Source organism: Nannobrachium achirus, assembly GCF_963921795.1.
Source record: "Nannobrachium achirus genome assembly, chromosome: 12".
Taxonomy (NCBI): Eukaryota; Metazoa; Chordata; class Actinopteri; order Myctophiformes; family Myctophidae; genus Nannobrachium; species Nannobrachium achirus.
The window spans coordinates 27,750,509-27,888,361 of record NC_137832.1 but is presented as its reverse complement, the minus strand read 5'-3'; the positions used below and the strand labels follow the sequence as shown (position 1 = coordinate 27,888,361).

Sequence of the window (137,853 nt, the reverse complement as noted above, 5' to 3'; positions counted from 1 at the left end):
CGGTGGATAGAAAAAAGGGGTTAACACACATTTGGCACAGTGAAAGTATAAGAACCTTAAAAAGTGCATCCTTTCCAAGTCTGGTTATGGAATTTCCATGGTCTGCATATGATACCTGTTTTCCTTTTTTCCTGACTTCTATATAATAGATAGTTTTGCACAACACATACAGTGTTTAGGAAAGAAAACTATGCTACTGTGATACTTGATATCCTTTGTTGTACAGTAGAATTAGCACTGTTAGTGGTCATCACCACATCAGTTGACACATTGACACCCCCAAGCGTTCAGAGGTCGGAAATAGTGTATGATAAAGCTGAACAGATATCACTTTCTTGTCATTTCTTTGATCCTGTAGTTTGGAAGCGCAGAAAATGGTATGCAAATGATTTGTTAATCCCTTTACATTATTTGTTCCATTTCTCCCTTTCGTTTCCACACTGAATTTCCAGCACAGCTACCGGTGGCTGACAGGCAGATAACTTCAGAATACTCATCATACTGTAGGGGGGAAAAAGTCAGTAATTTACTTTGCTTTAAGAATATTTTGCTTATATAATTTTAAATTGAACTGATCAGAAAATAAAGAGTATTTTAATCTTAACACGCTAATCACTTATAAATAAATTATTCGAAATTATTATTGTTTGATATGTATACAGTATTTCTCCCTCTTTATGTTTATTTTGTATTTTTTGCCAGCATAAGAAGGATAAGACCAGATCCATGAGCTTGTGACCAACATGTCTCCATAGTTTAGTTGTCCTTGGGGTTGGTGTTAAAAAATAATAAGAAAGAGGTGGGATGGTCTTAGATCCAAGAAGCTTAAAATGCAAAATCTCCAATAAGCCCAATTTGCCTTAGCCAATCGCATTGCATGTTGGAAGGTTTGTGTTGATCGTCTCAACTGACTCACATACCGCCCCTCCCCAAATAAAAACACTAGAGATTTACGTGGCTTTATGAAAAAAATATCTAGACATTTATCCAGCTTAATCTTCTTAACATATTAAAGTGATTTGCTTTACCCTGAAGTGGATGCAGCTGTAACAAGCTCACCGCCCCTTGTGGCACTAAGACCTGAGTGGCATTGTGGACATTTCAACTCACAGTGTGAGAGAGGTGGGCAAAAGTCAGCCTTTTCCTTTCTGCCGTGTAGCTATAGTTTAAATGGTCCTGCCTGTGCATCCAGCTTTCTTTCTTTTTTGGGGGGTTTCTGTTATTAGTCCAACTGTTGCACTCAGTCAGAGCGCTTAGGCACATGGTTGTGCCAGAACTGCCCACACTGGTGTGGAGGTTTGGTGCTCTCAGCTTTTGAGCTGAACTGAAAGAGCTTTCACATACTGTAGAGTAGGTGTTGGCACGATCCGTTGATTCTTTCTGTGAATGTAGGGCTGCAACTAATGATAATTTTTGTCATCAATTCATCTGTCAACTTGTTTTAGTTTTTTATTTATTTTCATTATTCATATCAATGTGACTTTATTCAGCCAATCATATGATATGGTAAAATAAAAGATTATAAGCCCAAAGGATGATAAATGCTCAAGTTATCTGAACCCAAACAGACACAATTTTGTAATGACTGGTAGATTTATCCTCAGAAGAAAGAGGTACAGTATGACAGCTTTTACTAGGAACACTATTTTATGGGTAAATGATGCATCTATCTTTATCCAAAGGTGCTTTACAATGTGCATTACATTTAACCACTCACACACAGACAGTGTACGAACCTGCTCATCAGGGGCAGTAAAGGGTTCAGTGTCTTGCTAAAGGGCACTTTTAGACAGTAACACGGGAGCCGCGATCAAACCGGAACCTTCCGAATCCGAAGCGACCGCTCTACCTCCTGAGCCACTGTCGCCCGTGTCAAACAACTCACAATGTATCCACATCCAACAACTGGTACTCAAGAGTCTACGGCACTTACCCCTAAAAGACAGGATTTACTGTAAACCCGCAAACACACATAATGTAAAATAAATGGATAATGATCAGCACAAAACACCATTTCACATTTGTTTTCCATAACTCATTTCCCATAATTCAATCCCAATACAATTAATAATACATTAAACTAAGGATATTGAACATCGGAGCATCCCTGAGGCATGCTGGGAATTCTCCCTCAGCCCTAAAACCCCACAAAACACAACGTTTCCTTTTATAATATAGAACAAACACACATTTTGGTGGAATTGTGAATGGCACATATTAGAAATATTTACATGATACATCACTGAGCTGCTAATTTGATACTTTCGTCGTTCAATTAATTGTTTCACCCCTAATGGATAAAGTGAAAATGGAGGCATAGCAACAGATACGGCATAATCTATCTGGCCAGCAACTTTGTAATTGTGTGCGTGAACAGATTTGGGCATTTGTCTGATAGATGATGATCTTAACCTTTTCTCGAGATGGAAAACAACTTGATGCAGAAATGGGAAGTGACAGTTGTGTTTTTTGAATCGTCACTTCACAGACTGCCCATTTGAAAGGTCTTAGTCAAACTCAAGCATTCTGATGTCCTCATTTGACACAATGCACTATGTATCTGCTGCAGGGCAGAGACTTTGCCTGATCTCATCAGATGAACTGTATGTTTAAATTATTGCAGCTGAAGCATGAACCTCTTTATTGCCATCATGGTATTTAACTTAGTGTCCATCACAGTTATATCAATGTCCTCATGTAAAAAAATTACAGCAAACATGGCCATCCTACAGACGTTATTTCCTTGAAGTTGAACTTTGGTGACCTCATCAGTTGTACTAGTCCTCATTTTCAGATGCATGTCAGGAGTGATGATCATAAGAAATGATTTTACTTGGTTGACCCATTATGTCTGATTTTTGAAAACATTTATTTCTTCATAGGACATCATGTATTAACTAGGTTTGGTCAAATTTATTTATGAAGCGCCTTTCAAACAAATGTGCTGTACAAGAACTGTAACAATACAAAGATAAAAACATCACAGTAAAATAGAGTAACAATAAGTAAAAGTTAAAAAACAAAAAAACAGTTAAAAAACTAGAAGCAGTGCTCTTCCGAGCACAGGTCTCCACCAGGCCACACAAATCGGCCTGTTATAGCGCCACCATGAGGCTGATTTAAAAAATGTGGGGCAGAGGTTCTGAATTAGCATCCAGGGAGTGTGTGTGCTCAGTTTGGCAGCGATCGGGCCAACGGCGCCGGAGATTAGCTGGTAACAACCAGGCCACACAAATCGGCCTGTTATAGCGCCACCATGAGGCTGATTTGAAAAATGTGGGGCAGAGGTTCTAGATTGGCATCCAGGGAGTGTGTGTGCTCAGTTTGGCAGCGATCGGGCCAACGGCGACTGAGATTAGCTGTTCACAAACTGCGAGGACGCACGGACGCACGGACGCACGGACGGACGGACGGACGGACGGACGGAGGGGAAAACATACTCTCCCTCAGCCTTCGGCTGGTGGAGACAATAATAAATGTGTTTTTACCAGCTTTTTAAAGGCATCTCCATTTCTTAGAAACTTGGAGACAGTGGGAGGCCTTTACGGAGAGTGGGGGCTACCTCTGCGAAAGCTCGGTCACCTTTAGTTTTCAGCCTAGTGAGAAAGCCTTTGTCTGAAGAAGTAATCTCACTCTGTACCTCAGATCTTGAGGTGTTTGTAACAACCTGATTTTGGCAATGTTTATTTGTTGAAACAAACATGTTTGGACCACTTTTTCTTTTACGTGTGATTCAAAGCTCATATTTTAGTCAAATAGGACGTCTCGATTTTTTTAAACATCAGTGACATTTGCTGCTAATGGACCGACCCATACACTGCTTGTTTACTAACTAATGTAGCAATCCTACTGACAAGCAGAAGCTACTGTATATCCCACACTTCTATACAATTTATATTAATTTCAGTGTATGTTTTTTGTCTTAATATTCAAGTTTAGTGTAAAATACTGCACCATAAGGTATTGTAGTACAGTTGGCCTCCAGTAGAACTCTGATAGCTTGTGGTTGAATGCTAATGCCTTGGAAAGATTACTAATCATTGCTATCAGTTATTAATGAAAATAAAACTTCCCTGTGCAGAGAGAAGTCTAAATGTTTCCCATGAATTCTCACATTAATTGTAATACATTTTGCATGTGCTTTCTGTATGCTGTTTGGTGGTGTGAACGTATTAAGTGAATACATTGCATTTGGATGAGATAAGGCAATATAATGCTAGATAGTAGAAGCCATGATGTTATAAAACATCTCTAAATCTCTTATAGTATAAAACATATCCAAATGTTAGGCCACCTTATAAAATATGTTTTGATGTCTTGCTTCTCTTTATTCAAAGAGCCAAGCCTTTGACCTCACATACTTCAGCTGGATGTTTGAAATATGTTCAAATAGTTCAGGTTATGGCTGTTCGTACACAATGTTGTCCATCATAGCACAGTACCAACACAGCCAGACACTTCAAACAAACTATGAGCGGTTGCTTCTTTTCATATCGCATAGAATGGGAGAAATTGATTGGAACTGGGAAGCTTAGGACTGGATTTTCCTCAACCATGAATCTTCTTCTTCTTTTTTTTCTTCTTTTTTAAAACAACTGCAGCTTAAATTTAGATATATATTTCTTGTGGCTTTTTTTTCCTTTGTCCAAATCCTATCGAGTGGTGCTTCAGGTTCTCTTCCTAGAGTAAAAAGTTGATATTGTTGTAGACGGGGAGAAAGGACTTTTTTTTCATGTGTGCAGGAATGTAGATTTCTTCCCCCCGTGAAATCCTAATTGTGCCTTGGAGGGCTGGTAGGGTATCTCTGCTCAGCTCAGCTCAACAGGATTTGTGTCTGTGTATGTTAGAGTATGTCTTTTAGCCTGAATGCGGATATAACCCTTTTCATTGCACAAGCTGCTGATTTCTCATATTTGCCGACAGGCTGATCCTGCGCATCTGTAGCTCTCTGTTGAATCCATTGAAAGTTTTTGTTTTAGAACCTGCTATGTCTAAAAAAAAAAGAATGTTTTTCACTGTTTATATGTAAGAGTTTAGGACAGAGTGCAAGTGGAGGTCTGTGTATCAGCCACACATTCAACAAATACGTTTATGGAAACGGGTCACGTTGATTGGGTACAGGGTCAGACTATACGAGGAGATAGCCAGAGCGTATATCTCAGGTCAAGACACTACTTCTCCACTACATGCCTCGAGAATTATTGCTGTGCAATTGTGCATTTATCTATGCAAATCCAGGATAAGATCCTATCTGCCTGAAGCTACATATCCCCCTGGATTTGAACCACAAGGTTATGGTTGACAGTCCAAAAGGGATGGGAAAAACATACTGTATACAGCTGGAGATTATTGTTCTAGTCATTAATTTGTCACATGAAAGGGTGGATTAGGATTAACAATCCTTTTGGAAGCTGTTACACCTGTCCTTCTGTCTTAAAAACCTCACTTCACTTTCCCCCCTTATTTCAGTATCAATTTAATTCTGCAAAAAAAATAAAAAATAAAAGCTGATTTATTCAAATGAATCATCGACGCTGGAAATGATTCAATATGTGGTGCATTCAGATGGGTGATACATTATTCCCTTGAGGACAAGGGGAAGATGGAGCTGCGGAGCCTTTTTATTTGTGCTGTCTTTATCAGTGTGTCAGGCAGTGAGGCTGAGCTTGTTCTCTGTGAATGGACGAGCCCTTGAACCATAAACCTGCACGTCCTCAGATAACAGTTTGTGCTTTGTGATATCGGTGCCTTTCTGCACGGTGTCCTTACCGATGGCGCTAAATATATAAAAATCGACTAAAATGAAGCATCTGTCATAGAAATGATTTCTCAAAACTAAGGATTTTTCCTGTTATTGAATTGTACCGTAGGTAGTTTCACCAAGCTTTGCTACGGATACACCTCTGTGTCCATGGGTATTCTTTTGTAATTGTGTGCTCGCTGAAAGGCGAGAGCAGTTTGTTATACCAAATCTTTATATGTCAAGTTTATTCTCCAAAAGAAAAATGACTGACAGTACAAAGGCAGGGCCCTTAGCCAATGAGGAGCAGCGTTCTTGGTGACATCACCACCAACAAGTGCGACCTGATATAAATAACAACAACACGTGGGCTTGAGACCAGTATGTTATATCAGTATGTTATACCATAACTTTATAGACCAGGGTTATTCTCCTCAAAGAAATGACCGGCAGTACAAAGGCAGGGCCCTTAGCCAATGAGGAGCAGCCAAACGGTATATCTTTGTGCGCATACATGGGTGTTCCACACTGAGTGTCAGGGTGCACTGACGTATTAGCCAGGCATCCGCTGGTGCAAAACAAAATTGCCCTTGGCAGATTTGGGTCTGGCCCCGCTCAATTGTGAATCAATTTCCTCACCCCGAAGACCTGGGTGACCAATCAGGGCCCATTATTGGTCTGGTCTAACCAATTGTGTCCAGAGACCTTTTTTTTAACCCATATACCAGACCCTTAGCCACACAGTGATATAGTCTGGCTACGCAAGTCTAGTGACGTATGCGGTTTCCATATCATCTAAGGTGAGAAGAGCACTCCCTGAATTACTCTGGGCATGTGTGATGAGTGATGACACAGCCCTGATTTTGTCAGACTGGTGGGCTGGTGATATTTGGACACCGACTGTGGTTGTTTGTTTGAAATACGTCAAGCTTCTCAGCCCTAGGCAGTCCTCGCTTCCCCTGCATGTCTCCCAACACCCAGCGTCGCCCACTGAAACAAGAGTCTTCCATACTGGAAAATCCGGCCCTGTCAACTGGCAGTCTGGACAAGGTTCAGCCCACATGCAAAACACCCCACCATCACCATCGCTACAAACCCCTAATAGGCGGTAGAGCCTGCCACCCCATGTAGTTGCCTTTTGGTCGCCATCCATGGATGGTGTCAATAGCATCTTCCTACACAGCCATGAGTGGAGCGAGGTAACCAGAAAATGTGGGAATAATTTACACTTTCTCACTGTACAACCATCGCAAACCACAATTAATCATGATGGAAAAAAATGTGGAAGCCATCTTGGCTGGTGAGACATACGCACAGTGCCTGTGAACTGTGCTGACACCTTTTGGGTCTCTGATGGCCAAAGAGGGAGGGGTGTCATAGTTTGTACGACCAAGAGTTTTTACGTCTTCCCCTCATGGCAGGACATAGCTCCTCATCTTTAGGGATTCATGCATTCTTGTCAAATATAATTGTTAACTGCAGTGGTGTAAAGTAACTAAGTACACAATTAAGTTTACTTAAATACTGTACTTAATTACAATTTTGAGGTATTTGTACTTCACTTGAGTATTTCCAATTTCCAATTATTTTATTTCTACTCACCTTACATCTCCAATCCAAATATTGTACTTTTACTCCACTACAATTATTTGAAAACTTTAGTTACTAGATACTTTACCGATGTAAATTATAATATTATAAAACATACATGAAGTGAACCACTTTAGCCCTATTTTATTCCTAGGCTATTTGAAAATAGCAGATCTACAAATGCGACGCGTTGTGAGCTTGTAGATCAGCTATTTTCAAACATTGTGTACTTCTACTTTTGGTACTTTAAGTACATTTGGATGCCAACACTTTCATACTTTTACTCAAGTACATTTTGAAATCCGGACTTTTACTTGTATTTCTACATTGCTGTATCGGCACTTTTAAGTATAAAGTGTGAGTACTTTTTCCACCACCGGTTAACTGTAATATTTGTGATTATTGTACTGTGTTTTTATTGCTTACTGTTGTAAACTTGGCTACGTGGTAAACGAGGGGCCAGACCCTCAGCTGTACCTCAGAGAACTAATTAAAGCTTATGATGATCCTGAGAAGTGTGTCTGCTGCGCGAGGGCTCTCCAGGAAAGTGTTAACCGTTGATGTTGTGACTGTAAGCCTTTTATAAGGCATAAACAGAAAGTAGTGTCGATCACTACGGACTGTTTGAATTAACCCATTTAGGCCTAGGATTATTGAATGCTTTAACTATTGAAAAATAGCAGATATACAATCTCACAGCGCGGCACCGAGTGCCGCGCTGCGAGCTTGTAGATCTGCTATTTTTGAAAAATCGTGAAAATTTGAATTTTGACCAGATTCTATTAGTGTCTTTTGAATCCTTCTAAGGTTTTTTGAAAAAAACCTATGTTTCTATGTCAGCAATCTGGCCAGCCATCGTCAAAGAAAAGGTCCTTTTCACTTAACTGGAGCTCAGTTAGTCTGTTCTTGAGAGACTACTATGTCAGTGGTTTTCAAACCTTTTCATATTGTGAAGGACCCCCAAAATGATATTTATTTGGCTACGGACCCCCATCTCAAAATATCTAGTTCCAGGGACCCCCCAGAAGCAAAATTTGAGTTACAAACGTTCACTTTGAAAATACATATATTCAAAGATTTGCACACATTTTCACGACTTTTTCAAAAATAGCAGATCTACAATGTGAGCTTGTATATCTGCTATTTTTTAATAGTTAAAGCATCCAATAATTTTAGACCTAAATGGGTTTTAATCAAGTTGTGGTACGCAGTGTTGAAATAGATTTGGCAATGACAGGTTTTGTATGGGAGACAATCTGACCTCCTCAACCTCCTGTTATCGCTGATAAGTGGTTTCCATGGGAACCGTGTAACCACCTGGAGTCAAAATGAAAATCCAATTTCCAAAATAATGTTTATATATGGAACATTTCTGTCTAGGGGTTAAGTATTCGATTGCTCTCCCAAAACACGTCTTTTGGAGCCTACTCTTGTTTAATTCAATAGCACATGCACTGCTTATTATCTTTAAAAAAACTGTTGGCCTGTTGGTTGAAATGGTGTGAACAATATCATTTGTAATACAAATGCATTATGTTCACAATGTTTATTATGTATTTTTTTTAATCTTTAGCCTTTCTTTCACAGGCTGCAGTTGGTGGTAAAATGGCAGCCCTCTAACTTTCCATGTGTGACACTTTAGACAAAGTAATTATGGATATTAGTCTCGTTCTGTCATTTTTACCTGCTTGACTGTGTTGCGCTGGCTCTGCCACTGAACCACGTGTCAAAGCCATATCCCTTTTGCCTCATTTAACATGGGCTGGCTTCATGTCTGGGATGCTGAAATGCCAGTGCCTGACTCCCTGCGACTCCAGAGTACCTCGCTAATAGTAGTTTCTCTGTATGAGCATGTGCATTTGCAGAAATGCTTTCATTGCAGTGAGTAGGTGTATGTGTGTAAAGCCACCACTAGAAAGTGTTGAAAGCCTCAGTTAGCAAGATGGCATCCAGGGTGACTAATAAGCTTACCATGAGCACGGCTGTTTTTGCAAGCACGGTGCGGTGAAAGGAGTCTTCCATGTTGAGAGAAATGCAGAAATGGTTCCCCAGGCTGCTACTAATTCCATCACCCCCCTCAAGCTTCAATCAGACTGTGAACCATCTCACTCTAGTCTGGCTCCATAGTAGTTCCAAACTGCACTGGGAATATGAAAAGGTTCACATTCTCAGTTGAGGACAGATTGCGTTTGAACATTCTCTGAATTTATCAGAGAGCAGCTAGTTCATTTTTTAAAATGCTGTAGTAAAACACTCTTTGTGGAGTTAAAGCATTAGTTGGTATAATGTAGAATATGTAGTTTATAATCGATTGCGTATCCTCCTGTGGCATATAATGCTGCAAGCCGTACAGTAGTGCAGTGCTTCCATATACAGTATCATGTATTAACATCTGAGCACCATGTGCCTGTGATTGTGCAGTAGCAAACCCCTTTATCTGGAGCCAAAGGTATCCCAGATGGCCTGTACACTTTCATCCACACCTGTCCGAAATCCGAATGTCTATATACTACTTTTCTACAATGAAGAAAATTCAAGAAGAGAAGAGTGTACTGCCCACTTTCCTCTACCCCCCCCCCTTTGATAAATGCAAAATGTGCAGTAAAATTGTAGTGTGATTAATATGTAACTATGTAAACTAATGTTTCATATGATCACTGTCGGTGTGTCGGACAGAAACATCGTATCTCCAAGTTATTTCATAATGCAAAGCCCTGCTTCATCATACAAGACTGTCTCACAAGACTAACGAAAAATAGCAGACCTACAAGCACACAACGCCTCGCGGTGCAAGACGTGGTAGTGCTTGTTGATCGGTTATTTTGTTTGATACATACAAAACGAACGGCTTTGGACACCTGCAACAACAACGATTTGAACATTTCGCTGCAATAAGTACAGTAAAATTGTAGCGTGATTATTATGTAACCATGTAAACTAATGTTTCATACACCAGTGTGATTCATCTTGAACTGCTGCCTCCTCGTAGCGCTCCTGTGTTTGGCTGCTGAGCGAGGCTCCAGCGGCTGTGTTGTGTTCAGGCGCAGCACATGCTGTTTAGTCCGCATGTGTGGCGTCCCTTTGGCCTTGTGGTTCTTCCAAGTGTGGATTTATAAGCCACTCCACACTTCACTCCTGTGTGGGTGGCAGGCTGAGTTAAAAATAGGCAGGTTTGAAGGTAGTGGGCAGAAATACTCCTGTGCCTTTTATATTTGATGCAATCATCATACTGTATCGTTATGTTGAATTGATTATTCGCATGTTTTCTAGTTATCTTGAAGGCAGTGTAAGAGAGAAAAAAGAGAGCTAGAGTTACTATGGTATGTGCAACGCTTAACATTAAATGGCCAGTTGTATACATGATTTCATAGAAATGTATTTTCCTTTCACTCAGGGCCTTTAATTGTATGTATTAATTGTTACTGAATCTAAGAATTCCATCACATAAATTATATTACACGAGAGGGTGTGTGTTTATTGGCATGACAGTGATGCAGTCAAGAAGAGGCGCTGGGTCAAGTTCTGTAAACTAAGGGTCTTCAACAGGGGGTCCGGGACCCCTAGGGGGTCCTCAGAGTTACTACAGGGGGTCCTCCAAATCTTTGTGTGATAGAAAAAGCAAAGGGGTTTGGTGTAGAGGGGGAAAAGAGCAGACTATGTACAGAGTGAAAGGTCAAGCGGTTCAAGTGGTTAAATATCCGAAAACACAAATTGACATGAATCCAAAATACACTGATGATTGTGCTGTCAAATGATGAAACTATATTATTTATATCTATGGGTTGTGGGGGTCCCTGCTTCATCTCTGACTTTGACTAAGGGGTCCTTGGCCTGAAAACGTTGAAGACCCCTACTGTAAACATCACTGAAATGACGGTAAAGCACACCCTCTCCTGTAATATTGTGATTATACAATAGTTACCAACATAGACCTGTAATCAAAATGGATTGCTCTAAAACTTCAAGGTTCATTAACTTTGCAAAGACAAAAAACACACCAAAAAGGCGTTAATGGGTCATATCGGTATACAAGTGACACTGCACTAATTGTATATCTGTTCATGAGGTAATTGATTATCCCACAAAATTCGCAGACGTACAGTATCATAGTGCCAAATCCATGCAAGAACTAACTTTGTTAGGTGATTGTCCAATCAGAAAAGAGACATATAGTTGTTGGCCTGTCCATTTTGTATGGATATACATACCGGTACATGGACATTCACACAAAGCCACGTATTGGAGTGGCTAGCTTAAAGATTAACATATACATAGAAATGCACAGAGGATGGAAAGGTTGGAACTTGCAAAAGGTCACAGACAGAGTTTAGGGCAGTATTACATACAGTATATACTCCATCTCCATAAATGCACTCGTGTGTTGGTACAGTAGCTGCAGGCAATGCAAAGACGTGGATGGTTTGCTTAGTGGTTGCTGAGGCAAAATATGTAGTCTGAGTTGAGTTGTCTCCTGTACTTTTGTTTGTTGCAAAACCTCCACATACTGTATACAAGTTTTTGCTCACCTTGAAGCCAAAAAGACATTGTAAGGTCTCTCCAATGCTTTGTTGCCTCGGTTGACTTTTCTCTTCTTCCTGTTCCTTTGGTTATTTGATTTTTTGAGTGGTGCTAGATGCTCCAATATGTGACTTTGTGTGTACGTACGGCCATGTGGGAACATAACAGTCATTGATACATGATACATTGCCGATTTTGGCTTACAAAGAATGGAGAAAATTGCAGAATGGAGAGGTCTGCAATTTTCCCTTTTCTGATTGGACAATATAAAGGTTTGAGGATTGGTCAAGATTCACGTGACATCAGGGCGCCCGCCGGCCTAGCGGTCCAGGCGCATACCACATAGGCTCTGATACCTGACAGCGTGTCGCGGGTTCGAGTTCCGATCCCGACGACCTTTGCTACTTGTCACTCCTCTCTCTCCCCATTTTCCTGCCACTAGGCCTACTACTGTCCTATCAATAAAGGCATAAAAGCCCAAAAGTTCACGTGACATCACAATATATAATAGGTATTCTTCGGAAACAGTATTTTCTAGTCTGAAGTGTGACGTGAGGACCGCTCACTTCTCACAGGTGCGATTTGTATATACTGTAGTTCACAGCTTGTGAAACATCAGGCTGATTCCCAAATCATCTTATTTGAGTAAAATGTTTAAATAAATCTCCAAAGTTTTTGACATTAACCTCATCAGAGGGATTCTTTTTTCACATCGCCCAATTCTTTCATGGCAGATTACACTGCTGACTTTTGTGACTGGCTCACTGAAGGAGGGTTGTAAACGCAGGTTGTGATGGGGAAGAACGAGGTTATGGATCTCCTGTGCACGAGAGAGGCCGGGAAGGTGTCGGGTCGGGGGGGTTCTGTTATTAATGACGAGGAAGACCTCTTCACCTCCAGGGCCGATGACCTCTAGGTGAATGCCACCCAAAAGCAGCACACGGCTGTGGCGTTCCAACGGCACTACTGTCCCCCATCCTATCTCTATCTCATCTGTGGGTCTGCGGCCCCCACTGCTTTCTTGGACAGGATTCAATTACTGCTGCCTGGTTGACCCTTGACCTGCCTCCACCAGGATGAGCCTCATCCTCCAACCCTTGTGGAACGAGCACCATCATGGGCCACTGTTAAAACCCTCCTCGTCTTTACTTTCCCAGCTGCACTCTCACTGATGTTCCCTCACTGTGACGTATATTGCATTATCTCCACTGTAGGGCCCAAAAGAAGAACTAGAAAAACTAGAGCATATATCATTTTTTTATATACATATTCTCTAATGGCGCTTAGAATGCGCCATTAGAGAAATATTTACATCTCCCGTGCTGTTTAAGAGGGGGATATTTTTCTGTATTTTACGAATCGATCTCCTAACCTTGCTCTAAGCCACAGTCGATGGTTGTTAAGCCATGGCCGTCTCTTAATCACAACACAGATACCTGTTAATTACCAAACGAGTTCAAGTGTTTTTGCTACTTAAAGAGGGATTTGATATTGATGCGCTGTGTTGCCCCGGGTCGGGCAGTGAGCGCAGTTGACCGTTTAATGAAACGTTGTGGGTTTCAGCAAGCCGGAGCTGCAGGAGATGAAGAACAGGAGAGGATAAAGCAATGGGTATATTAATAGGCAACTGTATGGACGACACAGTTTGGTATCGGGTCAGGGATAAAATGTGAACTTGTAAACTCGCAGAGGGGCTTCTCCTCCCCCCTCTCTCTCAGTCTCTCTCTCTCTCTTTCTCTCTCTCTCGCTATCTCATTCTCACCCTCCGCGGTGTCATCACTGAGCTGAACAGGGCTCAATAGCCGAGGCAGCTCTACGAGAGCAGCGATTAGACGTCTCTCTGATTCTCAGCCCCAGCAGAGTTCACTCAAAGGTAAGCCAGTAGTTTACATCCTGGGAGACACTGGTCTTCCTCTGCCTTTGTTCTTCCCCGTCCTCTGTATTGCAAATACTGCCGCTGTGTCAGGCTGTCGGCAAGGGAGCACAAATCTCGTCTCACTGTCCTCCACTGAAGCTTACGGGCAACAGATTGACAATATGAAAGTAAATTTCATAAAAGCACAAAAGCGAGATTTCAGTATTTCTCATACGCAGTACTCCTGAGATAAGAACTCATGTACCTGCCAGCGAGAAGGCAGTATTGTAGCGAGAACCTCCAACCCAACCGTCCCCTTTCAAGTAACTTACCAGCAACGATGGCAGAACCTCCCAGCTGGCTGCAGGGCTAATTCTAGCCGCCTGGCGTCTGAGGCATGGTCCCAGCGGGCCGTTTTGCTGTGATCACAGCAGGTAGTGGGAGGTTAATCCCAGGAGAATGCAGGCTCAATCTCCCCCGCCTCCGGCCTGCACTCGAGGCCTCCGCATCCCATGCTGTGTAATGGACGACCGCAACAGTGAGGCCTGTGGCTGACACCTGCCACGGTTTTTAGGAGGAGGTAGGGACCCAGTACATTATACTGTATTAACACCGGAGAACAGAACCAGAGTTGACCACTCTGTCTCAACACAATGATTCTGGTCTGCTCTGGGCCAGTGGATCAGAGAGTGCGAGAGTGTAAATCCTGGAGTTCTTTTCCAACAATGTGATGTCTGGCTTAAATGACTGGTTATCAATGGTAACCTTTCCTAGACAATCTACTGTAAATGTCAAAACACCATCCAGGCTCAAATGTTTTGTTTATATTTACAATAGCATTAAGGGGTCACTGCTTAAAGTATAAAGACCAAGCTAGCTTGTACCTTTTCCTATGCAAACTTCTAATAAAGTCTTCAATCAATCAGACTTCCAACATATTTTAGGCGAAATATGTACCAACGAGCCTTAGGTTTACCACAACGTACATTTTGAAAATGTGTTTTGATATACATTTAGTCTGTACAGTCAGTGATAAATTATTTCAGATGGCAGAATATGCATCTGTTTTTCCCTGGAGTCTCTCTTGCATATCTGTGTGTAATTAATGTGGATTTTGACAGATGGAGAGAAAAAAAAAATTCCCTGTAAGAGAGAGAAGGGTACATGCCACAATGTGTGAAGTGCAAGCATGGAGGGAGCCTCTTGTATTTTTTGCCGTCCGTGCCAGCTGGACTAGCCAGATTCTTACAGGTACTCTAAATATATGCATAAAACATTGAAATTCGATGCCCACTATAAGTAGTCTATATTTTGCTTGTTTCTACAGTTGAAAATAAAGCCAAATGTTTTAACCACTTACCATAAGCCCCATTATATGCTTTGGTATTTTTTCAAAAATACCAAAAATAGCCAACAAGCTCAGAACTTGTTGCATTGCCATGTGCTTTGAGTTGTAGGTTTGAATATTTTGGGAAGTTTTAATCTATAATGACATGCTTAACAAGTCGTTAATGTCAATGTTATGCTATTTGAGATATAAATCCTTATCCTTAATACAGTGAATCCTCATCCGTGGTAAGTTTTGTGAATTATCCAATAAACTGTTATAGATTTAGACATTAAATATGACTTGGAGTTATATCTAATTTAGAATCCTTAAATTATGTGTGTGTGTGTGTGTGTGTGTGTGTGTGTGTGTGTGTGTGTGTGTGTGTGTGTGTGTGTGTGCGTGCGTGCGTGCGTGCGTGCGTGCGTGCGTGCGTGCGTGCGTGCGTGCGTGCGTGCGTGCGTGCGTGCGTGCGTGCGTGCGTGCGTGCGTGCGTGCGTGCGTGCGTGCGTGCGTGCGTAAGTTGTGCTATTTCTGAATGTATTGGGGCCCTGACTTAAATATTAGTGTAACTACATTATCACACTGACTTTGCCCAGTAGCAATCCTGTACAAATGAGGATTACAACTCTGGAGAAGGCAACAGGTCATGGTTGGTAAGCTGCCCAGGGGGGTCACTGATATAGAGTCACTTTTGACAGGCTGTGGAGGAGGCTCTATTGTTGTTGGTGTGTCTAGATATTACTTGGAGGCACTATCACTGAGACTACAGTATTATCCTATTATTAGGCTTAGTTGTTTACGCTTGTTACTGCTTGTCAGGTAGGCCAAGAATCCTTCTCGGGAAAAATACATGTCTACCGCTTTATCGCTTTCAAGTACATCGGCTTAGGATATATATATATATATATATATATATATTTTGGGGGTATTTTAAGAATCTCTTGATAGGACGCAGCAACAGAATTTTGAGCAAGGTTTACGTCTGTGTGAACATTTGATACTAATGTGTTTCTGAGCTGCAAATAGTGTTGTTTGGCAGACATTGTATAGGCACATGAGAAATGCTGCATGTGTTTTCCACAAACGCATGTTAAGGCCAAATATGACCATGTGCTTGTTTAAGTTGAAATTACATATACAGCCTGCAGTCTTTGTGGATTGAAATAGCCTCAATTCATATCTCTGTTTGTAGAGGAAGTGAACAAAAAGGGGGGAAAAAAAGGAAAAACAAGCTCATCATATGGTCTGGCAGATTTTGGGCAGACAACCAGGAATGACAAATGTGCTCTCGCAATAATTCAATCTGCTCTCATAATTCTCTAACTTTTAGGAGCAGACAGAACGGAATATTTCCTGCAATTAAGCCGCCAAGTTACCGTCCAATAACTGTGATCAAGTGTTTAGTTAAGATGCTTCTTCTCTCGCTTTCTCCATCAACAGATTGAAGGGTATAATGATGCTGTTGAAATGGCAGGATGATGGCATTCACAAGAACTTAACATGATATCTGATCCAAAACATTGTCATTATATTCTTGTCACACTTATAACGTTATATTTGAGGAATTATATATCAGAGGGAGTGCTGTAGCATGGTTATTAGTGCGAGTGGGCCGCAGTTGTATGCTTACTCCAACAACCATGGCATATCATAGCCTTGTTTGTGTCAATGCCTTTATATACCACAATACTGTGTCATTTTAATGCGTGCCTTGTTTCATAGAGATTACAGGTTTTGTTTTTAATAACAAAATAACATTAACATTGACTTTGGGCTTTAGAATGTGTGTCAAGATTCCAGCAATCCTATGAATGGCAAACCCACCCGCTGGTAGTGTACAAACTGGATTTATGTAAGTCTAAATAAGTGGGTACAATGAGAAAGGTTACGTATTAGAAAATGAGTCAAAACGGTCTCTGTCTCGGAATGGAAATATAATACTTCAATGGTGCACATGTAGTGAAGGTCTGAGAGTAGTTAGAGTAGATAACTGGTCTGGCTGCAGTGCCTCAACACAGTGTGATGCATTAACACTAATAGCATAGAGCTCCCAGTGTAGTTCTACATTTAGGACATGACCTTGACTAGGTACTTGTTTAATTACAGTAACATAGTCATTGTCATACTCTGGGCCAGTCAAAATACCTGGTCTGAAAAAATCGAACATTGTAATGTATTATCAATGGTATGTTTTTACTGTTTTCAGAAAAAGAAATATGTTTTGATGATGGTGGATCCAGACGCTCCCAGTCGTGCCAGTCCTACTCGTGCTCACTGGAGACACTGGTTGGTGGTGGACATAGAGGTAAGACACTTTATTAGTGCTATCACTTCCCTCTCACTGCTGAGACATGGATGTCACGTCTTACTGGATTAGAAATCCTATGATAGCTTTGGTAGTTTAAGTGCTGTCATGATTTTTCTGAAAAGTGTGCATTTTCATAACCTCTCGGCTGCATGTCTGCTGTTTACATCTGCACATGGGGACTATTGCAAAGGCTGGAAAATTATGAATGGTTTTTAAGCCTAACTTGGTGGGAAAAAAAGATGCCAATTTAAAAAATGCAGATTTTTCGTATCATGTGTATATCGTGTAATAAATGCCCGTGACAAAAGTGTGGGAGTAAATCGTTCTAAATGGCTGTGAAAGTTTGCGAGGCCCTGTCAGCAACAATTTCCCTCTGCCGACAAGAGCCTGGGACGACGTGTCAATGCAAGAGTGTGAGACTGCGATTGAGGAGAGCGGCAGGCAAGGCGCAGACTCGTTTCTCCCATAGAGTTGCCGGTCCCTCAGCTCCCCCTCCAGTGGAGAGATCTTGGCAGAGCGCTCTCCCTTCATCTGTTCCCCCAGGCAGACCAGCTCCCCCAATGATCCACACTTCTCCATATTTTACACCCCCGAAATGGGCACCGCTCCGATTCCCCTTATTTCCTCTTCATATTTTTGCTCCTTTTCATCCGTTCGTTTTTGTGTGTTTTCACTTTCTTGCATTCTAACGCCAAATGCGCGTTAAGTTGTTGATTGCCTCAAATATTTGGAGGTTTTGCAGACATCCTCTAATCCCCCAGGAACCCAGAGATCAACCCAGTAGATTAGGACTAGTGGTCGGAAAAAAACAAGCACACAAAAGACGCTGCTGCAACGTATTCCCGCTTCCCTTTTCATTCTATCTACAGTATAAGGCATAATCTTAACACTTACAAAATGCTGTATTGATTCAGAGATTCAAATGGGCTGTATCTATGTTTATTTTGGTAGAACCCACAGTGGGTAAAAAAGTGTTTCAGCTGTAAGAGTGCTTAAGAGAATCGCATTCCTGCTTGTTTTTCCTAAATTTGTGAACAGTTGCACTCAATGCACTGTATCGCTCACATACTCTGCTACCCGAGTGATATTTGGAGAAATTTAATTTACGTAGCAAAATTTTCATTTTGTAAAATTTTATTAGAAATCACACTTGCTTCTTCTTCACCCCCGTCCCTCCCCTTTTGTGTAGACCAGTGATCTTCAACGTTTTCAGGCCAAGGACCCCTTAGCTCTGAGAGAGATGAAGCAGGGACCCCCACTACTTATCGAATAAAATTGTGCTGCAGATGTACCTGGATTATTTCTTAAAACAGTTTAGACTTGACAACACTATCATCTGGGTAGGTTGGATTAATGTGTATCTTCATATATTTAACCACTTAACTGTCAATATCTACTAGTCTGCTCTTCTGTTCCCCTAATCCTCTGTGCCAAAAAAATTGCTGATCTACAAGCTCACAACGCCTCGCGCTGCGAGGCGTTGTGAGCTTGTAGATCTGCTATTTTTTGGCTAATGTTCCACTAAGATGCTAGGGTTCAAGTGATCAAACACGATCACAGAAAGATTTGGCGGACCCCCAGTAGTAACTCTGAGGACCCACTAGGGGCCCCGGACCCCCTGTTGAAGACCTCTGGTGTAGACTCATATGATCTGGCTGGCCACTTGACCAGCTGTTAATAAACAAATGTCTTTCAAGTGCTGAGACAGGCCACATCCTCTGCAGCAATTCAATTTCCTGTCACTTGTGTGGGCGTTGACCTGCATTGCCAGTGTAGCGATTGGCCAATGTGACAGGATGCTTTTCTGATGGTTGCCGGTGGTTGGTCAGGGGGTTAATGAGCCTTTTGAGTGATGCCAACCCTTAGTGGGAGGTGTTTAATTGCCCAAGAATGGCTGGGTGGCATCACATAACCTCCTTTTGTCTTTTTTCAGGTGTCCATGTGAATGTAGCTCAATACCTTTGGGACTTTTAACAGCAACATGATACTGTACACAGTCTAAATGACTGTTTAGACATTTCTTTTGGCTTTAGTTTTCTTTGTCTTTGAGCAAACATGATATCAGTAAGAAAACTAATAAATAGTTTACATTTTGCTTTATCCCAAAACTAAAACTCTAAGCTGATTAAATAATGAAGTACATTTTCTATAATGTGTTTGAAATTACAGATCGTTTGGTCAATCTGAAGAAGTATTTCTTGATAGAAAGCAAAAGGTCAATATATTAATGTCAACTGGATCAGCATTTAGATTCTCAATAGACAAACCATAGGAGCTTAACATCCATACACATTCATATATAATCATTAATCCAAGGGCACTAAGGGTTGCTTTGGATTGCAGATGTTGACATAATTAGTGTGCATTTTTTATCCTTAGCCACAGTTTTGAAGGTAAAAGGCAGTTCCAGCATAGAGCAAAGGCTGCGTTCTACAACAGATTTACACTGAACCCTCAACAGAGATCTCATAAGGGCTTGATATAGTTTGTTGTGTGCGGTGTCGTACACCAATAATAGCGGCTCTACAAGCTCACAATGCGTTACGCTGGGACGCAATGTGAGCTTGTAGATTTGTTCTTTTTATTACGACACCAGTGTGCAACTGAGTATAAATCCGGCTTTAGAGAGGGCATGGTAACAGAACAAGGACACAGCTATTGTTTGACACAAGCTCACCTTGCTTTGAGCTGCATCATCTTTACTCTTAACAGGACCAATATAGTCTGTTCATTGTATGATATTTTATCCATGCCTAAAATCTACTTCAGTGCTTCAGAATTCCTGGGATTAAAAATACAGAAACAATGGATTGTACATCTGTATACTCTGTTGTCAGGTCACTGTATTTTCCCTAAAATGTCGATTTTAGAGAAGATGATAGTTGATGGTTGACACAGTATTAGGTTATATGGCTCATTTTGTTGTTGTAAGGTATAAATAAACCTTGTACCATTTCATTTTTTTTGTTTTTCCATAAATGAATGCCCTACTTTGTCGTGTCACTCGTGTGACAGTGTCATTCATGCAAAACTAGCGGAAATAGATGATCTACAAGCTTAGAACACATCGTGGTATGAGATTGCCAATTGCCATACAGTTATATTCATTTTCTTAGTTTTAGGAAGCCAGATCTGTCAAGAATGTTTCTTTAGTTTTCTATATCAGTGGCATCACAGAGCATCATTGCTCTGTACAACAAACACCAGTAGATGTTTATTATGTATTATGTTATTATATAATTTCCCTTATTCAACACAGTCCAATTTCTATTAATACTATTAATGTCTGATCTGTGCATCTTTAGGGCATTTGCCCATTAAACCCCCCCCCCCCCCCCCCCCTTCCCACACAATGACAGAAACCGTCATTTAGACTGTCTGCAACTCTCTGTGTGTTTTGCATCAATTATAGACAATTACCAAAATAACCATCAACAGATTGCTGTATCGCTCTCAAAGTTGGAGTCCAGATTGTGAGTGTCTCCCTCCCTCCCTCTGCCCTCCTTGTGTCTGAATCAATGCAGATGTTCTGGTGTGGTCTCTCTGCGATAATTACTGTAACAAGCAAATCATTAGTATCTGAATAGAGTAAGTGTATATAAATAAAGTGCAGAGTCTTACTTTTCCTTATTACCGGTAATACTTATTCTAGAGTTCATTCTCATTTATTCCTGGATAGCTGTTCTTGGTACTGTAAATAAACAGGGTTCCCACGGTCATGAAATCCCTGGAAATATTTTGAAATTAGAAAAATATTTATCCAGTACTGGAAAAGTTTTGGAATTTATCAAGGGTCCTGGTCGGGTCCTGGAAAAAATAGCTATGCATTGTCTTTGATTATTGATCTTATCAATACCTCTGAAATGACAAATTAAACATGGGCCAAATAGTCAAATATTAGAGGCAGTGTTGCGAGGCGCTGTGAGCATGTAGATCTGCTATTTTCACAATAGAACCGTGTTCTAAATTCCTCAACTCTTAGTGCTTGTCAGGGTGGGGGGGACCCCAGTTAAAACATAATTATTTCGGGGGACACGGCCTGCAGGTTGAGAACCACTGGCATACACTACCTGTCTTTGGGCATTCTGTTATTGAGCTGAATTATTGTTATATAGTCCTGGAAATTGGGTTAAATATTCTGGAAAAGTTTTGGAAAAGTTTTGGAAATTAATTGGTAAAAATGTGTGGGAACCCTGAATAAAAGGAAGTAACAAGTAACTCCTGAGATGCTACAGTATACATCCAGTATATTCACTGATAAATTCATGGATAGACTGCATGTATGTTAAGAGGGGGCCAGCAGCTCAGTATTGAATTAAATTATTATTTATATACATTGTTTTGGTTCTAACCCTAACCCTCTGGGGATGAGTAAGGCTTATCTTATTTGACTATATCTTATCTTCAATACCGTTTTAAGAAGAGACGGATGTGCATTTTACATGCCGTATTTTTTTACACGTTTAATACCATCCTATTTGATGGTCTGATACATGTGTGTCCCTGTTGAAGGTTAAAGGTTTCACACACTCCTTATGAATATTGTCAGTCTTTAATGCAAAAAGAGCTTTTCCCCCTACATTGTACTTGTGTGTAGGAAAAGTGAAAACCATGAGTTATCACATTTCTTCACGAGAGGAAGAAATTCAGTTCATCAATGTGATTAAATCGTAAATATACAATCTTATTGTATGTTTTTCAAATACATGTATGTCTTTACCACCAATAGAGTGTTCCGTTTTTTCCCTGCATTAGCACACTGAATTACAGCCACAGTATTAATACTACAGGTACATAAAAAGCGTGAGGTGGATATATTTAATTTTATTTAATGAAATATTGACACCAAACAAATATAATAAAGCTGCTCGATTGGTGTGCCTAACTTTTTCATTAATTAAGGATCTTTTTTAACAATCTTATTATTTGGAATGCTTCATAACATATAAAAGGTTAATGCATTATATTCTGATAGATTCTGATACTTACATTGCTCAGTAACAGGGGTCTCCCTATCTCTCCAGCTCCTTAATAAACAGAACATACATTTTCAGGTGCGTTGCAATTGTTCAGCCAATCAGGAGAGAGTACCCATTTATCAGCTTAAATGTCATAGTGTTACTGTTCCAATTTTGGCAGCTCATTTCTTGGTGTCATCACTTCAAAATGAATGTGTTTATCCTGGGATCCTGCAATTCTCTCTCCAGATTTTATAAATTTGGTATCCTGACCTAGGGGTGGGCGGTATGGAAAAATACAATATCACGATATTTCCCCAAGCTGTATTACGATACACGATTTTATCACGATTCTTTTTCACGTTGGTTTTTATGGTTATTTTTCAAGTTCCTGACAAAAACTAGACTCTATGGGTTCCTTTTGGGAGGTCTAAATTGAACTTTACAAGTATGTAACTCTGACAGTATACAAATGAAACCAAATGGACCCTTACGGGTCCATTTGGTTTCATTTGTATACTGTCAGAGTTAAGTGGAGACCTTGACATTTTAAAGTTTGAGAACTACTGATTTAGACCAAAATGCAGGTTTAAATTGAACTCGGACATGAATCTCTGTATTAACGATTAAACAGGATTTTTTTACAAGGCTCCCTCAATTGTATCACGATATATACGATACCTCTGAAAAGGCATATTGTGGAGACATTGTATCGTCTCAACGATAATTATCACCATATCGCCCACCCCTATCCTGACCTGAAAATGTGTTTTCTGTTTACCAAAGAGAGACAAAAGAGACTCCTGTTACTGAACAAACACTCTTTAGCCACAAGTATCATAATAGCTATATATTTAAGACTTATTTTAACAAAGATATATAACTTACCCTGTAGCCTCCCAACATTTTATTAAAATGTTTAGAGCATGTTGTGTTTTCTGAGAACTGGTGTGAAGTCATTTGTTTCCTATAGCATGTGTACAGTATACACATGAAAATAATAATAATAATAGTAATGAATCCAAATAATAATCCAGTAAATGATCCATTTGTAACTGAGATCATCATCAAATGTAAAACCCCTTTGGGTCCATTTGGTTACATTTGTACACTCTGAGTTAAAATAACTCTTAAGGATTTGACTGTACACTCCTAAGTTTTACAGATTTGCTTTAAGAAGGCCCACCGATTAGAAGCCATTGTTTACTTCCTCTCTCTGGGTATTGGATGGCCAGGTGGACAGCTCAGAGCACAGATAGATGTGCTCATGATTATGGTGCATGAGGGACATGCATGCTTTAGGATCCACGTATTTTGCAAACAGCTCCCGTGAGGGGCAGAGCCCATGTCCCTCTGTAGGTCAGGCACGTTCAAATAGTACGTTATTGTGGCTGCGTCAGACCAGCTGCTGTCCATTTGCAAACGCTGTGGCCCATAGAGATCTCCTGCTCCCACACCTGAATGTTATTATTTGTATATTCATCGATTTAATTTGATTCCGCTTTAGAAAAAAGAAAAGGAAAGAATCATTTACAGTAGTCTAGTATGACAGTGCACATGCAGTAGAGGCAGTTTGTCTCTGTTACTATTAAATGCAATCTGAGAAAGTCTCTCTCGCTATAGTCTCAAAAGTAATGAGTGCTGCACCTTAAAATGTGTTTTAGCAAAATAACCCCTTCCCCCCTTCCGTAATGCTAATAAACATACAGTACATAATGGCATTGTTCTTTATCCTGTAATTATCCCTACTGTTGCAGGTTATATTTAAGATTTTTCTTTCTTGACAGACAGCTGCCCCCATATGGAAGCCAAAAACAATTTCCCGGAGGCCAGGCGAGCCATAGCTAGCTCCGGTGTGAGAACAAAGAACCATTGGTATTATTCATAATTAAACTCTTATTGTGTACTCTGCTGAATATTTTCCATTCTTCTGCCTCTCTGCTGCTCACTACTCGTTCCCCCTCTCGATACTTTGCACCTCGTGCTGGGAACATCTGTCTGGCGTCAGCGCCGTGCCTGGCTGTGCAGATTGGAGCAGGTAGAGGAGCACATTGTAGCCCAGCTAATGATGAGAGTGTCTGCCCTCTCTCTTGGAGGAGACGCAAGCTGCTGCTTCACACTCGCTCACTCCACTCATACGCCCAGGGAAACAGATTTCCAAACATATGCAGTATGTTTTTAATCCAGTTTAATTCAGTTCCCAGCAAACACAAATAACCTTACGGGACATCCATATCTTATGACAAGGGGGTGGGCGCAAAGGAATTGAACAATTTTCCTTTTTAATGTGATTTTTTTTTTCTTCCTTTCCCTCCAAAGTTGCTAAACATGCTCATAACCCGGGTTAACAGTTTTCTTGTTTGTGGTTTCACAAACTTTTACACATTAAGTAGTACCTCCTGGCTGCAAGTGATAGGAAGCAAATTCATCCGACAGTTGGTGCACCTGTTGTCATCGTTTTCTTTTTTTACTTTAAGTGACAGCGTAAACATATTTTTGATTAGCATACAAGAACACATAAATGAGTATGATGGTGTAAGCATTCAATTGTAACATACTATACATATTGTGCCTATTTCAGTAGATACAGTCCAGAGTAATGCACACACATACAAAACAAATGTGATGGGTGCAGGATAAAGAATAATAAAGTTCAAGGAAAGAAAGAATGAACTGCATGCTGCTCTAAAAGCTCCCACAGTGCAATTCTTTTGGAGGTACAATGTTTTTAAACGCCAGGTCTTCATCAAGTACATCATGTACCTGATGCTGTTGGACAATTGGATAATTCTTATTTCAGTATGAAGGTAATTACAATTACAGCCACAATGCCATTTTGCTTAGTTATACCGTATTTAAAGCAATGCGTTGTTAGATGTTTGGGTTATTTCTATATATGTTTGTTCTTTAGAACACATCCCTTGGTGTTGGTCAACAATAGCCCCTTACATGCGAGCCCAGCTGGAGGTACTTAACATTGAGGGGATAAGCATCCTGCTGTCCACTGCAGCCAGACAAATGTCAGAGGTGCTAATACATGGAGTTCAATGTTAGGAAGTCATTCAGCCCTCGCAAAACATCACTAACTCCTTCCAACCACCCACCCATCCTTGTCCACTTTGGCGCGCTAGCTTTGTGTGAAATTCCGTTAACATTTTTATGAAGATTATTACATGTGCAAACATGTGGGATGTGTATTTGTGTGTGTTTCTGTGTCAGTGTCTGTGTGTGTGTGTATGTGTGTGTGTGTGTGTGTATGTGTGTGTGTGTGTGTGTGTGTGTGTGTGTGTGTGCGCGCACGTGTGCACGTGCACACGTGTGTGTGTTTGTGCACCGCGCTTGCCCGTCTGTTTCTGTGCAATAGTACTGTGTGTGTGTGTGTGTGTGTGTGTGTGTGTGTGCGTGTGTGCGTGTGTGCGTGCGTGCGTGCGTGCGTGCGTGCGTGCGTGCGTGCGTGCGTGCGCGTCTGTGTGCGCACACGTGCGCGTCTATGTGCGCACACATGCGCGGACGCGTGTGTGCGTGTGTGCCCGTCTGTGTCTGTGTCTGTGCAATAGTACAGTATGTGAAAGATTGAGAGTGGCCATCGGCGGCTGCTCTGCAAGTACAATCTGTCCAGCGAAATATAAATGTTGTACTGGAGTAATAATCCCAACCCTAGACCCTGTGTCAACGCTGGCTGCATCTCCAGTACATTGCGGCCCGTGAACTGCTTTGGCCTTTTGCAGAAACGCCCGTAATCGTGCTGTGGCCCCTATCAGCAGCTCGCTCGCAGTTTATTAACAAACAGGTTCTTCTTCAGTGTGGGCTGATGCTTTCACTGTTCTCTGCCACCTAAAGGGAGAATTACATAAGAATCCTCCGCTCAGTTGTCAGCTCCCATCCACACAGTCCACACACACACACACACACACACACACACACACACACACACACACACACACACACACACACAAACACAATCCTCTGTTGTCGATAACCTCCAAAGCCTTTTGCTATCGCTATAACAGCTGACCTGCAATGCCTGCTGTGGTTTTTGTAGCAAAAATACTGAGGAGGTTTCTCTGCATATAACGAACACTTCTTATTTAGATCATTGGTAAAGTCACGAGTGTTCGGCTGGAATAATTGTGCGTAGAAAGTTTCACACAGTGCCTATGCTTATTTTAAGATACATTTCAGTGCATTGAATTTTTCTGTCGGCCTGTATGAAACTGACGTTCGACTTGCACATTTGACAGAATTGATCTTGTACTTTGTGTCAGCCTTGTAATGTGTGAGTGTGTTATCTTAATTTTCACCCTGCACATTGTCCTGGATGTATCACAGTTACTCTCCAAGAAAACAAGGACAGCCCTGAAAGCCTCCTCTAATCCAGTCTGTCATACAGTATAGAGACCATTAAAAAAGAACCGATTGGACCCTCTCCATGCAAACGCACTTTAAAAACCGGTAGCTACACACATTAAGGCGCTTCTTTTAATATGTGCCCCCTTTCTTCACACCCACGACCATTGTGCATAAAATCCTGTTTTTTCTTGAAAAGATTTCTAGTCGCAGCCGCAGACAATGTTCCCCCACACAAGCTGTCGTCTTTGTCATCCCCCCACCACCCCCCCACCCCGCTTCCCGCTCACCACCTCTCTCCCAGTCAGTAAAGCAGGATATTTGGCAGTCGTCCGTAGCCTATATGCGAACTCTGTACTGTTGTCAGAGCAGAGGACAGGTGGGGGTGTCACTGGAGTGTGCCTACTGTACCTGTTCACTTGTAAACTCGTCGATCTTGACTCGAGCCCGACCGATATATTGGCTTGGCTGATATATTGGCCACTATTTGACTCTTTTGATGACATCGGCATCGTAATTATGCAGCCCTTGTGTCCTAATTTTTTACAACTTTCAACCTGGTGTCCTAAAAAAAAAGAATCGCAATGCATAGCAGTGTGTCTTGTTGTGAGCTTGTAGATTGGCTGTTTTTGAAAGAAAAACAACAAATTGTATACGAATGAATAAAATAAAATGCCATTAAAATAAAATAAAAAGTCTATATATCATTTAACATCTGTAATCTATGGTCTAGGTCTTTCCAAAATCAGGATCGGCAGCGGACCCAAACGATCTGGTATCGGTCAGGCCCTAATCTTTATGGAAATTGAGAGAAAGGGAAAAGTGGGGGGCAGGGAACACAGGGAGAATGAGGGAGGGTGGCTAAGTGAATGAATGGCAGAAATAGAGGGGGGGCTGCTGGGATCGTGGCGGTGGAAAACCTTTCCACCGAGGGTTAGCGCTGGGTCTCTGTTTAGGGCATGTTGAAGGGGCGGGAAGCCTGCTGATAAAAACAACTCACTAACAATTACACCAGCCTAAAATAGCCCTCGCTTAAATATATAGTCTGCTCGCCAGTTAATTGCACACAAAAACAAAAGACTTCTCAATAGGCCTCCTGTAGCCAATGTATTTCCAGGTATTTGGGCAGGATAATTAAGCATGATTTATATATGAACACAAAATTGGTATATATTACCTTGTGAAACCCAATATATTGATTATCCCTGTTTTAGTTGTGAAGTTGCCAACTTGAATTTAAGTAAAAAATAGCGCAGATAACAATTTTATTTTGAACAGGCAATTAGAACCATTAACATCTCAATATATGTTTGTGATACTAACAACATCATTTTAGTCTGTTACAAGTTATGATTCCCTGTTGTATGGTTAATAGCCTGCCCATCATTATTAGAGTAAGTGCTATCACTTTGGAAAGATATAGGCTTGTTAAAATAATAAAACAGACTTCAACCAACCGTTGGAAAATACAATTGTCAGTGTTTGATGATGATGATGATGATGTTGACGACGATCATTTTCTATTTTTGAGAGCAGTGGCAACAACACAGTGGTAACAAAATCGTTTTCAGGAAGTGATGCTTTTGGCAGCTACAAACTGACTCAATATCTGTGAAAGGGGACTGTCTCAGATTTTCTACTTGTGTAAAAGTATCAATACCAAACTATCTTGTATTCAGAATTTACTTTAGTAAAAGGACAAAAGTATAGGCATCAAAATGTACCAGTACTTAAAGTACCAAAGAATGTAACTACTCAATCATTATGTTGAATGTTCCATTTGAAGTTTTCAAAATGTATAACAATCTTTTGAAAAAAGCAGATCTAAAAAGTAAAAGAAATACCTCAGAATTGTACTTAAGTACTTGAGTAAATGTAATGTTTACTTTCCACCACTGGTGAAAGAGGACAGGGTGGATCATCTGAGCTCGAGGTATGACACTTGCTGCATATTATTCAAAGACCTTTCTTTGGATTTTGTTCAACTCGATGTTTATTGTTATAGTTTAGGCCTAAACAACGGTAAAAATCTACTCAGACCTCTGATCTGTACTATTGACCACTCTCATAGCCACAAGCTTTGTTGCGCTGTGGTATTTTTATGCTACAGTTGGTGAGAAACCTGTTTACATTCCAGGGTCTGCTGTATGGTTCACTTCTCTGCTACAGCAGAGTCAGACTCCAAAGCACACTGTATAGATTTCCTTCAGCTGATGAAATTAAAAAGACAGCAATGTGTGTGTGCTGTGCCTTCCAGCAACGCGATTTGCCTGCGAGTTCACGATACGGGTTGAGAGGGGAGTTCCTTTGGGGGGGATTAAATAGCTCCCTCTCTTCCTTCCCTCCTCCCCTGCCCTCCGTACTTGCAGAACACAAACAGCTTGCAGGGCTGTGCAGTACTTGTACAACGTGTTTGCCACTGTGGCGCTCTCAGGTAACAATAAGCCAAGGTCAAAGGTTAAGAGGGATTGTAGAGCTCTAGAATCTTGTGTGTTCCTCTGGCAAAGAAGAGTGTACATGCAGGCATAAGAAAGAAACGATGTGCATAGTGTTGCTGCTGCATGGGAGAGGGAGAAAGAGAAAGAGAGAGAGAGAGGGCTTGGTTGTCTTGGCTCAGAGTCGAGGGAGGGGATATCAGAAAAGGAAAAAAGACCATATCTCTGCCCCCGTCAGCCTCTTTGAATGGTAAGGCGATAATCCATTTAATCTCTTAACCCGTTTAAAACGGGTACACATAGCGTATTATTATTTTATGCTTTAACTATTGGAAAACAGCAGATATACAAGCTCACAGCTTGTATATCTGAGAGCTTGTAGATCTGCTATTTTTGAAAAAATAGTGGAAATTTGAATTTTGACACGATTCTATAAGTGTCTTTTGAATCCTTCTAAGGTTTTTTGAAAAAACTATGTTTCTATGTCAGCAATCTGGTTCTAGCCATCGTCAAAGAAAAGGTCCTTTTCACTTAACTGGAGCTCAGTTAGTCTGCTCTTGAGAGACTACTATGTCAGTGGTTCTCAAACCTTTTCATTTGAAGGACCCCCAAAATTATATTTATTTGGCCACGGACCCCCATCTCAAAATATCTAGTTCCAGGGACCACCCAGAAGCAAAATCTGAGTTACAAACGTTCGCTTTGAAAATACATATATTCAAAGATTTGCACACATTTTTACCACTTTTTCAAAAATAGCAGATCTGCAAGCTCGCAGCGCGGCGCCGCGCTGTGAGCTTGTAGATCTGCTATTTTTTAATAGTTAAAGCATCCAATCATTTTAGGCCTAAATGGGTTTTAATCATGCACCGCTGTATCCATATACCTGGACCTGTGCCTAAACCCTTGTCCTGATCAGACATATCATGGCCATCTTTTCTGATGTTAGCTCCTCATGTATATTGTAACCTACAGCAGGGGCGTCAATTGGGTATGGCAGGGGTATGCAGCTGCCATACCGGCTGGGGGGAAGATAAAAGTTAGTTCTAAATATAAATCCATGAATGTCTCTTTGTCTATCTGTGCTGGTTATTATGTTGTTAAATGTACAGTAAAATAACTACAAATGCAACATTTAACAAAATATGGTCACTTTAACACAGTATTATAATTATATTCTCCACACTTGTATTCTCCCCATCTTGACAAAATGGTATATTCCCAGTTTCCGCAGGTCAGCTGCACAGGTGCAATTCATTATTGTTAATTGTGGCACGTTTACTAACTTGCCAAGTTTAGCTGCACTTGAACAACCGCTCCAGGCTGCCATATCCAGCACAAGAAACCGTAGAAACGGGGGGAGAAGTAAAATGTACTTCTTAAAATAAATGTATCATGCCTGTTGCTAAGGTATGGCAACATGACTGGTGTCTTGCACGCGCGCCTTCGCGCGCGTGCAAGACACCAGTCATGTTGCCATACCTTAGCTTTTTCTGAGCTGACGCCACTGACCTACAGAGTAATTCAGTTCATCCGCAGGTCCGCTGTACCCGCTGTTCTCCAGCGGTACGTATATTGCACCCTCGATGCCCTGGTAAAATGAAACCGGGACTCAGCAGCATGCGAAATGGAATGTGGAAATATGTAGATTTCAAAAACGCAGCTTTTAAAAATCCCTCATTCACACAAATGTATTCAGAGGAGAGCTATAGTGGTTTCATAACGCGCAGTAGCCCTACTGTACATTTTTGCACAATATGTTTTTCCACAAAAGTAGGAATTAATAATGAAGATGCTTTTTGGCCTGAAAATTGCTATTCAAACAATTATGTACTTAGTTTCTTCCAACAAATGCATTCCACGTTATTGTTTTGCCTCGTCGCAAAGCACCCAAAAGACTAAAACCTTTCATTCCAGCAAAGGCCGCTATTGGTCACCGTCAATAAAAGCATAAAAGCATTTATTTCCCACGTTTGTCAAATTAACAGCGTACTCCATCTCCCATAGGAATCGTAAGGTTCATTAACCTTTCTGTGAAGTGGGACAGGTTTCCAGCAGTTACCATAACCTCTGTCCTGCACCTACCTCAATTATAATAGAAGAATTAAACATCCAGTGATTCAAAACAGTAATGCTGCCTCTTAAATCCCTTTGTACCAGCTCTCAGCTGTTAATGACTACAGACACTGAATGAACCATACAGTTATCAACAGATACAACCATGTGCCAGAAGCAAATCAAACAGCTCCTCTTACCTGTTATTATGTCCATACATTAACTATTTTTGCTTGATGGTTGTTGCTGTTTTCTATTTTATTTGCTGAATTATTCTCCAGCTTCCCAATAATCAAGTCATGTATTGCCAGTGTTTTTCTGAGAATGCACTGGCACGAGTTAGTACTAGATAACACATCAGCTGGTTTTGTTGTGAAAAATGAAAACGGTTATACACGTTTAAGTATGAAACTGGGTCACGCATGAGACTTTATTTACATGCTAGTTATACTGTTGCTGTTAGTTTGTTATCAACTAACCTCGCCTACCAGGCTTTCTGGGGGAAAGCCTGGTGTTCGTTCACAACAGGCCGTTTGGTTTCCACCTAAAGCGCGGAAACCACTAGAAGAAGCGGCGTCGCTTTGATTTGGTTCCCCCCGTTTGTTTCTCCAATCCCTATTAAAATGCTCGAGTAGCCTAGTGTAGTCTTGCCCGTCGCTAACAGTTGGACTAAAAGATGCATATACCAAACACATTTTTCAAAAGCAAAACTACTCCGCATCAAGGAGTTTATTAGGTAGGCCCTAAAAGTATGTCCTTGAGCGCAGGGGAATATTTTGGGTTAAAACTGAATCCGGTTTGATCTTTCCGGCAAATTGTAGTCCTTTGAGTACTACAACATGACATATTGTGGTTTCCGCTCCAGACCGGTTACAACCCCCAAAAAGTGAAGTTATCCCAGACTGGGCACCTCAGGGGTCCTTGAGGGGATGGCAGGCGGTCCCCATCTAAATGCTTGATAGTTAAGAACCAATTGTACCCTTATGGGTCTGTAACCTCAGACGGGTGGCTGGTATCTCCCTTAGAGATAGGGTGAGAAGTTCAGTCACCCGAGAGAGACTTGGAGTAGAACCGCTGCTCCTACACTTGGAAAGGAGTCAGCTTACTTGGTTCGGGCATCTAATGCCTCCCGAGCGCCTTCCTAGGAAGGTCCTCGATGCGCGTCCCACTGGGAGGAGACCCCGTGGCAGACCAAAGACCAGATGGAGGGATTATATCTCCAAACTGGCTTGGGAACGCCTCGGTATACTCCCTGAGGGAGTGGAGGAAGTTGCTCGGGATAAGGAAATCTGGAGGTCTCAGTTGGAACTGTTACCCTCGCGACCCGATTCCGGATAAGCGGTTGAAGATGGATGGATGGATGGGTCTGTAACTCAAGAAACAAATGTGTTTGTTCAATTAACACTGGATCGGGGTCTAAAATACAAAATCTTATCAAATGGGGGTATGTGGCCTAAAATGCATTACAAACCGGGGATCCTTGAAATTAAAAAGGTTGAGAAACAATGTATTTTTGGTGTGTTCTCTTCCCCACATAACAGTCAATGCATTGACTAGAATTGACTGTTATGTGCAGTTTTTTGTTTGGCACTGTTTGTTAAGTTGTGCTTTGAGTATAGCTTTTTGGAGCTGTGTGAAGCACAGGCTCCCTATACGTGGCCGTGTGGGTGTGTCTGTGTGTCTGTGTGTGTGTATGTAGCCTGAACTTCCTAAACTTCGGCACGCCACTAGTCCCACAGTTTTGCCACCACACACTCGCGCCATATGTCAAATCGACCGGCTTACTCGGGAATCATGGGCTATTACTTTTCTAAGAGAAAGGTTCTATAGTTTAATTGATATTAATTTATTAGTGAATTAATTTTCCCCATTGACTTATAATGGGAATCGCAAAAACTCACATTCAATTATTTGTCTCTCGCAAACCATAGGGGCTAGAGTTTCAAGACTTGGAGAGGAGGTTCATAATGATTTCAAGGATTAAATAAAAAATAATTGTGTCATTTGGCCGCATGGTGGCGCCATAACACCCCACTTTACGTTTTGGCCTGTAACTCTTGAACCGTAGGTCGGAAAATTAAAAATATTTTTTCCCTGGATTCCTTGGGTCATGACGCATCTCCCCATATAGGCCACGCCCATTTGCGCCATGATAGATTTTCCGCCATCTTGAATTTTCTCACTTTTTGCTCCTTTTCCTACATATTTTCTTCAAATGTCACAAAAATCGGTACACATGATCCACACACACACACACACACACACACACACACACACACACAGCTCCACTTCACACGGGTGTGATTTTTTGTTTGTGTGTGTGTGACGTGTCACTTATGACTGAGCGTTGAATGTTTCGTGGTCACTTTATGTATATATTAGGGCTGGGATGCGATTACAAATTTTAATCTAATTAATTACAGGCTCTGTGATTAATTAATCGCAATTAATCGCATTTTAATCGCACAACGATATTGAATGGAGTGAATCAACGAGTGAGTTTTTTAAAACTAAATTTCGCATTCCACTGGGCCAAGCAAAGCGCTCTAATCGGCTTCTGTGGTGCAAAAACTAAGTGTGATTAAAATGAGTAATTTTTTTTAATCGCGTTCATTTTCTGTAATTAATTAATCGCAATTAATCAGTTAAAGTCCCAGCCTTAGTATATATTCTTCTTTTTTGCAATAGCTTTTCGACACTTTATGTTTATATTCTTCTTTTTTGTGCTTACTCTTTGGACTGTACGCTACAGTACTCTTTTTTCTCTTTTCTTACTTCTTTGTAACTTGTAACCTTAAACTGCTGTGCTGCCTCTGGGCAACTGAATTTCCCCCGTGGGATAATAAAGGTATCTATCTATCTATCTATCTATCTATCTATCTTCTAGATAATATCACTTTTTGGGGCTTATTTTCGTACACCTGGTTGCTTATTTCTCTCGCAAAGTCTGGCAACACGGACTTTCATACCGCGACTATAGACGGGTTTCTGGTCCACGTTACACTGATAAAACTAGATGCGTGCGCAGGGTCCGTACCAAAATTAGCCAATGAAACCAGCGCTTCCCAAAACAACAGGTTTGGGGATTGGACGGAATTGATTACATGATACAGTCAGCTGTGCATTTAGTCTCAATGTTTGTAAACAAGAAACCTGTCTATGGTTTAGTGAAAACGATGTATTTTATGGCTATGCCAGCATTTTTGCTCATGTGAAAACACCCAAAAAACGAAACTCCCGGCAAGTTGAAAATGATTATGCTAATTATTTTGCAGGAAAAAATCCGGAACTGTAGTGAAAACATGCCTTATGTTAGCATTTCTTTTCCTGTTGAAACTAGTGACCATGTTGTACTGTCCCTAATTTGTGCCCCAGCAGCCAACAGTCACCTCCAAAGTCATTCAAGGATAGGATGACCTTGAACTAATTAAGTGTTCAATTACACGCCTGTTGATCTTTTCTAATGTTCCAATTACTAGATTACCAGATTAATTGTGTGGGCACAGAGTTCGTTCCCTTGTCCACCTACTCGCCCTCCCTTCATCATTATCATCATCCTCTCACACGTTTTCCCTTTGTCTGCTCCGCCGTGCCCTGCAGTGCCGATAGGTTTCAGGTTCCTTCCTCATTCGACTGTCACCGTTTATACTTCAAAGGTGATTTTAATTCTTTACCATTGACTCTTTAATAAGCCTAATCTTCCTCCTCCTCTTCTCCACCCCCTCACATCTCCAACATCTTTCCTCTGTGTTCATCAAAAACCCTACAAGTGTTAGGCAGTTTTTTTTATAGACGTACAGCTTCATTATAATCCACTCGTCCCTACGACTATGTGTACATGTGAAGTCTTAGGCCTGGATACGGCTGTAACCATGGAGTGGTGATGCCCTGTGTGTGTGTGTGTGTGTGTGTGTGTGTGTGTGTGTGTGTGTGTGTGTGTGTGTGTGTGTGTGTGTGTGTGTGTGTGTGTGTGTGTGTGTGTGTGTGTGTGTGTGTGTGTGTGTGTGAGTGTGTGTCCGCACATATTTGTGTGTGTGTGTGTGTGTGTGTGTGTGTGTGTGTGTGTGTGTGTGTGTGTGTGTGTGTGTGTGTGTGTGTGTGTGTGTGTGTGTGTGTGTGTGCGTGCGTGCGTGCGTGCGTGCGTGCGTGCGTGCGTGCGTGCGTGCGTGCGTGCGTGCGTGCGTGCGTGTATGTGTGTGTGTATGTGTGTATGAACGCGTGCGCACCCAGTGGACGCGCACGCACACACGTGTGTGTCTCCTGGTACTTTAGGCAAGCTCAGGTTGGGATTTTCCACTGCCACCCCCGTCAGTGGGAAGCCCTATATGGGGACATGTCGTCTCCTTGTTTGCTTGTTGTGCTGATGAAGCAGGGGGGGAGTGGGCAGCCTTGGTCAGGTTCCAGGATTCCCTCCAAATGAGTCAGCCAGCCCCCACTCTACAGACTGTTACCTTGGGAACTCAGACTGGGGCTTCCCTCAACAGCACTAAAGTACAGACTCATCAACACACACACACACACACACACACACACACACACACACACACACACACACACACACACACACACACACACACACACACACACACACACACACACACACACAGGCACTAATACATTCACGCTGCTGGAGCTCTAAGGGCCCTGGCTGCAAGGCCCTGGTTAGAGTGAATCAGCTTATCAATATCCTCTCACTTTAGCTCATATACTGCCCCGCTGCTCTATGGGAGCCAGTGGACTGTACGGCTAAGTCCACCGCCTTAACCCATATTTGTGCGGCTAATGTATGCAGATTAGACAGAATTGATGAGTGCGATAATGAGTTTGGGTGGGTAGTTTCTTAAGTCAGTGGTTTGAGTAATGGTATGATGGCCCTACTAATGAGCATGACCAAAGGACTGTAGTGTAGTTGGCTAGTGTCAGTGATGGCTGGAGTTCACTTAATAACTGGACTGTTTGTGTTTCTCTGACTCAGTTCATTACCACGGCCAAATGAGTTTCTTTATCTCAGCCATTAGCTGGGGCGTCACAAGGGGGGGGAAAGTGTGACGGAGTTACTAGGGCCCAAGGTGGAGGGGCCTTAATTATTTTATACTTTAGCTATTGAAAAATAGCAGATATACAAGCTCACAGAGCTGCAGCGTTGCGAGCTAGTAGATCTGCTATTTTTGAAAAGTCGTGAAAATGTGTGGAAATCTTTGAATATATGTACTTTTTAAACAAATATTTGTAACTAATATTTTTCTTCTGGGGGGTCCCTGGAACTAAATAGTTTTAGATGGAGGTCCGTGGCCAAATACATATCATTTTGGGGTTCCTTCATATGAAAATATTTGAGCACCACTGACATAGAAACATAGGTTTTTTTTTTAAAAACCTTAGAAGGATTTCAAATATTCAGACTCACTCGGTGCCGCGCTGTGAACTTGTATATCTGCTATTTTTCAATAGTTAATTCACACAATGTGAGTGAATCCTTGTACCCAGGGCCCAGAATGTGGTGTGACACCCCTGGCCATTAGGCCAGTAGGGAACTTGTTAAGTTAATTTGTTGATGCACTGGAGCAGATCTAGACGGACTCCCCCACTGCCCCTCACCCTGTCCTGCTGGAAACCATTCCACCAACCAAGTTCACATGATCACGTTTTGCCAAGAAGCAGTAAAATACCTCAGTGTCTATTTAACTCTGTACCCATGTACACTCACCTGTAAGGGTCCATTTGGATACATGTGTACACTCACATTAGGATTTTACTGTGTAGACTGCTTTATCAGCCAATGGCTGTTCAGTGAACTCAACCAGGCATTATGTATTCGAGTCACTAAAATGTTTTCCCCCCTCTGATTGTCCATTTAACATAGAGTGGTGTGTGTGTGTGTGTACCTATAGGGTGTAAGATAATAAAACTATACCGGTAATACAGATAATATTATAAAATAATACTATTCATTAAATGGTTTATAAAATGATATAACGTATAACAGTGTAAACGACCCAAATACCATAATGATCAAGCATTTCACTTTACTTAGAATAGAATAGATATAGAATAGAATAAAATAAATAAATAGTAGTAAGACGCCTCAGGGCGACAAGCGTGCCATGTCTTGGCCATCTGGCCAGTGATGTATATCGGACCAGTTACCCATATATGGGGACCAGGGTACCCATATATGGAGATCCAGGTACTGAATATGGAGATATGCTGTGAGAGCCCAAACATGCTTACTCAGTTATTCGTTATGTGAAAGTCCTATGATGTCTATGACATCTGACATCATACCCTTTTATGGCAATACATGGTCGGAGATCCCTGTCTGTAGAACCAGCCACACAGATATGGGCTGTCTTGGCCGTTCTGTCTTGGCCATATATGGATTCTGTTAGTGTGGTATGTTGCCGATGTGGCCTCCATATACTGTATGGGCATTCCCATATGAAGTCCTGTTAGATATGGGCTTAATATTGATGACATCAGGGAACTCCATATATGGGCATAAAAGGGATTTTGTTAGTGTGACATCACAGTGAAGCCAGCGCATGATGTCAGAGTGGCAAACCTATTCTGTTAGAGTGGTTCCCCTGACATCACAGTGACTCAGTGAGTGATGTTAGAGCATGATGTCAGAGCGGCAAACCCATAGACCGTAAAAAAAAGTGTAGGCTACATTTTGATACTTTGGAAAGCCTAAAGGTCATTCAAATCAGATACTTTGAACACTAACGAAGCATGTTTATAGTACATTCTAAGTATGCTTATTGTGTTGTACAGTATAAGCACAGGATTTGTAGAAAATGATACCATAAACTACGCAATTAAAATGGATTATTCTCTACTCCTATACAGCAGTTAATGATTTATGTTGATGTGAATATATATTGTACATTTTACATTTTTACTGGGCACTGAGTTCACTTGGGGGGGGGGGGTGGAGAAAAAGTAAACTGTGATGACATTCCTTATGAGACACAGTCTATTAATCCACAATAACCCTGCAAATGAATGGGCTGATTACTGAGGCGAGGATGAGGAGGAAGTCATTGGCTTGAGTGGAAGAGGAGCGAGCGGAGGAGGGGGGTGGTGGTGGTGGAGGGGGCTGGCTGTGGTTGTACACGTCCAGCCTCAGAATAGAGCTGTGAACACCATCTGTCATGCTCTCTCTCCCCGTCTGTTAGCCTGACTGCAAGTGAAAGGGAGAACGATGCTCTCAGAAATGCATTAGAAGGACGTGGGTGCTGATTGTCGTAGGTGTGGGTTTACAGGGTGCGTGAACGAAACGGTGGGGAGGGGGGAGGAGGGAGGGGGTTGCATTCAAGGAGGGGGCCGATGAGTAACTGTACTGCTGACAAAGGGAAGCACTCACCCACACAGGCAAGGAGCAGGTCGGTTGGGCAAGTCGGTATTCCTGATACCACCCCCTCCATCCAGGGCCTCTCCATCGGACAGCCACCCTGCCTCCTACCTGAGGATTCCTAGCAGAGCAGCTACAGCAGGGTTCCCCAATAGGTGGCCCGCGGGCCATTTGTGGCCCGCGGGAGGCTTTTATGCCTTTATTGATAGGATAGTAGACTGGGGGGGGGGGGGGGGGGAGAGAGATGGGGAGTGACACGTGGCAAAGGTCGTCCGGATCGGGAATCGAACTGGCACCGCCGCCAGGCATCCATGCCTATGTGGCAATGCCTAAGTGGTATGCGCCAGGACCTGTAGGCCAGCGGGCGCCCTAGCCATGCTCCTCTTGACACTCTTTTGACAGTGGAAGGTAAGCACCATGAACCTCAGTCAGCCAACCATAGGGAAAGAGAAACGAGCAGTGAGGACCCAGAATATACTACAGTATATCAGGCTGCACAGTGGTGCAGTGGTTAGTACTGTTGCCTCACAGCAAGAAGGTCCTGCTTTTGAACCCCGGCTGAGGTGGCCTTTCTGTGTGGCTCTCCCTGTGTTTGCATTTGGTTTCCTCCCACAACAAAGGTTAAAGGAGCTATAGTCAACTTTTTCTTGAAAAACGGATTCTAAATTAAAACTAATGTTCGAAAGTTTATGAAAAAAATATGCTTATAAAAAAATTTGTCAGGCTGACACTTTGTTTACATCCTATCAATCCATATAAAAGAATAGACTAGGATGTAAACAAAGTGTCAGCCTGACAATTGCCAAAATGATTATTTTATCATTATTTTACACTTTTTGTGGACATTTTTGAACAGAAACACATATATGATATATATACTGTATATGTATGAATCTTTTTATAAAATATTTTTGAAACATTATTTTTATTTTAGCATCCGTTTTTCAAGAAAACGTTGACTATAGCTCCTTTCTGTCAAATGACCTCCTTCTTGCTGTACAAGTGCCCCGACCAAGAGTCGCTATTGCAGTGACAGAGATCACCCTCCCCAACCTGATTCCTATATACGTATATGCAAACATAGCTACAGTAATTGTATTTGTTGGAGCGCCTGGCCAAGCCAGAGGCCCTGTAGAGCACTCGAACCCTAGTGTCCAAGGTGGTGGGCGAGTACTCCTATTTTGCAAAGCCTACTATTTGATGTAAAACCTGTAATTGAGAATTATTGATTATAACTTTGTATTTCTAAGGCATAAAGAGAGACTACAATCATTGATAGGGATGGCCTGTGTGTCAGTAGTGTATTTCCCCTCTATTGAACAACCATATGATGTCTAGAATGTCTTGCCTCGATGCTTTTGACTTTTCTAACCTTGCGCTCAGAGTAGCTTCTTATCTGATGATGTCATTGATCAAAGATTAGCTTCCATCAATGCCCTATGTGGCTCTTGAATCCCCCTTACAAAGCTGTCATGGATTTGCAATATGGAAACCTGCCCTGTGTTTCAAACAGCCATTACATGTACAACACATTGCACCTGACACTAATTATTAATAATACAGTTATTATACGTTATATGATATCAGCTGCAGTAATAGTGGAAATCACAATAATCAACATTTCAAAATTGTATGCAGCCTTAGTTGAATTTATTTGTGCATGAATTTGTTTGTGTAATGAAGTGCTTCCAGCCAGTCAGGTCAAATCAGACTTGCATCATTTAAATGTGAGTGTTCATATTGTGTAATTTCAGCTTTCGATATTTTCCATCTAATTCATTCAGCGTTTTGAGGAAGAATTTATATGGCTGCATATGTATAACCTTTATATGTTGAAGAGAAGAATTGATCCTCACACTGTCTCACAGCTCCCCATATAATTTTATTAAACAGCGGTATAAAAACACAACGTTTCGGCCTATCCGGCCTTCGTCAGGTGTTGTGTTTTCATACCGCTGTTTAATAAAATTATATGAGGAGCTGTGAGACAGTGTGCAGATCCATTATTCTCTCCAGTCTTCAAATTTGATCCAGCACCCGTCTCAGTTTTGTGGATGTGCGTGTATCTCCCGTCCCGACTGCTATAACTATCTAAAAAAAAAAAAAAAAAAAAAAAGATTACTAAATTTCCCCCTTGGGATAATAAAGGTATCTATCTATCTATCTATCTAACCTTTATATGTTAACATCACTTATAATACTTGTGCCACTGTCATGAGTGTTATTGTACTTCTCCCCATGATATCATGTATGTAAAGCATAATCATCAACACCTAGAATATTGTCTGGTCTCTTAATTGACTCATTGATTACTGGTTGATCAGAATTCCACGACATTTTCTATTTTAATCTGGTCTACAAATAATGAGATATTAGCTGTGACCTATTATTAAGAACATCTGAAACACGTTAACCCATTTAGGCCTAGAATTATTGAATGCTTTAACCAGTGAAAAATAGCAGATATACAAGCTCACTGCGAGCTTGTAGATCTGCTATTTTTGAAAAAGTTGTGAAAATGTGTGCAAATCTTTGAATATATGTATTTTCAAAGCGAACGTTTGTAACTCAAATTTTGCTTCTGGGGGGTCCCTGGAACTAAATATTTTGAGATGGGTGTCCGTGGCCAAATAAATATTATTTTGGGGAATCCTTCACATGAAAAGGTTTGAGAACCACTGACATAGTAGTCTCTCAAGAACAGACTAACTGAGCTCCAGTTGAAGTGAAAAGGACCTTTTCTTTGACGATGGCTAGCCAGATTGCTGACATAGAAACATAGGTTTTTCAAAAAACCTAATTCAAAAGACACTCATAGAATCGGGTCCAAATTCAAATTTTCACGACTTTTCAAAAATAGCAGATCTACAAGCTTGTGAGCTTGTATATCTGCTATTTTTCAATAGTTAAAGCATAAAATAATGATACACAATAATGTGTACCCGTTCCGGAGTTGGACCCGGTTTCCTGCTTTGCTGATATTTCTACCATAGAGTCTACAGTAATAGAGCCGCCTGCTTGCTCAGGTGATAAATTGAATCTTGACCATCAGGTCAAAATTCATGTCAGATCCAGTGTCTAGGTCAGACATGACCTTTGACACCATCTAAATGTCTCAATAGAAGAGCAAGAAGAGAAAATACAACCACCCCAATTGTATAATTTTATATTAACATACTCTACCATACAGACTGGACAAAAATATTATATGCATGTCAAATGTATTCATTAAAAAAAAAGTTAAATAGCGAGGCTTTAATGTTTCTGTAAAATCTGAGAAGTGAGGTGAAATGAAAGACAAAAAGTGAGACTTCAAACAGCAGGAAAAAAAAAACTGCTTTTTGATCAAACTTAAAATTGCTTAATTTTCACTCCCCCTCTTATTTGAAATACAGTTAACACAACCAAACCCTTTCATCCACCTGAAGGCCAAATTGTCTCACATTCCATGCAATGTTCCCATTAGCAGTTGGCCCACAGGGAGTCCCGCCTACCATGTGACAATCAAAATGTCCCAGTGAGAATGTCGTCCAGATGAGTGTGATCAAGTCCCCACAGAACCTCAGTGTCTCTGACCAGTTTCAACTGCTATTTCCTCCTTTGGAATGAAAAACAGGTAATCAAACATATCGATTTAACCACTTGAACCCCAGCATCCCTATTCTGGGGGGAACATTTCACCAAAAATAGTGTCGTACCTGAGCTTGTATGTGAGCTTGTATAGAAACACTGTGTCTCAGACCTACAGTACAATATCGTCACTGTCGAGTGTAAACCTTCTATGTCCAAAACTGTTCCTTTTTTTTCTTTTTCTTTTACAAAAAGTGTAAAATTGAAAAAATGGCTGATTTAGATTGTTGTGAGCTTGTAGACTGGCTATTTTCACTGCTAGTGGACACTCTTGTATGATGAAGTATAGAGCAAAAAAAAAATCAAACCTCGGTTCGAAGTGAAGCGGTGAACTTTTATTCTATGTGTTCTAGAGTTATGAACTCTGTGATCTATACATTCTTTATATTCTGAATGAATTAATGATTTTATCTGGAGGGCCGAATTGTCATGTGAAGCTTGACCAATCCTCAAAGTATCCAATCATCAGACCGGGACGGACACTACACACGTACGTCCGTCCGTCCGTCCGTCCGTACGTACGTACGTACGGACGGACGGACGGACGGACGGACGGACGGACGGACGGACGGGACAGATAAAACCTGTTCATTCTGAACTGAAATGGCCTGACATGGGACACACATTTTGCTTTTTGAAAAAGCCTATTCATTCTGGACTGATATTCTGGACGTACGGGACAGAAAAAACCTGTTCATTCTGGACTGGAGTGACCATATATGGACATGAGGTAACATACATTGTGTTTTAGAAAAAACCTGTTCATTCTGGACTGAGATGACCATATATGGACATTAAACACACATTTTGTTTTTGAAAAAACCTGTTCATTCTGGACTGAAATGACCATATATGGGCGTGGGACACACAAAGCCACTCATTGGAAGCGGTTTTCACCGCTTCAACCTGTTCATTCTGGACTGAAATGACCATATATGGGCGTGGGACACACAAAGCCACTCATTGGAAGCGGTTTTCACCGCTTCAAAAACATAGAAAGTAGAAAAATGGAGATGCAAGGTTTCCACCGACAGCAACCATATGTTACAGTACAGTATGTGCTTGAAATTCCACAATTGCATCGTTTGCAGGTCTTTTCACCCTGTACTGAAATAATGTTCAAAGGCCAGCGAGTTTCATTAGGACCGAGCGAGAGCAGAGCTTTAAGATGCGGTGAGAAATGTGAGTGCATGTGGAAGCTGAAATGTTGACTACCTGTTGCTATGGCGATGGGTTTGGATCCTGAAGGCTTTAGGACTCTGGTTATTCTAAATAAAGACTTTCTCGCTGATCCATGGATGCATGCAGCACAAGTACACAAGTATTTGAAACTAATCTTCACATTGTTATCAGTCTTTGAGCTCTGTTATGGTCTGATAACAGGAAGAGTTACTGTAAATTATATATTTTACTACCAGTAAGACTCCCTAATCGGGAGATAAGCGACCGTCAGGTCGCATGTACCAGGGGCAGAGGTTGTGGTTTGCCAGCCAAGGATTGTGTGTGCAAAGTTTGGCATGGATAACTTACTTACTTATGCCTCTCGCTCCTTTTCATGGAACATAGGCCGTTGATCACTGTCCGCCAGAGTTCTGGCTCGGACGTCTGCATCTTTGCCGCCCTGACTATCTATGACACTGCCTAAGTATGTGAAGGCTTCTACTTCCTCAAGTGCTGTTCTTTCCAGCGTCACTGGGTCCCTGTTTGTTATATTGGAGATAAGAGTTACGCCAAAAGTGTGACATGAAGTGACGGACAGACGGAGGGACTGACTGACAAACAGCCGGTAGAGGTTTTCGTAGTAACTGCGACCTGACGGTCGCAATTGCTACACTACACTCTTCATGCAAAGATATCATGTGCATCTGTATAAATATTAAATTATTAATTATTATCAAAGTTATACAGCACCAGTTGCGAAAGAAGACCCCCATTGACAAAAGTGCGCTCGTGCACACAGTGAAATTATCAGTGTTCATTTATCCATTTGCAAAACACTGGAGATTTTACCAATGTCGTCTCTGTATTTCACAGGCTGTTGATCTGCAATTAAAGCCCCTCCCCCTCCCCCCTCTAGTTGATAGAAACCTCCCCCTATTGTCCTACTCTATTTCAGTGGATCGCAACCTTTTTAATTTCAAGTACCCCCAGTTTTGATATGCATTAGGCCATTTGATATTATTTCTATCTCTGGGACCACAATCTACTCTTTAAAATTACCAATGAACTCAGAGTGTACAAATGTGGTTCCTAACTAACAATCATTTAGCTGGGGACCCCATGGAAGCTCCTCATGGATCCCACATTGAGAACTAGAAAAGTGTACTCCTCAGAGCACAGGTGTCTGCCAGGCCGGGTTGCCTACCCAGGGCCCGCAAACATTGGTCATTATAGCCACTTGGAATGGGATCTGAATTCAAAATGATCTAAATCAGGGGTTCTCAAACCTTTTTATTCTACGATCCTATATTATGAGGAGTCAAGTAACGGCTACTTGACTCCTCAGTCCTCTCCTCATACACACTCCACACTTGGTCGTGATGAACTCACTTTCTTTTTCTTGTTTTTACCGTTTCTTGATAACAAGTTTGAGAACCACTGATCTAAATGATACATCCTAATCACATGAAATTTGTAGAGTAGTAGCAAAAGGTGTGTTTTGAAGAAAATGCACTATGGCAGAAAATGCAATCTAGCACAAACAGGGCCTATAAATTAAAGAATATTCCACATCTTGATGACCTGACGATCGATTCTTTTTTTCTTTTTTCTTTTTTTTGCTTTGCACCCGAGTTTAGGTCGATAACTTCACAATCAAAGTGGGTGACAATGTAATAACAAGAAAAGACGAAATTACCTAGAGGCTAATCTTCCCAGTGAAGAAATTACTACTAAACTAAGGTAATCAAATAAATCTACCAACGAACATGTTTTTTACAGAGGATCTCCCCGCTGGTTGGAAATACATCGAAGGCTCTAGCAAGAGCAGTCATTCATCCCTACTTTGACCATATATGTTGTCCACGTATGATACCGCAACGCCTCAAAGGCCCTAAAAACAAGGCTCCAAACAGCCAAAAACAAACTAATTAGGCTACTGCTTAACCTTCCATCTCGGGCTCACCGTACCGTTAATCACTTTCTAAGCGTGGGGTGGCTCACGGTAGCTGACAGAGTACAGCATCTTCCAATGGGCATGGTGTACAAGATACACTACACCACTAAGATACCCATGTACATGACAAAATACTTCCGAAACTTCAAGAATGTTCACAATAACAACACCACCAGAGGCAGCTCCACAGATCACTTCCAACCCAGATTTGGCAAAAAAAGGGGTCAAATGCGTTCTCCTGCTATGCCACTAAAATGTGGAACGCCCTACCGATGTCCTTAAAGGAGTGTAAATCCCTACCTTCCTTTAAGACGGCACTGAAAAGCCACTTATAGCCAATCATGGTGGAATATATGATAAGTAGTTAGTTATTTGCGTGATGTTTGGCCAAAATTTGTAGGAGTAGCAAAAAGTTGACTCCTGGTGGTGCACATAACAGGCTGATGTGAAATAGTTGGTGCAGAGGTTCTGCTCTGGCCTCCAGGGAGTGTGTTTCACGTCGATCGGTCCAACGGTAACAGAGATTAGCTGCTCACAGACGGACGCACGCACGCACGCACACACACACACACACACACACACACACACACACACGGAGGACGGAGAGGGGGAAAACATAGTCTCGGCTACACTTTCGGCCTGGTGTAGACAACCAGTAGGCCTGTAGAGTTTACCCTTTGCATCTCTTAAGTGCTTTCTAGGGTTAGTGATGAGAAAGTGAAGCTGCATCATTTCTGTCAGGAAATGTAACATATTTCAGTTGTCCTCTATGATATTTCTTGCACTCTGTCATCATGAAATTGTAAAGTCAGAAACAATGGAAAGGGATGATATGGTGTCCTGTCCTATGTTGTCTGTTGTCCTGGGGAGCTGTCTTTTAGTGCTATACCTTTGGCACCCTGTAGGGGGAGCCTGCGTGTGGAGAAAAGAGGACATAGACTAGTAATTAGACCAAATGCAGTGGATGGGATGGGGACTTCCATTCTTATGTCAAGTGAGTTTTGGGCATTTTCACAGAAAACATATTTAGTCCTTTCCCTCCCACTCAAGGATGCAGTGTTAGTACAGTAAGCAATGGAGCCTATTAAGCAAACATTCTAGTGTGCTATTTGCAGTGAACTGCCTGACCATATGGTTCATGGGGATATTGAGAGTTTAACTTGACAAATATATCGTAGAGCATGTGCACGGATATTATGCTACTTTCATACCAGGCCTACATGATCCCTGTTTCTAGGCAACAGGAAGTTAATATACAATTAATAATAATATGGGAATTTGCTACCTGGGAATCCAATCACTGACTTAATTTGCCTGGGAATTGTCTTTGTCTCCAGATATTAAATATTGCAGATCCTTTACATAGCAAGCACTGACACATTTAAGCCACAATCTTTTGATAGGAGTCTGGCACACAGTGGGGTCTTAAGTCAAGCTTTGTGTAAGCCAGGCTATACAAGCATCTGGTGACAAATGATGGCCCTCTCCCAGTCATTGGCCTGGCCTCTCTATTTTACTATCACTCTGCATACTAGAATCCCTTAGCATGACAAATTATGATGAAGTCCACCCCAGTGGAATTGAATGCAGGGTTAGACCGGGAAAGAACTGCGGAGGGGGATAAAACGATTGAACATAGGAGTAGGACTGAGGGACCATTGGACCTAAATTTGTGCTCAGAGAATTTAGGGCTGTGGGAATTTTCAGCCGAGGGTATGGTGGGAAGGTGTAACTTGGAGTTTAGCAAACAGAGGAATCCTCAAAAGAGGTTTGGTCTAGCAATAAGGATCCAATTGTCTTTTCATGAATAGCAAAAAAATAAATCACTGTATTTGCTTTCATTTAAAAACAAGACTGAAAACAAGACTATGAAAGCCCCCACTTTACTAGTAGCCCTACTGCTCCCTACACCCAATCAGACCAAAGCACTTTGAACAAATGACAATTTCCATCTTTAAGCCTGATTTATACTTTGTACAACGTCCCACGCCAAAGGTAGTCGATCTACAAGAACACAATGTGATGTGATGCAATGCAACACGTGATATGTTCTGCTTGTAGAGCTGATATTTCAGCACGAGACTGTGTTGTACAACACAGTATACATTTGGCAGTAAAGCCCCATCCTCTCACTAGTGTGTGTATGTGTGTGCAATGTGTGTGCACCGTGCACAAATGCGTGCGTTTTAGACATCCTTTGAGCCCCACACTAGCAGTGCTAATAACTTTATAAGCGAAGGTCAAGTAAAGGTGGATCTGGACTGACTCAGTTGGAATCCTATTCTTTTTTTCTTTTCTTTTTTTCTCTATAATTTTTATCCCTATGTAATCCTGGTCTCTGCTCTCCCTCTGCCGCGCCTGGGGAGAAAATGGACTGACCTCATGCTTCCTTCAGTGCATGAGGAGTCCAAGTTGCTTCTTTTCACCTAACAGAGGGGATTTCCCCGGTTTGGGCATAGCGCGTGGAAGGAACACGTTATTCCAACCAGTTCCTTTCCCCTCCATCAGGCGCCCCGGCTGGCCAGGGGAAGGCATTATAGGGACCATTTTTTTTACTTAATTCCTTTTTAATCCTCAGTGGTGTCATTCTTCTGGGTTGTGTATTCGGTCCATTTCTCCAATTTTTCAAGAAACAACTCTTCCTGTATCCTGAGTCTATGCGTAAATCTCTCCATTACGTACATGTCCTCCACAATGCACAGCCACTGCTCACCAGTTGCGGAGTCACTTCTATACCACAGTCTCGTTATTGCTTTTTTGCTGGCTGCTAGTAGCACCTTGACCAGATACATGTCGTCTCCATGTGTGTTTTCCTGTGTCAATTTTCCTAGATATAATACCACACTCATCTCATCGCCACTTCAGCTCTAACTGACCCTGTTTCTGAACCAACAGGGTGAAGGACTACAGAGAGGAGAATTGAAAGGCACCACACTGTCTGGTAAGTACTGTAATACAGTGGTTCTCAACCTGTGGGTCGGGACCCCCAGGGGGGGTCCCCAAATTATTTTGAGGGGTCCCCAGATGATTAACTAAATGTGCAAAATTGTTTTCTCACTCAACGAAACCAACATAAAGTTTAAGTGTATAGAGGCATCTGCACATTTCTCAAGTTACAATTTGAGGACTTTTTAATACCTCTTAAATGACAAATTAAACATTGGCCAAATTGTCAAATATTAGAGGCAGAAATTGTGAAAATAGCCGATCTACATGCTCACAACGCCTCGCATTGCGAGGCGTTGTGAGGATGTAGATCAGCTATTTTCACAATAGAACCATGTTATACAAAATGTAATGCCTCAACTCTTAGTGCTCGTCAGGGTGGGGGGTCCCCAGTTAGAATATGATTATTTTGGGGGTCGCGGCCTGAAAAGGTTGAGTACCACTGCTGTAATATACATGGTATTGTGTTCTCATCAAATATGATATCTGCAATTCATGAATGTATATAAAAGGTATACAGTATACACACACACACACACACACACACACACACACACACACACACACACACACACACACACACACACACACACACACACACACACACACACACACACACACACATACACACACACACACACACACACACACACACACATATAGATACATCTAACTAGCTGTGGTTAAAACGCTTAAACAGATTTTCCTTTGTTTCTTCAATCAGAATATACCCGCCCAACCCCTCCTCAAAGGACCGGTTTTCATCGTTACCAGTTCCTGTTGTTTGAGCAGCCAGAGCGAAAACTGTTCCTCACCAGAGATGAGAAGTCATCACTGGGTAAGAAGTATATTCACTCACACCTTCACACACTGTTGTTGGCCACCATGTAATAATCGGTGTCTGTGTCTGTGATACGTACACAGTAACAATCAACACAACAGACAACAGTTTGTTGTTGTATTAATCAGTTGACCATGCCATGCAATGCCATACGTAACCTTGCTGGATACTTGATCCATAAGACAAAATTCCAGGCACTTAACATAGCGTAGGCCTAGGGCACGGTTATGCTAGAAAGTATACATTAGCCTTATGGTCAGCTTGAAGTAGTATGATTTGATCTTTTTGTTCATGTGTCCATAAATAATTATGAGGGCTTTTTTTCCCCCCCAGTTTTTTCGATTCATGTTTTGAGTTTCTGAAGCCCATTCTCATAGCGGTTGCACTCTATAAATCTATTTAATCCTAATTTATACTCCGTCGTACAATGGTGGCAGACAAGAAGTGATTTCACATTGAAGCTTTAATGATGTTAGTGAGTCAATCTATTGCAACACTGATACGCAGGGTCAGACTCAAGTATCGTCAGGCTCCCACGCACGTTGTTATCCCCTCTACCCAAACATAAAATCTACTTCTACCATGTTATCACACATGACTACAGTATATTTAATTTTCACCACATTTGGACACTTTTCATTCTGAATATTACCACATACATTACTGGAATTGCTATACTCAAGATCTCAAGGTCTCACAAAATACGACCATGTTTTCTGTTTTGTTTTGTTATTTGTTTCGTTATCAGGTTTTCCCATTTTCGTGTGTCTGGAAATGCTCATGAGATTGGTCAGGGGTCTTCAACAGGGGGTCCGGGACCCCTAGGGGGTCCTCATAATTACTACAGGGGGTCCTTCAAATCTTTGTTTGATAGAAAACTTTTTTCTCCTTTTTTATATTAACCACTTGAACCCTAACGTCCATATTCTGCGAACTTTAGACAAAAATTGCAGATCTACAAGCTCACACCGCCTCACGGCTTTTTTCGGCAAAGAGGTTTGGTATAGAGGGTGAAAAAGAGCACACTAAGTACAGAGTGAAAGGTCAAGTTTATTCAGTTCAAGTGGTTAAATATCTGAAAACACAAATTGACATGCATCCAAAATACACTGATGATTGTGCTGTCAAACGATGAAACTATATGGAATCTGGGGGTCCCTGCTTCATCTCTCTCTCTCAGCTAAGGGGTCCTTGGCCTGAAAACGTTGAAGACCCCTGAGATAGGTGACTACACTTGCAGATACCTTGCAGGGGGTGGGGGTGTTGGTCTGTCGGCTCCACTCAGTGATCAGGGAGGTCTGACAAGCTGCCGGTCTCTGGCTGTTTGTAGTTTTCCGATGGCATTGTCAGTAAACAATCCAGACATATTAGATTGAGGGCTGTTTGATGTTGAGTGGTTTAGGAAAAAAAGAAAAGAAAAAAGAGAAATGTCAAAATAGATTTTTAGCCATTTATTCATCCAAACTCAAATTCGGGGGAGGTTGAGATGAGCAGCTACCTCACTATCAAGGTACACACTGTGTCAGAGGTAGTCAAGATACAGAAATGACAGCATAAATAATACTCTGCTGTTTAGAATATATATTTTTTATGCATATCAAATTGAGGTAGGCTAGTGTATTTGTTGTACTGATTGTGTGCTATCAGCTTAGCAGCAGTTGAGTTGACCACACTTCACAGATGTGTTAATCTGTCTGTATCCACCCAGTTTTAATCCACTATACTGTGTACTGTATGAGTTCAATTCCCTCTGGACCACTTCCTCTCCCCTGCCAACTGCTTGCAAAGGGGAAATTAAATAAAACAAATCTCAGATAATCGACTGTTTCATATGATGGACAAAACTGGAGAAAATATTTGCAACTACGACAACAAAATGTATTCAACATGGCCAATAGTGTGTCCGTGGATGTGTGGGTGCATGCGCGCACGTGTGTACTGGATGTGTGTGAGAATACTGTACAGAATTGGTTAATTAAATATGAGCGTTCATTTATCTCAGAAGGTTTACTGTGTAATCCTTAAAGTGATGACTGTACACACCTGTTATAAGACCTCCACATGGCCATTTGGAAGATATCCCTGCATAGATAAGTGGAATGACAAGGGATTCCTTCCCTTGTCTCCCCAACTCCCCTGTTAAGTAGGTTCATGTATTAACGTCTGTCCCCCCTCCATGTGGTACGACACAGACAGGCATTTTTCATGGCCCATGACATTAATTGATGTGATTTGTGAAGGGAAAGCATTTAGCCGTGGGTGGGAGACTCCTAATGATCGTTTTCCACTTCCAGTGGCGCAGTCGTTGACTCAATTTCACAGCAGATTTGTTTGTCTTTTTCTTTTCATCTTTGACCATCACTTCAGTAATAAAGGGCCATTGAGATGTTCTGCGGGAAGCGGTGATGGCTCCTGTGTTAAGGTTATGAAATGTGGGTCGTGGAACTGTTGAAGACAGCTGGTTGCTACACAGGGATCGGCAGGGGGCTGTGCTCCTGGCACCGGGCATAGGGGTGTGATCATCATTGGGAATCCCCCTTCTCTCTGGCTCAGGAAGGCTGTCCCTGCCTGAGTGTGCCCCCATGCCAGGGTTGAGGGCATGCGCGTGGGCATGCCGTGCCCTCGTGGCACTTTTCAGCCAGTTGGCGAGACAAGCACTGTGTCCTGCTGCTGTTAGACTGCACTGGAGACAACGTCAGCACAGGAAACACTGGGTGTGATAGGATCCAAAGGTCCGTCCCCGGATTCCTGTTTTTGACCCCAACATTGTGCATCAGGTCTAATGTATTTAACCTTTTTTTTTTTTTTTTTTAGATTTGTTTTTTGGGCTTTTATTCCTTTATTGATAGGAGAGTAGACTGACAGGAAATGGGGGAGAGATGGGGAGTGACACACGGCAAATGTCGTCCTGATCGGGAATCGAACCGGCGATGCCGTCAGGCATCCATGCCTATGTGGTATGCACCTGGACCAGTAGGCCAGCGGGCGCCTCTAATGTATTTAATCTTTATATAGTCAGGTCATATTTATCGAAAAGATTCATGGCAATATATTTATCAGACGGTAATTAACTTTTAATTGTTTTCTTTTTTTTTTTGACAATTATTTTCAGCCCTCTTTTGAAAAGAAATGTGTCTGGAGGTGGGAGAAAAGAGTCTTTTCTCCCACCTCCAGACACATTTTGTGTTGCCGATGCTGTTGTATCCTTCTGGCTCACCTGCCAGTGAGGAACCCCACTGGGAGGACATGGCGTCTCCGTCCTACTGCTCCTGTTCAGCGATCCCGCACTGACAGGCTTCCGTCCCAACCTGTAACAAAGATCACCCTCTCCGCCCGTCCTCCCTCCCCTGAACATGGGCAATTGTTTTTGTATAGAGCTCGGTTTTTGCCCAGCATCTACACTAAATTAGACGCTTATCCAATCCGGATGCACTACCACAGCAGATTCAAACCCCTAGACTCTGTAGTGGTGGCCAGGTACTTCACCGCTGCGTGACCCGAGTGCCCACATTGATTCTTTAATGGTGTTTTTTTGCTTAATTTAAGAAGGACAGTGAAGAGACAGGAAAGGGAAGGCAGAGGAGGGATGGCGGGCCATGTCCTGCATGAGCCAGGAATCACACTGACGCGATTGCCGTTGGTTACCGTGTTAACACACACACACACGCAACACAACACACACATACGCACGCACGCACGCACAAACACACATTCCATCCTTTTTCACCAGTAAATTAGGTAGGATGGACGTGACCGTCACATTGTGTGAATGAATGGATTCCTCCCACCCCCTCTCTTTCTCTCTGTCTGTCTGTCTCTCTCTCTCTCTCTCCCTCTCCCTCTCTCTCTCAGTAGTTGGACTACTGTAGCTGCTGGGTGATGCTGCATGCTCCTCATCCAGGCTCGCTACAACTCCTATTGCCAGCTCAGCACACTCCACAATAATTGAAGCCATTTGCAATGTTGCACTGTGGTAATGGGCAGATCCATGTCTCCCACCCACCCACTGCCTCTGCCATTAATCAGAGCTGCATGAAGTCAGGAGAGGCAGGAGCTTGGATGCTGCAACAGGCCTGAGCTTCAGCCAGGAACTACAGTAGCTGCCTTGAAGGGGATCTTTGACATGATTTCTCTGTACTTTTCTCCTTTTCTTCTAACTGCTGAAAGAAAGTCACCATTAGTCCTTCTTTGGTTCCCACCTTGAACTGACTTGTTAACTTCTGTTAGCGGTCTTAACAGCATACTGTACTTTACCATGTGGAATTTAGGCAATTTATGTTTTTTATCTCCAGATTCTCTACCTTTTCCTTCGTGTTGTGGTTTTCAATTCTCCGTAACAGCATGTGATTTCATTGATGATGCCTGTTTGGTATTTACTCGCCGGTTATAGCGAATAACCACATTCTTAAGCTGCAGATACGTTGTGGTTCAAAGACGGAAGGAAAGACAACCACGGTAAAAGTCTACATTTAAAGATATTAATTAAACAATTTACGTGGCATGGCGAGAGCTTTTACCGTGGCATCAATGTAGGCTGGATGTGTAGGTGGTGGGCTGTGAGCTTAGGCAGGCTGCAGTGAGTGATATCATCAATATTACATGAACAGGCTATGTGAAAGCTCTCACTCTGAAGTACTGTTCTGACTTCATTGTGATGCAGAGGACAGCCAGGTCTGGGGGATTCACAGGAGTGGTTAAATTGGGGCGCCTCCCACACTGCCCAGAGTGCCAGTTCCGTGCCGTGCCACCTCACGCTGGAACCTCACTTTTCCTGCAGCCATGCAGGGGCGTCACAAGTGGGACTGGGGGTTACTAGGGCCCAAGGCGGAGGGACCTTAATTATTTTATATACTTTAGCTATTGAAAAATAGCCGATATACAAGCTCACAGCGCGGCACCGGATCTGCTATTTTTGAAAAGTTGTGAAAATGTGTGGAAATCTGTTTTTTAAGCAAACATTTGTAACTCAAATGTTGCTTCTGGGAGGGTCCCTGGAACAAAATATTTTGAGATGGGGATCCGTGGCCAAATACATATAATTTTGGGGGTCCTTCACATGAAAAAGTTTGAACACCACTGACATAGGTTTTTCCAAAAAACCCTTGAAATATTATTTTTTTCACGAAATGTTCACGATTTAAAAACAAACAAAAAATAGCAGATCTACAAGCTCGCAGCACGGCACTCAGTGCCGCGCTGTGAGCTTGTATATCTGCTATTTTTCAATAGTTAAAGTACCCAGGGCACAGAATTTGGTGCGACACCCCTGCCTACAGCATCTAGGCGGAGGAGCACAAGAGAGGGAGGAAGGCCTGTAGCGTCGTCCCCAGGTCCTACGGTATCTGTCCTTTCCATGAGCAGGCAGATTGGAGTGGTGGAAACATGTCTCTCCGTGCTAAAAACAGACATCAACCTATTTTAAGGTTATTTGTAAGCTTAGGCGTTTTGCAGAATACCAGCCCTGCCTGGGTGACAACACCAGCTATTGTCAATTTGCTTGGTTTTGGCCTGCAGCCAGTGATAATGTTACCCAACTTTAGACAAGTCTGTTCATGTGATTACTTTATGGGCCCTGGCTGCTTCATTTTGATTCCCTGTATAATAGTAATTTCACCAAATGTATATAGGGCAAAGATGTTGGATTCATGTAAATTTGTGTTTTAAAATATTTAACCACTTGAACTGTCAATGCTTAATAAACTTGACCTTTCACTCTGTACTTAGTCTGCTCTTTTCCCCCCACACCGAAGCTCTTAGCCCATCTACAAGCTCACAGCGTCTCGCACTGCGAGGCGTTGTGAGCTTGTAGATCTGCTATTTGTGGCTAAAGTTTTCAGAATATGGACGCTGTTGTTCGTCCATAGGTTCAAGTGGTTAATATAAAAATCAAACCTCGGTTCGAAGTGAAGCGGAGGACAGATAAAACCTCTATTCTGAATGTATTTTTCATCTGTTTTGATAATCTGCAATAGATACTGCATGTACAAGACAGATAAACCCTGAAGGCCAAATTATCATGTGAAGCTTGACCAATCCTCAAAGTATCCATTCATCTAACCGGGAGGGACACCACACATTTTGCTTTTTGAAAAAGCCTATTCATTCTGGACTGATATTTTACTCGTACGGGACAGGAAAAACCTGTTCATTCTGGCCTGGAGTGACCATATATGGACATAAGGTAACATACTTTGTGTTTTTGAAAAACCCTGTTCATTCTGGACTGAGATCACCATATATGGTAATTAAACTGACATTCTGTGGGACAGGAAAAACCTGTTCATTCTGGCCTGGAGTGACCATATATGGACATAAGGTAACATACTTTGTGTTTTTGAAAAACCCTGTTCATTCTGGACTGACATCACCATATATGGTAATTAAACTGACATTCTGTTTTTGAAAAAGCCTGTTCATTCTGGACTGAAATGACCATATATGGGCGTGATACACACAAAGCCATTCATTGGAAGCGGTTTTCACCGCTTCAAAAAAGGAGAAAAAAGTTTCTATCACTCAAAGATTTGGAGGACCCCCTGTAGTAACTCTGGGGCACTGCACTCCTAATACGTGAGGGGCCGTGTTTTGTTTAGTTTTTTTCTTCAAAAAAAGAAAATCATTTATTTTTAATATTTTTTGGAGGAAATAAAAATACAAAATATTGTATACAATACAATAAAAAAAACACAGCCCCCTCACATATTCGGAGGGCAGTATGAGTCACCAGAACCAATGGAAGGGTGTTTTCGATGAATTTATCAGTTCAAAGGGTTTCTATAGGAAGGGGCGTGTCTGATAAAATGAATATCAAATATCTAACTAATGATTTGAGCAAACTTAAAAACTGTCTGAGGTGTTCACAAAAGACCAAGTAGACAATAAAATGGCCCAAATTTGTTTTGAAAGTGAAATATCCCTAACAATTTCCTTATATATTAAAGTTTGCTGTCTCCTGGCCTAGCCTGATTCCTGGCCAAGCTCTCACTTCTTGCTCTGGTCACCCAGCAGAGGGTGGGGATGTGCAGAGGTGGGACATTATATCCGCGGAGCACAGGCCAGGCCAGAGGGGCCATTGGGGCCATGGCCTATCACGAAGGCAGGTCACATAACTCCATTGCCCCTTGCTTGATTTTCACAGCCGTGTCTGCAGGCTATCCTCATTCACAGTGGGAACAATTGGAAAGATTCAGGTACTCCTCGACTTCCACCTATTATTCATCAAGGTCCACAGCTGAGCTCAGAACACGGCTTGACCTTGCGGCCACCGGTTTCTTTTAGGTTAAAGATGGGAGGTTGAATCAGCATGGGAATGTTCAGGTAGATGTTGGGTTTATATCACCCTCTGGCCTCTGCTTTTCAGAAATGTCAAGTTTGAATGTCAAGGACTTAGGACCCTGTTTAATTACACTCTAATGCAGTAATTGACGTGTCAAGAAATAGCAGTTTTTCCAGACTGTCTCCTGCAGAGATTAAGCAGGGATGTGATCAGGAATGTAAATGTAGAGACAAGCCCCCTCCCCCCCAAATGAAAGAAAAAAAGGAATCGTATGTCTCCAGAAACCCTCTCTCTCCCCTGAAAAATCACATCCCTGCACAAGGTATTTAATCTCAAACATATATGATCATTTTTGAAAAATGTTGTTAAGGAACGGGAGGTGAGAATGCTGGGTGTGTATGGTACCAGGAGAGTATCGTTCTCCTCCCGGATCTCCTTCGCGCTGTTGGAGGATGTAGGAATCGTGGCTCCCTGATGGCAAAAACAGCCACGGAGAAGACCTGTAAAGCAGCTGCACTGAGAGGTCAACAGGAGTGATGTTTCTATCCAGTCACAGCAGCTAGACCCCTCACTGTGGAACTGTTCCCTCTGCCGATTTGGATCTTTTCAATAGTTGGCTCTCATTTCAAAAGATTAATTTCCTACACTATCCTACAGCAGCTGTTAATGCAGTTATTCTGCACAAGGAAATACCAGATTTATTTTCTTTTTTTGTTATATGAATTCTACGACCTTCCCGTACAATAGAGAGTAGGATATTGTCTTATGCAAGGCCAAATACTGTATTCTCTCTCTCTCTCTCTATCTCTATCTCTCTTTCTCTCTCTCTCCGTCTCGGTCTCTCACTCTCTCTCCCCTCTCACACACACACATACACACACACGCGCGCGCACACACACACACACACACACACACACACACACACACGCACACGCACACGCACACGCACACACACACATACACACTCACTCACTCACTCACTCACTCACTCACTCACTCCCTCCCCAGGATCGCTTGAAGTTCACAGTTTTAAAGCGCACACACGGTTTTGTGTTGGAATGCTGATTATGAATTGAGTCTTAAAGCGAGTGGGGAGCTGCAGGGAACGGACGGGGTGCTTGTCAAAATCCATGAAGTGATATTGTCATACCAGCCGGATCGCCGTCTGGTGTTTGTTTAAAAGGGGAGGGGGAAAAAAACAGTCCAGGCGACTGAATCATATCTTCTTGCCAATAAGTCGTTGCGTTCCCACCTCCATCGCTCCATCGTTACAGCAACATGTTTTATTTTCAGCAGTGCTGTTCTCAGTGACTCACATCACATCCCCGAGCCGCGTGCTGCTCCGTTTCGGCCTCCTACCCCCCTTAAACACAGACCAAGTGGTCATTAGAAATGCACTTGAGATGCATTCAGTAATTGCACTCACAACATGCTAATTATATCCAGACAAATGTGATAGCATGTTTAGGAAGACAGGTTAGATTGTTACTAACAAGACATGTTTATTTTTAATGACCAGAAAATGAATGGAATTTGTTTTCTCCTTCAGTCTTAATTCTTTTCTGTAATTACTGTATGCAAAAGCGGTACAGTAGAGAGTTGAAAACACAACTTGGTTTAACCTCATTGGTAAGACTTTATAAAAGGTTGGGTCTATTATGTGTTAATGCACTTATAAGGCATTAACCCTTGTTATAAATGTTTATAATTAGGCATAATAACTTATAACAAGGTTTATGAAGTATAAGAGCTGGTCACAATGCATAATAAACACAGAGGAACAGCAGATAACACTTTACTTAAAGGTCAGGACATTTATAATGCATTATAATGCACTTATAATGCTTCATACACACTATAGCTTTGATGTACGAATACGATAGGATGCCAAAATGGCCTGGCATCAGTCTATATAAATGTATACAAATTACATTTTAGCCTTTGCATAAACCTACATACAGTACATAATTATTATTATTATTATAAAAGATATAAAAAATAAATGTCATCAATTTAAAAGGACATATCTCTGTGTCATTATTCTAGGTAATTGGGACCCACAAGCCTTCATTGAAAGGTTTGACCTGGGAGCGCCAGTGGCTGCCGTGCAGTTCCTCAGCCAGAACCACAAAGACTGACGAGGATTCTCAGCGTGGTTTGCGTCATCACCTCGTAATTCACAGAGTTTTGCTAACGTATGGAAGTAGTATCTATGGTAGATATCACATATGGGTGTGTAATTGGAATGTTATTATTTAATATGATAAATACGTCTATGCACTCTGAAATAAATTGTTGCTATAATGCTTCTTAATTTGTCAACTTACTTTTACTTTTAGTCTTTGAATGGAAAAGATACCATATTTCCTTATGCTGTTGCATCATCTAACTAGGTTTTATCCTTGTCACCTGACCTTGGTCTCTAGGTTTGGGGAAATTGATTTTGACCTCACTGGGGCTTTCTTATTAGTTTCCGACCACTGTCACGAAGAGAGGGAAGAGAGCTTGATATCACAACTGAGCGTGGAAAGAGTTGAGTCTAAATTCAGGGGAGGAAACACGTCAGGGCCAAAAAAAGGAAGTGGGAGGTGAAACCGAGACCGCAACACAGCCGGAAGCCGCAGTGGAACTTGAACCAAAATACACTTCATAGTGTCAGGACAAGGGGGAGGGGCTGTAGGGCCTTGTGTTGTCATTGGTAAAAAGGAACATGCTGTTTGTCAAATTGTTTATCATCTTTCCACTGATCATTTTGGGTGGACAGGAAATATTCTGAGTAAAGTGTGTTGTCTGAAAGAGATAAGTCTAAAATAAAAGTCGCTCCACCAGGAAAAAGTAAAATGTCCTTGAATTTAACTTTAGCATGTTGAACCCATTTTGAACTTTAGGCGGTTGCGAAAGGGTCCCACCTGGCAGGTCTGTAGAGGATGGTGTGGATAAACTTTTCAACCCTTTGGACTAGGAGGTACACTTTTCAGACATCCGCAGGTCTTTGTAGAGGGTGGGTCAGTGTACCCCCCCATGAGGAATATTGGTTTCTAACCAGCACCTGTCCTCTGGGAAAGGTTTGTATCAATACCCCAGATGTCTGAAAAAGGCTGGATTTACATGAGGGACTTTGATGTTGCGATGATCAATCTTTTGTTGGTGGTTTCATTGACCCCAATTTGGTGTCTCATCAGCGGGCCAGGCTAGAGTAGGTAATGGAGGTTTTTGTTCCTTTGGTGGTTAAGCCAGCCTTGGTAAACCTCTATGTGCCCTCTCCATGAACTCTGGAAGATCATTGATCAAATTGTCCTGTATTCACTTTGTTTGCCTCCTCAACTTAGCAGTCAAAACAGCCCGTCCACAAACAAAACAACTGAAGCAGTACACATGTAGCTTGCACAGTTTGTTAAAGGACCATACCGGCGAGTCTATTTCAGTATGAAAACCAACTCGCAGAGACCTGGAACTTGCTTGAGATAGGTAACACACCAAATTCTCTAACCAAAAATTGCCCCTGGAGAAAGGTATTGATTTATAAACCAGATTCAAACGTTCACCACTTAACCTTGCAATGATGCTCGGCCAACATTTACTCAATTCAGGTAAGTTTGGTAATATTTTAATGACTATATAGAAGATGTAAACAAAAGATACATCTAAAAATAAAGCCATTAATGGGAAAAGTGTTTCCTTTTAATGCACAGTGAACAGACAATGACAGGTATTGATGGCATTACGGTCCTTTAAAACAATCCATTCCCTTTTTAAACAAGTGTGGTATATCTGTCAGTTGGAGTTTCTCTCTTGGCATTGGTTTGCTCACATTGTTTATAAAATGAGATTATTAACAATTGGCAAGTAGAGTATAATTCCGCAACATGGCACTCAGTGCACAGTACGCCAAGTGGGAGACTATTCTTCCAAAACCACCTACTTGAATCTATCACTTCACTAATAGGATGCCAAGTTATTTATCTGCAAACACATAAAGTGCATTATTTTCCTCCTATATCTCACAATAATGCTGCCAAAACAGCTGGGTGTTGCCACTCCGCTTCCTTAGTATGTTTATTCTACACCAATTATCAGGAGAGTTGATGTATTACGATTATGAAAAAGTGACAGCTGTAGTTCAAGTGTGCACAGTATATTGCATTCCTTTAAAGAAAGAAATAAACGTATTGGATCCCTTGGTGATATGAGAAAGGCATTTAATATTTCCTTAATTTATTCAAACTAACATTAATTAAAAGGAATTTGTATAATCAATTCAATTGCCTAACCGTACCAAGTGATCTAATATGCATAATGACTCAAGTCTCCATGTATCTTTTCTTTCTGTCAAGAAGTGCAAGAGGATTTCTTTTGAGACGCCCCCCCCCACCCCGCCCTCCCACTCCCCCCTCCAGTTCACCGCTTGTTCTGAAGCGTGGCAAAATGGGTTTGAATCTGACATCTGTTAAATGCATGTCAACACTATGGTCCTCTGGACACACCGCACATGTATTTACTGTGCATTTGACCCCAACAGACTGTCATTGTCCTACAGGTTTGACTGCAGAGATCCAGCACAGTTCACTCCACCTGGAGATTTAAACGTACACTCTTGTCTGAAGAGGAATTAAAACTGATTTCTTTCTCCTGATAGTGATACGTTATGACCACTGACATTTTATGAGGTATGTGCCATGATGATCACTAATTCAATTATTATTGTTATTATCCTATTATTCAGTGTGGAGAAATAAAAGATTTACCTGCTACTCTAGCATACACTAATTCAGTTGGCATCCAGCACATTGTATATAACAGTAAAGTGTTGCCAACTTGTTATTCCTTAAAAGATTGTGATCTGACAAAAAAATAATTCAATATGTTTCACACACACACACACACACACACACACACACACACACACACACACACACACACACACACACACAATGTATACTCATCAGACATTATTGAGTGCAAAAAACATATCGTCGTTGTCGGGCAGAAACCTCGTATCTCCAAGTTTCAAACAAATTTTTTTTTTCACAAAGTAAAGCCCTGCTTCATCACACAAGGCCGTCGCACAAAAGTAGTGAAAACAGCAGATCTACAAGCACACAACGATCGGCTGTTTTCACTAGTTTAAATCATTTTAAAAATGATAAATGCAAAACGAACGGTACTGGACATACAAGGTTTTCACCCGACAACGACGATATAAAGGTATAAGCGCAGTAATATGACAGGTTCAGAGGTCATTTTTCACGGCCTGAATGTTAATTGACCTCTCAATTTATGTACCTGCCACCTTTCCAGAAATGAGTCGTAAGTGTTATCAAAGCCGAAGTTGATTGTGATCAAGAATCCCAGCTACTGACCAGCCTAAATGATTTCATATTATTAATCTGAGACTGTATGTATGAACTTACCCTACACCTTTGGTTTAAAAGAATACATAAAATGTTCTCAAATACATAAATATTAGATGGATACCGACATGATTATATTATATCCCTGTGTGTGTTGTGTTTTTTCCGCTGTGTTCATTAAAATGAGTCAGATATCCATCTAGGACAAGCCATTTGTTTCCACGGAATCCCCATATGCAAAGGAGCCAGAATGCTGTAGCTGTAGTCAAAGTGATGTAACGACATCACCCTATGTACAGTCATTGGAAGCCTCCTTCCCAAGTGACACCACATCTCACAGTCGAGGAAACAGGCCCTGCAACAGGTAGCATGGTTCCAGCTGGGCTGGGCCACTTTCCATTCACAGAGCCATAAAGGGTTCCCATGAGGAAAGTGAGCGCAGTGATTGTACATAAATAAGGCCCTTGTGATGCTATCTCCAAACGTGACAATCAAGGCAACCATTTTATAGGAGCTGCAATGGAATTTGTACATTTGTGCTACTATAAATATGCACATGCTAATATTACCCTTTATGTTTAACAGCAGAGTTAGAACTACGTTTGTTTTTGAGCGGTGCGAACCACTCCTATGTTTCACTTCGTGTTAACCATGATGTCAGCACAGACCAATCAAAAGCTGTTCTGATCATGATGTCATGTCTTATTCAAACAGAACAGGCCAATCGATTCATGGACACAGGCTTGCGATTGGTTCGCCTGTTTCACAATCACAGCGATTGGTCAGTGTTATAACCACTATCATGACGTCAGCACGGACAATCAAAAATTCAACTCATACGAGCTGAATATTACCTTTGATCTGAGATAGTAACCACACTTGCACAGATTGTGGTTATTGTCACAGGTCTCAGGTAACACATAGCTCACATGCATAAGCTTAAAACGTGTTTAACAAAAACATTGCACCGTTCACAGCCTTTGATTGGTCTGTGCTATGTTGACATCTTGGACAGTATGGCCTTTGACTGTTCAAACTCATATGAGCTGACCATTGATCTGAGGTGACATTTGTCCTCTTCTGCTACAGGTATGTGAGTCACACATCATTTTACCACGGCACAACCATGTTTTGTCGCATTGTGACACGTTGTGAGCTTGTAGAGCTTGTTAGAAAACAGTGTGGGGTCACTAAAGTCACTGCGGCAGTGGCTCAGAAGGTAAAGCGGCCACTTGGAAACTGGAAGGTTCCCAGTTCGATTCCGGGCTCCCCCAGAGTGTCCTTGAGCAAGACACTGAACCCCTAATTGCTCCTGATGATCAGATTGGTGCCTTGCAAGGTTTCCTCTGCCATCGGCATGTGAATGAGTGTGAATGTAATTCACAATCATTGTAAAGTGCCTTAGATAAAGATGCACCAGTTTCTGTACCATTTACTGCCTGTTTACTTGAATTAGACCCGGGGACATATTCTGATATTAATGAAATAATATCAGGAAAATCGGGAGACTCTGAAAGGTCATCTGAAGGCAATACAGTGACATCATTACACATGTGCACACACACTTACTGTACCAGTAAGACCGTCAGGTCGCATACACAAACTTTAGAAGACAATATAGGCAATTAGGAGGGAATATGGGAAATGGGACAGATCCATGTTGATGACATGACTGTAGAGATACTGTGTACCGCTTTGCATGATTTAAGGGCAAAATCTGTAGGAGCAGTGTCCAAAAATGTGTTTTGCAAAAATCAGCCTGATGGTGGCGCTAGATGGGACAGGTGCATGTTGATGACATGATTGTTCTGTGTACCGCTTTGCGTGATTTTAGGGCAAAATCTGTATGAGCAGTGTCCAAAAATGTGTTTTGCAAGAATCTGCCTCATGGTGGCGCTAAAAGAGGGCCATGTGAGACATGAGGGGTGGAGGTTGTGGTTTGGCAGCCAAGGAGTGTGAGTGCAAAGTTTGGCCTAGATAGGGGCAACGGTGGCGGAGATATGAGTAGGGGAAAAGTGTGACGTGACTGAGAGACAGACAGACAGCCGGTGGAGGTTTTGATAGTAACTGCGACCTGACAGTCGCAATAAACTTATTTTCCTATGGCAATGAGACTTCATGAGATCCCACCACATTGTGTGTTTGCGTCTGCCCCTAAACACAAAAACCTCTCCCAACAATCTCTCAGTTTTGGTTCATAGAGAGGTATTATTAATTTCTCAAGTCTCAAATATTGACATTTCATTCAATCTTGTTAGTTCTGTAACTGCAAGAAATCAGTTTTGCAGGATTGGCCAAAATTGAACTAGGAATGCAAAACTGTTTTATCACCACTGATGTCGATAATGTGATGTTGAAAATATGATGATGCCAAATGCCAACCCATATGCTTGCATGTAAGGACTTACTTTGTATGTATCCTACCAAAACAGATATGGGTATTGGTATAGAGTAGACTATTAAATAGACTATTTATCTGTAGCCAGGTGTTTTCTTACATGCTGGTAAATTAGTGAGAAGAGAAGAGACCCATGACGCGTTGTCCTTCTTTGTGATTCCTTTAAATGGCTGTGGGTTCCGATCACTTTTCCACTACAAGTTTAACCGGAACTTTGCTAACCAAATACAGACATTTAGGGGCGTCGCCGGATTACTACCAAATATGGAGTTTCCACTTCAGCGGCTACTTGGCGCTTGAAGTCAAAGCAAGCCGGTGGATTTAGGAAGCGCTTGCAATATTTACAAGCGATTAACTCCGTCAATTATGCTCTTTGTCAGCCAGTGTTGCTGCATGACAGTTTTAAACCAATGTTCTGCAATACAGGAGTTAAAACTCCGTGCACAAGTAGACCTATGTGGTTAAGATGTTTTATTATTTTAACAACGTGGATTAGAATAATAGGATGGAAGTAAAGACAAAGGTAGAAACGTGAATTAACTTGCTCAACCTAAGACTTTGAAAGAACATTATAGATCTATGTAGCTTATTTTAAAGGCCATTATTGCTTACTTTACGGTTTATTATTGCTGTGGTGGTAACGCCCCCAGCCTCCTCATCTCCCCGTCTGTCCCTCTCAGACTCAGCTTGAACTTGACAGTAGCCTAGTACTAGTAGTAGCCTAGCCATTTGTCGTAGCGTAGCCTGATAACAAACGTTCACCTACACAAGCACTTGATTAGATAGGCCTAAACTGTAACATGTGGTAGCATTCTAGAAGTTATACTACAATCATTTTATTATTAAATATGACTGAATTTGTTTTTTCGGTTCCACTCTAATAGAGCATGCGAGTTAGCTAGACCATTGGTTCTCAAAGTGGGGTCCGGGGACCCCCAGTGGTTCTTGAGTGAGTTCCAGTTAAATGATAGGAAACAAATGGACCCTTATGGGTAGGCTATGTAATTCAGAGAGTGTTGCCTACACATGGAACCAAATGTGGACCCTAACAGATCCATTTATAGTTCCATTTGTAGCCTACACTCTCCGAGTTAAATTAACTTTTATTTTACAATGTAAATTGGGGTCTCACCGTCTCAGTTTTTAAACGGGGGTCCGCAGCCTAAATCATGTCAAACTGGGGGTCCTTAAATGCTTGAGAATCACTGCTGTGAACATCTTTTCAAATGGAGGGGTCCGCGGGCTAATAAGTGTCAATTTGGGGGTCCTTGACTTGACATGAACAAGTTTGAAAAGCCATACCTAATTGTAACTTCATCATGTTTTAACTTGGAAGTTGCGCCGGTCACGGTGCACGGCTCACGGCTTACGGACTGACTGCTCCTCGCTTCTTGTTTCCAGTCGGGCTGACGTGCAGCGCTGTGGTGGACTGCCTCGCTTTGTGTAGCCTATCCATAAATGGTCATCTACGTCACGCGAATGTTCCACCCCCCTATTTAACACAGGCAAGCTGGAGTCCCCTATCAAGCTCCAATAGAGCAAGTAGCGCTGCTCTCGTGCAACCAACACCACCGTACAGTTGATTCACAGACTTCATTATTCTCCACAAGCAGACCAACAACAGTTGTCACTCACACTGGTTTTGTCTAATAACAGCACAGATCTGTTTTTAACCAGAAGGATACCAGTGCTGCCTCATCCGCGGGAACTTGGATACAACACAGGATTCCTGCGCTTCTCTCATATATGACTGATCATCACCATCATCACCATCATCATCACCATCACCATCACCGCCTGTGTTTTCAGCTTTGAGAACACTGTTGCAACTGTTGTTTGGATACCTGTACGCTGTCATCTATGTCTGACTGAATAACTGCTATGACAGGGAAACTGGCGGACAAGCTCCCTCTTACCATGAGCAGCTTAATAAACACCATCCCCGACAGTCTCTACCCCGAAGAGGAGATCCCGACGTCTATGAATATATTCACCAGCACGGATTCTATTAACCATTATTCACAGATGAATACAGGTAAGGCATTTTCTTCCTTTCTTTTTTCTTATTTAAAAATATATATTTTGTGTGGATTTAAGTCATTCAGACTACTTTCTGTGTAGAGCGTGCGTGCGCGGACAAGGCAACAGTTGTCTCCAGCTCGGTGCGCTCGCTCCTCTGCCCCGGCACCTGTTAGCGCTCGGCTGAGACGCACAAGCCTATAGAGTAGCCTAGGCTACCTAATGGGCTACTTTTAGGACAACTCTATTATACATTATTAAGTTAAGTTAATTATTATAAAGTTAAGTTAAGTTACCAAACTATGATGAAGTAGCCTATCTACATTTTAAGTGACAAGGATTTAACCTGTAATGTCAAACGACTGCTCAGTATAACAATAACTTTCAATGCCCATAGATTGAACAAGAGTTCATTAAAAGACCAAAAGCTTTCTTGTGGTCTTAATCCTTTTGGTTGACCTTGTATATCAGTGAACTGTAGGCTATAGCCTACAGCTGTACCCTTTCCTATGCAAACTTCTAATAAAGTATTCAAACAATCAATCAACCAACCAATCAAACTAATAGGTCTATCAGTGGTTTACACGAGACGAAACCCAGATAACTCGAAATTACACCTTTAATAAAGTATTGCTTTGCGCAAGTAGCCTGTAAATATGCCCATTGGATCATAATTGGAATATGTGAAAATAATGGTTTAACTGCGTAGATTGAGATGAGCCTATTATAGGCTATTGATGACCCATGGCTTATTGTTGGTGCAAGACTGTCTCAATAGGCTTCATCAGACAGAGGTTTTCATTCATAATTTTATTAACGTCTATAAAAAATGTCCAGTCTGCTTCTGTAGGCGTGTGTCGCCGCAGTTCTTTCTGTTATAGGCCCGTGTACCTTTTTACACTCACTGACTGACTAGCCAATGTTGCGGAACCCGAGCACATTTTAAATGTCTTTATACTGTGTCTATATTAGTCCATGTGCTTATTGTACATTTTATTGTAAATTAACGTAGGTATATTAGAACTGTAGCCTATTATTAATGTCAGTGTCACAGGTTGACGTTAAATCAATTACTTGTTGCATCTCACCTTTTGCTCCTGAGGTGATGGGTGTTTGAGGATAACAATAATTTTAGGCCGATTAGACTTAATTGAAAATACCATTGCGGTGTGGGATAGGTCTACCTTCTCTAAGGCTGAAAATGGGCTACACTTTTTTTAATGAGAAAATGTGCTGAATCTGCTGATATTCTGAATCAGGATTTAAACAAAATCAATGTAGGCTATTTGCCGTATAGCTATTTGACACAGTGACAGTATAATATATTTTCTATACAATATTTTTTAATTTTGCTTTTAGAATAAGGTCTAAACACATTTCACATAGGTCCAAACTAAACATATGGAACAAGGTTGGTTAAAACACGCTGCAGTTATATGCATATTGTGTTTTAACTGCAGCATTGTCATTGTTTTAATTACCACAATATTAAGTTTCACATTTTAAATGACAAAATAGATTAGACTATAAAAATGTAAAAGTACCAAGTCGTGGTGTTACATATGATGCAGGTGTTGCTTGTTGACATGTAATAACAATAAAAGATCATCACATTATTATTATGCTAATCAATTAATCAAATTTTCAAAGTATGATGGCATATATGTATAGATGCAATGTTTAGTATAATGGGATATTAATGTTTTAGCTAACACAAAATTATGCCAATATAGTCTTTGGTACTTTGTGCTATACCTTATCTTGTGCATTGTGGAAAACAAAAAATAATTCCAATAGGCTATTGAATTCTGAATATTGTGTAATTTCTTGCAATTTATAATGACTGTTTTATGGGTGTTCTGCTTCTGTTGATGTTTTCTCGAAACAACATCAGCGTATATAAACATAAAGTATATCACATAAAGGCAATGGCTCATCCAAGTCATTTCTGTATTTGATGTGGAATAAATTAATTTGAACACTTTCAGATTAGCTGTAAAATGTAACATAAAAAAGATCAGAAACGTTCATGTAATGCTTTCATTATGATAAAAGCATTTTGGCAAATGCTGCAAAATGGTCTCATCGCTGCATTGACACAGAATACTGACAGGAAGGTCTTGACAGTTGAATTTGCACTTATTTTCGTATCTTTTTATTTCCTTATTCATTTCTTATCTTTCTTTGGTGCGAATACTTTTTGAACCCCGTGATCGTGGTCTGAGTGCTGTCTGCCTCATAATCTGTCCTACTGTGAAAGGAATCAAATCTAGCCATTGAGTTTGGCTGTCCTCCAGTGGGACACAATGACTGGATCAAAGGGGGTGTTTAGGTCTTGATTTATGAGAGCTTGTGGGATCTGAGAGAGAGAGAGACACACACCACTGTCTCAGATGCAGCAGTCTGTCAGTTAACTTCCAGGTCTGACAGCGCTACCATTTTCTTTATGAAGTGTATTGGACTACTTTTATTTGTGATCTCTTTTTGGCGGATTATTATACAGGGATATGCAGCGAAGCTGAATTTCGGACTAACCAGGGATTGACACTGAAATCAAGCAAGTTCATATTTAGTATAGTTTAATGTAGATAGATTACGTTTTAGAGTGTGTGTTTTTTTCTTCTTTTCACAATCACTTTTTCAGGTGTTCATTTTGTGTCATGTTTCATGCAAAATAACGATTTACATTATGTGTTTTACCCCCCTTTAAATCAGATAACATCATGGATCTGGGCATGGGAAGTGAGAAAGGAACATCAGAGATTCAGTATGGATCCAGCTTCCAGTCTAACCGCAGTGGACAGACTGTCACCTATCTGGGGAAGTTTGCCTTTGACACTCCGCCATCGGGTGGCATCGGTGGCTCTGGATGGTGCTCCGATAACAATATAATTAGTTTAGTCAGCGCGGGAATCCTGGGCGTTTCACCATCACCTGGCACGGTAACAACCCAGACATCCTCTGCAGCCAGCATGGGTGGACAGACGTCAGACATGGAGCAGGTGTATGGTCCTCCACTGCCTGCCTACTCCACCTGTGGTGACCTATACCAGGACCAGGTCTCATTCCATCACAGCCCTGCTACCAGCACTGCCCTCGCCTACCCCAGCAATGACTATCACTCAACATCTAAACCCTCCATGGATGGGAGCCTTTTCTCCATGATACCTGATTACAATCTTTTCCATCACCAGGGCGACGTTGGTATCATGGAGCACAAGCCCTTCCAGACCATGGACCCCATACGGGTCAACCCTCCACCTATCACACCACTGGAGACTATCAGAGCATTCAAAGACAAGCAACAGATTCACCCTGGTTTCATGGGTGGGCAACAACATGCCCCGCAGCACCACCCACCTCCACAGACTCTGACACTCAAACCCATCCGGCCGAGGAAGTACCCGAACCGGCCCAGCAAAACTCCTGTGCATGAGCGGCCACACGCCTGTCCAGCAGAGAACTGTGACAGACGCTTCTCACGTTCAGACGAGCTAACGCGTCACCTCCGCATCCACACGGGTCACAAACCCTTCCAGTGCCGAATATGCATGCGGTCCTTCAGCCGGAGCGACCACCTGACCACACACATCCGCACGCACACAGGTGAGAAGCCCTTCTCTTGTGAGTTCTGTGGACGCAAGTTTGCCCGGAGTGACGAGCGCAAGAGACATGCTAAGGTTCACCTAAAACAGAAAGACAAGAAGCCTGCTGACAAAGGCAGTGGGGCAGCTGGCAGCCACAACTCACCCCCCAGTTCCTGTGGCAGTGTGGGGGGCAATAGTGGCAGCATCATGACCGTCACTACCTGTGCATAGACTGGACCGCCACTATGCCCCCTAAAGAGACTGAGGAGGAAAGGATCCTGTCCACTATGAGATAAATAGGTGACTTTTTACTCTCTTTACACCCCTTTTTCTTTTGATTTGTCCTTTCTCTATTTTGAGATGGATGTCCTTAAATGGGAGGGGAAAGAATGCTTGTCTCCTTCAAGTAATGCAGGCCTGAGATACTATACACAGTGCCAGCAAACAGAGAGGCACCCTGGCATGTTCTGTCCAAAAAGCCACAGCAGATCATTATGTTTTAGAGGTGAATACACTTTAATGTAAAATTTGATGAGAATGTCTAAATCGGAAGGATGCCAGAATCCATCACAGGGGTTGAAATAGACAAGATAGAGGAGAGATGTCTGAGATGTATGCATTAATATTATTGGGTTGTTTAAAAGTGCAATTGGTTATATTTGTGTACTGTCGGATACCTTATTAGTGGCACTTGACTGTCTTCTTTTTTGTTGTTTTTGTTGAAATGTGGTATTTTTTATATTTGAATGTTGTTTTCTTAAAAGAATGTGCCAAATGTATTGTGATAACAGCCAACCTTGTTCTCATTATTGTGCCTGACATTTGCCAAACATAACAGCGATAACAACTTAGTGCACACATTGACTTCAAGGAAATATCACTCTACCAAAATGCTTGAAAATTGCTTATGAGATTTAAAGTTATCTGCACACAATTGTGCCATATATCCACTTCATGGCTGAATCAGATTTCCTTGGGGGATATACAACACAAACAAATGTCCTGTTATGTTAACCATAGCTATAAAACAAACCCATTTGCAGTACTTTGCCAAGACTTATTTATTTACAGTCACTCACATAGAATATACAGTATATTCTGGTCACATTTCAGTGAATTTATTTAAGTGAATGATCTGTATGCGAACACAACCTGTGGTCTGTAGCTGTGAGACATCATTGCTTTTCGGACTTTGTTACATTTTCATATGGTGGCTTCAAGTAGTGTTACATGATATCATTTCAAATATTTTATTATTTTGAACGGCTCACAAATGCTTCACTTTTCGTTAGGTTGCAGTTATACCACAGGACATTTAGAACACACATCCACCAACCCGTAAATGAAATACAGAAAGCTTAGACAGAAAGACTATAACACTCCGGTGTCTGCCTCTGGCTGGTAAATCAAAAACATGCAAAAGCAGAGATAAGGATAAAAACCAACACGATTAAGGCATTTTGTCTGTGATTGACAGTATTAAGCATGTACTTAGACACAATGCAAAAAATATATACTTAAACTACTTCATTTTTTATTACTAAAATATGAGCAGCACATTGTGTGACAAGACACAAGATTAAATATCTCAATCCATGTTTACAGCTTTTTACAATATGGAGAGAGTCGTATAAGGGGATGTTATTTTGTACAGTATACAAATATATATGCAGGTAGCTAGGGTAGAACCTTCGTACCCAGACTGTCAAATGCACCATAATGCAGTGTTCAATTGTGCATTGTTTGTGCATGCCTAGATGCACACTATGTAAATAAATACAAATGTCTGCATACACAAACTTTCAATTGACTGAATGCTTGTGCAGAATGTCTTAAGGCTTTTGTAGTTACTGTAATACAGAATATTTTGTGGTCACAAGCCATTGCAAAAGTCTGGAGCATTGAGACAGTGCTGAAGGAGTTGTCTTATCTTCCATTTCAGAAATAATGTGTTCCTTCTGTACACTTTAAATTGGTAAGTGGATCAAGGAAGCTCTAACGTGTTGAATAAACAAAACAGTTTTTAGGCTAAATCTGAATAATCAATAACCTACACTTCCATTATAAACACATCTCTATCAGCCCCATTACACTTCTATAATGTGCATTTACCTGCACTCTAAAACGTGTATTATGAGTAACGACCGAATGCAGACTGATGAATAGGTGATTGAATGATTATTTGTGCTTTACAGTGAAAGACATTAAACGACAATGGAGATTTTGATTATGTGAGTGCTATACGACATTCTGGTCTTGATATGAGTAAATACCTCAGGTCACATACATCCTCTGAGCCTCTGGTGTACTTTATCTGAAAGTGTAATTGTTTTGTAAATGCACAACTGTGGCCTGAATGGATGACAAATTATAAACTGATCTAGTAGTAAGTTGGTAGTAAAGTAATCAATTTTCTGAAATATTTCTTTGTTGTGCTTTTATACTTTCTTTTCTTAAGAGGTTTTTTCCAAACTGATGTGTTGTTTCAAGAAAGAAAGAAAGAAAGAAAGATGCTGATATAGCTTGTTAGCTCGTTGGATAGTTTGTGTGTATCCAAGGTGTTAACCTCATCAAGGCTAGAATGACATGACACCCAAAGGTAAATCTGTCACTGTTCTTAACTTATCCTATGCTCTATGTTATTTTCTGTTTGCTATTTTTCTACACTGCATTATTACACAAACAGTGTACACCCAACAATTTGCAAAAGTAACATTTGACAGTTGACACTAATCATACTTTAATTTGCATAGAGCCACTCATCTAGTTTAATTCTCGGTTTAGTTTAATTCATATATTTCTCAGTATGCATTTCTCAGTATGCACTCATCATATTAAGGAGTGTGTGCTGGAGAACAGACAGAGACATTGTTAAGGCATTGTTTTTGTTTCATGTGCTGGAGAAAATATTGTAATGGTCAGTCTGCAATTAAACTTAGAGGAAATATTGACTGACAAATGCAAAGGCCAAATGAGAGGTTTAGTAAAAGCGTGGCCACTGAGAAGACTAGCCGACGTTCACAAATGAGCATCCAAGGCCATGCTCCCCTTTTCCAGGGCAAACCAGTTTTCAGTGCTGTGCTTCCTGGCAAGTATCCACTTATTTTCCAATTAATTTGGCCTCAAACTCTTTTCTCAGCTCATCTACATGGGTAAATGAACAGACCTCCTTGCACTTTGTGAGAGTTGAAGAGTTCACACTTACAGTATTGTCTAACCGTAAATAAATAGTTTGTACAATAAAAATACATTTGATTTAACCCATTCTCTCACAACAATAATAGCTTAACTTATAATAACCAAACTTGTATAGGTTTAAGTTTAAGGATTAGTTTGGAATTGTGTTGGAAATTCTGTCTTAGCTTTTAAAGCATACACTACTTCAGTCACTGGCATTTTGTTGTTTGTATAGCAAATTAGTGTATCTACCTTCAAATCTATAAGGGAATACAATTAAGTCTAAGATTCAGGTTTAAATACATTTTTACGCTGCCAAGTATAATTTGATGTTAAATAGTGATCAGCACAAGCTCTGGTTCAACCCCAATTCAGTGTTACTAAAAGAGATGATGTGTCTGTCTACCCTGTTCATTTGACACATGCTAGTGACAATGGATGCTTTTAATTATAGTATTGAATGTGGTCTCCATTGAAAGATAACTGTGTTTATCTTGCTATGTGTTAAGGAATGATACAGAGCAAGGCGTAGACTACACCAAAATATTTCCCAGAAGCCATGTAATTACAACTTTGCAAACTCAATGTATCATCGGTCACATCATCTGACTGTGTTTGTCTCCTTTGTTTTGAGACAGTTTTTCAATGGAATGTGAACGATAGATTTTACAAATGTACATGACCCTGCTACCCTCCCCCCTCCGCGCGCGCACGCACACACGCACGCACGCACGCACGCACGCACACCTTCTCTGAGACAGACAGACAGACAGACAGACATTATACACATACAGGTTCACACAACCACTGAATCCTGTGCATCAATGCATTTTAGTGGATGAATGGAAATAGAGGCTGCTGAATAGTCTTAAGAATAATAATGGATGGTACGATAATGGTCAAGTATGGATGTAACTGATATGTCAATAACTTGTTCAGTGTAACAACAAATTCTTAAAACTAACCTAATTTATTTTTTTCCAAATAGGACCTCCGGTTTTTATGTTCTTGGTTATAATAACAAAAACAGGCCCTTAAATAGGAGCTTGCTTCCTCCTAGCTCTCTGCTCCGTGTTGGATCTGTTCCAACATTAGCAGCCATCTTTGTGCCAAATTGGGTTGCAGGGTTGGATGATCAAATACAATATGAGATAAAAACTCCACAGAACCCCAGTCAGCTTAAAGCTGAAGGCAGCGTTGTGGCAAATGTTTATGTTTAGCCTTTTACTTGTTTGTTTTAGTCTAGCTGAGGATGGCCTTGGGCAATAAGGCAATTTGAGATACTCATACAAAAAATATTTTTTGGGCAAAGATTTTAATAGTGTGTAGATATGATGGGCTACTCATCTCTTTGTGTGGACTAAAGGTGGCATCAGGGATTATGTGGTCAATGTGTCATGGTGGCACTGCTGTTCAGATGGAGTCAATGCTCAGTTTTTTGTGTTTTCCTTTTCATTACAGTATATCCTCATGATTTGCATGTGCACGAAAGTGTTTCAAACTGCCACCCTGAGATTCCAAAGGCGGTGGGTCAGTTACTTTATATGCATGAAAACAGGAGTCACATCGAGAGAAATGGGATAAACTTTCAACAGCTATTTGGAAACACACACTGGGAATATGTTCTGTTGGCTTTTAAGAAAACGGGGTCTTGTTTAAAATGTTGTGGATGTTTTTAGCCTATTTCATGTTTTACTATACCTTATAATAAGGTCCTTTTATGAGCTGAATATTGTAATGGACTTACTTTACTATATCCTTGTGAAGGGGAGATATGCTCCTTGTTTACTTGGCACTTCAGTTTGTTGTAATGCAACTGTTTAGTTATTTCTATGTAAGTACTTGAATAAAGAAAAGGATACAATTATCTTCTGTTTTTTCTTTTTCTTGAATCAAGTCAAGACTTGGGCATGCACAACACCTCGTCCACACACACACGCACAGTCACACACACACACACACACACACACACACACACACACACACACACACACACACACACACACACACACACACACACACACACACACACACTGCACACACAAGATCTACAAGCAGACGATTAGCTTGCCTATATAATATGTAGTCTATGTTTTATACTGGCAATTATCGTATGATGAAATATAATTTAAATGTAACAAAATCCTATAATTAGGATTTTTCACTACAAGTAGGCCTAGTTTCATTCCATGGCTGAAGTGGTTTATGCCATTGGTACTCAAAGTGGGGTTCGGGGACCCCCAGGGGTCCTTGTGGGAGTTACAGGGGGTCCCCAGCTAAATGACAGTTAAAGGAGTAGTTCACCCCCAAAATGACTTTTTGTCTCCACCAGCCGAAGGCTGAGGGAGAGTATGTTTTCCCCTCCCTCCGTCCGTCCGTCCGTCCGTCCGTCCATGCGTCCGTGCGTCCGTGCGTGCGTCCGTGCGTCCTCGCAGTTTGTGAGCAGCTAATCTCAGTCACCGTTGGCCCGATCGCTGCCAAACTGAGCACACACACTCCCTGGATGCCAATCTAGAACCTCTGCCCCACATTTTTCAAATCAGCCTCATGGTGGCGCTATAACAGGCCGATTTGTGTGGCCTGGTTGTTACCAGCTAATCTCCGGCGCCGTTGGCCCGATCGCTGCCAAACTGAGCACACACACTCCCTGGATGCTAATTCAGAACCTCTGCCCCACATTTTTTAAATCAGCCTCATGGTGGCGCTATAACAGGCCGATTTGTGTGGCCTGGTGGAGACCTGTGCTCGGAAGAGCACTGCTTCTAGTTTTCTATTGATTAGTCACGCAATAGAGACTAGAGTTCACAAATATTTTTAGTTTTTTTTCGCATTCCTAAGACAAAAATGTGATTACAATAAATGTACCCCCATTCGTTCCGGATGGGGACCCGTTTCAAAAGGGTCCCCATCCGGAATCAATGGAGGTAAATTTACTCGAATCAAATTTTTGTCTTAGGAATGTGACAAAAACCAAAAAATATTATTGAACTCTACTCTCCATGGCATGAGTAATCAATAGAAAAAAGTCATTTTGGGGGTGAACTACTCCTTTAAGGCCTACTTTAGGTACTTTAGGAACCAAACGGACCTTGGCTATGTAACTGTAACTCAGAGCGTGTACAAATGGAACCAAATTACATGGGGTCTCAGATAGAAATGACATTACATGGGGGTCAGTAAAGTAATTGCATGTCAAACTCGGGGTCCTTGAAATTAAAATGGTTGAGAATCACTGCTAGAGCCGTAAAAATCTTCTCTTATGGGGGTCCCTGGCATGTCTTTTCTTATGGGGGTCCCTGGCATATATTTTCAAATGGAGGTCCGCGAGCTAATAACTGTCAATTTGGGGGTCCTTGACATGAAAAAGTTTGAGAACCACTGGTTCATGCTCATGAATATCCTGTTATTTCCACTTCCTTTAAGGAAACACTCGTGGCTTCCTGTTCCTGTGTGTGGAGTGTTGATACTAGTGATGTAAAGAAAGGGGATGAAGTCGTGTGAAGACATTAAATAAACTACTCCGCGAAACTGGAATTATTACAGACAATCACACAAAATGAGCTGGTAAGTGTGCGTTTGTTGTTATGTTCTCTGTGGTGAAAGTGGCGTATGTATTTGAGCTCAAAGCATAGACTCGAATCTCGCTCGCCGTTCTTGCCAGACTTCAATGGATTAAAGGCTAACGGCTATATTTTGTAGCACGGGCGTCGCTACTCGACACAAATGACGCTATTTACCCAACACGAAAGCATCGACGTGTGCCGCGTCGACACTTTATTCTGTGGAAAATGTCTTAATTTTCACCAAGCGACACCCGTCGTGCGACGCGATGAAGCCCTACATGGGCTGGACTATTTCCTGGTGCGGGACGAACGGGTCCCACTCAAGAACTTTAGAACCCAACACTTGTTTAGAGACTAACTTTAGCAAGTACCGAATGTTGGTGGAATAGAGCATAAGTTATAAAACTGAAGAGTTGTGCAAAATGCTCGAAATTGTTTATTTGATTGTTAATCTGGATAATGTTAAAATAAAACGTTGACGACATGAATGAACGGTGGGCTCAGACTATTGCTTGAGTTCAAACTAGTTTATGAAACATTCTCATTAAATGCAGTTGGTCTAGCAGTTGGACTTGTTTAACCACAATAATGGCTTAATTAGATTCACCCCCCATGACAACATTATTATCTTGTTTATTGTTATTCATTAGTTTGGAATGGATGTTAAACGTGGCTAGCGTTTAAGCTGCTGTAAAGACCCTGTAAAGCAGTAATAACACTTCTTCTCAGTTTGCCACACCACAGAATGTCAAAAACCAACCACCCAAATTATAGTTTGGATGCTAAAGCTAAACTCGGCTAACCTTTAAGTTCACTCATGTGTTTGAATGTATTTTTCTGGCAGTGTGAAAAGGCTGTTTACATTTGTATATGAGTTGCAAAGAAGTAAAGGTCTGTGATGTGCTGTGAACAGTGGGCACTAGAGAAGACTGGGCCCTATTTGGGGAGAAGACGACTTGGCACTACTGAATATTTGTAAGGAATACTGGCCTGGGCACTACTTCTTTGATTGTTACCTATACGTCCCATCTCTTGACATATTATTCCAAAAGCACAAATGAAACTCACTATTGACTCATCCAGGCCAGGGGATGCATGTTATTTATTTTCACCTGGTAATGCTCTATTGCCTGTGTTTGCTAGAGTTAAAATAATAGAAATAAAAACTTGTTTAACTGATTTAACACACAATTTGCTATGTTTGTACATTTACACCCTAAACTCCACTTAAAACGTATATGTCACATCAGTCCCGTCCCGGTCAAATCTGGCGACCTCAGAAAGGTCAACACCATGTATTTCTGGCCACCAAAACCTACTCCGCTCCAGGAACACTCCGGCCACGGAAACCTACTCTGCCCAGTGTCAAAACGGTTGGCACCAGGTATTTCTGGCCACCAGAGCCTACTCGCCTCGGCCCTGAGAATACAACGCATTTTAACTCCCAAGACGGCAAAAGTTAAACGTCTCGGGGGTACAGAGATTAGGGGGTCTCTATCAGGACATAACTTGAACGGAACTGCGTCAGCTGAAGCAGCCTTTGCAAAGTTTGGCACGGGCGCACAGCAACTCGCTCACCCAACTGCTTGCCCAGTGGTGCCCCTCATGGCTCAAGTTTGCTTCAGTGCCCAACTACTCCTATGTAGTACCGTAACTTAATTTTAGGGGCTGTAGTCTGTTCTCACCGAGACGGACCCACTGTTTCGCCATGCTGGTGCTGACTGTTCTCACCTAGCAGGCCGAGTGGTCCACCTTGCTAGTGCCGACTGTTCTCACCAAGCAGGCAGAGTGTTCCGGAACATTTGGCCCACTGAGAAGTTGAACTGAGCGAGAAGTCTTCAGTATTTGACAAATATTAGCAACATTCTGGACAAAACACATTATAGCCTGATTATACTTCATCGTATGACAGCGATGCCATCATATGACATAACATAAAAACCTTGTAAAGCAGTAATAATAGTACACTGATTCTCAGTTTGCCACAACACAGAATGTCATTAACCAAGCAACCAAAGTAGAGTGCTACAGAATTAAAATTGAAAATTGGCTTTCAAAAACTCTGAACTCTGGGGGCGTGTCTGCTGAAGCATTCTATATTGATTTCCCAGATTGCACTTGGGCACAGAGTGTGTTTATTGTGTTTAAATTGTTATTTGAATATGGAAAAGGGTTGGGGGTTATATTGTAGGACATTATGTGTAGTGTTGTGTCATGGTGTTCATTTGATTTTATGTGGTGTTTTGGTCTAACACTGTGACTTGGATGGCTATTTGTTCTGATCACCTGCTGTCCCTGTTCTGCTTGATCAGGGCCTGAAATGTATTTCCCAAAAGGGAGGATTTCCCCCTTAAGGGCCATTTATAGTTACGGATGGATGATTTTGTGTACGTTTGGGGTTGAGGAGGAACTTACGGTAATTGCGTCGACATGCATAGTTCCGTCCGTTCTCTGTGTTATACTGTATCCAATAGATGGCACCCAAATGCATCTTCCCAATGAGCAAACATGTTGATAGGCATCGGCGATTACATGCATTAAGTAAATAGCCTACAGCCGTGCTGTGCGTTCTTTCAATGGCATCGTACTCTATTTTCACTCCATAGTTGATGTCCCTGCACGCCGTCGGAAAATGCTGTTATTAAGCCTATTATTAATATTATTATTTGGATAAAGTAGAACAACTTTTAAAACCAATCATAATCATTTAAAATGGTATCATGATCTGACACTGGCACTTTGCTGCTTCTGCGTTCTGCCTCCGCTGCTGCTGTGTGCACTGCAGTTGTACAAGTGGCAACAGGTCTGCGTCCTGAACGGCTTGTTCACTGTTCAACGTTACTTTGTGATTTATTTATTTTTTACTTCCTCCTACTACGAAATGGATACCAGAAACAAAGACGAAACATTTCTCCCTCTACTGCCCCCACGGTTGACAAAAGTTCTCCACGGGTACTTCATGTGTACGTACGTTTTTATCGGTTTTAATCCGTTAGGTTGAGTGTTGTCCGTAACGTTACAGACAGAGACAATTACGTCCGGAGCGACGGAGAGACCGGATCAAAGTACTGTCCGTCTCCGTTCGTTATGTATCCCCGCGTTGTTTATGTACTACTATGCATGGTACTTTATATGCTTCACATAGGTGGGATAGACCTTTGGGAGATACTGTCCAAACTACAATATGGCGTCATTCAGAGAGGTTCGGGGGGGGGGGGTTTGCCCAAAATCTGTACGTGTAGTAGTAAAAATGAAAATGTAATCTGTCTGGAATGTCCGGGACCAATTTGGAGAGTGATGATCCAATTGTGATTGTAAGGCCTATGGTTCAAGAGTTATAGTACAAAATGTGGGCTGGTGTAGCGCCACCATGAGGCCAATTTGAAAAAGATTAAGGTTGAGGTTCTTCCTTGGCCTGCTGTGAGTCATAAAATAAGGAAACCAAAATACTGATACCCAAATAAGGAAATACAAATACCTCTCAGTCCACTTTGATGGTGAACTATAGACCTCTGTACTGGCCTAATATTTTGGCTCGAGCCTGGCCCGACCCCTAGACAGTAGACACTCAGGCCAGAGGCAGAGTAAGATTTTGTGCATTCTTGGTCGGAACTGAGCTACATGCTGATGCCGTACAATTATATTTTGCTGGGATGCTACTAAAGCCTAATTTATGACAGAATTTTCCCTTTCCCTGTGACGCACTGTGATATTCTTCTTCTTCACAAGAGTTAACACATTTACTAATTATTAGTCACAGTAAAATATGACGAGAAATGCTGTCTAGCTTAAGTGTATGTGCACTGTTTTGTGCATGCCATTTTTAATGTTGTGTAGCTTATTAGTTCATGTCAGCTCATACACCAAAGACACGTTTTCTGTGGCTACGTGTGTCCCTGCACACAGACATATTGGTGTGTGTTGTATGTGTATGTGTCTGTGTTGTGTGACAGAGAGGCGGGAGAGAGACAGTACAGTTCATTGTCTACCATGATTAAGAATTGGGTCGCATTTAGGTGTGTGTTTGTGCTCATGTATCTGCCTTTTTATACGTTTTCAACACTGTTGTATATATTATAGCTACAGAGAGCGAGAGAGGGAGAGATAATCCGTTGTGGTTGTCTAGACATAGATTCCAAAACCACAGTCAGTCCACAATGCTCTTTTCTATTTTACTTGGAACTTTTAATAAGATTAACATTAATAAGAATGTTTATAATATATTACATGGCTTGATTGAATGGGTGATTCTGATTGGCCAATCACTGAATTCATCAGACTGTTGACTCATTCTCTGCCAGGTAAAAAAAAAATAATTGCACCTGTGCTCACTTCGCATGGTATCAAACACGGCACACGTGCGGTGCATACAGTACTGTATCTGCTTGTATGGGCCGTTCTGTCCGTTACATCAGCTGTGGCGATGTTGGTAGGCTACTACATAGGGACCTACACACAAAGTCAAACGTGGGAGCGGTTAGCACTGCTCAAAAAAAGAATGGTATTTAAAAATATATATATATTGCAGTATTATTAAGCTAAATTAATGGGATCATCAATTTAGCCATAATAGTGCAGCTCTATAATAATGTCATCATGAATTGCATCCTGTCCCATTTTCAGTATCATGGTCAGGGAGAGCCAGTGGACATGCAGGACAGCGTCACTTGGCTCAGCCAGACAATCAATGGCTGGCAAGCGACATGTCCACCAGCACGCACGGCCAAACACAAGGTCAAGAGTGGGGTGCAAGACCAGTGAAAAGAGCCCATTATTGGCTCTGCTGACAGATGCATTCCACTAGAGCCTGTACACTTGCTTGTATGACGCGAAAGGATTGACTCCAGGGTCATTGTCGGAACAATTCCACTCCTAGTGTCTTCAACTAGCCCTCTGTGCTTCGTTGAATATGCTTGTTTGGGTGATGCGTTAACCCCTCTGATGGCATACACTTTCAACATTTTAGGGCAAAGCCATTACTTCTTCCACGTTGATGCATAATCTGGCCCGTGAAGAAGACTGTTCCTTTGTCTTTGCCTACGTGCAGACTGGACAAGAGTGACGTGTAGCCCATTCGGTCAGAGCAATGATCAGATAAATGATTTCAACTATGCCTAGTGGTTCTTATGACGGTGCTTACTGTGTCACAAAGAGGTTTTACAACTGTTTAGCTTTCAATGTAGGCCATATCCGATATTTCCTGGGAATAAAAGGGAAGAAGTTGCTAACATCCGTCTGACGGTCTCTGACCAATATGCCCATATATGGAGATCTCTGTATCTGCCAGTCCTTTTATCTTTTATGCCTATTAGATGTCGCTGATGTCATTAGTATGTGCCCATATGGGCATGCTCTCTTTTGTGCCCTTATATGGAGCGGCCTGATTTGATTTGAACTTGGGTATATACTACTGTATGTTTCAGTACATTTGCGGAACCAGTACGTTTGAAACGGGTTGTGTAGCTCTCAATGGTGTGCAGTTTCTCCAGTTAAGGAATCTGCCATATGCTATGAACGCAGCCTATCTTGCTCTTATGCACCGTTTGATTATCTTTTTGGTACAACCAGTGACGCCACACTTCCTGTTGGATTTCTGAGTTCCACTATATATGTCATCAGCAGGCCTAGATTTGTGCTTTTAAGCCTATGGTATATTAGTCTATTAGTAACTATCTTGTGGTAAGGTCCAACTGTCCTCATAAGACATGTGATGATATCCTTTGACAGAGGTAGAGTAACCAATGGTTCTACTTCTAAATGTGACAGACCCTGCTGAAATATATCGCTGTGTGAGAGAAACATCAGAAATTATTTTATGGCAATTCTCCATCTGGTTGGTTGCCATAATTATTTGTCTCTGACTATCACACTTTCGCTATATTTGCCTGTAACACATTGTCCTTATCACTACTTAGTGGTGGTTCTTAACTCAAATGACTACATTTGGAACTGAACATGTGAGATTTTCTTACATTTCATCTTAGGCTTATGTTATAGCAACTTCACACCAGAAATGTATAGTGAAGCCCTAGAATGGCTGTGACTGAAACATTTCATATATTACATATACCCAGCCAATGCCATGGTTCTCCCATGCCCTCCCGGTTAGGGAGTCATTGCGGCAGCATTGTCATTATTTTGTAGCTAGAGCTGCTCACTGAGAAAGTAGACAAAAAACAGACATTGTGACTTTAATCATTGTAATTCTGTTGGATAGGTTTATATGAACATCTTCTGGAACATGAATGTACCACCATGATATAAGATGGTTTCAAGAAAGCATGTTCTTCAATGGCTGTTCAAGGAAGTAAAGTCTTGTTTCCCTGTGTGTTCTATGAAGAATATATAAATATTCAGTATAAATGGGTTTTTAAATACATCTTTTTAATATACTAGAAGCTGGGCCGCCCTTCGGGCGGCCCAGCGTCTAGTCGGCGACCTGGCCAACTCGGGAACGATGTAAATAGAGAATGAATGCCCCGCCCTTTAATGCAAACCCCATTATACCAGTTGTCATAGGACCTGTTTTGACCATCTGTTTGCCTGTGTCCATTTATGCCCATATATGGAGATATCTGTATCTGTCTGTCTGTCTGTCGGCGTCCATTTTATGTCCATATATGGAGATCACTGCAGATATAGTTCTGGGTCCATTTTATGCCCATATGCCCATATATGGAGATATCTGTCTATTTGCGTCCATTTTATGCCTGCCCCACCCTTTAATGCAAACCCCAATATACCTGTTGTCATAGGACCCATTTTGACCATCTGTTAGCCTTTGTCCCCACCCTTTAATGCTACGGGCGGCCCAGCGTCTAGTCGGCGACCTGGCCAACTCGGGAACGATGTAAATAGAGAATGAATGCCCCGCCCTTTAATGCAAACCCCATTATACCTGTTGTCATAGGACCTGTTTTGACCATCTGTTTGCCTGTGTCCATTTATGCCCATATATGGAGATATCTGTATCTGTCTGTCTGTCGGCGTCCATTTTATGTCCATATATGGAGATCACTGCAGATATAGTTCTGGGTCCATTTTATGCCCATATGCCCATATATGGAGATATCTGTCTATTTACGTCCATTTTATGCCTGCCCCACCCTTTAATGCAAACCCCAATATACCTGTTGTCATAGGACCCGTTTTGACCATCTGTTAGCCTTTGTCCCCACCCTTTAATGCAAACCCCAATATACCTGTTGTCATAGGACCCGTTTTGACCATCTGTTTGCCTTCTGTTAGCCTTTGTCCCCACCCTTTAATGCAAACCCCAATATACCTGTTGTCATGTTGTCATAGGACCCGTTTTGACCATCTGTTTGCCTTCTGTTAGCCTTTGTCCCCACCCTTTAATGCAAACCCCAATATATGGAGATCTCTGCACACACAGTACCGGTTGCGGAAAACTCTGATGTCAGACATCAGCTCCGCATTCGGGGATTCATTTTATGCCCATATCTGGAGAACGCGCGTGCCGGTGGGAAGAACGGTTCTCGAGATTCACATACATACATACACATTCACAGAGATTTTTTGTTGACTCCTGGCGTACGTGATGTCAGAGCCTTTTATGAAGTGATGTCAAAATGAGTCAGCGATTGTGCCGATTTCCTCAGGAACAGCCTGATGTTAACAATCAGCTCCGCGTAAGGAGATTCCGAACGTTTCGCGCCGCTTCGGGAAAACCGCATGCCGAGTCGGGCCGAGGCCCGGCACTGCACTCCGCGCGGCGGCGGGGAACGCGCGTGCCGAATCTGAAGCCGGTGGGACGAACGGTTCTCGAGATACGCGGATTACAAACAAACAAACAGACAGACAGACAGACAGACAGAGATTTGTCGCATTTATAGATAGATATATATTTTTTAATTAAGACCACCTGGACTTGACTGTAGAATTTAATTATTGAGGCCAAGTTAATCACAATAGATTAAATACAGTATATTGTTTCTTTTTGAAAGTTACTAACGGACAAACCGCATCTTTTATCATGACTGATGAGATCATTGTAAAGTTAGGCTTGTCATCTGGCAAATGTTGAAAGAAGATGAGTCATCCAAGATGGTGCTGAGGAATTTCAGTGGGTGAGTTTTCCATGTTGGTGTTGGCTCACCAAAACTATGGCATGAGTGATGACTAACTTTAAATTCTTATCTGCGTTTGGGCATTTTCTGCTTTACTCTTAAAGTGACACTAGTGGCGTTTCCATAAAGCCACTTTTTGCGCATTAACAGCTTAGTCGCAAAATATTTTTATGGAAACACTTCAAAATGCGAATAAACTTTCATTATCCGCAAAAAAGATTATCCGCTTGGAGGAGGAGGATTTTGAGGCTTAATCGAATAAACTAAATGCGCAAAAATGAATGGAAACGGGTCAGACAATACATTCGAATAAAGTATGACGTTCTAGGTCCATTTCCCCTGCCGCTTTGTCCATGGTATAGCGTTAGCCCACAAAACAAACCTGTTGTTTGTTACACACGGAGTGACACGGACCATGTGTAAATTCCTCCCGTTTTTACCTCAAGCCATCGGTGGCGAGCGAACCCTTCCTCATCACACGGTGTTGCGTGCCTGAAGTGCCCAATCTACAAGCTCACAGGCACAGCAGCTCGCATCCACGTCTCCGCGCCGCGTTGTGAGCTTCCAGATCGGCCACCTGACCTTCCAGAGGACGCTGAAACTTCCACTGTGCAGTGACGCGACCGCGGTTTTCCCGGTGAACCGGTAGCTTTATGTATTGAGAGGAACTCTTGCCAATTTCGTAAGAGACTCGTCGCCAATCGCAACAACTCTTGCGACGTCGCTAATTCGAATGACACCCGCAAATGGAAACATGCTAAATTCGCTTTGTCTTAATGCGTATTTATGATAATTCGCTTCCCTAATTCGATTAAGTTTATGGAAACGCCACTATTGGCTGCGTTTCCCAAAGCGCAGGTCGTACGAGGGCCTTCGCTCGGCTGCGGTCCTTACGATTAAGGCGTTTCTCAAACACGCTTGTAAGCGCCCCTCGCAAAACAGCCTTCGCACGCCAGTAGGCTGGCCAGAGCCTTGTATTAGAGAGTTCTGCCAACTCTGGCCCCATGTGAACGGAGAGGATGCAACTCTCTCCTTGAATGGCTCTGGGCTTCGATTGATAGGACGTCAGCAGCTGCGCTCCGAAATGAATTTCAGCGGCTTGTGTGATTGTATCGGGCCGGCCCATCAATAAAACATAACATACAACACTGAAAATTAACACACTTTTAGCGCTGTTGGTAGGCTAACTGACCACACAAACCCCTTGTTTTAATTTGAAACTACATGCAAAGCTGCAAAGTGCTGTTGCTTGTTGGTAGGCCTATAACTGACTGCACAAATTGACTTGACTGCCCGTCTTAAATATATATATTTTTTATTTTATAGGCTAGGCCTACAGTATTGTAGGCCTAGCAATCGCCAATCTCCGCCTAATCCAATGAAAGACCGCATCTTTAAAGGCTTATATCTCTTTTTTGTGTTTTAGGAAAGCGTCGCGAGGTTTATTTACGGCGAAATCGCCCAAAAATGATCTTTTAGATGACAAAATGGGAATAGCCATTCTGTTAGCATCTTCATCCGGGACATTTCCATGCCGTGCATGAACGTGAGGACGTCAGGTCCTGGAAGCTGAAGTCCTGGAAGCTAAAGCGCTCGCCTATGAGAGATGCGCTGGCATTCTTTGGCCCCTAGAGGGCGCTGGCGCTCAAAGAGTTAACTAAAGTATACACACATAATACATACACAACATATATACCATTTTCTGACAGTGGGCAAACTGCTAATGGCTACAAGTCCAAATTTGACTGGTATGGTCCTCTTAAGCGTGATTTCTGGATCTGAAAGTCACTGAAAATAATGTTCTAGAGTTATATACAGTACAGTCATGTCATGTACAACTCTCCACAATTTCCAACAAATCAATGATAGCTTTTTTACGTGAATGTAAAATAAGCGTTGTCTAAAGTGTCTAGGATACTTTCTCTCCCACGAGTGGAAGCAGGCTTTTACCTGTAATTCCCATTAATCCTTAAACCTTACATGGCCATGTTAGGTTTTATGATTGAGCTGTCATCAAAAGGATCTTCCCCACATATCACTTGTTCCACAATGAAGCTCTTCCTCACACCCTCTGTTTTCCATCTCATTAGTCTACACACCTTTCTTTTGACGCAGCTGCTGCCTCACCCAGCCTGTCAGCAGCAACTGTCCATCATGTACCTTAGTTTTCAGGCTATTAGTGTCACATCAATGACAACTTGCAGCCATGTGTGGTGTTAAAGCAAGCATTCTCTTTTTCATGGATTCCCAAAGATGGGCATGGTTTGAAAATGGGATAAAACACCCAAAAAGAAGAAAAAGATGCTACAGTACTTCAACCTGGGGTGAGGGATCTGTAACTAGGGTGTCAGTTTGTTTTGTATATTTTAAGAGTAAAACTTTGTATTCCATTCTGAAAATTAGGTAGAACTACAGTACACCAGCCTGTTCTGCCTGCAGTTGCCCTATGTAATCTCACACCTTTGAGTTGTAAAAAATGTTTTCTTGATTGAATTTAAGTTTTGGAATCAATTTTGTTTTATAGGCAAGCTGTGGCTCTGGCTTCGTTGTTTCACGTCTGCTTTAAACCTTAGACTGAAGGGGTGCCCGGTTGCCTAAAAATACCACAATTGTGATTTATGGCTTTTTGCACAATATAGCATGTGTGTCTGTGTTTGATTGGTGGCAGGGGGTTCCGCAGAAAAGCCACACAGAGCACAGGGGACAACCACTTCTAATTAGTGATATCCGGCTGCAATGGGAGCCAGATGTGTCGAGTGATGACAGGAAGTTAATGCACAGGGTTCTGGCCACACACTCCAGAGAAGCAGGGGTTAACAGCTTCAAATTGACAGTCTGTGGCATCCTTACGCCTTGCTTACTGACTTAGGACAATACCCCACCCGTTAGGCTACTGATGCCACTCACAACCATTAAAAGTCTTTAGGGCAGGCCAGTGTCAAATTGTTATCTGTCATTTGTCAAATCTTCTTTCTCCTCTCTTTTCAGGATTCCATTCAAGATTGGACAACCAAAGAAGCAGATAGTCTCTAAAACCGTAAGTCAACAGTCCTCTGTTCAGTGTTTACGCCTTTAACCTAATCTACATGGGTTAAACAATACCCTAGCTTTACCTGACAAACAATGTGCTTAGGAGTCTGACTCTGTAGTAGATCTTGTAGTTAGAGCTACATTAATATAGTAGCCTAAATCATCTCATCAGTGTGCCTCAGCTGAGAAACTTGTGGGGTGCCAATTTGTCCAAGCCATGCGAGGGGGCAGAGGTGGTTGCCTTGAAGTGCCAAGGAGTGGGTGTTAGCCTTACTGGACAAAACCACTTCCAGTGTAATGGGGTCTGTGGCCCAACAGACACTGTCAGACTGGCCTCCCAGCTTCCTGTGCTGTCCAGGGCTTTAACCATGGAGTGGGATAGAAGCAGCCCAATAGATGACCTGCTGGTGACAAACTGGCAGCTGCCTCCCTCGTTGATTTGGCCAATGTGTGTTTAAATCCAGAGGCCCACAGAACCACAAGACAGGCTACCTCTGTAACCTCTGTAACCAATGTTTGTTGGGTCTCAGACTGGGTTGGGGGGGCGCTGTCATTATCATGTTAACATATGTTGTGATTAACCACTAATTTAAGGGAAAGACAAAATGAACCCACATGTTAAATAATGTAACCAGTGAGAAGTTTGCATGATTTCTTTTTTCATTATTGGTAAAAATGTTCCCTATTTCTTTTCAGGTTGAAAGAGACTTTGAGCGTGAATATGACAAACTCCAAAAGTAAGTTAAATAATACAAATAATAACTTAAAATAAGGTCAGTGTTGCCTTTCTGGGGCGGCTGTGGCTCAGGAGGTGGAGCAGATTGACCAATGATCCGTGGGTTGGTGGTTCGAATCCCAGCTCCTCTTGTCCACATGTCGAAGTGTCCTTGGGCAAGACACTGAACCCCAAATTGCCTCCAGTGAGTCGGTCGGTGTCAGCTTGCCACCTTTGGTGTGTGAATGTGAGAATGTGTCAATGCTTTGAGCACTTGAAAAAGCGTTATAAAAATGCAATTCATTATTAATTATTATGGGCCTCCTGGCTCGGAGAGGCTTACTCACTTATAGTTTGACAGTTCAGTCTACTGTAAACTGGAGGATTCATGTTTCTCTTAAGGAGGAGAGAAATTGATGCTTGAATCCGAGTAGGTGTACCCCGCTCCTTTGAATCGTTATAAACAAGAGAAGCAGCTCTTGTTAGTCACTACATTTCTTTAAAATCTCAGTGGCAATGCCATCGATAGATAGATAGATAGATACCTTTATTATTCCAAGGGGGAAATCAGGTAGCCTCGCAACAGCCAGGGGAGAGTCTGGGAGTCCTCCATAGACAACGCATTACGCGATGACGTAGTTACTCACTTTGACTGACAGGTCCAGTCAGTAGCCACCAGCGCATCAAAACATCGTCGGCAGAACAGCAAATACGTCTTTTCCAGGCATAAATTCCAAAGGTGCAAACTGTTGTTCGTTTTTAAGTTATGAGATGCCGTTGATTTCAGATAAAACTTCGCTTAATGCAGCTTTTATTTGCGATTTGTGAACTCGCGTCGGACATGGGGTCCGCCATGTTTGTTTACAAAATGAGAGAGCTGTAGGAGCCGCTCGACCAATCAGGAGCGTTGTGAGGCGGGTCACTCCAAATGCAGCCATTTGATTGGAAATTAGAACGTAAGTTCTCATAAAGAGACTCGATGGGACACCAGACCGAGAAAGGAAGCACATTGGTGATGACGTAGCTCGGGATGGCCTGCGAGGCTAGAAATCAGGGGCCATCAGGGGCTTAATGTAGGGACGTGTACACAACATTTCTAAACATTTATTCTAATAAATGTATTCTAATAAATGAAAATGAATTAATGAATTAATTTATTGAAATGATTCTTTTGTAAAATATTAAGAGTATTCATGGGTTGCATTTGTAGTCCTACACCAGCCATTTTGAGGACCAACACAGGTGTGTGGTCCTCAAACATTGGTTCTATGCCAATCAGACACATTGAACACCTGTGTTGGTCCTCAATATGGCCGGTTTAGGACTACAAATGCAACCCATGAATATGAAAGCTATTTAAAATGTTGAATCTTACACACCTGCTCCCAAATAATTCATTGCATCATTCCAGTGCAGCGCAAAAGTTGGTCATATCAATTATGCTGTGACTCTAGCACAAGTCAGAGCCAGTCTGAAAGAAGCTGACCAGTGGCCTGTTTCACGAAAGCAGAATTAAATAAACCAGGATTTAAGCTAAATCCAGGTTTGACAAAGCCTGCTCCGTACAGCCTAGTTAATTTGCCAAGCCCGGCTGAGAAGAAGTGACATTGTCGAGCCAGGATGCACATTCACGTATTCCTTTAAAAGCCGATGAGGTCGATGGTAGATTCCTTGATCGTGACCAATCTTGGAACCAAAGGGCCAGAGAGGCGGTCTACGGCCAGATCAGGAAATGGAGAAATGTGCGTTTTCCTGCTAAATTTAACATGAGAGCCAATGCAGATCCAGTTTTTCATATCCGTTTTTTTAGCTGTTTCCGGTTAAAACAAGAAACGCTACTTTTTGAGTAGATAAACGGCAGCGTAATGTTGGATTGAATTAAATGCAATAAAAAATAAATGTCATATCTCGTCTTTTTAAAATGTCTCTTATCTCGTAGTAAATGAGTTAATAGTGTTTTATTAAGACATGATGGCAATATGGCTTTGTGAGACCTCACTGATTTCATTGCCTCGACTAATTTGATTAGTTTCATTTGTGAATCTGATTGGTAAAGAGTTTACTAGAATGCTTTAAATTGGCTCCTATTTACCGTTTGTGTGTGTGTGTTGAGAGAGAGATCTCTTAACGCAGTGGTTCTCAACCTGTGGGTCAGGACCCCCAGGGGGGGTCCCCAAATTATTTTGGGGGGTCCCCTTAATGTGCAACATTGTTTTCTCACTCAACAGTAAACAAACCAACATAAAGTTTACGTGTATAAAGGGTATCTACACATTTCTAAAGTGACAATTTAAGGACTTTAATACCTCTAAACATTGTCAAATATTAGAGGCAGAAATTGTGAAAATAGACGATCTACATGCTCACAATGCCTCGCGGCATGTAGATCTGCTATTTTCACAATAGTTATACAAAATGTAATGCCTCAACTCTTAGTGCTCGTCAGGGTGGGGGGGTTCCCAGTTAAAATAAGATTATTTGGGGGGTCGCGGCCTGAAAAAGAACCACTGGACTAACGGGCCGATCAGCAGTATATTTCCTTTGCACTCTGCCAGCAGGACAAGGACCTCAATTCTCAGATTTGTTTCAGTATGTTAAACACCACCCAACTCTGCATGCAACAGGTGTGTATGAGAGAGAGGGACGCTTCAGCTGATGTGAGAACAAACAACTAGCCTTATCATTGTACTCTACTCATAATAATTACTATGTGTCAGAACATGCATTCTGCTTGCTTGGTGAAGAGCAAGTCAAGCTTGACTTGTAGATTCGTGCATTCCTTTCCTTATACAATTCAGTGCTAGGGTTTCTAAAATATTGGTGGTATAGTCTGAGAATTACATTTGGACAGCCTTTTATATTTTAGTTGGCAGATTAAGAGATAATTTGACCTTAGGTCAAATACAATTACAAGCTTTTATAGACTCTTATATCTGAGAGTTAGAAGTGGAATGTTTTTTTGATGGAGACAAGTGTCAGCAGTAGCGCTTCTCGCCAAAGTCCAGGGGAGGGGAGAAAACATTTAAGAAAAGAAGTATCGAATCTCAACAATATCTGTTTTTTTTTTGTTTGTTTTTTTCAAACCGACAGTGTCTGTCTGTCTGTCTGTCTGTCTGTCTGTCTGTACCGTCGCTAGTAGGAAGTGACTATGCCAGCAGCCAGGCTGAGTTTGGGCAGAATTTTAGAACTCTAGTCCTTATTAGTCCATTTATATTTCAGATGTATTTATTATTTATAAACACTGAAAAGACTAGAAGCTGTGCTTTTCCGAGCACAGGTCTCCACCAGGTGAGGAATGTTTGTTTTGAGACATTTTAGTGCTAGGATAGTGATTCTGATACACATTTGAGATTGTCAAAGAATTACATTAGCATTAATCCACGTGTAAATTTGCCATAGTCACTTGCGATCATCTTCCTACACTGATGGAGAATGGCAGTGTTGCTCACACACATCACACATTATGTATTATCAAAAGACTTGACGTGTGTTTTTAAATGACCATGCCTCATAGTTCTGATCGAAGATACAATTTCAGATGTCTCAATCTGTATATGTGAAAGGCCAAAGTGTATCCTGAATCAGAAGCCAGGTAATTTAGTAAACTAGCCTTTCATGCCTTCAGATCCAGTCCTATATTGTGCTGATCAGAGCAATGGACATCGAGTTTTGGCCATTTGAAATGCTAGGTGGTGGTGCACCTGTGGCAGTGTAGCACTGTCACTTGTGGCTCCTGGTGTGGCTATTCTGATTGCAGACATCTGACCTGTGTTGGTGCGGATTGGAGAAAATGATCGCACATTTTTTAGGCAAAACGAACGTTATTTCACTCTGAAGGAGTCTAAACCTTAAAACAAACATACTCAAGCAACTCTGAAACAAAAACATTATAGTTGTCTCTTAAGTGACTAATGTGCCATCACTGTTTATACTCACAACAACACTTGGATAAGGTGCATCTGGGCCTTCCCCTTCTGTGTGGCTGAGGTTAAGGAGATTTCCTGAGGGCCTGGCAGGCTATGTGGGAGCACTGTTTTGCACACAGGTTTTGGTGAGTAGGAGGGCTCTTTATCAGAGAGGTGTGGCACCAATAGACCTTATAGATGAGTCAGGGACAGGCATGTACAGACATCTTAGTTCTCCACCCTGGAGATCCATATCAGACGTGTACTAGTGTAGTGCAGTGGTGCATCCAGTAGTTCTAATATTGTCATAATATTATGTTGTCTATCCTTGCATTGTGTCATGACTCATGGTAGTAGAAGTAGACACAGCTGGCCTAAATTGGCCAGTTCATTGCAGTTGATGAATTCTGAATTCCCCAGGCACATCATTACATGTTTTTTTCTTTTTTCTGTCAGAATCTGGAAACGTATATCCAGAGTGATCAGAGTGTTCTAAGAATGATGGCAGCAGAATGATATCATGTTTGTATAGCTTAATCTTCTAAATTAGCGTGAAAAGTATTTATTTGGCTCCCTTATGGGCAAGTAGTGAATCTACTGCTATTAGGTGTCCGAAGCGTTATATAATAATACCTATGATCTACATATAATCTTGAATCCAGTACATACAGTTGTACTGAATAAATACACAGTTACACTCGTGCTACAGCAAGTGATGTTGCAGACTCATTATTAGGGATGGAGCTCATGGAGGCACGGTGGCGCAGTGGTTAGTGCTTCGCCTCACAGCTAGAAGGTCCTGGGTTCGATTCCCGCCGGGGGATGCTGTGGGCGCTGGCGGCGTGTTCCTCCTCCGCGTCATCAGCGCCCACACCCTAGGTGGGGTTGGCGATAGGGCCTTTCTGTGTGGAGTTTGCATGTTCTCCCCGTGTCTCCTAGGGTTGATACCCTCACAAAAACATGCACGTAATCCTGGTCTCAATAATGCCTCCCCCTGGCCAGCCGGGGCGCCTGATGGAGGGGAAAGGAACTGGTTGGAATAACGTGTTCCTTCCACGCGCTAGGTCCAAACCAGGGAAATCTCCACTGTCAGGTGAAAAGAAGCAACTTGGACTCCTCATGCATAGAAGTAAGCATGAGGTCAGTCCGTTGTGGCGCGGCAGAGGGAGAGCAGAGCCCAGGATTACATAGGCAACTAGAAAAATATTGTTCCTTCGAAACAATTGTGGGCTCGCTTCAAGCCAGAAAACCATGGCTATAAAAGTACAAAATGTCAAGATCGCAGGCAGTGCTCTCTTTGACGTTACTGACGTCAAAGATTGGTCCATTTTGTTCCAAAAATGTGTTGTGCAAAAGTTGACCCGCTGGTGGCGCTATAACAGGCCAATGTAAGAAGGGTGGTATCTGTTCCTTGACCTATGTGCTTGCAAGATTTCACGCACATTGCAGGCTGTGTTCATGATTTGAGGTGTTTTTGGCCTTGGCCACTTTATCGCTGCTTGCAGCTATATTCATTATTATTATTTTTTTGTGTGTGTGCACTTCATAGGCATATTAGATAAAGGTCCTTAGATTGTGTGTAGAATGTTTCATGCAAATTGCAAAAAAAAATCCTAACGGGTTTAAGCGTTTCACAAACTGCTCAAAATGATATAGCGCCCCCCTTTGGCCAATTGGAGTAAGATTGGTTTTAGTGATATTTGGACTAACACTCTACATCTTTGCCAAATGCCATGAACATGTTACGTTGCATGTATGATTTAGAGGCAGAAGAATAATTTGCATAAAACTGCAATATATATTGAATTATTAAAAAAGCATGTTTCAATTTAAAAAAAAAAATCCGATCTGACAGATCTTTAGATATTGGTCCAAAGTTCATGTAAAAAAAGTTTTGTGGACGTGACGCGAAAATTCCAGAATAAAAGCGGGTTTAAGCGTTTTACAAACTGCTCAAAATGGCGGAAAATCTAAGGGCGGAGCTTACTTAACAAAGACACAGATGTCTTCCGCTTGAGTCAAAGCACGCGTGTAAGCAAGTTGCATGTCTTCAAACGAAACGAGGCATGACTTATGCCCGTTTAAAGTTTGAATTTTCAAATGCTTCGTATAGCGCCCCCCTTTGGTTGAATGGAATAAAATTGGTTTCAGTGATACTTTGACTAACCCTCTACATCTTTGCCAAATGCCATGAACGTGTAACTTTGCATGTATGATTTAGAGGCCGAAGAATAATTTGCATAAAACTGCAATATTGATTGAATTATTAAAAAATTATATTTCACTTTAAAAGAAATCCGCCGAGACTAGTTTGACCGTATCGGTCCAAAGTTCATGTGAAAAAAGTTTTGTGCACTTGACGCGAAAATCCCAGGAGGAGATAGATTTTTACTGTTTTTCATATAATTCCGAATTGTGGGAGACCTAAAGGTCAGAGGTCAAAAGTTAGAGGGTAAAAGTTGTTCGGCATGAGGAGACGCATACGTGTATACAGGTTTCATGGCTGTATGTATAACACAGCATGAGCTATACCTGTTCAAAGATCGCACTTTCGAAGGCTTCCTAAAGCGCCACCATTTGGCCGATTGCTGTATAAAATAATAGCACACTTTGCCACTGTAAGCTGAACACATTGATGTTTTTATTTTCATTTTCTGCCTGAGTATGTAGGAGTAGAAAGGAACCGAAGTTCCCGTCTACTGACTGCCTGCCTGTCAGTAGACGGGAAGATATTGTCACTAGAAAAATATTGTTCCTTCGAAACAATTGTGGGCTCGCTTCAAGCCAGAAAACAATGGCTATAAAAGTACAAAATGTCAAGATCGCAGGCAGTGCTCTCTTTGACGTTACTGACGTCAAAGAGTGGTCCATTTTGTTCCAAAAATGTGTTGTGCAAAAGTTGACCCGCTGGTGGCGCTATAACAGGCCAATGTAAGAAGGGTGGTATCTGTTCCTTGACCTATTGGGAATGTGCTTGCAAGATTTCACGCACATTGCAGGCTGTGTTCATGATTTGAGGTGTTTTTGGCTTTGGCCACTTTATCGCTGCTTGCAGCTATATTTATTATTATTATTATAATTTTTTTTGTGTGTGCACTTCATAGGCATATTAGATAAAGGTCCTTAGATTGTGTGTAGAATGTTTCATGCAAATTTCTAAAAAAAATCCTAACGGGTTTAAGCGTTTCACAAACTGCTCAAAATGATATAGCGCCCCCCTTTGGCCAATTGGAGTAAGATTGGTTTTAGTGATATTTGGACTAACACTCTACATCTTTGCCAAATGCCATGAACATGTTACTTTGCATGTATGATTTAGAGGCAGAAGAATAATTTGCATAAAACTGCAATATTCATTGAATTATTAAAAAAGCATGTTTCAATTTTTCTTTTAAATCCGATCTGACAGATCTTTAGATATTGGTCCAAAGTTCATGTAAAAAAAGTTTTGTGAACGTGACGCGAAAATTCCAGATTAAAAGCGGGTTTAAGCGTTTTACAAACTGCTCAAAATGGCGGAAAATCTAAGGGCGGAGCTTACTTAAAAAAGACACAGATGTCTTCTGCTTGAGTCAAAGCACGCGTGTAAGCAAGTTGCATGTCTTCAAACGAAACAAGGCATGACTTATGCCCGTTTAAAGTTTGAATTTTCAAACGCTTTGTATAGCGCCCCCCTTTGGCCGATTGGAATAAAATTGGTTTCAGTGATACTTTGACTAACCCTCTACATCTTTGCCAAATGCCATGAACGTGTAACTTTGCATGTATGATTTAGAGGCCGAAGAATAATTTGCATAAAACCGCAATATTGATTGAATTATTAAAAAATTATATTTCACTTTAAAAGAAATCCGCCGAGACTAGTTTGACCGTATTGGTCCAAAGTTCATGTGAAAAAAGTTTTGTGAGCATAACGCGAAAATCCCAGGAGGAGATAGATTTTTACTGTTTTTCATATAATTCCAAATTTTGGGGGATCTAAAGGTCAGAGGTGAAAAGTCAGAGCGTAAAAGTTGTTCGGCATGAGGAGACGCATACGTGTATACAGGTTTCATGGCTGTACGTATAACAGAGCATGAGCTCTACCTGTTCAAAGTTCGCACTTTCGAAGGCTTCCTACAGCGCCACCATTTGGCCGATTGCTGTATAAAATAATAGCACACTTCGCCACTGTAAGCTGAACACATTGATGTTTTTATTTTCATTTTCTCACTAAGTATGTAGGAGTAGAAAAGAACCGAAGTTTTGAGGAGAACTTGATATGACAATATCAAGTTCTCACTAGAAAAATATTGTTCCTTCGAAACAATTGTGGGCTCGCTTCAAGCCAGAAAACAATGGCTATAAAAGTACAAAATGTCAAGATCGCAGGCAGTGCTCTCTTTGACGTTACTGACGTCAAAGATTGGTCCATTTTTTTCCAAAAATGTATTGTGCAAAAGTTGACCCGCTGGTGGCGCTATAACAGGCCAATGTAAGAAGGGTGGTATCTGTTCCTTGACCTATTGGGAATGTGTTTGCAAGATTTCACGCACATTGCAGGCTGTGTTCATGATTTGAGGTGTTTTTGGCTTTGGCCACTTTATCGCTGCTTGCAGCTATATTCATTATTTTTTTTTGTGTGTGTGTGCACTTCATAGGCATATTAGATAAAGGTCCTTAGATTGTGTGTAGAATGTTTCATGCAAATTGCAAAAAAAAATCCTAACGGGTTTAAGCGTTTCACAAACTGCTCAAAATGATATAGCGCCCCCCTTTGGCCAATTGGGGTAAGATTGGTTTTAGTGATATTTGGACTAACACTCTACATCTTTGCCAAATGCCATGAACATGTTACTTTGCATGTATGATTTAGAGGCAGAAGAATAATTTGCATAAAACTGCAATATTCATTGAATTTATTTAAAAAAGCATGTTTCAATTTTAAAGAAATCCGATCTGACAGATCTTTAGATATCGGTCCAAAGTTCACGTAAAAAAAGTTTTGTGCACGTGGAGCGAAAATTCCAGAATAAAAGCGGGTTTACGCGTTTTACAAACTGCTCAAAATGGCGGAAAATCGAAGGGCGGAGCTTACTTAACAACGACACAGATGTCTTCCGCTTGAGTCAAAGCACGCGTGTAACAAGTTGCATGTCTTCAAACGAAACGAGTCATGACTTATGCCCGTTTGAAGTTTGAATTTTCAAACACTTCGTATAGCGCCCCCCTTTGGCCGATTGGAATAAAATTGGTTTCAGTGATACTTTGACTAACCCTCCACATCTTTGCCAAATGCCATGAACGTGTAACTTTGCATGTATGATTTAGAGGCCGAAGAATAATTTGCATAAAACCTCAATATTGATTGAATTATAAAAAAAAAATATTTCACTTTAAAAGAAATCCGCCGAGACTAGTTTGACCGTATTGGTCCAAAGTTCATGTGAAAAAAGTTTTGTACGCGTTATGCAAAAATCCCAGGAGGAGATAGATTTTTACTGTTTTTCATATAATTCAAAATTCTGGGGGATCTAAAGGTCAGAGGTCAAAAGTCAGAGCGTAAAAGTTGTTCGGCATGAGGAGACGCATACGTGTATACAGGTTTCATGGCTGGACCTCAAACACAGCATGAGCTATACCTGTTCAAAGTTCGCACTTTCGAAGGCTTCCTACAGCGCCACCATTTGGCCGATTGCTGTAAAAAGTAATAGCACACGTCGCCACAGTAAGCTGAATACATTGATGTTTTTATTTTCATTTTCTCACTAAGTATGTAGGAGTAGAAAGGAACCGAAGTTTTGAGGAGAACTTGATATGACGGTTAGATATTGTCACTAGAAAAATATTGTTCCTTCGAAACAATTGTGGGCTCGCTTCAAGCCGGAAAACAATGGCTATAAAAGCACAAAATGTCAAGATCGCAGGCAGTGCTCTCTTTGACGTTACTGACGTCAAAGATTGGTCCATTTTGTTCCAAAAATGTGTTGTGCAAAAGTTGACCCGCTGGTGGCGCTATAACAGGCCAATGTGAGAAGGTTGGTATCTGTTCCTTGACCTATTGGGAATGTGCTTGCAAGATTTCACGCACATCCCAGGCTGTGTTCATGATTTGAGGTGTTTTTGGCTTTGGACACTTTATCGCTGCTTGCAGCTATATTTATTATTATTATTTTATAATTTTTTTGTGTGCACTTCATAGGCATGTTAGATAAAGGTCCTTAGATTGCGTGTAGAATGTTTCATGCAAATTGCAAAAAAAATCCTAGAATAAAAACGGGTTTAAGCGTTTTACAAACTGCTCAAAATTATATAGCGCCCCCCTTTGGCCATTTGGGGTAAGATTGGTTTCAGTGATATTTGAACTAACCCTCTACACTATTTTGTCATGAAAATGTGACTTTGCTTGTATGTTTTAGAGGCAGAAGAATAATTTGCATAAAAATGCAATATTGTTTGAATTATTTAAAAAAGCATGTTTCAATGTTAAAGAAATCCGATCTGACAGATCTTTAGATATCGGTCCAAAGTTCACGTAAAAAAAGTTTTGTGCACGTGACGCGAAAATTCCAGAATAAAAGCGGGTTTACGCGTTTTACAAACTGCTCAAAGTGGTGGAAAATCGAAGGGCGGAGCTTACTTAACAACGACACAGATGTCTTCCGCTTGAGTCAAAGCACGCGTGTAACAAGTTGCATGTCTTCAAACGAAACGAGTCATGACTTATGCCCGTTTGAAGTTTGAATTTTCAGACGCTTCGTATAGCGCCCCCCTTTGGCCGATTGGAATAAAATTGGTTTCAGTGATACTTTGACTAACCCTCCACATCTTTGCCAAATGCCATGAACGTGTAACTTTGCATGTATGATTTAGAGGCCGAAGAATTATTGGCATAAAACTGCAATATTGAGTGAATTATTAAAAAATAATGTTTCACTTTAAAAAAAATCTGGTTGATCAATCTGACCGAATTGGTCCAAAGTTCATGTGAAAAAAGTTTTGTGCGCTTAACTCAAAAATCCCAGGAGGAGATAGATTTTTACTGTTTTTCATATTATTCCGAATTGTGGGAGACCTAAAGGTCAGAGGTCAAAAGTTAGAGGGTAAAAGTTGTTCGGCATGAGGAGACGCATACGTGTATACAGGTTTCATGCCTGTACCTCAAACACAGCATGAGCTATACCTGTTCAAAGATCGCACTTTCGAAGGCTTCCTACAGCGCCACCATTTGGCCGATTGCTGTAAAAAGTAATAGCGCACTTCGCCACTGTAAACTGAACACATTGATGTTTTTATTTTCATTTTCTCACTAAGTATGTAGGAGTAGAAAGGAACCGAAGTTCCCGTCTACTGTCTGACTGACTGATAGATAAATAATGACAATATCTAAAGTGTGCTCGCCTTATAGGCGAGCCCACAATTAGCACTGGGTGAAAAAATGGGTTACAAAATTGTGAGATAAAAATTATTAAGAAAAAAGGGATGGAGCTCATTAATTTTTATTGATAATGAGCACCTTATCGATCCTGCTTATTGAGCCGGGCTTTTATCGAGCCTACTATTGAGCGTTTTCTAATATTTTGTGGAAAGATAAGAGACAACAAAATCAGAACAAAAGATAATCATCTTTTTTTATTGGCCAGTTGTTGCGACTGTGAGTTTGTTGCTGACCACCATCTATGAAGATGATAACTGACAAAAGTAACAAATATCATTAAATATTGTAAAAACAATCATTCAATAATGTGCAATAAGTGTTAAATGGCTTTATATTATGTACTATAATAATTTCTTGATCGCCTCTTGTCTTGATTGTTTAAACATGACATCATGGGCCGCGCTATGCTCAATAACAAGCTTGATAAGCCCAAAGCTTATTGATACCGGGTAATCAATAAATCTGTTATCGGGTTATCAAGCTACCCTTGTTTAGGGCTCCATCCCTACTCATTATAGGGCAAACTTCAGGGCACAGAAGCAACAAAGTAGAAGCTGTTCCATCAGGCCCTTCTGTTGGCACCTTTTTAAAATCAGGATTACCTGGCACAAACCTAGAAGGCCTCCTTCACTCCTAAGGGGAGTGCACTAACGCTATCTTTATGCAGCACGCACAACATCAGAGGATTTTGTTTCATCCAAAGTGTGTAAATATACAATTATTGTTTGAGTATGCCATTTACCTGTCAGATATCTTAACTGTTCAGGAGTATTAGGCAGCTACCTTTTTTATTTTTTACCGTTTTATGATTACATTTAAAATACCATAAATATTTTTGAAAGATACAAGTTTAAGTTCTACAGAAGTTAAACTGCTTGTTGCGTTAGCTATCTTTTTAAGTTATTACTGCTCATTTGAAAATAAATAGGCTGGCAATGGCTTGACAGATTCAGGCTCCTGAGTGACACTATGCGTGTGAAACAAATCTGTTTAACTTGCTGCAGATCAGATGTCAAATGGTACTACCCTTGTCTTTGCATCTCAAGACCATGAAGGCCAACCTCCCCCAATACCTCGGATCGCTCAACTACGTTTTCACTAGTTAACATAATAACTCTTGACAGAAGATGAAAATGGGAACCCCCTCCACTTTCCCCTTTCATCAAACCCTGAAAAGTGATGTGACAGCAGTCTCTAGGGACTTTCTAAACAGCCCCCCCGTGTGTCTTAATTGATATAATGAATGGCACGCGTTTCAGGCTCCATAGTCTGGTAATTGCCATTTTTAACACCCATCATTGGAATATGTGTGGAGGGATGATTGAAGACATTAATGCTTTTAAGCGCAAATGTAGTTGACAGTAACAAGCAGGACTCTCTGTGCTTTTAATTAGCTAACGGATGTCATAATAATGTGTTTTTATATTAAATCAATGAAATGTGTAATCCCATTTGGAACCTTTGTTTTTCTGCATATTTCTCTTTGTAGGTATTTATTTGCTGGTTGTGGATTGGGTGATTCCTTCGCCTATTACAATAAATCTTGAGCTATGGCTGTAGATGAAGGGTTTTGGACACAATGTACTGAGCCTGTTTTCTCCTCTGCTGTCTTCTCCCATCCTCTGGGTTCTGACAGAAAGATCTCCAACATTGGAAGCTCCAACTTTTGCGATTGTTTTTCACACAAATACAGTCCATGACTCCATGTGTATGTTTATGCCTCGGCAAAAGTTTACATATTTAGGCTCAACACTTTGAAGGCATAGCATAAATTAGGGTTTAGTCCTGAGTTCGGCTCGGCAATCGATGATATTTGGAACCAATAACTGTCTTCATCTTGCTCATGTACAATAATCGAATAATCGAGGAGCAGTTTTTTTCTTTTACTTGTATGTCAAAGAAATTCAAAAAGAATATTTTATAATCAGCTATATTGATTAGTCTTGATTAACCACGTACACCTGTATTATGCTTTGTTGTACAATGGTGGCGTACAAACATTACAGATCTACAAATTTGTAGATCTTTCCTTTTTTATATAGTCGTTCATTAATCGAGGCAAAAGTTTGAAATAATCGTTACAATGATTTGAGGTCTAGTGCTGAGTCACCTGATTTTGAACTTGAACTGAACTTGTTCTCCATCTCCTTGTCCCATTAGGTTGGAGGATCAGACCAAGAAACTTCATAAGGACATGAAGAAAAGCACAGAGGCTGATATAGGTATGTTCATCTGACATCCATTGATCTCCAGGTGGTTAATACAGCTGTAACGCTTGGAATATATAGCAAACTTGATGCTGTGTGGCAGGGTTTTCAAGGCTACCTTTATAGTGTGTGCAGAGGGTATCGGTGACACACAATTCATTTTGTTTTTTCTTCTATTTAGGTCATGTCATTTTGTACATTCTTCAGTCAGTGGAAGCACATTGTTTTATTTTCAGCTCTGCTCTTAGGATTTTCTTTGGTGAATCTTCCACAAATGGATAACTTTTTTGTATTTGTTGAATTAGTTTTTTGTTGGGAGGTGGGGGTTGGGGGATTTTTAGGTTTGTGAATAAAATGTGTGTTTGGGAAGAGTATGAGATGTTGCCCCTGGTAGGTAGCTACTTGTGGGGGTGGAGGAGAAGGGAAGGGAAGGATGGGGGTGTGAGAAGAGGCTTCTTCATTTCCTTTCCTTTGTGCTCTGGAATATGGATGTCTGCCTCATCAAAGTATCGTTGCTGTCAGGCCCTCATTATAGTTAATGGATTCCATCTGTTGCGCAGGTCCTCTCTCCACCAACTGCCACTAAACAAAGGAGTGGACCGACTCAACATGTCAGCACTGCATGCTCTACACAGCTTTCCATATCTGCTCTCATTTATCATGTCTGGAGTGGTGATATGGGGAGACTCCCATTTAACTCACTGACAATTAGCCTGGTGAATGATGACAATGTGTTTAAGACCTGCTCCTGTTCATAATTTCAATTAGGCCGTATGTATGATAAGGAGAGGGAGGCAGTAGAAATCACCATCATAATCATCTGTTCAAGTGATCGAAGCAGACTTAAATGTAAATGTTTCGTTAAAATCAACACACTAAGTTTACCTTAATTTATTTTCATGACCATGGAATCAAGAGTTCTTGATATGGTTGTGTCAAAAGAGGTCACATCAAACCACCAGCTACTTAGATAGAAGATACCATCCCCAGGAGATTGACTGTTTGAAAAATGGCTTCTAAGGGAGTCACAAAAGTGTAAATTGAACTGGGAACACAAAGTGTAGAATCTTGATGCATCCCCTTTTCCACCTCTGATCTTCTCTCAACAACTTCTGTCTGCAACGCAGCTCATTTATTTTGACGGTGATGCTATAAATATAATCTGGTATGTGCTCTGTATCTAAAACAAAGTGGCATGATTGTAGATTAACAGTAATTGGTGCTGACAGAGTTGAAAGATTTGCAGTTTCCTGGTGCTTTGGTGGATGTTCATCACAGCAGCAAGCCCCAAACACCCCCTCGAATTCCTACAATAGACTCGCTTCTGCGTTAGCTTTTTACAAAAGCCCACTTCTGAATACCTCTGTTCCTCCTTTTGAGTGAAATGTTCATTGCCTTAAGGCTAATTTACTATATACTTAGCCACACAGCGATGTTGTACAACATAAATACTGTATTTACAACTGAAAAAAGCTGTTAAAGCGTCATCAGTTTTGTCTTATAACATGGTTGAGTGTAGAAGTATAAATTAGCCTCAATGGATAACGAGTGCCTCTAATGTTGACCACTTAATTTAACCCCTGATTAGAAAACAATTGCCTGATTTTGATGAAAACGTGTTTGTAAAAAACGGCTTCCACTACTGTTGTTGCATTTGATGCCTTCTATACCATGCCTCATTTTATTTTTCTCGTTCTGACCTTTTTTTCCTATCAAAGTCTTAACCCTATCCTTTGTGTTTTTCAAGCAATGTCCAAGGCAGCAGTGAAGATCTCTGGGGATCTTCTGAATAACCCTCTGTGTGAGCAAGACCAAGCCTTTCTAGAGTCCATGACTGCTCTGGACACAGCCATGAAGAGAATGGACTCCTTCAACCAGGAAAAGGTCAGTCACTGTCATTCCCATGTAATCTCTCACACTTTTGCTCTGTTTTCTGTGCTCTCTGTCTTTCAGTCTCTTACTCTGCCTCAGTTCATTGCTCTATTTCACATTTTCAATTCAGCAGGGAGGGGGGCACATTTGTCTTCAAAAGTAGTAAAGGTGAACCTAAACATGTTTGCTTGCAAATGAATGCCTGTGTCTATATCTATGGCATTGTCAGTATTACAAAACCTGTGGTCTTAGACTTTCTGCCCATGCTTCTGTCATCTTTTGAAAGCTCTTGCACAGGATGTCTGACAGGGTTTCTGTTAGCCGGTAAATACCGGACATTGACCAGTAAAACATTTAATTGGACGATAAGTAAATCATCACCCGCCACGTTGGCCCCCTGCCTTGCTCCACGATTTTATAATAATTATTAGTAAAAATATTATAATTAGGCTATTTGGATATTAAATAAAGTAAAACATTGACTGGCGAATCATCAGTGTTTTCTTCTTCCGAGTCCAACAGCCAGCTACGTTCTCAGCTCCTCGTAAATAAACACACGCAGATACACACACCAGGGCTCGAAATTAACTTTTTTACTTGGTAGCACTGGTGTAACCAGTTTAAAAATCTAGGAGCACCAGAAAGAATTTAAGGGGCACCCACCAAAATGGAAGGAGCACCAATATGTTATCGATGATTTTAAATGAATACAAGACAACAATATATATAAAATAATTGCATGTAAATATAATAATATGGTTTATGAATGGTGTATGCCATTACATTGCAAAGAGCCTACTCACTTCAAATGTGGACAATGCACACTGATCAGGATTTTTGTGTTGGCATTATAGCCTACATTTCTTAAGAATATTGAAAACCATTTGCCCCAAGCCCCAATAAAGTAACTTGTGTTGCCTTGCTCGCTCTCTCTCTCTCTCTCTCTCACACTCACACTCACACTCAACACTCACACTCACACTCACTCACTCACACACACACACACACACACACACACACACACACACACACACACACACACACACACACAGACCGTCAGGCCGTCTCTTACAGACAGGAAAAAATAGTCTCTTCCTCTCCTCTGTATTGTATCGTTTCTCAACTTACAGATACTTGTTAAAAAGTAAGCTTCTTTCTGACACGCACCACATGATAGCGCTGGAATGTTGCCGATCCGCGATTCCCCCGCATCGCTCCGTTGTGTCAATAAGAAAAGCCACAAGCTAGTGAAGCTACATGCTATTAGATTATCATCTAAATCTACTGCAGTTCAGAGGGGACCGCACGTTTGTTTACTCCGGTGGCAGGGAGCGCTTTTTGGTCCACTCGACCGGACGTTTTGGTCGCACCACAGGAATTATTTGTAGTCGCACTGGTGCTCCCAATTATAATTTTAGGTCGCACAGATTACATTTTAGGTGCATTTTGGTCGCAATTTCGAACCCTGCACACAGACTGAGAGACTCACCCAGGAACTGTTTGGGGAAATCATCATTTCGACCGGAGGGTTGGCGACTCACTCCACGGAGGTTAAGGTTAGGGTGAGGGTTAGAGTCGGTTGTCGAAAAGATGAGATGTAGTAACAGCGACACGCTCCCGAACTGTTTCCTGATACTGTATATGCTTCGTTGTGCCATGGTGTATTGCGGCTAACACAGAGGTAATCTACAAGCTCACAATGCGTCACATCCACACGTTTTGTGGTCTTGTATATCGTATATATGCATGCCGTGCATCATCATTGTGCAACAAAGTATAAACTACTACTACTACTCACAGTGGCATGGAACAGACAACTTTATGCAAAATGAATGGATTTACAAACTACAAATGGTGTAAGTCGTGAGACTAACATATACAATCATATTAATATCACAGAGCACAGCGAGCCAAGCCCGGCAAGCTGTCATCTGTGTAGGCTACTCATAGTTATCTCACTGGTGCAGCTCAAAAGTTGTACATGTCAAAACAAAATGACAGTGTTCATTAATTCATTGAAAATTATGAGCGAGTTGCTACAGCCTGTGACTTTGGAACAGACGTGGATATAATTTAAGCTACCTACAAGCACAGTGACATGCAGAGATCCTTCTGGAAAGTGATAGCAATTGGAAGAATACAGGCAAGTGATGCGATGCTGGCATCATGTAACGGTGAACATGACAGTATAAGAAAGCTTATGTACATTACTAGCCTACCTAGTAAATAATCAGCCATTCATACCTCTTTCAACCTTTAGTTGAACGACGTCTAGAAGCATAACCTGCCCTGAAACATTAATTGAGCCAGCTTGTTTATTCTCTGTAATATTACATGCGGTGTAGCCTGTAGATATACTGTATCACTTGTCCATCCCAAGTCCCAACTACTTCATGTTCTTTTTGGCAAGCGACACCCCTACATGATCGAGTAGATAAAAGGTGCTTTTAGAAATTATGGACAGATGAAGGAACAGCGCAGAGCACTACTGGGCTGTAGCAATGGTTGGGAGGTGCTGCTGGTGCACACTCGTGTAAACAAACGTGTGACGTGTATTAAATTATGGACAAAACATTTAAGACTTGGCCCGGGAATAATAAAATGTTGCTGGCCACGTTGGCCGACCAGGAAAATGCCTAGCGGAAACCCTGATGTCTGGGTGGCACAGGGGTAAAGTTCCTGCCCACCACCACAGAGATTGAATCTTCCACGTTGCATCCAGCTCAGCCATCTCTGCCACTGCACTAGCGACTCCTACACTTGCTACTCCTTGCTCAGGGCACCTGTTCAGTGGGTTGCGGAACTGAGAGGAAAAGCATGTTCCTCCACGTGCGTTAACACCCTCCTGGTGAAACTCCTCACTGTCGTGTGGCGACTTCATGTGTTTGGAGTAGACATGTGGTTGTCTACACCCTCTCACAAAACCAATTGTAGGGGTTAGCAGTGACAGGACTACACGTGAGGGGAAAACCTGAAATTGGCCTAAGGACAAAATTGGGCGAAAAAGGGTAAAGAAAAAGAATCAACTGTTAGTTGTATATTAGAGCAACGCATTTCTGAGTCACTGGCATCTGAAATTAAGAACGCAATGGAAGGAGCCTCACTTAACGTGAAAATCCCTCCTCAGACTAAATTCACAGATGTTGGTCTGGTCACACTTGAGCTTAGATTTGAGAAAGTCTTTCAAAGCTACACGTAGAGAGCTGAGACTTTTGATCTATGGTGTCAGCTAAAGATTTTTTATTTTATTTAAAGCTCCGTCATTGAGTTGTGGATGAGTATGAATAATCAATCTTGCAATTTATTGAACCCCCCCCCAATATTTGTTTTAAATAATACCTTGACGCTTGCATCAGGGCAGATTCAGTATGTGCCACAGGTACTTGTAAGGTGAATCAAAGTGGCATTACATGAGTGCATTCTCAAGGCACTACTACTACACTATTGAAGGCAAAATTAAAGACACCTCTGGGGATCACAACAGGCCATGCATGCTCTGACCTTTAAGCTTGTATCCATTCTTAACTAATTTCCCCACTGTTTTGTGTTACTTAAATTCATTACTTTGTAATATAGGAGTGGTACCTTCAAACTGAACTCACCTTGAAATACTTCAAAGGAACAGATATTCTCTTTCATAGCTAGAATGACACAATGATGACACAATGATGGTTTTACAATGTATAACCATTTTAAAATTATGAATTTTGTACACGGTTCTTTAATTATTTTAATGTACTATATGTATATACAGTAAATTTGATAGAAAGTAGTACCGAGGTCTCACTTGTAAAATCCCAAATAAATGCATTTTGAATACATGCAAAAATAGTGTATGTACGGGACTCTCCTTTGAACACTGCACACAACCTAAATAAGGCTATTGTCCTTGCTGCACTTGTCCCGGGTTAAAATCTGATCCAATCCCTGCTCTCTCACTCCTGCCTTCTCTCTCTCTCACTGTCACCAACCTGAGTAAAAGGGAAAAAATGCCTGGGAAGAAATGTACATAATATGCATCTGGAACTCAAGCAAAAAATTGCTCTCCCCTGCATTCTGCTTCGGCCGCAGTAACAAATGTTCATTCAAATGGTTAGCGCACATCTCATCAAATTTTACAGGAGCCATTTTGAGTGACTAGACAAAGTAGAATGCAGCCTGGACTGTGCTTGTGGGTTGGTGACCCAGGGATGGGTCCATTCCAAGACTTGGCTTGGTTGACTGCCAAGAAGAACACTCCTGCCATTTTGACTGCTCTCAAGATGGAATTACTTCTCCATTCTTCAGATTGCAGAAGGATATTATTTTCACTTTTTTTTTATTGCAAGAAATGTTTAAGCAATGTTATCCGCCATGTTTTGCTGACTATGTTGAGCTCTGTTCAGCCCCTTGTAATTTTTTTATTTAATAATTTTATGTTAAGACAAAACCTGAAGAATTTCACTCCGTTGTTTACCTACACTACGCTTGAAACCTACCAGGCACGCAAGCATAAGCTCACAGATGCAGACTTTCCTCCGTTCCATGTTTTTTAGGCCTAGAATTATTGAATGCTTTAACCAGTGACAAATAGCAAATATACACGCACCGAGTGCCGCGCTGCGAGCTTGTAGATCTGCTATTTTTGAAAAAGTCATAAAAATGTGTGCAAATCTTTGAATATATGTATTTTCAAAGCGAACATTTGTAACTCAAATTTTGCTTCTGGGTGGTCCCTGGAACTAAATATGTTGAATGGGGGTCCGTGGCCAAATAAATATCATTTTGGGGGTCCTTCACATGAAAAGGTTTGAGAACCACTGACATAGTAGTCTCTCAAGAACAGACTGAGCTCCATTTAAGTGAAAAGGACCTTTTCTTTAATGTTTGGCTAGTCAGATTGCTGACATAGAAACATCGGGTCAAAATTCTAATTTTCACGATTTTTCACAAATAGCAGATCTACAAGCTCGCAGCGTGGCACTCGGTGCCGCGCTGTGAGCTTGTATATCTGCTATTTTTCAATAGTTAAAGCATAAAATAATGATACACAATAATGTGTACCCGTTCTGAATGGGTTAATGAATGCAGCCGTTCTCGCTGGCCTGGCATTATAAACACGTTGACCAGACGTCCAGCAGTGGCCAGTTTGGACAAGAACACTCGTGCACAAACTAGGGATGGGACGATTAGCGATGTTATCGTTTATCGTGATAAAAAACACTCACGATAATCGTATCGTGGCGATTTAATTCATCGTGAAATCGTCCTATCATGCACTGGGATCAATTCACCTTTTATTTGCTGAGCTGCATATCCGGTACCACTTGTCTTAAACCCTCTATAATTGGTAAAAGGTACTTATAATATACGTACTTGATATCAAACGTCCGCCCCAGGATAATGGATTTTGATTATCGCGATAATATCGTAAATCGTGATTTATCGTGATATGAAATTGTCATATTGTCCCATCCCTAGCACAAACCTCCACACACAATAAAGCATATGTGAGGCTTTTTTGATGGATTCCCTGTAGGGGTGTGACGATACATTAATTTCACAACATGATACACAATATTGGGCTTTTCTTTCCCAAAGAAGCCCAATAAGCGCTTAATTTCTAAAACAGTTTTACACACAAAAAGAAAAACTATAGAAGCTTAAGGAACAGGTGAAGTAATTTCTCACTATAAATCCCTTCGTTTCAGAGGACCTAGACAGTAATAACAAATATAATATAAATGTTGCATAAATATAAGTTCCACTAAAATCATAGTCATATTCTTGTCATCTGGAAGGCATATCTATGATAAGCCAGACGGTTACTTGTAAATAATCTATGGCTTTGATTCTATAGGCCTATTTGGCAGTGCAGAATCATAATTTCTTTCATGCATGTAGCATTAACGAGCATCAACTGGACACACACACACACACACACACACACACACACACTCTCACACACACACACACACACACACACACACACACACACACACACACACACACACACACACACACACACACACACACACACACACACACCTGCCCTCTGCTGTGCTCTAAACTGAAAGTGATTGAATTCCGTATCATTTCTCTCCAAAAGCCCTTGAATATGATGGAATATTATAAAGGATTACTGTGATTATGGTAAGCTCACATTTCATATAACAAGCACCATACAGTAAGAACTCCTTTTCACTAGCTCCCCCCCCCCCCCCCCCACTCACACACACACTTCATTTATAATTTATACTTATATTTTTTTAAATGTAAATATCATGATACAGTATGTATCACTACAATACATATCGCCAAGTTTTAATATGATATATCGGCACACCCCTAGTTCCCAGCGTTCTAATGCAACTCCCCCTGGCTACTGTATACTCCTACACTTAACCTCTTCCAAACCTGTGGAGCCAGGACCTCCGTTGCCAGACTGAACTTGGTATTGCACAGTCATCTCTTATGAGCCGCATCACCCCAGTCACTCGGTCAAGAACGGTGGATATTTCAACGTGGTGTTATATTTTTATGTTTCTGGCAGTCTCTAGGTTCAGTAACAAAAGGTGTAGGTTGTCTTTACAGTGAGTAGGAGTGTAGGCGTTGGCTGGCTCTGTAAAGTGTAATTTCACCGCTCATCTCTGTGCTTGGGATGTGTTAGACTAGAGCAGGGGTTCCCAAACTTTTTGGGCTCAGGGCACCCCTATAATTATCTTTTTCATCTGAGGCACCCCTACTATACTATTATAATATTACCTACATGACATTCATAATTTTCACTCCCAGTACCTTGTATTTCTGTCATATTTTAGGGATTATGTCGTGAGGAAAACATTGAGATAATTACCATTTTGGTCCAAACTTACTGAAAATAATTCTGTACCTCAAGTTTAAAATGATAACAAATATTTAAGTGTTCAAATAAATGCCAAATATTACCAAATGGTCTTGCGGCACCCCTGGACTGCCGTCGCGGCACCCCAGGGTGCCACGTCACCCACTTTGAAAACCCCTGGACTAGAGTGTGATCTAGCCTAGAATAAAGATGATCAGTGTGTTCTATTGTGATGTCACCACTGGACATGCATCACACTCATGTGGGCCCTTGAACAGCAAAACCACACCATTATGTTAAGGGAAATTATACTAAGAAAAGAAAAAAAAAGAAAATTCTCATCCGAAATGTATCGACTGGATGAAATGGTTGTGCAGTGATTGTCCACCCCATGAAACTGCAGGTTACATACCTTTTCAATTCACATCACTGTCCTGGATCACTGTCGGAGGTGTCAGTGATCCATCCAAGCAGTTTGGATCCCAGTAGAACTCACTTTTTGGTTGACAGCATGATCATTACCTGTGTTGCGGTTGTAGTTGCAGTTTGATTTGTCTCATCGAGTACATTTCTTGACTCAACAATGTTCTTTTATGGGCTTGTGCTGGGCTTTATGAGTTGGCCTGCTTTATAAAACTGTGAAAGCAAACTGAAGGCGAAACAATGATTGTGGACACTCTTCTCAGTCAGCACGATATCTATGGAATATCACCTCGGGTTTGGTAAGGCTCTTAAAGCCCAGCACAGCTCACCACAGTACACCAGCTCTCCCTTCGAGCTGACTGTTGATTCTGACGGCACCAACCCAACAAACTCCATTGCTCAAGCAAAACAGACACAAAAGCATCCACCCTTTTGCTCTCCTTGGTGCTGAGACGAGATTCTCCGCCGCGGGGCCCGCGAGTGAGAGAGCTAGCAGATAAAACGTGCAGTGATAATGAAGGCAGCAGTGGCCCAGGTCTGCGTGTTTATTTCTGGGGCTGAGGAGGGTGCACAGCCCCGCCGGCACACTGCTGCCGAAGCCGAGCCCCAGCATGGATGGCGGCAGAGGATGCGCCGTTTGGAGGGGTATTGATTTCCTCTGCGATCTGTGTGTATTTTTGGGAGGCCTGTGTGCCGGGATGGCCTATGCCCCGTGACTCACTGATGGAGACTACTGCTTGAGCGCCGGCCTCAGGCTCTGCGCGGGCCTCCAAGGAATAGCTCTGCCCCTCCTCTCTGTGGGAAGGGGCAGAGGGTAGAGGGCACCAGCATGCTTAAGCAAATCTGCCGCTGTTGTTCTCCTTGCTCACTGCATGCTCTCACCTTAGAAGCAGCAGCGCAGCTCAAATCCATGGAGGGAGAAGGGATGGTGTGAATATGTAAAACAGAGAGAATGTGAATTCCCATGTACTTATTTGTTATTGGTTCTCCGTTTTCCCTCAAACCACAATCATCCATTTTGTTACTTGGAAATCTGCCGGTGTGAAGCATTGAGAGTGCTGCGTGTTCTTGGAGATGATCAGGGCATTTACAAAGCGCAGCTGCGATCTTGCTATTCGTGTCGTGCCGTGAGTGATAGACTACCCTCTCCATAACGAGTGAACATACAGTATGATTAGCGGAGCTGTCCACTGTTTCCATGCAGCGGTCGTTTCACGTCTTGATGCTTTTACTTCTTTCGCAGCTTTCTTAGTTACACTCTTTTCTTCAGTTGTTTGCCAGGTTAACTTGTCATTCTTATCAAATGTAGTGCTGTTGAGTCTGTATTGAATCTGCATTGTAAATGACACCGGCAACTTTATTAAATGTGCGTCAACTTCTGTCTGAGACTTCAGTGCTGGGGCTGGAGGCCTCAAGATGGGATGTTCATTTACTTCCATTTAACAAAGACACCCCCCCACCCCCACCCCCCCACACACACACACACCTCTCCTCCTCTCCTCCTCCTTTCCCTTCCCTGTCGGCTCTCGCAACCAGAAGGAGAATGCTGGAAAATATAAACTGTTATTGTTAAAATGTTTGTTTGCTAAGAATTTTCATCTTGTAAAGCAGCCCACCCTCCACAGGATTTGAAATCAGTGGGGCTTTGCTTTCATGTCCGTCCCTTGACACCTATGCTTTTGTATCTTGAGCTCGATGAATATTCAAGGGTTTCTCCGCGGGGCTTGTGTACAATAAAAGAGTCAACGTCATGAAAGTTTATTTGCTAGACCCCCCTCCCCCCCTTTCTGTCTTCAGTGCAGTGTTTTGAAATATACACAATTGTTGATTGTTTGAACGGCAGCTGTATCTTGCCGCTAATGAGTGTTGTAGAAGCTACTGTGTTCAACTTGCATTTTGATGTAACTCAATTTGACAATGGATCCACAAAGACAATGATGTTGATTTAAGACAGCAGTTGTCTGTGCTGTATTTTCTATTGTTTGTACCTATTGCTGAACTGCTGTTTTGTTTATTTACAGGTCAACCAGATTCAGAAGACCGTTGTTGATCCCCTGAAGAAGTAGGTGTCTGTTCTTAATTTCTATAAATCACAGATTTGATAGATGTAGCTATACTTTGTGTGTCTACTCTGATTTATCCTCATAAACCCTCTAGACTTGAGTTGGCTCTTGGACCACCTTTTCCCCCGACACCCAAAAAAATGGCAAGCTCACGTGTTGCAACGTGGCGCGTTGCGAACTTGTAGATCTGCTGTTTTGGGCAAATGTTTACCCTAGGATATGGAAGCTGTTAAGTCTGAGACTGGGCAAATTAGATTGAGCCCGTTTGGATTTCAATGTTCTGCATCGGGACAATTCTGACATCAGAGATAAAAGTATAAAGATTGTGATTGTCTGAACTTTCTGACACATTCCGCCGATTTTGCATTCCTGAACAGGTTCAAACGGGCACAGAATTATTTGCATGTACCATTTTATTCAGGTTCCGCAAAGCGAAGCGCATATAGGGAATTTCAATTGTAGACCTAAGCCAGTGAATAAATGCTGCTGTGGTCTGGTGTGTAGTGTGTCTGGAAGAAAGTTTATTTGGTTCTCTGTCCCTACACTCGCCCCCATCTGAGCATGCAGTGAGCGCTATTCCATTCCTGAAGCCTAGCCCTTGTCTCCCTCCTTCACTGATTCCAGACTCTCTCACACACACACACACACACACACACACACACACACACACACACACAGAGGTAGCTGTGGAGGGAGTGGCCAGGCAGGGAGCAGTCATCCCACCCGTCTTCCGAATGCTTGTTAAGGTTCCGCTTCCTCCTCGCGGCTCCTCCCCGGAGGCTACTTTTTTGGACGGGGGCGTGTATGACATATTTAATGTGTACACACTGTAAGAGGGGTGTGCGCTGCATGCATGTGTTTGCCGCACAAGTTTGCACTCAACTTTCCCCCACAACGTTGCCGGTGTCTTGATTTCTTTTAGAGCAACTAAACTGTCTCACCAAGACACTTTATTTCTACAGAGACTCCTCTGTAAGACATAAATACTTTTTAGACGGCGTCTGCATGTGCTTTGTTTCTGCTGGTGTGCTGCTCTGATGGTGGAGCAGTGACAGGATGGAATGGTTCTAATTTCCCCTTCCTGGTGGGCGGCAGGCGGACGTGTGGGCAGGCTCTGAATATGGCAAAAGTCCCAGCTTCCTGGGTCTCGGGCCATGCATTGGTTGGAGAGCAGGACTGTCTCTGGACAGTACACACACACACACACACACACACACACACACACACACACACACACACACACACACACACACACACACTCTGAAAGAGACCACATTCAACAAACAGATTGTGGGGGGTGGGGGTATTATCTTAACAGGATGGATTTTAGGCCATAAAGTTAGGCTAGGAGGAAGTAAGTACATAGACGACTTTGAAAGCCACGGTAAAACCGCCCTCTTCGTTTACTTTTCCCCTTCATTAAGACACACTATTATTACAATCACAGAGTGTTTTCTATGGAAAACTGATCCATGAAAGCCACTATACATTAGCACTTCCATTAAGATCCCATTAGTCCACCACTAATTAATTTTTTCTCATTGTTTACTCTTTGTCAAAATACTCTTTTGGGTGGTTTTGGATGATTGTAAAATGAATTGACAGAATGTTGAAAAGGAAACTGTTAATGTTAATGGAGAGCCTTGAATTAGCCTGGTGTACAAACACGCACGTTGACACTTTGGGCAGGCATTTAGCTTCACCGCTCAATGTGCAAGTAATGCGTAAAAGAAATAGAAAGGAGAAGATTCTCTTATCACTCTCGTCTGCCTGTATTTCTCTTTACCTCTCTTTATCTCTTTCTTCCTGTCCATCTCTCCTCTACCCCCCGCCCCCCCCCCCTTTTCTCTCTATTGTTTTTCCATCTCTGTTCCTCTATCTCTCCGTCTCCCTTACTCCCAGTCCCAACCGTGTATTCTGTATCCACTCAGCGAGGTCACTCAGTGACATCACTGTGTTTATGTGAAGGGAGGGGGAGTGCGTGGGCATGAGGCATTTGTGTTATCTGGGCCTCCTAACCTAACCCTTTCTGCTCCGTTGCTCTTTTGGGTGAGACAGAAGGCAGGCCTGTTTTGAGACCTCTGCCCTGGGTTGAGCAATGACTGGACGAGGCAGCACCGCCCCTCTCAATCACAGGAAGTCTCGGCCCCTAGAGTAGGTCTGCCCAGGGGGCTACCTCATTCATTTGACATACAGTATCTGCAACGTTTGATTTTCTTCGTTTTTAATTGCCTTTCTTTTTGCTGGGTTATTTTTTCATTCCACTCTTAACTGTACGGTATATATAGTGACATTGTGGCAAGTTGCCAGTCCCTTTTTGCCAAGCTTATCTGGGATATCATGTGTCCTGCTTGCATGAGTCTTCTCACTTTCGATCGAACCAAGACAATGCACAACAAAGCACAAGGCAAGTTATGGCAGAGTGAAACTTTCTTTTGTTGAAACAAAGAGGGCTCTGCTTTGCACAAACTTCACAAAGGGTGAATGGTCCTTTGCTTTTGAACCACTTACACAACAGATGGCAATCCTTTGTATTTATTCTTTATTTAATTTGGTGTGTCCACATTGTTCACACTTTTAGACGTACTTCATAAAGTAACATTGTCCTATTCGATGGGTCCTCATCTGAGACCATTGACACATTTTATTTAGGTAGGTATTGGGAGACAAAAATCTCTGACCTTTTTTTTTCTTTTCTTTTTGTAGTAGTAGTATGTATTTTTTTCTTTTTGTCATAAATTATGAGATAGTGACAAAAAGTGGGGCGGTCAACCTTCCAGACTGAGGGTGTCTGTCTGGCCTAGACTGGGGCTTGGCTGCTGGGTCAGACCGGCCCGTCTGTGGATTGGCAGCTGCTCATAAACACGTTCTCCGGTCCAGATGCTATTTCCATCCAGCCTCTCTCACCACACCCTGACCTATCACATGAACAGCGGTGTGCCCTTGGCCCTGTGCAGCCTTCAGCCCCAGTGCAAGACTTCGGCCAGACGAGAACCGACCACAAATACAGACCTATCCGGCTGACCGGTAGTGGCCGAGCCATGGCCAAGGGATATCGAGGGAAATGTACACTGCCTGTACAATTTTACACCAAACTGTCATTACACAGACAGTGCAAACGGTGACCTTAAAACAGGACTACTGTCACACATTGTGCTGACAGAGCTGAGTCATATTGACTTCCACAGGTCTGGAATCCTGTGAGAGTTGAATGTAGCACAACTGAAACACTGACATCCTCATGGAGACTTCCGGAAAAGACTCTCCAAGCTGTATCAATGAACAAGCAATGTGTAGGTAATTGCTTATTACAGTTTTGGTTTCTGCAGTTGTTTACCATACAATACATTTTGGCAAATCAGCAGTACTGAAACCTTTCACTTCATTTTGAATGCCTGTAGTCAAGACATTAACAAACATGCAAAAACAGACAGTAAAATAGAGACTACTGATCACATGTCATTATTTGCTGGATCACAATCATTTTTGCCATTTTAGCCATAAATGCATTTGCAAACATGTACATAGAAGATAGGTTACCAACGGTCCTCTACACTCGTGCCACACTTATGCCATTATCAGCCCTGACTTTTTCCACAATATTGAGAAACTCAACCTGAGGCTAAGCGGGCCATTCTCTATAAACAGTAATCATCTTATTAACTTTGTTTTGAAAATTGCTATACAAATAATGTGTATCATTATAATGTCGTCATGGTTTTCTAAGAGTTGCAGAGAGCAGCAACGTGTCACGGTAGCTCCCAAGGTGACTCAGGGGGTGGTGGGAGGTGAAGTGTGAAGCCACGGCTCAATGAGAACGTGGCCAGGCTTTGTGTCACTTTAAAGTTGGTGAGCTGCGAGTTGTCATCGGCCAAATGAATCGTGCCGGAGTGCACTCATGCCTAGAGGGCAGTTACATAATGCCTTGGCGCTTTCCAAGTATGTGTACACTAAGACTGCGGGCCAGATAGTAAGACCAGGGGAACGGCATCCACCCCTGCCATAAACTGGGCCAAAGTGGTATTTTATAAATAGCGAGGGAGCGTGGGCTGTGGGGCTTGGCTCTGTGATGTCACACTAGTGATACAAGACCACTCCCTACTCTACAACTGAACTGTGTTACTTCCTGTCGGGAACAATCCCTGCTTGTCTGCCTGAGGCTGAGTCTCGGCCCACGTCACTTTGTTCCCCCCTTCCCCCCCCTGCACCTTCCAGTGCACTGTCATGCCCCCTCCACCCTCTGGTTTAGCAGTGGTGTAAAATAGCTAAGTACATTTACTTAAGTACTCTACTTAAGTACACTTTTGAGGTATTTGTACTTTACTTTGAGTATTTCCAATTTCCAATACTTTTACTTCTACTCCACTACATCTCGGATCCAAATATTTTACTCCACTACATTTTTTTGAAAACTTTAGTTACTAGTTACTTTGCAGATATAAATTATAATATTATAAAACATACATAAACCAATTTAGCCCTATTTTATACCTTTCTACAGGCTGCGACGCGTTGTAAGCTCGTAGATCTGCTATTTTCAAACTTTTACTTTGGTACTTTTAAGTACTTATTGATGCCAATACTTTTGTTCTTTTACTCAAGTACATTTTGAATTCTGGACTTTTACTTGTATGGGTGCCCTCACACCAAAATACCTATGAAAGTGGAATCCGCGTTCCGCCAATGCATTTCAATGAGAGTGAAGCGGTTTCATGCCAGCAGAGGATTTCTGCAAAAAACGCTCCCTTATCATTGAAATGCATTAGCGGAACGCAGATTCCACTCTCATTGGTACTTTGGTGTGAGGGCACCCTTACAGAGTATTTCTACATTGCAGTATTGATACTTTTACTCAAGTAAAAAAATGTCAGTACTTTTCCCCCCCCGGCACTGTCATGCCCCCTCCACCCTCTGGTTAGTCACACACTAGGCAGACGGTGCCTGCCCTGGACTACTCTGGGATTTCACAACAACTACTCTACAGATCCCTCGGCGGATTCCCCCTCACCTGTTGTGTTGAGCATGGCTAGGGCTGGCTCAGAGAGGAAAGTAAATCATGCCCACACACTGAGCCCGTTAATATGTCTCTGGGTGGAAGGAGACGTAATAAACTAGGGTGGTTGGTTGTAGTGTGCCTACACACAAGTGATGAAATAGTCTAAATGAGTCACTGGAGCGAGAGAAAAGCGTGTGTAACTCCTCTTTCATTTCACGCTATACAGACACCTGTGTGAGCGATCCCGTGGCCTACTTTTACACAAAGCACTACGATTGTTGTGCAATTAGAGGTGATGAAATTATTTGTTGCCTACTGGGATGAGTGTTCTCAGAAATGACACTCCTGGTCTGCAGGGGTTGCAGCTTATGCTCCGGTCACATTACTCACCTTGCATTGCATTGTACAGCATTATCTGTACATTCAATGTGTTTCTGTAGGCATTCATCATAGTTTGCATATCAACCATAACATACTTTTATTTAGCTTTAAATTTAGGAAGTGTTACTGTAAGAAATACAGGGCGAGCTGAGGGTAGAGAGAGGAAGAAATGCAATTCACAATTATGTCTGGAATCGAACCAGTGACGTTACAATTATGTGGTCAACACAATCCAGTCAACTACCATTGCGCCCCAGATATTTTTTGTGCTGTATTTACTCTTGATTGTGTGCTGTGTTGCACACTGAAAATAGCCAAACTACAAGCACACAACACGTCATGATTGTAGATCGCTGTTGTACAGTAGGTGCATGACACGGCACACAAATGGGGCTATAATATATCTGAGAATATATTCTAGCTTAGAGGAGGCTAAATGAGTGATGAATATTTATTAATTTATAATTTATTTGGGATCAGAGATGTTTTCGCTGAGGTCGAGTTATTCCATTTCTCTTCACTCTGTACAGTACACTGCTAGTTTCCCATTAAAACAGCCATAAAACCAGTGCAACAAGTCCCAGGATGAAACTCAGACTCCTGTTGCTAAGTTACAGATGAGTGTTTTTCCTATTTTTAGTGCTGAAGACCGAGGATTCTCATAGAAAGACTGTATTTTTCATTTGGAACACAATAATTGTCGCCAAATGAATTGTTTCATGCCATTTTGCACTACAGTAATTAGATAATAGATTAGAAGCAGCTTAATGCAATGCTGTCCCCTGGGGTTTGAAAGTGCATCTGCAATAAGATGTTGAGAATGGGGATTTTTTGTAATTGATACCGATGCTTATTAAGCTAGGCCTTGATACATAGAATGTGTGTCTTAAAGTTTTACAGATGGAATAACACTTTGGTTCAGGATCTCATTAACTGCAGTGCTTCCCAAAGTCTCTTGTGTATTTTGACACCCTTTTTTTTTTTTTTTTTTTTGCTTCTGCTTTTGTGTGTGTATACAGTGTGCACTATTGTTTTTCTCTTGAGTTGTGTCAGACATGTGCAGGTGCCTGAGTTTGTTTGTGCTCGTCTGTCTCAGGTACAGCGGTGTCTTCCCCAGTCTCAACATGGCTGTGAAACGGCGAGAGCAGGCACTGCAGGACTACAAACGTTTACAGTCCAAGGTGGAGAAATACGAAGAAAAGGAAAAGACCGGACCCATAATGGTCAAACTACATCAGGTACATCAGCCTTATTTTGTATCCAGCAGAATCCTGTGTGCATGTCTTTTCTTTTCTTTTCATTTCTTTTCTTTTCTTTTCTTTTCTTTTTTATTTTTTTACACTGGCGACCCAATTTTGGCCATGTCATCATAGGCAACAATCTGAAATGAGCTGATGTACAAGCTCTACAACGCGTTGCAAAGCTTGTAGTTCGGTCATTTAAAAAAAAAGAAATTAGGAAAAGAATGATTAAAGTCTCGCGTCTCTGCACGACACGTGTTGGTCCACTTGAACTCTTCCCTCCGTTTTCTGCAGAGGAGCAGAGTTCATGCGCTTCTTTACAAGTTGCCAGTATTTTGAATAGAGTGCAATAAGTGAACAAGACACAAATGCTGACTGGATATGAACAAAAATAGTTGAGCACATGCATACTGTACATGTGCGCTCCCCTCACCCACGCAAGCTACCAGGCTCTCAAGTATTGCCTTTTTCAAAAAAAGGCATCACTGCGGATCCACAGTAGCGTAATTGAGAATTGTGGACACACACACACACACACACACACACACACACACACACACACACACACACACACACACTCTCACACCTGCGCACACCTAGGCCACTACAGGCACGCACACACATTCACGGTTAGTGCTGCAGTATTGCCTGGGTTCTAACACATTCTCACATGGCGAGCCACCCACACACACATTGAGAAAAGCACTGTCAGGGGAACAAAGCCTGAAGAGGCCTCGTACATCCCTGCCCTTTGAATCTCTCTGCACTTAAAGAAACGATCCTGACTAAACACGAGCGCGCCATTTCAGGATATGTAAGGGGGAGGGGGGGGGCAGAAGAAAATCCTTATTAAGAAGACACTTATTAATATACACGGACAGCCACATACTATACGATATTCACAATGTGTTGTATCCACAACAACAATAACTTTCCGCAATAATAAATATCCACACGCTAGCTCTGGCTCACACATACTGTACTGTACATCCATGGTGCATCCCATTATTCCCCACCCACTAATATACACACACACACACACACACACACACACACACACACACACACACACACCTCCTGCCTTGGAGTCCTCACAGCCAAGTCTGCCCACATTACCCACTCCTCCTCACTGTGGTCGTGATTACTGCCTTTTTCTTTAGCGTCTCTTTCCGTGGGAATTTGGCAAGCGTTTCGTTTTTCTAATGAACTATTAAGAAACTACACTCTTGAAATCTTTCTCACGTGTAGTTTGTTCATCTTTGCAATAAAGATTTAAAGAAAGGAAAAAAACTGGATGATTTGGGTTGATATGGGAGAATGTTTAGCTACAAAACGTGATGGTGAACACTGGTTGTGTGTGTGCTCCTTCAACCCCTCACCTCCACCCCAACAGGCCAGAGAGGAGCTCAGACCAGTCAGGGAGGACTTCGAGGCCAAAAACAAGCAGCTGCTGGATGAGATGCCCAAGTTCTACCACAGCCGAATAGATTACTTCCAGCCCAGCTTTGAGGCACTCATCCGGGCACAGGTTAGTGCTTCACGTGGAGACACACACACACACACACACACACACACACACACACACACACACACACACACACCCCGAGTTGTTGCTCCTGCAGACGATGGGTCAAACAGTGGAGAAAGTGTGTTGGGAAGGAGTGCCTTATCCTAGCCTCCTATCTCTGTCCACACGGTGCTAATGTAATTAACCCCCAGTGAGGGCCCACAACACTGTGTAGAGGCCGGGAAGGCCACGTCTGTCTGGCTCCACTCTGATCCCGCTAGCCCTTCTCTAACCTGGCGCTGTTGGCTTCCTTAAAGCAGCTGGGCGTCTGCAGCAGCAGCGCCATTGCCCCCAGCCTGCCACAGACCAGCCATGTCATGTCATTTCCTTTTTTTTGACAGTTAACTGGCACATGCTCCTAATTAGTGAAACAAGATTATCCTTAGACCTTACATCAATTTATAGGATTACAGGATGAACCTGGGTGCCTTTTTTAAACGATACGTTTACCCACTCAAGTTCCGATCTATCAAGCTCTATCAAAGACTAAAAATTGCGCCTTTACTTGCTTATTAATTAATCTCTAGCTCATTGGCATTAGGACCTTCCTTAATTGTCACTATTACGCTATTATTCACATACACACGTTTGCCTTATTGCATGTTTCCCCTTCATCTTCATTCATGTATCTATGACACACACACACAATGTGTGCGTGTACACATGCACACACAATTCTCTCTCACACACACACACACACACACACGCATGCACACTCATTCACTCACTCAAAGCAACACGTGGGTGGCCAGTGGACCAGTGGAACTCATCGCTGGCCCGAGCACACGTGCTCAGTGTGCTTCTCCACTCCCTTTCCTCCAGGCTAGCGTTGCAGAGCTCCCCAAGGCTGTAGAATGGAGCACAATAGCTGCCTTTGTTAGGAGGCTTCCAGCTCCTCCACCAGGAGTCCCATCCAGTCTCCGTCGATGGGACACATTTGCTCTAGCCTGAACTGTCCACCTGTACAGATGTTGTTGAATTGAGACTTTGTCTTCATAGAATTCCCACTGTCACACTCAGTTTGTGTATTCTCCTGCTGTGTGTTTATTTTTGAAAAGTTTCTTCTTTTTTTCCACCCCTTTTTTTTCTCTACATGCTATTTTATTTCTCCTTGAAACTGCTTAAAGTTTAAATCTGTTTCCGGAGGCATTTGTTTCCCCAGCAATGTGGTATAATGGATTCCCTGCTTACACTTTTCTTTCCTGTATAATTTGTGTCTGTACTTTATTGGGATGGGTTTCTAGAGATGTCATAGTAGTCACAGTGCAGCACTCTTTGTATAAATATTAAGCAACCGGTGGTGTGTAAAAATGCCTTGACAAACGTCATATAAATAATGCCCGGGTTTACCCAAAGGTTCCTTTTTTATACAGTAGGTGGTCAGTCTCTTCCTGTGCGTTGTCCCATGATGACTGGATTAATTGTAGTAGAGTCTCCATGCTAAACGGGACATCCACTTATACACACACACACACACACACACACTGATCTGGTGTAAATTATCGTCACTGACATGGACATTTCCGATGGCCCTTTCAACAAGCCACTTTTGAAATGGGGGGAAAAAAGGATCCACTTTACCCCCACAAACAGCAGTAACCCAATACTCAAGGCCCACTCATGTGGTTTAGGTGGCAAATTTAGGTATAAACACAGAAGACTTTGAGACTAAGCTTCTGACCCAAAGGCCTCCATTAGCTGGTGAGAAATTCAACGTTGATGCTTTTGGGGATTTTTCTCCAGTAATTCTGCCAAATGTATTAGTGGTGCAAGTGTTGAAGACCAGTATATTTTTCTTTTCAGTTTCAACTAGCCATTATTCTAGTTTCATAACATACCTTATGGCTAAAAGTCTTGCTAGCATCTACCGGTGTTCACCCTCCTGTCTCGGCTTACAGTGCAACACAGGCACAATACTTAATAAGTGACCAATGCTACCGTTAAAGCACTGTAGAGGTGATACAGGGAGTTCCTGTCAACCAACATGGAGACGGGTTGGATTCCACTGCAGTCTGCAGTGTCTCCAGGTTGGCCAGGCCCCGCAAACAATTGGCTATGTTTGCGGGTCGGAAGCCAGCAGGGGAGGGCGTTCTCTGTCACTGGTTGGTTGGGGGTGCCTGTTCGGAGCAGAACATGAAGGCATAGCGTGTTCCTCCACACATGTTAAACCTTCCTTGTGAAAACTCCTCATGTCCGGTAAAGAAGCGACTGGCAACTCCATGTGTATTAGAGAATGTATTAGGTTGTCTACACCAGGGGTTCCCAAACGTTTTTGTCTCAGGGCACCCCATAAATATGTTTTTTAATCTGAGGCACCCCTACATTATAATTTTCACTCCCAGCACCTTATATTTATAGCATATCATCATTGTCGGGTGGACACCTTGTATGTCCAAAAAACGTTTAGTATTTATCATCTATAAAATGTACTAAACTAGTGAAAACAGCTGAGCTACAAGCACAACCCCTCGCGAAATCAGCCGTTTTCACTAGTTTTGTGCGACAGAGGTTTCTGCCTGACAGTAATGATATTTTAGTGATTATGTTGCAAGGAAAACGTTGAGATAATAGCCATTTTGGTTAGAACTGACTGAAAATAACTTTGTACTTCAAGTTTAAAATGATACTAAATATTTTTTCAAGTGTCCAAATATTATCAAATGATCTCGCGGCACCCCTGGACTGCCATCGCGGCACCCCAGGGTGCCCCGTCACCCACTTTGAAAACCCCTGGTCTACACCCTTCCCTGGCCAAACATTAGGGGCTGGCACAGTGGCGGGGGACTATCCGAACATGGGAGGCATTGGCTAAATTGGGGAGAAAATTGGGAAAAAAGAGCACTAGGATAGGCATGATTACGTGGATAAATATTGAGGTGTGTGGTGGTTTTGGAGGGTTTCAAGGGGTTGTAGTTCCCAGTACTTTCATTCTCTGCCCACTCTTGTGGAGTCTTGTAATGTGATTAAAGTCTATTAATCATCAAAGCATACTCTCTGGGGATCCTGACTCATGAACTAGGGGAGGAAGCAGGGGTGGGATATGTCAAGAAAGCTTTCAGCAAACATTCTGTGCGGCTTGTTCAGATTGGAGGTGAAAAGGCAGGGTCACTACCCACCGAAGTGCTCGCTTCTTTTTGGCTTTGAGTTGTTTGATAATGTACAGGAGCCCTCTGGTACTCCCAAATCACTTCTCGTTTGTAGGGTTGAAGAGGTGTGTGACCGACGGCCTTAAATCGTTGTACGTTAACTGAGGTTACACTGTGGGTTGAAACAGTTTGGTTTTCTTATTTCTTTTGCCTATTTTAAAAATCTGAAACCAAGGGTTCTCCAGTCTATTTCTCCTGCTTCGCTTCCTTTTCGTTTTGTCAGCCACTACATTGTGTTAACTACACTTACATCTCGTCTTTCTCAGGTGGTGTACTTCACCGAGATGCACAAGATCTTCAGCGAGTTAACGGATCAGATCGACCAGGCGGGGCTGACGGACGAACAGAGGGAGAAGGAGAACGAGGCCAAGCTCAGTGAGCTACGCGCTCTGTCCATCGTCGCTGATGACTGACAGAGGAGGAAACGCTTAACAAGGGAAGGACCGCTACTACACAACGACTTTCCTCCCTTTCATGACTCACTGAGTGGATCACACTCTTTTCGGTTTCCTGTGTAGTTCATGTGGACAGCATTGGGCCTTAACCTGGGTAGACTGATGACTTTCTTTCCCCCACACACACACACATACACACAATCACTGTAGCCCCCACGGAGCGCTGCTCTGCTTCTTCACTCCGATCTATTCATTCTATCGTTCTACTCGCAAAGCAAATGAAATGCCACATTTACATAGCCATCAGCCCAGCGCTACACTACAAGCCACTATATCTATTTATTTTCCAATAAAGGAATGAAGCAGTTCTTCTTGGAACTAATTAGCAGGGTAACACTTCTTGATTTCCAAATATGTCTGCACGCGTTTGTTTCCAAAGTAGGTAGTGAGGATGAAAATAAATGTCATCACGTGTGCTTTGTTAACAGCAAAGCAATCCGTGCAGGGGTCAGATAATACAGCAAATCTGATGTTGCAGAAGAATTTATTCAGTATGTCGAAACGGAATGATGGGTGCACCGTCTGGGGTGTTTGGTCAGAAGGATTTCTGTTGTGTTGATTATAACATTTGTATTTTACTACACTCAACCCTCAGGTTTAATCACTAATTAAGCGTTTTGCCAGGATGTGTGGGAGCTCCTTTTCTGAGGTATACAGGATTGTAACATTATTTGTATATAAAGTACTCGCGTTATTGTCTTTACTGTGGGTAGAATATCCTGAAAACATCTCGCCTGTCAAAAGAATGATTACATTTTTGCTGAAAGGACTCAACTCTTTGTGGAGATCTTGGTGACACTAGACCGTCTCGAAAATCAAAGCTGTTGCGCCCTCTAGTGGAGCATACCCAACACTCCCACTTGACACAACTGCAGTTTATTCACAACATGAATCCTTTGTTCTATTGTTTGTTGTTACAGGTTCTCCGATTGGGATGGGGCCTTTATACTTTAATATACATTGCAGAGTCCTGTCTTCACACACACTGTATGCCATATCAAATCAAAACCATTCTTTTGGTTTTTCCTTGCTTTAGGACCAAACTGTATGGTCATTCCTCTTCCTCGTTGCCATCAGGAAATGTCTTGGTAGGATGCTAATGTTAGATGGACTTAAATAGCCTACACCACACCAGGAAGTTGATTGTTTTATTCTTGAAAAGAGTAGGATGATGAAAATACTCTTTGAAGGAAATGCCTTTAAATGCGTGCCCTTTATCTGTGTTCTGCAGTGAAGTCCTGTTTTGTTTTAAGTTGGGTAATTGTATCATGAAGGTTTTCCAAGTTAGTGATTGTTAACATTAATATGTGAATATGTTATTTAATGAGTGAATATGTTTAATTTAACACAAGTGGGTTTTATCATGCTTTTTAATTTTATTAATACCAGGATTCTTAACAATTTGACTATTCTCTACACTACAGACTATGTTTTGAATTGTCCTTTTTCATGTTCAACAAATCATAGAATAAACAATAGTCTCAATAAATCAACAGCACCATTTCTTTTATCACTAGTGCAGTAGTGAGAATCATTTGTGTATATGAGATTCATGCATATGAGGGTTAGGATTTTGATCAGACTCAGTTCAAGGAAATTTCAAGGGAATTTCACCACAAATAAACTCTGGTTTTTCAATGGCAGCAGTGATGCATTTAATCGCACACAAGCATTCACAGTAACTAAAATGCATGTTCAGTGACACTTAAACAAATTAGTTACAGTAGCATCTACACAAATGTCTGATCTTTATATTTACAGTTCAGCCCTTGTATTCCATTTACAAATTTGATCCAAGTTCTATCAATTATATTTAAGGAAAAAACAGTACAATTTGCCAGTTGCCTCTCAAGTAAAGTTGTGAATAAGTCAAGGCAGGACTGATTCAAAAACCTATCTATATACGATCTCTATAATCTCAGCACTACAACAGTTGTGCATTGTTATCTTTCTGTATCGATGGTATGTAAAGTGTTTAATGCACATATAGCAAGTGTAATGAAGATGCCTGGATGGACTCGAGAGTTTTCAGGAGGGAATATCAATACCCCAAAATATAACTGATTGTATATTTTGATTAAGGCACAGGTATTTTCAACTATTATTCTCTGTCCTCTGCCCTACTTTTTGTCCATTGATTGACAACCTTGATGATGGTGGATTTATGAGCGGAATTCTATGTTGCCTTCTTGTTGTACATGCTTGTGATCTGTTCCTGGAAGACCCTGCGAAGGTCAATACGTCTGCTCTTCAAAGTGGGTGTGAGGAGGCCATTGGCAACACTAAACATGTCCGGGTGCAAGTGAAGGTCCTTCACCTGAAAGGAGGTAAATGAAGAGCGGTGGAAAACGACACGGTTAGCATCTCTGTATAGCTTGGAAATTACTTGTTTAGAGCCTAGAATAAAGATTCTAGTCATGGATTTATTTACCCAAGTAGTCACAACTAAGTGTCATCTAGTCGAGTTCCAACGCGCTATATAAGGCACATTTTGCCCCTTGACAAAAATGATGTATTTACAAATTAACGAGCGTCAACATTTAAGAGCAACACTCCTTGAAATGGTCATGAGACGAATGTCATGGCACCGTGTATAACTACAGACACAAACATTAGATTATGATGACAATGTATGCGTTGCCATCTTAATTCTAGGTGTGAACAACAATTCCTCACCTGCTCAAAAGACTTCAGCCCTGCTTCCTTCCCTACAGCCGTCATGTCCTCTAATACTGCTTTCTTTACGTCCTGTTCCAAGAACAAACAAGACAGTTTAGAAATTCATACAGCGCCCGTGAAAGTCTGACATGCTTTGTACACAAAGAGGTGATAATGACTTACTGGATTCTGACAGAGTTCTGCATATGATCCCACAAATCCTCTCTCCTTGGCCCACCCGGTGAATACCTCTGGGTCGGGCACGGCGATGCCGATTAGATGAGACTGGCAGCAAGTAATACAAAATAAAGTCAAATGGTTTCCGACATTTTCATTAGACCATTTAAAATGTGAATAGGATCTGTGTCAAACTGTAGTCCTACGTTTCCTTAACTAGCTGGCATACCTGGCTGGTTCTGGTTCAGCTTCCCATGCTTTCTCTTGATTGGCACGGCTGCAGATTCATACATATGAAGGTGTCTTATACCTTTCCCATTGAAATCTACTGCCGCACCAAGCATGCAGTGCTGTGGGAAACTGAACTGGGTATGCCACCTTCGAGAAACCCGGGATCACAGTTATGCACAAAGCCTAATAAATTACATATATCATGTATAGCCCTGCAGTACCTGTAAACTATCTCCATGCACAAACACCTGCAGTACCGGGACACAGCGCATGTAGACATTTTCTATCTTCTCTGGAGCTATATACTCTCCCTGGGACAGCTTGAAGATGTGCTTCTTCCTGTCAATGATGCGCAATGTCCCATTCTAGCAGAAAGGATTTAAAGAAATTATTTACAATACAGTAGACCACATTGATCATGAATAGTCCTTATTTGTCACTCAGCTCACTGGAAGCCACTGGCCGACGTCCCCACTGTGCAGCCACCCGTCACTGTCCAAGGCCTCAGCTGTCTTCTCCTCATCTTTCAAATAGCCCCTGAAGACACTGTGGCCACGGATGAGGATCTAATGGCGTGAAAAGCCAGGAACAGTGTTGGTAGGTAACAGATGGTCTACTTCACACAATATGTTAATTACTTTCCCTTTCCCAAGACTGTCTCACCTCTCCCTCTCCGTTCTTGGTGTAGTAGCTCATCTCGGGGATGTCGACTAGTTTTACCATCGCACAGGGTAAGGGTGCACCAACGTGACCTGATACACACATTGATACATACATACATGCATACTAAAGACCGGAATGACCAACGTGGGTACAGAAAGTGTTTTCAGCACAGATGCTGTGCATAGGGCTGTCATGATTATGACATTTTACTTGACAAATAATTGTGATTAACAAGTTAATTGTGTTTTTGTCATTGACAATTACATTTCTGTTTGGCTTTTAGGCTTTGAAGTTGCACATGTTAGATATGACACATAACCTAAATATACAAATAAATTACTGACATATTTGACAACTTTATACTTAAAAAAGAACATTGATAGTGGAAATAGCAGATCTACAAGCTCACAACGCGTCTCATCGCGACGCGTTGTGAGCTTGTAGATCTGCTATTTCCACTATTTTTTTACTTTAAAAAATATATATATAAACATTTTTCAACATGGAAACGATTATGACGATTATGAAACATAATCGCGATTATGTCAAATAATCGCGATTAGACGATTATGTAATAATTGTGACAGCCCTATAGCTGTGCAAACATCAGGCCTATACCTGCGCTCCAATCTCCCGGCATAGAGAAGGTGCAGCCAGCGGTGCACTCAGTCTGACCGTAACCCTCAAAGATCAGACAGCCCAGAGTGGCCCTGAGGAAGGACAGCACCGTTGGGGAGATGGGTGCCGATGCTGTAAGGATGAACCGTAGATTGCCTCCCAAATTGGCCTGGAATAAAGGGGGGGTGTGGGATTTAGATGGGTTAAATCAGGGTTCCCCAATTAGTTTTCCCCAAGGGCCGAATTATGTCTAGGGTACCAAGCCGAGGGCCACAACATTGCAGGGGGCGACGGTGGCGTTCCCGCTACTCCAGCGACGGTTCAGATATCGTCGTTGTCGGGTGAAAATCTTGTATATCCAAAAAAACGTTCGTTTTGCATTTATCATTTTAAAAATGATTTAAACTAGTGAAAACAGCCGATCTACAAGTGCGAGGCGTTGTGTGCTTGTAGATCTGCTGTTTTCACTACTTTTGTGCGACAGCCTTGTATGATTTGCGAAGGAACGTACACATTTGGAGATACGAGATTTCCACCCAACAACTACTATATACTAGTGTTGTTGCTGCTCTTATACCACCATTATTACTGGGGTTGGTGGGGGCCAGACAGTAGCCCCCCGCGGGCCGCAAATGGCCCGCGGGGCGCCTATTGGGGAACCCTGGGTTAAATGGTATACAGATACATTTTACAGCATGTTTGCTAAAATACTGCTCCACCTGTGCTACATCCTAATGAATTGGTTATGAAAATCATGTTTTGCTTGCTTGCTTGCTTGCGTTCTTCATAGTCACAAGATATCAGGATCGTCTAACATAGTGGGGTCATTCAGACCACTGTGATTGTTCTCTGGGGTTTCTAAATGCTTAATTTATGCTCCGTCGTACGATGGTGTTGCACACCGAAAAAAGCAGATCTAAGCCCACAATGCATCACGTCCTTAACGCATCGTGGGCTTGTAGGTCAGCTATTTGGTCTGAACTAGGCTTAAGACACTGACCTGAATCCTGTTGAACACCAGCTTGTCCCACAGACTGTTGTTGCGTACAACGCCACTGCTAAGCTCTGCCTGCTTCCTCCGCACAGCGTAGTGGAGCAAAGCCCGGCGCAGCGGAGACGTCACTGAACCCAGGATCTACTCAGGCAAGTCAACACAAACGTACTGAATGTAGTATTAAGCTTAAAGCAAGTTAAGTGTTACATTAACCATAGGGGAGTGAGGTAGACAACACGTTTATTACGGCAAGTATGAATTTCATGTTTAAAAATAATCAATTTCCAGTGTCCAATGTCATGTTATTTAAAAAGAAAACGAAGGAAAGAAAAAACATACATGAACATGCATAATTCATACCGCAGTATGGGTGCAAATATTACTTTACTGACTTTGTCATAGATGCGGTTGAGCAAGCGAGGCACTACAGGAAAGAAGGTGGGCTTGAGAGTTTTAATGTCATCCATGAGGAGAGAGATGTCACCTTGGTAGAACCCTACTCTGGCTCCGTGGCAGAACATGGACACCTGAAGACAGGTAGGTATGATTAACATTTAAAACACACACATACACAGACACTGTGACAACAATCACAAAAAGGGGACAGATAGAGGTTTAACTACCTGAATCATCCTCTCAAACATATGAGCAAGGGGGAGATAAGAGATCGACACATCCTCTTGTTGGATCACAAATGATCCCTAGGGTGGACAAAGAAACAACAATTTAAAACTGGAACATTTTTGAATCACGTAGTTGGCAAAACCCTATGTTTTCTAACCAAATGTAATGTACTGTATAGCAATCACAGATCTAAAATAGCTTTCACAATAGCAATTAGATGACAGAATCTTTTACAGAGGCAATTAGCTCAAGTGCCTTCCAGTTGCAAGGACAATCAAATATCCAATTAATCATGCCATTACACACAGCGGGGAGAGAGAACGTATGGAGACTAGTGTAGATAGTGACAGAGAAAGGAGAACTGAATGAAGCCGTGAAGCTGTTTTCAATTAGGGAATGAGGATGTCGTGCAGACAGACCTCCAGGATCTTAATAACAGAGGAGGTGTTGGAGGCGATGTTGCCGTGGGTGATCATGGCTCCTTTAGGCTTCCCTGGATAAATAAACAAGGCATTACTGCAGTGGCCTGTGTGGCAATGGGAGACGCTAGCCATGCCATAATGAGCGGTTGTTAGTAGGCGTTTGATGGACGCTTTTCTAACAACGCAAGTGACCTCAAGACTTAAGGAGCAGAAGCGTAATTATGGGGGAAACGTAAGAAATGCCAGGTACCGGTGGTTCCACTGGTGAAGCACACTACAGCCAGATCCTGAGGTTGGGGCGGCTGAAAGTAAACAGCAATACAGAAAACATGAATGTGAACATGACAAAAGGCTTTCATACACTTCTGGTTTAATCCTCAGCTAAAACTGAAGGCTAAAGACCTATTTTGCGAGTCGGCTAATGAGAAAATCTGCTTCCTTTGTATTTAAAGGCTAATTACATATTTATTGGATCCTTTTTGATGCAGCAACATAGCTGGTGAGAGGCGGTAAACTCACCACGGGATCTTTGAGGTTCTGCCGTCCCATATCCTAAGATGGGAAAAGAAAGGGTTTGAGTTATAATTAAAGTGTTTGAATCAATCACTTAAGGCAGAGTAAATACATTATTCTAAAACGGCTAGTTCCATTCCTTGATTCTGATTGGCTGGTTTCCCTTTAATTGCTATGGTATATGAGACTATAATCCACACCTTAAATCAGTTTGTTCAGGGTGTTCACAGGGTGTTCACAGGCTCACCACGCCTCTCAGCCGTTATAAAATACCAGGTAACCACATGCCTCTTGCGGCTTATTGCTTCAGTTTGCCATATTACAGTACTAGAGGTTCGGGCCGCTATGCAGCCCTCAAACCTACATTGCACTGCTGATCCAAACGATAAAGTGGGGGCTTTTTCAGAGTAGCGTACCTGTCTGTCTGTGTCCCTTTTGTGCCCATATATGGATATCTCTGTATCTTTCTGTCTACCTGTGATCCCCTTTAAGCCCATATATAAGTGTCTTCTAAATCCTAAGGTTTTTTCTTTTTTTTGTTAAACTATGTTTCTGTCAGTGGTTCTCAAAATGTTTCATGCCAAGGACCCCCAAAACTACATGTACCGTATATGGCCACGGACCCCCATCTCAAAATATTGTATCAGGGCCCCCCCAGAAGCAAATATTCACGGCTTTTCAAAAATAGCAGATCTACAAGCTCGCAGCGCGGCTGTGAGCATTATCTGCTATTTTTCAATAGTTAAAGCATTCAATAATTCTAGGCCTAAATGGGTTAAGGATATGTCTGAGTCAGAGTGCTCTGCCAGCGGCCCACCCTCCCATTCGCCAATGTTAATATAGAAGGATATACAGCAATTCAAACATTTGACAGGCTTCAGGCCCAACCACTGGCTACACTGACAACAGCTGATATCTGTGAAGTACCCTGGTCAACCTGTAAAGAAGGCTGACAACTGTCCACATAATCACAATGTTCAGGGCTCAAATCCGGCTCAAGGCTAGCCTAGTAAACTGACTCCTCCTGCCTTCTGATTTGAATAGCTTAATAGCTTGTTCCTTCTATATCCTGTTTACACAGTACTAAGGCTTAGTGGAAATGGCCTGAAATAATCTTTCAGGTTTCTTGAAAGCAACCACAAAATACACAGCAGTAAATAATGTGCCTTGACTACAACCATGTCAGTGAAAAACATGCCCTACCCAGTGCCTGAGAAGAGAACTATTGAGCATAGCATCTCTACAACCTCTGTGTTTGTTACATAACTGAGCTCGGTATCGTTCACTCTTACCATGAGCTGTGACAAGTGCAGAATGTCCACTCCACACTTTTTCCCCCTGTCCAGCAAGGCATCATTGAAGTCGTTGAAAAGCACCAGACAGGACAGGGTGGGAGTGACTCCCTTCTCCTTGTTCTCCAAAAGGGCTATAGCCTTCTCCTCCCGATCACAGATCACCAAGGTGATCTCCGCTAAAAGTGGACGGTGAGTAGGGCTGTCACAATTATTACATAATCGTCTAATCGCAATTATTTTACATAATCGCGATTGTTTTTCAAAATCGTCATAATTGTTCCCATGTTGAAAGATCTTCATATATTTAAAAAAAAAAGTCAAAAATAGTGGAAATAGCAGATCTACAAGCTCACAACGCGTCGCATCGCAACGCGTTGTGAGCTTGCAGATCGGCTATTTCCACTATCAATGTTCTATTTTTAAGGATAAAGTTGACAAATATGTGAGTAATTTCTTTGTATATTTAGGTTATGTGTCATATCTGCCATGTGCAAATTCAAAGCCTAAAAGCCAAACAGAAATGTAATTGTCAACAACAAAAACACAATTAAATCGTTAATCGCAATTATTTGAGTGACAATTAATTGTCATGTAAAATGTCATAATTGTGACAGCCTTAACGGTGAGTTGTTTCTTACGTATTTAACTTGCAATAATGACACACTGATTGTGTTGTGTATTTGCTCACACAAAGATATTAAATATGGCATTGATTTTCATGGGTGGTTGTCTTACCTAGGTTGAGTATGTGGACCATTGCTTCCAACCCCAGCGTCTCATACAGAGGCACCACTGCCATAGAGTAGCTGTAACAGGCCAGCTCTGCAATGATCCACTGTTGCCAATAGATGGAGACAGAGTAACACAGTTAGACTCACTTCCTGGCTTGTATCATATTAGTTCAGGGGTCTTCAACGATTTCAGGCCAAGGACCCCTTAGTTGAGTGAGAGATGAGGCGGGGACCCCCACAACCTGTTCATAGATTCCGTATCGTTTCATTGTTTGACAGCACAATCGTCAGTGTATTTTGGATTCATGTCAATTTGTTTTTTTTTCAGATATGTAACCGCTTGAACCATCAATACTTAATAAACTTGACCTTTCACTCTGTACTTAGTTTGCTCTTTTTCCCTTTTTAGCCGAAAATAGCCGATCTACAAGCTCACAGGGAGCTTGTAGATCAGCTACTTTTGGCTAAAGTTCTCAGAATATGGACACTAGGGTTCAAGTGGTTAATATAAAAAAGGAGAAACATTTTTTTTCTATCACCCCCTGTAGTAACTCTGAGGACCCCCTAGGGGTCCCGGACCCCCTGTTGAAGACCCCTAGTGTAGTTAGTCGATGCAGATCGACTTTTTACCCAAAGGTCAGAGAAAATATAGAAATATAGGTAATAAATAGCTCTTGGTTAAATAAGCATAATTCTCATAGTTTCCTCTGGCTTAAATGTTGGTACATAAGATCCAGTATATAGTATGTTATTTTTATTTTCACCATGTCCGACGGTTGCAGGCAGGAGAATATCAAACACTGGAAAGTTTCTTTCATGCCAGAGTCAACAGGACCATCACTACATCAGAGTACATCAAGAGTATGATATAGTACAGAGCTTTGGCCGCAAACATTATTCATTATTATATTAATAGTATGGCATTTTATCGTTCTTAATATGTAGTAGCTCTGTCGTTAAATGGCTTTTTAACTAAGTCCTTGCTCGGGTGTGCTTGAAGTTCTCTCCCTCTTCAATCATTATAATAGTTTATTTTTACACAGTCCTTTTTTTTCAAAACCATAATACAGTTGATGTTGAGAAATCAAAAGGACATGGTACACTAAATGAGTGGGTAGATTGTTCTGCAGCTGCTGCCACAGAGCCATGACTGAGAAGGAGCAATCCTGTTTCACTTTGTCTACTTTGTTTTCAGGTCATGAAATCAGGTCATGTCTGAGGTTCTTTAGCTATATCATTCTCATTTTGGTGCAAAATATTTACTTTTCTGCACACGTCCACAGAAGTTACGTGTTACTGTCACCTTGCCCCTTGAAAGTGATAATTAAAAACAGGCAGAACAACAGGTTCATGAACAAACTGTTCATGAACATGTCATTTAGATGCTCCGTGAAAACTTAAATGACTCATTTAAGCAACACTCTTGCCTACCAGCTGGTAGGCAGAGCTGACCTTACATGATGCCACCACCAAAAATATCATCTAAAACTCACCCAGTACCCACCCAGTGTGTGGGAACAAAACAAAGAAAAAAGAAAAAAAAAACACGTGTACCTCTGGCCTGTTCTGTGCAAATATTCCAACAAACTGCTCCGGGTTCGGCTGGCAGCCTTTGGCCAGCAGCCCAGAACCCAGCACCTGTGCTTGCTCAGCCACCTGAAATAGCAGGATTGTCAGTGAGGAACGGTGTTATGTAAAACCTCTGTGATACTTGTGTCTCAAAATACCAAACATCTGGCAGACCTCTGTGTAGGGAATCCACTCATAGGGCTGCCCTGGCTTCCTGAAGCCCAGACATGGGCCATTTCCTGGGGGTCACAACATGCATGCAACATGCAAAAAAATATTATTTTTTAAGGGCTCATGAACAAGTTCAGTGCTTACAAAATGTTATGAACAATTGATCTGTTGGTAACAGGCACATGCACACATAGACATCAAAGGGGGCTTGAGCCCCTGCCCTTTAACCCGTCTGTAAAAAGTGCCCTCTCCAGACCATGAATGCAGTTTTTACTATGGTGAAATGAATGCAAATGCCCCCATACATACAAGGCAGCATTCAAGAGAATTGCCTTGTCCAAACTCTCCTGAACTTGAATGCAGCATCTTATATGTAGAAAGTAGTTCCTTCTGGTATCACGCACCGAAGATTGCTGCGACGCGTTGTGAGCTTGGAGGTCTGCTATTTTCGATATTTCCACCAAAAGGCCCTTTTAGAAATTTCAGCCCCTGCCTCTCTAACATTGTGTGCACGTCCCTGGTTGGTAACTAATCCAAAGTACCGGTATTTAAGACGGGCTAGTCCCGTTTGGGCGGTGTAGCGATAAGGCGAAGTAGCGATAAGGCTTCATCCCATTCATGCGTTTATCGTGCGCTTGCCCAGGCCTTACGGCCTGGGCATAAATATAACGATTGCATTCACCACGGCTTCGTAACTCGCTCGGGCGCGAAGAGCAGGACCAAGGTCCGCTGGCCTTCGCGCCGCTTGCAATGTCGTGGACAATAACTGTGACATATAACCATTGTATTGCTCATCAGTACGGTAGGAGAGCCCGTTCGTACATTTGCCCCCGTTAGTCCACTTCGCCTTATCGCTACACCGCCCAAACGGGATTTTCCCTTTAAGACATAGAAATCTATTTCTTAATTGGTTATTCTGCAATAAGGACACAAATAGAGGGATGTAACCAATAGGGGCCGAGGGATCTCACACCACCCCCCAACCAACCCCAATTCTGCCAAAACACAGCCGCTCACCAGCAATCTTCAGGCCTCTCTGGAACATGTCATATGCAGTCCTGGTGTCGTCATAGTAAAATTCTAACAGTGAGTCATCCTTAAGGAGTGCCGAACGTCTACAGCTGGGCTCTCCCTATAACAAACACCCACAATAAAATAAAATGCCTTTGTTAATTATGAGACTACACCCTTTGAACATTTTCACACAGCAGAGGTATAAGCCTGAGTTACACTTGGTTGCGCTGCGCTACGTGTTGCACACCGTAAATAGCTGATCTGCAAGATCACAAGATCGACAATTTTCTGTCAATCTTCTGATCGGTTAAATATACCTAACATTCACAACAGAATCAGATTAGAATCAGAGTTCTCTTTCATTGTCAGGTATGTTTGCACAATGCACATAGAGTACAGGGAATTTGCCCCGCTGAGGTAGGTGCATTAAACTGAATCAACAGAATAGAAAAGATAATAGAACCATGATCCACTCACCTGGACAGCCACAGACTGGGCTTGTAGATCACAGGGGGGACGCATGGGCCGAGGACGTGTCACCAGCCAGTAAGCAGTAAGTGAGGCCAGGGCCCCTATACCCAACAGAGAGGACGGGGACAGAGAGAGGGAGGACAGAGAGAAAGAGGACAAAGGGAAAGATGGAAGAAGACTCCAGATGTCCTCAGATTCCGGCACTTTAATTCCACCGTTGGCACGAATTGATCGTAACCACTCCTGAAAATGCATTACTGAGAGGGGGAGACAGAGAGACAGGGGGAGGGGGCAGTGTACTGTGAGTATGCTTGAATGAATGAATGAATGACGTGGGGAATAGAATCCGGTGGAATGGGAGGCAATTATATAGTGCTTTCAAAGACACCGCTCAATGTTGCTGAGAATTAAGCACAAAAGTGCCATTGTGTGGTAAAACTATTGTATGCCCATACCATTAACCAGTTAACAAACTTCCTACTTGTTAGTGATGGACACAATACAATACAAACACGGTACACAGCCTATCTAATTAATCTGTAACCTCAACCTGATGTATTCATTACAGTGCTTGAAACATTTTTGCTGTAAAAAGAAGAAAAGAAATAACACATGGTTCAATGATAAATTCTGTTCACAATTTTCAAGGGAAACCCATTTCAGAAAAAGACACACATCTACCTTTCATCCCCATCTCAAGTCTGCAGAACAACCCAGCTTGAGAAGGAATAGGAATAAAACAACCTTCCCCCCTTTTGTTACAGTAAAACACAGCCCTGCTGTGATTCTGTTTCAATGCCCAGCCGAACAACCCTGGGCCACAGGCTCGGCCGAGTGGGGGACTCAGGAGAGAAAAGAAAAGGCCTGGCCAGTAAAGTGGGAAGGGGGGGGGGGGCATCAGGAAGTAACCATGATTGGCTTAACAGAAACAGGCGCTGAGGTTACTCTCAGTCATGTCGTAGCGCTGCTTTGTCGTCC

The 137,853-nt window shown here is 41.8% G+C and overlaps 3 protein-coding genes across 3 annotated transcripts; 2 read left to right on the top strand and 1 right to left on the bottom strand.

The window, feature by feature from the left end:
• Window positions 1–65,928: 65,928 nt before the first annotated feature.
• egr3 (early growth response 3) lies at window positions 65,929–69,884 on the top strand (the record flags this gene model as incomplete). The annotated part of the gene is made up of 2 exons (XM_080739165.1): window positions 65,929–66,082; window positions 68,782–69,884. 2 exons carry the CDS (start codon window positions 65,929–65,931, stop codon window positions 69,882–69,884), a joined length of 1,257 nt encoding a protein of 418 aa, XP_080595291.1.
• A 6,389-nt stretch (window positions 69,885–76,273) lies between these two features.
• bin3 (bridging integrator 3) lies at window positions 76,274–126,268 on the top strand. The gene is made up of 9 exons (XM_080738144.1): window positions 76,274–76,394; window positions 87,472–87,520; window positions 88,210–88,250; window positions 101,711–101,772; window positions 103,505–103,641; window positions 112,897–112,937; window positions 119,412–119,553; window positions 120,950–121,084; window positions 124,536–126,268. The coding sequence occupies exons 1-9, from the start codon at window positions 76,387–76,389 to the stop codon at window positions 124,680–124,682; spliced, it is 762 nt and encodes a 253-aa protein (XP_080594270.1). The 5' UTR covers window positions 76,274–76,386; the 3' UTR covers window positions 124,683–126,268.
• A 632-nt stretch (window positions 126,269–126,900) lies between these two features.
• Window positions 126,901–137,130, bottom strand: acsl2 (acyl-CoA synthetase long chain family member 2; the record flags this gene model as incomplete). The annotated part of the gene is made up of 19 exons (XM_080738543.1): window positions 126,901–127,041; window positions 127,401–127,472; window positions 127,566–127,667; window positions 128,012–128,155; window positions 128,240–128,356; window positions 128,454–128,542; window positions 129,072–129,240; window positions 130,072–130,206; window positions 130,458–130,592; window positions 130,689–130,766; window positions 131,109–131,182; window positions 131,362–131,413; window positions 131,631–131,663; window positions 132,917–133,095; window positions 133,655–133,754; window positions 135,205–135,306; window positions 135,394–135,458; window positions 136,408–136,522; window positions 136,882–137,130. The coding sequence occupies 19 exons, from the start codon at window positions 137,128–137,130 to the stop codon at window positions 126,901–126,903; spliced, it is 2,151 nt and encodes a 716-aa protein (XP_080594669.1).
• Between the last annotated feature and the right edge of the window lie 723 nt (window positions 137,131–137,853).

Coding starts and splice junctions, on each gene's coding strand:
- bin3 (XM_080738144.1), top strand. Junction 88,251..101,710: donor GAATATGACAAACTCCAAAA/GTAAGTTAAATA, acceptor TTGTCCCATTAG/GTTGGAGGATCAGACCAAGA. Junction 112,938..119,411: donor GTTGTTGATCCCCTGAAGAA/GTAGGTGTCTGT, acceptor CGTCTGTCTCAG/GTACAGCGGTGTCTTCCCCA.